Below are 118136 nucleotides of genomic sequence, written 5' to 3'. Positions count from 1 at the left end.
GAGCATGTCAAATCATAACTAACCATTAGTGGCTCATGCCATCGTCAAACCGGAGCACGCACTTTCAAATATGCATTATAATTGGCCTTGCCTATTGTGGATCAACCTGGTAATATACCGACGATATTTTGGGCCCACCCAAGAATGTCCTATCGAACCATAATGTCAGGGGAATATCCCAATTGAAAAGAGGCCCACGTTCGAATACAAGCCATACGAATATCTCAGATCGTGAACATCCCATGAATATCTTGACTGAGAACATCCTCGCACTCTAGTACACATCATGAGAATATATCCCCGCACTCTAATACACTTTTATAGGAACATTATCTATCGGAAACATCCCCACACTCTAGTATAAATAATGAGAGCATTATCGACCGAGAACATCATCACACTCCAATGCATATCATGGGAACATCCCCAATCCAAAACATCGCCATACTCTAGTACATATCATGGGAACATCACCGTACTCTATCCCTACATGACAGACGAACTCCAAAGGATAAATCTCCATCCTCCTACCATCTCGAGAAAGCGCGACCAATAGAGTGGTGACTACCAGTAACCACCATCAGATACTATCAGATAGCAACTGACAACGTTTGATGCAAGTGGGCTCACGAAGGCAAACATACAGAACTAATGTTGTTGCCTTAGCTAATTAATAAAGCCTCATTGGACAAGACAGCCGAAAGTTGAATTGGCAACTCAAATGGATGCCTGGAAGGCTTGGGTATAAAAGGTAGGTAGGCATAAGAAAAAACAAACGTTCTTTGCATGCACATACATGCATTTTCATTTACTTCCATTCCTCCCTTCGGCTTAGGGCTGACTTAGGCTCTGTTTATTTGGGAGAGTGGAAAACAAAATTAAGGAAAAGTTTTCACGGTGGAAAAGTTTCCGTCGTTTACTTCATTAAAATTTTCCGAAGGAAAAGTAACGTAATCCATCAGCGGATAATTTTGGAGTCAAAATCGATCACCTCAAAATCGGACGGAAAGCAGCGGATGGAAAAAAAAATGACGCATGTACCCCTTTTGTATTCACAAAATTACATCATATACCAAAAAAAAAATAACGCATGTAGCCTTTTTAACTCACAAAATTACATTATGTACCAAAAAAATGACGCATGCACCCTTTTTTATTTACAAAATTACATCACAAGTATTCACCTTCCTCTATCAAGGTAAACAAGTGTACAAAGGAAAAGATTTCTTCACCCTTTCTTTTCTCTTCCTCCAAAGATAACTTTCTATCGTTGATTCTTTTCTTTTCCTCATCCACACTCTAGAGTAAACATAGCCTTAGTATCAAAGGGGTCCCATAGCATTGATGCAATTTATACTAACGATTTAATTCAAATTTTGATAAATGATAAGTGAGTTAAATTAGATGTTATCGTGATCTAATGTATTTATTGAGTATGCAGGGTTGACTAACCCGACGGGTCAAGAGAACTTGACACTAGGTAGAAAGTCCAATCGGGATATGCGATTCTCGATTAGTGAAGTCCAAATGTGGAATTCTGACAGGAGGTCAGGATGTTCGATTCCCGACGGAAGGAAGTCCTGATGTGTAATTCTGGCAGGAAGACTTGGTGGTCAAATTGGACGTCAAGGAGATAACTCGATACTTGGTAATTGTGAAGATAAGTCACTGGAGGATAATGACTTAGTGAGGACGCATCCTGATTGAGGAGACAGTAGGCATCGGCCCAATTTAAGTTCATTTCGAAAACTTAAATTGAGATTCTAACTATATCCTAGTTTGGAGGACAGAAATTAAGTCAAAAATTAATCATATTATTATTGTACTAACTTTATCTTGCAGGTCATTATTTGTTGTATTGGACTAACACATTTTGCAGGATAAAAAGAAGTAAAAATTACCTCAAGTGAATAGTATCTAAGTCGCCTTCCATGCGACGGAAAACGTCTTTAGTACTATTCATAAAAGGCGCATTCGGTGCTATGAAAAGCACCTTCTATCGGATAAAATCTGACTTAGTCGGCGATAAGGATCAACACTTTTCAGGATAAACTTTTATCTATGGAAGGCGCCTTTAGCCCAATGGAAGACTCCTTCTACGCTCTATAAAATTGTTTCTCGACCATGGGCTTTAAAACATCAACTCTACAAGCTTCTACGCATCCGATTAGAGTTCTGATTGCTCCGGCTTCCTGCTGCTACTCTGCTACGATGCTGTTACGCTCAACCACTACTGAGGAGTTGTCTAACACCAAGCAATCAGATCATCGTCAAAAGTGTTGGGTAACGAGTTTCAATATTGTACTTAAATATTGCAAAAGGAAAAGTATAGCATGTTATACTTTGTCCTATTCTTTTTGTACTTAATCCCTTCTTCCGGCGGTTTCAAAAGAGGTTATTAGTAGATTACCCATAATAGGTCTGCGAGACCTGGATTTTGGAGTAGGAGCCGCCGAAGGCTCCGAACCAAGTAAAACCGCTTGTATTCTTGTCCTTTTCTATTCTTATTTCCACATCACTTACTTACTTTAATTTTAAAAGAAAAGAAAAGTTTTTGAAAATCATGTGATTCACCCCCTGTTAGAGTGTATACTAAAAGTCTAGCTTTTTGTATAAACATATAAGAATCACATTGGTCAAATGCCTACATTTATGCTAAGTGTAGTTGTCCATTTAATTTATATTGTAGATAACATGGTGTGAGGAGACACACAGAAGATCATGTTATCAGATCCTTATAAATTATAAATAGTTGCTCACAACCAAGATGGAATGGGACAAATCATTGGAGTGGTTGTAGTGTAATTAGATATTAATTTATCTTGACTAATAAATTACACTAGTACACTATGAGTATATTGAGCAGGACCAATTGAGATAGTATCTTTTTATACTAGCTATATAAAAAAATAATACCTCTGTTATTATGGAAGTGTGTACTCTTAATCATGATATAATAACAAGCATATATACTTAGTATTTATTTCTTTGATTTATCAAAGGGTGTGATTTAACTCGTTAAATCAATAGGCCCGATAAGTTGGGAAATGATATTATTTATATGGTGTGTTGTTGATTATAGAATGAAATTGTGTCCTAGTGATCTAGGTTGATGATATCCCCTTGAGGAGCTCATAAGGATTGTTATGTAAATCCTGCATGTGGACTTAGTCCGACATGACGATAAGGTTGAGTGGTACTACTCTTGGAGCTAGATATTAATTAAGTGAGTTGTCAGTAACTCATTTAATTAGTGGACATTTAATATCTTAAACACAGGGAGACTAACACACTCATGATAAGAAGGAGCTCAAATAGTAATATGGGATTGGTGCGGTAATGCAATAATAACTCTTTAGTGGAATGAGATATTATTGATAAACTTGAGTTGGGTGTTTAGGGCGAACACGGGAAGCACAAGCTCATTGGGAGACCAAAACAAATTCCTTCTTTCGGTCCCTATTGTAGCCTCTTATTTATAAAGTCTTATATTTATCCAAACTCAACTTCTTACCCACCTTAAGGTGGCCGGCCAAGACAAGCTTGGAGCCCAAGCTAGGGTCGGCCAAACCAAGGTTAGATGGATTTAAGTTATGATCAGCCCTAGCTTGGAGCCCAAGCAAGGGTGGCAGACCACATTGAATTCAAAAGGAAGTTTTATTTTGTAAAATCTTTTCTTTTATAGAGATTTATTAAAAGGATGATTTTAATATAAAACTTTCATTTTTTAGATCGGTCATAAAAGGAAATAAAAGGAAGTTATTATTTTGTTGAAAATTTCCTTTTATATTGGTTTTAAAAGAGAGTTTTAAATTTTAAAAATCTTTCCTTTTATAGCTTTCTACGAAGGAATAAAAGAGAGATTTGAAATCTTTCCTTATTTGTAGTTATCTATAATGTGAAAGAAAGATTTTAATTTTTTTATAAAACTTTCCTTTCTTGAAACCATGTTTTATTTTAAATTTTATCTTTTATAGATATCCATAAAAGGATTTAAAAGAGAGAGATTTTAATTTATAAAACATTCCTTTTAGAACTATCCACAAAAGGAATTTTTAAAAGAGAGATTTTAATTTTTGTTTAAAATCTTTCCTTGCTTGGAGAATAAGCATGTGACCGGTCATGACAAAAAGAAAAGGATGTTTTAATTTATTTTTTTTTTAAACTTTCCTTTTTAGTCATTAGCAAGAAATATAAGGAAGTTTTAATTATGTTTAAAACTTTCCTTATTTGCTAAGACCAAGGAATATAAAAGAGAGGGTAGAGGTGTCTCACCTCACAACAATACATCTTCTATTTCTCTCTTCTTTTCCTTGGTGGTGGTCGGCCCTTACTCTTTTTTTCTTCTCCTTTGTTTTCCCTCTTGGTGGTCGACAGCATATTGGTGTGGAGATCTATTGATGACCGGTTGCTTAAAGGAGAAGAAGAAGAGAAGGAGGTTCTCTTGTCTAGCATCCCTTGGAGGAAAGTTGGTGGTCGAGCTTCATCATCTCTTGGAGAAAGTTGATGGTCGAAACTTGAAAGGAAGAAGAAGGCTTGGGTAGATTCTCGTCTTGGTAGATCGTGGCCCACACGATGTCCGAGATAAGAAAAGGAATACAATAGAAGATCAAGAGGTCTATAAGTTACAAGAGGTATAATTAGTTATTAGTTTCCGCATCATAACTAGTTCATCTTTTGTATAGATCTTGAAAAACCAAACACAAGAGGTTATCGATTTTAATTATCGTTTTTGTTATCGATTTTTGTTTCGATTTCATGTTTCAATAATGTGTTTCTATTGAGGTCTCTATTGTTAAATCTTGTTTACTGTAAGAAGTTTAAATATCCGATTTCTTTGAAATACTTTGTCTAGGCAGTGGTGGATGATCTCATACCCAAGAAGGCCTAGTGTCTCGCCACTTTTGACCTGGAAGCCGATCCTTGAAATAGATATTTGATCAACTTCTGTAAGAACACATGGGTAGCTAAGATAGTTCTATGCTTGTACAAATTTTTATACAGGGGAACTAGGACGATATTCCGAGTAGCAACCAACACCCCCCTCCTCTCACGTGTATCTCAATTCAACAAGTGGTATTAGTGCAGGTTCTGCTCTGAATTGGTGCAATCACCAATCAAATCGGGAAAGCCATTTTTCTTTTCGGATTTTGATTTTTCATATCTTATTTGAATTGGTAAAATTTACCTCTTTAAATAATTCTTTCTCATTTGATTTTTACTCAAAATTAGTGGAACGCCACTTAAGTCGTCAACATTTTTCTCGAGCACTAATAATCCAAGACCAAGTCTTGATACCTCCTTCTAGTTTTCTATTTCAGTAATCAATGGCCCAACTTGAGGGATTTAACACCGCTCATCCTTCTATCTGCAACGGAAATGAAATTCCATATTGGAAGAAGAGAATAGAAGTTTACTTAAAGACGGACATTGAGCAATGGTTCACCATCTGACGAGGGTACTGGGCACCTATAGATGAAGCAACTAAAGTACAACTCAATCCAGAAATATGGAGTCCAGAAGATAAGAAGAAAGTTCAAATCGACTCAAAAGCCTTGAACATGATCCAGTGCAGACTCACGAAAGAAGAATTCAATCGAGTCAACCCATGCGAGAATATAAAGGAGCTATAGGATAAGCTCATCGAGTTACACAAAGGGACTAACAATGCCAAGGTAATTAAACGAGACATACTTCTAAATTCATTATTTAAGATTAAAATGTAGGACGGAGAAACTGTAAACCAACTACACACGAAGATCAAGGACATCCTCAACTGCCTGCACATGATCAGACATCAACTCAAGAACCGTGACGTTATCAAGTACGCTCTAAACTCGTTTCCTTGAACCTCACTATGGGCATCGATCGTAGATGCTTATAAGATTTCAAGGAACCTTTTAAAATTAAAATTAGATAAATTATTTTATGAAATAGAGATGCACAAACAAACTAACGCCGCAAAGGTCGAGGAAGGAATTGCATTTCTTACAGGTACTTCGAAAGAAGCTAAACCCGAGACAAAAACTAAGTCTGACATAGAATCTAGATGAAGAATAGCAGTAAGTGAACGTGATAAGAAAGATATTCACTAGACACAAGAAAAACTTCACTAAACACGACATGAAGAAGATGCCCAAGTCTATATCAAACAACTCAAAGGTGAACATCACATGCTACGACTACAACAAAAAGGGGCACTTCAAACATGAATACCCAAACGAAGACAAGTTCAAGAAGACAAAGCAAAAGAAATCACTCAAGGCAACTTGGGACGAGTCTTCCTCGGACGAATCTGGAACAGACGAACCAAAGCAAGCTAGGTAGCTACCTTATGCTGATGGCAACTGGAGGCGAATCGGATCAAGAAGAAGAATCTGAATATGAGTTGAGCGACGGATCCACATCTAGTTTAGATAAACCAACTGGGGTAACATTTAATTATACTACAAAATTTTTTAAAATTATTTCCTGCTTAAACAAGAGATTAACAAAAACCGAGGAACATGATAAACTCCTCCCTAAGGAAAATAACATTATTAAGGAATAACTAAATTTAATTTTCTTAACTGACCAAGTTCAAGACAGAAATTCAACTTAAGCTGCAAATCTTGAGAAAGAAAATTCTGTCTTGAAAAGTCAAGTTGAACAATTAGAAAAGTTGACCTCAGGACCTAAGTATCTAAACATGATGCTTGGATCCCAAAGAGTTGGATATAAGTCTAACTTTACCATTAAATCATTCCTAACTCTAACTAAAAATAAAAAAAAATTAACTAAAGCTTGGGTTCCAAAATCATGTCTAATCACGCAAGTAGGACTTAATAAATACTATGTACCACAAAACAAAATATACTACCTAAGTCAAAATAAAATAAATCAAATAACTGAGTCTTAATCTTTAAAATTAAACCTTCAAAATTAAATTCAAACTAAAGAATAAAATTAAATCAAATAAAACTAAACATGAATTAAATAAAAACAAAAATTAATCTAAACTCAACCTATAACCAAGTCTATTATAATTATAAAGTAAATCGACACAAACCTTAAACATAAAATCAAAGTTTAATAATTCAAAGGAGACTCCAAATTAGTTGGACACCTCCAAAATAATAATTTACCCGGCTAGGTAATTAGAATTGGGATAAATATGGATAAAAGTTTAACTTGATAAATTGTATTGGAGAAGTTTTGGACGATAGTAGGTTAGGGAAGCTCTGCTTATACATGTCTAGGAAAATGACTTCGACATGGTGCATTTGGCTTAGTAAAACTAACTAAAGTTACCCCTTACTAATCATACCTAGTTAGACTAAAATTTTGTACTAAGTTCGGTGGATAAGATTATTTAAAAATTTTTGAAGGCGTCGTTACTCTAATGATGTCTACGTGAATCATCACAGCTTAGATGCTTATTCAAAGAATGTCTGCTTATTCAACTTAAAGCTAAACTTGAATCTAACACAAGTTAAGTCAAACCAAGAAATTCAACTTAACTCATCTTACAAAATTATAAGATTCCTTAATTGACAATATAGACTGGTGAGATGAATAAGGATAAATCAAAATTTAAATTTAAATTCAATTAAATTCAAATTTAAATTTAAATTAATTAAATTTAAATTCAAATTAAATTCAAACTAAATTAAATTAAAATTAATTAAAATTATTTAGAAATTATTCTAAAAATTATTTTAAGAATTATATTTAAAATTGTTTTAAAAATATTTTAAATTTTTTTTTAAGAATTATTAAAAAAAATAAATTATTTTAAAAATTATTTTAAAAATTGTTTTAAAAATTTATTTAAAAAATTATTTTAAATTCTTTAAAAAATATTTTATTTTAAAAATTATGTTAAAACTACTTTAAATGTATTTTGAAAATTCTTTTAACAATTATTTTAAAAATTATTTTCCCTTTAAAACTATTTTCTAAAAATCTTTTAAATGTTTAAAAAACATAATTTAAAAAAATAGTTTAATAATCTTTTAAAATATTATTTAAAACATAGGCACTTAACTAAAATAAAAAATTAAAAACTTAACTTAAAATTAAAAACTTAACTTAAAATTAAAAATTAAAACTTAAATTAAAATGAAAACTAACATAAACTTAACTTTACTTAATAATCTAATCTTAATTGATCATTTAAAATAGTCTTAATTGAAAACTTAATTTAATTAATACTGTAAGTTAATTTAACCTAATTAAAACTTTAACTTTACTCTAACTCACTTTAAATTAAATTTACTATACTTAAAATTTAACTTAATCTTAATTTAATGAATTAAACATTTTATCTTAATTTAACCTATTGTTAAACCTTGATAAACCATCGTATCATCATCTTAACCTAAACAATGTTCTTTTGAGCCTCTAATAGGGATTTTAAATAGTATCTTTCGGGTTTGAAACTAGGTTGTTATAGGTTGAATCTGGTACACAATAGTAGATCTTTGAAAAAACTTTGAGTTGAGTGGTTGTGTACCCGTGGTTCATCCCAGATCACAAGTTATAACCGTTTAAAATTTAGTCCGCAGAGCAATAAGGTATGGCCATGTTTCATGTTGTTTGTCCTAGTATTGGGAGTACAACATTAAACCCAAAGTGACATGAAACCTGACTAATGTATTTGACTATATGCACCAAACTATAAACACAACTACTTGGATCCAAGACCTAATAGAATCAAAACCTCATAATTCAGAAACCATCACAAGAGTCAAGAGTTAACGTTGCTCTGATTTAAGCATAAAAAAAGCACAAGCAAATTTATGTCTCTTTTAGAATGTCAACTGTTAATTTATAAATTGCAGAATCAGAATCCAAATCTGGAATAGAATTAACTAATCTGAGAATATTAAAATTAGTTTTATGTAAACAATTGAAATCAAGATACAACGATATTGTGGGTTAGAAAATTTATAAATCAATATATTCTCAACTACTAAATAAATCAAATTTGTTCTACAACACAAAATAATTTCTTATAGTCATCAAATGATCAACAGAAGTTCATACATTGCAAATTTATTAAACTCTTAGTAGTTTCAAAATGCTTAAATTGTTGATAATTATTTGATAATTAATATGGAGGTAAGTATTTAAAAATTTATATTAAATATCTCACCTAAAATTAGTTGGTTACATGGATTGAAATAATTTGTTTACCTATTTAATATAAATATTTAAATAGTTCTTTAATCACAAATCATATCTAATTTTTAGTAGTACTTAACATAAATACATAAAATAGTCAAAAGTAAATCATATTATTACACTAGTGATGATACTAGCTCATATTTACCTTTGTAAACAGCTTTATTATCCATCTGTTATCCTTGACCTCACATTTATAAACAACTCTATTATCTATCTAATATCCTTGACCTCACATCAACCAGCCACCACAACTAGGTTTAAAATTTATTGTCAGCCCCAGGAGTAATGATGTAGTGACAAAGCGTATTCTTTTGTTCTGTTAATGATTAGTCTGCTGAATAACAATCTTGCTCTGATATCATTTATTAGAATCTGTGTAGACTAGGGGGGAGGGGTGAATAGCTCTTTTCACGTCGATCGATTTGCACAGTGAAAACTTCAATAACAATCTTTGCACTAATGCAAACATAAGAGACACGACCTTTTACTTAGTTTGGAACCCCGATTTTTCAAGTCCTACTCCTAGTGATGCTATTACCACTAAACCTTCTCCTTCAACCTATTTTTCACAATAAGAAATAAAGATGCAAATATAAATGAAAGTGAAATTAATTTTACAATGAAAACTTTGCTTTGTATGCTTTCTTGTTGCTTGAAATTGTCTCTTGATGGTAAGAAATGCAGCATTACTTAGGTAGCGTTTAGTACTGTTAGTTAGAGCCCTAGAGCCAATCATTTGATGATTGTTGTATGAACTCATTGGTGCCAATCGATTTGATGATTGTTGTATTAGGCACCAATACATTTGGCTTTTTTGGTTATTATGCTTACTTGTATTGGTGCCAAATAAACTAAGTATAATAGCGTCCTTGAGTAGAAGGTTCTTACCTATATCAATCGATTGGTTGAATCGATAGTGAAATGATATAGGGAACACTACTCTTAATCATTCCTAGTCGAATATTAACATTCAGGGACAATGTTAATACAATAAGACTAGCATGTAGGTCAACTCGATGACTTGATCTCACAAGTCATGGATATAGAGATATCAAGTTGACACATGGGTATGTATTGGAGAATGTATACTGAATGACCCACCGTGAGAAAGTATCATGGATCGTTATATAAGTGTCATATACTTTCTCATGTGGCTATTAGTATGACTATTAGTCCTTGGACCTGAAATCACCATGGATCCCTACATAAGGAGTTATGTACTTTGGCTTCGTCAAACGTCACCCGTAATTGGGTAGACTATAAAGGCGATTACTAGGTATGTAACAAATTATGCAGAGGGATGTGAGTGATGTAGATGAGATCTATCCCTCCTATATGACTGGAGTGACATTGATATTTTTGATAGAGTGAGACCACTAAGTGCATGACCATGCCCAAATGAGTCAATATGAGATATTTAACTCATTTGATCAAGTGAGTCTACTTGGGATTCAAGATTTAGATTGATTAGAGGATGACACGGTCTATGCCTCACATTGATCAATCTAGATGTCTAGGATAGAAGGACAATGTCATATATTGTGAAGAGTCACAAGGTGATGTTGGATCTCAACATTCTTGTAACTTGGGTAGTAATGATGTATTGCTAGATACCGCTCATTACTTATGTTTCTAAATGAGTTTAGGAGCATTGCCAACGTTACAATAACCTATAGGGTCACACACAAAGGACAATTAGATGGAGATTAGGTTCATATGATGAACCAAGAGGATTAAATTCATGTGATGAATCAAATTAGATTAAGAGTAATCCTAATTGAACTAATTGAGTTGGACTCAAGTTGATTCATGTGTTCAATGAGTCTAATTTAGATTATGACTCATTGAATCAATTTAATTAAATGAATTAGATTCATTATATTAAGTTGGTTTGAATCAAATGGTTAGATTAGATCTACCATGAGAGAGATTTGGTCAAGTTTGACTTGACTTGAGAAGGAAGATGAAAGGTCAAGTTTGACTTGACCATTTGTCACCTCATTTGTGAGTTGACATTAAGTGGCCAATAATGGTGTTACACATCATCATGTTTAGCACATGTGTGTGCCACCTCATGGAGGTTACAAATCTCCTCTTTAATGGCCACATTAAATGAGAATGGAGGTTACAACTCCAATAGTGGCCGACCACTTATGGTTGAATGGATGGATTAATTTTGATTTAAGCAAAGTAACTCTCATCTTCTTCCTTGCTCTCATTCTCCTCTCCCTCTCCTCCTCCTTGGCCGAACAACCTAAGGTGCTAGCACACCTTTGTTTGGTCTTCTCCACCTAGTTTGTTCATGTGGATACGCATAGAGGATCGTACACTTGACGATCTCGAGATCTGGCGAACCTTTGGACAAGTTTAATTTGTATTTTTATGAAAAATATCAGTTTTGTAATATTCTGTGAATTTCCTATTTTTATAGTTTTTATGGGTATTTTTCTCGTAGAAGTGAAGCACAAGTGTTTAGACACTTGTAGGCTTCGGCTACCGAGAAGATTTTTCCGAAACGGCAAGGTTTCGCCCCAAATCTTTTTGGGATAGCGGGCTAAGGCGCTGTAGGATCGCTAACGAACACTCGCGATGGTTATATCACAGGTAGGGGCGCTGTCCCTGACCCCACAAGGGGCTTCGTTCCGCGATTGCGCCCGAAAACCCGCTAAACGGAACCGCCGAGAATTTTACTCATAAAAATTGTAACAATTGTAGTAAAAATTACAGAAAATTATATAAAATACATAATTTAGAATTATGTATTATTTTGTGATAGTCATGGCCCAAAAGACCCAAATTAGATTTTAAAAAATTATGTTGTAATTCATATTACGGTCTGCGCGCCGTCATTTGTGTTGTGTGTGCTGTATACTTGATATACGACCTGTGCGTCGTGCCTCTCTTGTATTCTTATTGTAAATTAGTTTAGACTCGAATGTAACTCGAGTTTCAAAATTGTAATGTACAAAATTGGAGCAATGGAAAGTCCACTCGAGACGGAGTTACGAGGAGGGCGCGAGCAACACAAGGTGGTCAAAGGGAGGAGCTTGAGAAACTGTTGACCCTAGGTTGACCATCCGATCTTCTCATTGGCTTGAGAAGATCTTAGTAGGGCCATGACTAATCACAAATAATTTAATTAATTACTTGTGTGTGTATATGTGATGCATGCTAGTATAGTAATTAATGAGCGCCTTAACGATTAGATTAGATCTAAATCGTGTACAAGATGCACCCTATCGATTAGATTAGATCTCAATCGCGTCAACTCAAATGGCTACCATGCCGTGATACCTATCACTACCTCGATCACATGTATTGTTGAATCTGCCAAAGCAGAGCAACACATATTATCTTGGTAGGGTACGGAGGGACAATCTTGGTCCCGCCTATCAACGCATGGGTGAGTACAACTCAATTAGATTGAGTAACTAGTTAACTCAATTGAATCGAGTTTAACTATAGGCATTTTCCAATGGTTGGTAGATAGGTCAAAATCACATTTATATTAACTCTTGGGCGTATTAGTCAAAGCTACCTTTAGTTTTAATATAAATGCGGATCTTGATCCTATAAACAAGAGTTGCATAGAGATGTAATTGGTAAATTATTACCTACCGATCATACTAAGTCTTGGGCGATTTAGCCAAAGCTAACTCAAGGCGTAGTATGATGTGGATCTTGTCCCACTTGAATTATAGAATTTAATGGGAGCATCATTTAGTTAAAGACCTAATTAAATGATTAAAAGAATATGATATTTATTTTCTGTATTTTTCTGTTGTAGATTGCCATGTCGAACACAAACACCTTCTCTCTGCGTTCTATCCTTGATAAGGACAAGCTCAACGGAGCAAATTTCCTGGATTGGTACAGGAATCTGAGAATAGTTCTCACCCAAGAACGTAAACTGTACGTTCTGGAGCAGCCCATTCCGGAGGCTCCTCCTGCCATTGCCACGCGAGCTGACCGAGATGCTTACAAGAAGCATCAAGATGACGCATTAGATGTGTCCTGTCTAATGCTCGCGACCATGAACTCTGAGCTTCAGAAGCAACACGAGTTGATGGGCGCTTACGATATGGTTGAACATCTTTGTCAATTGTATCAAGGACAAGCGAGGCACGAGAGATTCAAGATCTCCAAGGCACTATTTTAATGCAAGATGTCAGACGGGGCTCCCGTAAGTCCATACGTGCTCAAGATGATTGGGTACATAGAGAACCTACAGAGGTTGGAGTTCCCACTTGGCCAAGAGCTGGCCACTGACCTGATCTTACAGTCCTTACCAGATAGCTATAGTCAATTCGTTCTAAATTATAACATAAACGAAAATGACAAGCCACTACCCGAGCTGCTTAGCATGTTGAGAACTGCTGAGCTCAACCTTAAGAAGGTTAAGCATAACTCTGTTCTGATGGTTCAGAAACATAAGGGCAAGGGCAAGCCCAAAGGCAAGGGAAAGTCCCAAGCCAAGGGCAAAGGCAAGACATTGAAATCTAAAGGAGGGGTCACCAAGGATACTACCTGCTTCCACTGCGGTCAGACCGGGCATTGGAAGAGGAACTGCAAGGTGTACCTGGAAGATCTTAAGAAGAAGCGATGTGAGGCTTTCACTTCAAGTATATATGTTATAGAAGTCAATCTATCTATTTCTTCATTATGGGTATTAGATACTGGATGTGCTTCTCACATTTGTACTAATGTGGAGGCGCTGAGAAATAGCAGGGCATTGACGAAGGGCGAGGTGGACCTACGAGTAGGCAATGGAGCACGGGTTGCTGCTGTTGCTGTAGGAACTTATCATCTATCTCTGCCCTCTGGGCTTGTATTAGAATTAGATGAATGTTGTTATGTGACTGCTTTAACTAAGAACATAATTTCAGTTTCTTGTTTGGACAAGAAAGGTTTCTCTTTTTATAATAAAGGACAAATGTTGTTCTGTTTATTTAAAAGATATGTTCTATTATAGTGCACCTCTGATGAACGGACTCTACATTCTAGACCTTGAAAGCTCTATCTATAACATAAAAACCAAGAGGTTCAAGTCAAATGACATGAACCAAACCTATCTCTAGCACTGTCGCTTAGGTCATATAAATGACAAGCGCTTATCCCAGCTCCATAAAGGTGGTTTTCAGGACTCATTTGATTTTGAATCATATGAGACATGCGAGTCATGCCTATTGGGCAAGATGACCAAGACTCCCTTTAGTGACGCTCACTTGGCTACCAGGATTCATAAACTCTAGTACTTAGCCTGGAGGTCTAGAGTTCGAATCCTGGGGAAAGTAAAAATCCACTGACCAGGGGGTGGGAAGTTCTTGTTAGTAACGACACGGCCGAAGGATTGTTGGTTGACGACATAAGGGGTCGCAGTTGGGCCGCCATTGTGGCCGCCCAAGGGACCAAGGTTGGGCCGCTAGTGTGGCCGCCCAAGGGGTCGAGGGGTCGGGTCGTTACACTTTCTTCTTGCCAACTTCATGTTAGATTTCTGACAGTCAAGTGCCTAGTTAATCGTGATTCACTTAGACTTTTCATTTTTTATAGAGTATTGGTCAACTTTGACCTATTTGACTCTTACTCAATAAACTAATACATTGATCAAACATTTAAACCCAACTTGAGTCAACTCGAGCTTGGTTAAACCAGCCAACCTTGATCAAAGGCCGATTATACCAACAACTTAAACCTAAGTAATCTACCTACATTGTCAAAATCATCTACAATATTTACAAGATTTACACAAACCATATATATATACTAGAATAAAATAACAAACAAGAAACTATATATAAAATATATAATTTATAATATACTAAAACATCATCCTTAATCGTTACAAAATTTTGATAAAAGTCATTGATGAATTCACGTACTTCGAATATAGAATAATAAGATAGTGTGGTTGTTAGGAACAATGTAAACCATTACCGAAATAAAGGAATCCAAAGTTAACCCGTGAAAAACAAACCCTAAACATATGAAAGATATGAGGACTTCATCCTTCACTAAAGTAGAAATCGAAAATATACCTTTGAAGGTGATCGAGAGATTTAACCACATTCTTGTGCTATTTTACAATAGCGATATCCAATTTACAAGACTTGATTAGTGATCTTTGAAATTGAGAGAGCTACTGAAGGAGAGGAGGGAGATGAGCTAGCATCAAGATAGGTATGATGCTGCGCAAAGAGGGGGCAACATCTCTTAACCTCTAAAGCGGAAGAAGATGAAGAAAGAAAGAGATTGCGTAGAGCAACAAGACAAAGATGCATAAAAAGGAGAGTGGACATGAGGAAAGAGAAGAGGAAGAGAAATAAGAAGAGTTACCGTGGTTCGGCGGCGTACCTACTCCACAAAAATAGTCGAAACTTTATTAGAATTTTTTCTACACAAGAGAATCATATTACATGATTCTTGTGATTGTTGTTGTACAATAAGTTTACAATGATTCCTATAAATAGTGCATGAACTCCAAACCCGGTAAAATCATAACATATTTCTATTATGGAAAATCGTAACAGAATTCTGTTATAAAAACTGTAACAGAATTCTATTATATAAAATCATAATAAAATTTTGTTATATATAAAATTGTAATATAATTTTATTACAAAAATCTTAATAGATTTTTCTTCCATAACATCCCTTGCATTTACCTTCATCCAAATATGAGCCACTTGTTAACAATCTTTACCTTGACAAATATTTACCCCTTCAAAGGACATGAGTATCCAAATAAAACTCCACTTGGATCTAGGTTTCCTTCCTCTAACATCTAAAGATGTGGATTAAGTTCAAACAATGCGTGAACTTCTCTATGGTCATTGACTTTGTCAGTATGTCTGTAGCATTGCAGTGTGAAGCTTCTTAAGTTGAATTTCTCTGGAAGCAATCAATTCTCTAATCTTGTGAAACTTCACATCAATATGCTTGGTTCTTGCATGATACACTTGATTCTTCACCAAATAGATAACACTCTAACTATCACATAACAACTTGACTCCGCCTTGCTAAACACCTAGTTCTCTGACCATGTTTTCTTTATCTTTAGACAATCTCTCTTGATCTGACTTTTGCCTCCACACTTGTAGTACGTGATCACTTTTTTCCTTCTCGACTTAGAACAAGACTTGTTGTTGTTACCCGATCTATGTCGAGATTTGCTTCTACCAAGCTCTTGGTTGCTACTTACCACAAGTTCTTCTCCCTGAGAAACTTCATTGCTTGTTTTCTTCCTCTGGTGGAAACCTAGTAATGCATCTGTGATCTCCTTCAATTTGAGAGTTTCCTTACTCCACATCAAAGTAGTAACCAAATTCTCATACGTAGGAGATGGAAGTAGAGAATTCAATAACATCAACTCATTGTCTTTATTTTTAATCTTCACATCAACTTGTTTCAGATCACTTACAATCTGGTTGAATATGTTGATGTGTTAGCTAAGATCGGTTCCTTCTGTCATCTTCAGCCCGAATAATTTATGCTTGAGATACAATTTGTTTGTCAATGACTTTGATATGTACTGACTTTCCAACTTTTGCCAAACTACCACCGGTGACTCCTTGTATGTGACATGGTATATCACATCATCCGTAAGATAAAGCCTGATTGTTGCCACTGCCTTCGCATGAAGTTCTTCTCAATCTAATCTCTCCATGTTTTTCGATTTCCTTTCTCTCAGTGCCTTCACCATGCTTTGTTGTACCAACAAGTCCTTGACTCTTCTCTGTCATAATTTGAAGTTTCCGGTTCCGTCAAACTTCACTATATCAACTTTGTAGAAGTCACCCCTGAGATGTTTAAGAAATCTATCAAAAAATGCAGCTCTGATACCAATTGTTGAGCAAAGAGGAGGCAACACCTCTCAACCTATAAAGCGAAAGAAGAGGAAGAGAGAAAGAGATTGCGTGGAGCAACAAGACAAAGATGCACAAAAAGGAGAGCAGACACAAGGAAAGAGAAGAGGAAGAGGAAGAAGAAGAGTTATTGTAATTTGACAGCGTGCTTACTCCACAAAAATGGCCAAAGCTTTATTAGAATTCTCTCTACACAAGAGAATCATATTACATAATTTTTGTGATTGTTGTTGTACAATAGTTTACAATGATCTCTATAAATAGTGCATGAACCCTAGACCCGGTAAAATTATAACAAATTTCTGTTATAGAAAATCGCAATAGAATTCTATTATAAAAATCGTAACAAAATTTTGTTATATAAAATCATAATAAAATTCTATTATATATAAAATCGTAATAGAATTTTATTATAAAAAATCTTAACAAATTTTCCTTCCATAACATCCCTCGTATTAACCTTCATCCAAATATGAGCCACCCGTTAACAGATGAGAACACCAAACTTGATGAGTGATTATTGGAGTTTCGATGTAAATTCTAAACTCGTATGAGAGAGGGAAAGATGATGAGCTTGGGGAGTTTCAAGTAGGGGTGCAAATGAGTCACACCGCTCGCGAGCTGCTCGGTCAAAGCTCGACTCGAGCTCGGAGTTGACCAAGCTCGAACCGAGCTCAGAGTTAATCGAGCTCGAACCGAGCTCAGAGTTAATCGAGCTCGAACCGAGCTCAGAGTTAATCGAGCTCGGAGTTGACTGAGCTCGAGCCAGCTCGTTTAATATTTGAGCCGAGCTTGAGCCTAATTAATACTGGTTCGATGGCTCGTTAAGCCAGACTATTTAATATTTTAATATTTAAAATATTTTTTACTTTATAATTAAATATTTTAATGTTTCATTAGGAAAAAAGATTTTGAAGGTTCGAATCTCAACCCCCGCATCTTATTTTTTGATTTAAATTCATTACTTCGAGCTCGAGCCAATGATTCAAAAATTAGCTCGAGCCTCTTTAGCTTTCTCAAGCTCGAGCCGACTGAAACTTCATTTACAGTTTCAAAAAGTCTAAAATCGAATCTATACGTAGGGCTTTGACTTTTTTTTTTTTTTTTTTTTTTTTGAAAATTTCACTTTTTACGAGTTCTGAGACGCACTAGGATATTTAGAAAAGTATAAAGCTATTGGCGGCGAGAGGGATATTATTAGAATTAAGTGCGCTTTTTTATAAAAAGTAAACTATGATACACCTTTTTGAAAGTTTGAAAATTTTGAATGCGCTTGTTTGTAAAACGCCAGTGAAGAAAAGTAGGGGGGCGTTTGGTTTAGGGGAATAGGAGTGGGGAATGAGAATGAGAATCAATGATTGTCATTGTTAATGTTTGGATTATAGGAATAGGAATACAAATAAGGGAATGAATCCTTGAAATTGGGTAAATAACTCATTCCCATGTACCTCTCCTTCAATGAGCCATTACCCTATTTTTATCAATCAAAATATTTCCTTATTCCAAAAATACCCTGGACCTAAAACTAAAAATTTCTCCCTTAATATAAAATATTAAAATATATTTATTTATTTTTTCTTTCATATCACTTCTCTCTCCTTGTTCTCTTTCATCATATTTTCTCTCTCATCATTTTATCACACACTTCCTCTCTCCTTAATCTCTCCCATCACACTCTATTTCCTCTTTTTCTCATTACACTCTCTCTCATAATATTTTCTCTCTTCTCAATCTCTTCCATTGCACTATCTTCCTTTTTTTTTCTCATCATACTTTCTCTCTCATCGTACTTTCTCTCTCCTCAATCTCTCCTATCACACTCTCTTTTCTCATCACACTTTTGCTCTAATCACACTTTCTCTCTCCTCAATCTCTCTTGTCACACTCCCTCCTTTCTTTCCTCAACCCACTTTATCTCTCATCATACTTTCTCTCTCCTCAATCTCTCCCATCACACTCACTGTTCTCTTTTTTTCTTATCACATTTTCTCTCTCATCATACTTTCTCTCATCATATTTTTTCTCTCATCATACTTTCTCTCTCCTCAATCTCTCTCATCACACTCTCTCTCCTCATTTTTTCTCATTACATTTTCTCTGTCTTCATTCTCTCCCATCATACTTTCTCTCACATCATATTTTCTCTCTTATCTTCTCGCATCATGATCTCTCCTATCACACACTCTCTCTTCATTCTCTCTCATCACACTTTCTCTCTCTTCATTCTCTCTCATCACACATTCTTTTTCATCATATTTTTCTTTCCCATCTAATTTGTTCTATTATTTTCCTTTAAGGGTAAAAAAGAAATTAAAATTTTAATTTATTTCGATAGAAAATATACAACTAACCAAATATTATTTTTAAGAGTGATATCCATGCTCATACCCATTCTCATTGCACAATACAATGATTTCCATTCCGATTTCTATTCCTAGGAAAGAACCAAAACACCCCCTAGATGTTAAATTATAAATATAATTTCACAAAAATAATGAAGTGCGCTTGGAAATTTGTCACGTGGGCCAAAAATAAGAGAGATTGGTCTTCGAGGTTAAACGGACGGGCCATCGTTTGCTCGGGTCGCGACGAACTCGACGAAAAACGACAATGGAGAGCGCCCTTGCCTCGGCCGCTTCCATCGCCGACCAAAGACACAAGATCGAGCAGTACAAGCTCATTCTCGCATCAGTTCTCTCCTCGTCCACCGGCGTCTCACAAGCAAAGCGTTTCATCGATCACAGTGATACTCCGTAGCTAAGTACTCCTTCCACTTTCCCTTACTCTGCAGTTTTTGATCTGTTTCGGGGGATTTTCCCTCCGTACGTTGCTCGGTTTTAGTGGTCTCGGACGAGGTTCCGCTGGTGGTCTCTAGGCAGTTGCTACAGACCTTCGCTCAGGAGTTGGGCAGGCTCGAGGTAGACATCCAGAAGGAGATCGCTCATTATGCTCTGGCTCAGATTCAACCGAGGGTCGTGTCATTCGAGGAACAGGTATGGTGTTAAGACTCCTCATCTTCAATTCTGTACATAGATTTTTTTTTTATTATAATACGTGGCTGGTAAATTTTCCATTTTTAATGGGCTTTCTTCCTTGTTAGCACATAATAAATTCAATTTAATTACATTGTCACTGTATCTACGAGAGAGCAATGAATTTAAGTGCTCTTTTGGCTATGCATCTAATTAGTTCAAAACATATTTTGTTAAGTGGATCTAGCTGTCTCCTCGGCTTTGGTTATTCATCATCATAATCTAGTAGTGCTAGTTCCAACTGTTCGGGTTGTCCAAACGAATCTTTTCTCTTCCTGTCTTTCTAGTAATATTCAAATTCAACTTTATAAGTTTAATTTTAATTTTACTAGACGAAAGGCAGGTCCATCCACTTCATTTGTTGAATATCAGACTGCATTTGATTGAGCCCGGATAAGAACCTTGGTTTAGAGCAAAACTCTCAAGTTATTTACTTTCTCTTTAAATGTATCTTTTACCCCACTGACCTAAGAACCCTGATGTAAATTTAGTTGAAGTCTGGTCAACCTCTTTGTAGCCTCAAAAATAAAGTTCTAAGACTAAGTAGTCTTCAGGAATAACTTCACAACATAATTTCACTAAAATGAAATATTTGCTGATAAATGTTCTTTAATGCTAGTGATGGGCAGGATTTTGGGAGTTAGAGGGGCAAACTGATATCATCTACTTCCACTATTAGATGGGTAAAATACTAAAGATGCAGTAATTTTCTTTTACCTGTAAAGAAGGGAAAAAAACTAAAGATACATAAGAAATTCTTATGCAATTTATGTACATTACCCAAAGATTGATCTTTAGGGGTAATTTCTGCACATATTTCTTCCTTATCAAGTCATTTAAAAGTCGATTGATAATATCTCTATCTTAGTTGCTCCTTTCTTTGTTTACTTGAATTTGAATACAGCTCAAATTATTTTGTTTGAAAACATGTGTTACATTTTAATGATATTAATGTCGGTTATCGTTGAATCATAAACATTTAGTTAATTTGTTTGACGCCTCAGTATAAATTAACAATAAGAATTGTACCATGCATAATTTTTTTTACAAATTCCATCATAAGGGCATTATATTTCTTTCTACATCAAATTGAGTGCTAGTTACAATCACAAGTCGTAGAAGTCTCATTCAATATATAAACTCATGCCAACCCCGCTTGAGTATAAGTCTTCTCCTAATAATCCATACCAATAGCAACATATTAAGTAGGCCTTCCCCATAATAAGATCAAACATAAGATGCAAAATTTAGAAATTTGGATAATAAAGTACATAAAGCAACGGGAGGAGGGGGGCAAATAAGATAGTATTACTTCATAAAAAAAAAAAGAAAAAGATAGTAAGTCTTAATAACATAGCATATGATATTATGTTAATAATATAGCGGTGTACATTTAGATACAATTTAATATAGAGGTCATTAAACAAGAGAAGTGCAATAATGAATTAATATGTTAAGTGAAATAATATCATAAATAATTATATAGTATCAACAAAAGCACAAGGTAGCACATTGATGCAAAACATAAGAAATGAACGCTCAAAATAGCAAAGAGCCTATGTCAATATCCATGAAAGGCGTATCCAAGATGCGAGTGGCTCGTTGAGAAATTGGACCGGCACATACTTGCTACATTGTGTCATATGAGTTTATATAGTTAAGGTTGTCATTGCACGACTTACAATTCAAATATTGAAAAGGTATCACCACATATCATAGTCTACCAACACTTCAAGTTATGGGGCAAAACAAGTGTCCAATGTCTACATATCATAATCTACTAGCACTTCAAGTTGTGGGGCAAAACAAGTGTCCGATGTTCGAGCATGTTAAGAACCTAAGACTTTTATATAAAGAATATTGATTGATAATGCTGAGTGTGTATATATATATATGAATTTGATACCTTGCACACCCTTACTCTGGACACTCATGGGCGACTGAGTGTAAATCTAGGCGCCTCGATCCTCAGAAGTTAATCGGGGCGCTCGAACGGGCTTCCGAGCGTCTGGATTTGCATTCAGTCGTCTATGAGTGCGCTGGGTAAAATTCTCCCCCCTCCTCTCTCTCTCTCTCTCTCTCTCTCTCTATATATATATATATATATATATAGTTATGAAATTAGTCAAATACAAGTGACATATAAGGAATATTAAATGTTAAGGTTGTAACAATTATTGAGGAGTTGCGTGATGAACTTGTGATCAACTTGTTCACAATAAGGATTTTCATAATTCAAGAATGCTATCAATGACATTGGACATATTGGTAAGGATCATTAACATGACATTAAACTTGCTACAAGGTTTGAGATTGAATTGATCAATTAGATTAATCTATTAATTCAAATCAAATTACTATAATGATCATATTTATGATAGACTAGATCAAATACTATAGAGATATAGGTTAAGTACAAGTTGTAATACAACAACAACCAAGCTTTTTCCCACTAGGTGGGATCGGCAAGTACAAGGTGTAATCTTAAATAAAAATGAACTGTGAAATGTGATTATTATGACCCAAAATCTTTGATTGATATGGTGTTCGTTCAACTAGCTAAATAGTATAAACGCCAATATTGACTTGATCAAGACTACAATAACTAGACTTTGTTTCAGTTACGGTATCCATCGAGTATCTATGTACCTTAATCTAGGAATTAAGAAGCCAAGCTTAGAATAAGTCTTAGGTGGACATGATCCGATTTTGGACAAGGTTTATATAATTATTTATGTTAAGTTAAATGATTATGATCTAATTGATAGTTAATCATCATCAAGAATCACATTAGTATCTATTGAATGCTTCATTAGTCACCATTAAATACATATGCAACATAAACTAGGTCACAACAACTTGAACCTATCTCCATTCAGTCATAAAGCAACAATAACAACAACAACCGAGCCTTATCCCACTAGGTGGGATTTGTAAGTATCTTGTGGTAGTTTTGATATGGTCAATCGAGTTAAGTTAGGTCCTGTTTGTGTTTGATTCTTGCGTCTAAGTGTGCAAGAGCTTAGGAACACAAGAAGTCGAGCGGAAGACGCAACTAGTGAGAAGAATGACACGGGAATCGAGTTGATGGGCTTGGTGCATTCGAGGGATGAGAAGTTGCGGAAGAGTACACTGGCGGACGAGGACACGAGCGATGTATCTGAGGGACGAGAAGCCGGGGAGGAAACTTATTCGAGGAGAAAGTCGGAGTTGGGTTCAGGTGAGCTCAACTTTGAATAACTGGAGCATCACCCACGCGAGGCTGATCTGCCTTGTGGAAGGCGCCTCCAACGAGCTTGGAGTTGCTCTCAAAGCCTCATGGAAGGCGCCTTCAAGCCTGTTGAAGGCGCTTTTAATACCTGTTAGTCGAAGATAAAGTTTTATCTTTGGTGGATAAAACTTAATCTATTGAAGGGTCTTGGACCTACTTGAAGGCGCTTCCGAGCCACAAATTGGTTTTTTCAGGGGTTATAAAAAGATTCTTGGAGCTAGGAAATTAACAACTCAACTACAACTTTTGTAATCACTTTCGAATCTTTTTTCTAATTTGTCAACACGATAAGAGACTACTCCGCTTTCAACAAAGGAGATTTCTAGTGGAACTTCTTCAACACCTTGGATTAACAACCACCTAGGTTGTAACGAAGTAAATCTAGCGTTCTTACTATTCTCTTAGAAGTTGTTAATTTTATGCATTCTTTTTTTGTTCAATTAATTGTGCATATAACTAATCAAATCCAAAGATCGTGAAAGAACTTGTTTAATTTTTGACGGCAATTTACCCCTCTCTTGCTGGCCACACCAGGTCCAACAATTGTTATCAGAGCCTAGCCGCTTAAGAAGGATTAACCGCTGGTCAAAGCAAACAAGACGATGGCCAGACTGAGTATTTACTCGCTGAATTCGAGGGGGAGTTTGCCCTATAGAAAAAGCAAATGTAGGTATTTTTTAAAACCAACTTTGAAATTTTATTAATAATCAAATATTGTTTTGTAGCTCCAAAAGATCAAAAATATGAAGAAAAAGAAGAGTACCTTTGGAAAAAAAAAGAGCAAGCGGATTTTGTGGCTAATGGACGAGTTGAATTCTACCTGCTAAGCGTGCTGCGACCTCAAGAAATCAAACGGATCAGCGCCTACGAATCAGCAAAGGAACTTTAGAAAAAGTTCCTGCGGCTACACAAAGGAATGTTAGAAGCAAAGCTCGCGAGACGGGACCTTCTCCGGAACCAATTGACGAACCTCCGGCTGAAAGGAGAGTCAGTAGCGCAACTGCACGCTAAACTGAAGGAGCTGATCATCAGACTCATGAATCACGGAGAAAAGGTAACAAATCGAGATGCTCTAAGGTATGCATTGAATGCTTTTCGGAGGACACCTGAATGGTCCTCAATAATCGATTCCTACTATATTTCTAAAGATATAGAGGTAAGCACATTAGAAAGTTTATTTTCCACTTTAGAACTTCACGAATCTAAATATGCAGAATTAAAGAAGGAGCCAAGTCAGACAATTGCCCTGAAGGCAAGAACAGACAATCCAAACTCCGAAGCATCTATCGACGAAGACGATGCAACCTTAGTGGTAAGAAATTTTAGTAAATTTCTTAAAGCTAATAAATTTAATAAGTCACGCGAAGTAGAACCTTCGAAGCAAGAGGAAAATTTGATGTTACAACTACCAAGAAGAAGGGCACATCAAGAACGACTGTCCAAAATTTAAAAGAAAGGAGAAAGACAAGGGCAAAAAACTAACAAGATCGAAGCATAAAACCCTGAAGGTGACATGGGACGAATCGTCGTCATCAGAATCGGAGTTAGAAGAATACGCCAGATTAACCCTGATGGCAGACCACCATAGGAACGACAAAAGTTCCTTAGAAATGTGCATTGACGAAGTGGAGGAATTTTGGAAGAAAGCAGCGACGAAGGCGGAGCGTCAGATCACAAGGTAAGTGAGGTACGTTCCTTACCTCCCGAACAATCCTTTAAATTTATTAAAATGCTTTATAAAAATATGCTAAAATTAGAAAATGGAAATGCTAAGCTTAAATTAAACTTAACAAATTCATGCCCTTTAGTAATGTATGATAATTTAAAAATGGAAAATGAAAAACTAAAAGCATAAATAGAGAAACTGGAAAATGACAATACACGTTCAAATGTTTTTAAATCAAGGTTTAGAAATTATGATAGAATAAACTGATACGTTAGAAATCTAAGTGACAAATAAGGAAAATCCCTAGAAATTGTGTACCACTAAAATTTCTAGTGAATCCAGTAAGTAGGAACCTGTATTGGGTTCCGAAATTCTTTTTAGATTAAATTACCAATTTTTATTGTTAGGGTAGAAATTGTTTTGACTTAGAAAAATATTTGTTTTATCTTCTATTTGAATTTTTTTGTTCAAAATTTCTAGACTAATAGCACAGTCGTGTTTCTGCCGAGGGAAATTTTTTCCGAATTTTCTAATAAATAATAAAATTTCTATGAATTATTTTTCGAAAAGTTAATTTTAATATTAAAAATTCATGAAAATAGAAATTTAGAAATTTTAATTTTTCTGCCGTTAAACAATGTGTTTTAGTTTTATATATCCAAGAAAATTAGCAGAATTTTTAGAGTTTAAAGATTTATTTTTAAAAATTAGGTTTATTTCTGTTAGATTAAATAATACCTTTATGTGGAAATTTTTCTCCTGGTCTAGCTTATTCTGTTTAAGTTTGATAAAAATTTTCAGAAATTTTTGAAACCGAAAAGTAATTTTTAAATTATTGTTGTCAAAACATAAGATTAATTAGTAAAAAAATGGAATATTTTTAAAAATTATTTCAAAAAATATTAGTCTACTGGTAATTCTTGTTTTGTACCTTAAAAAAAAACCTTTGAAAATTTTCTAACTGCTTATTGTATTTTTCCCTATTTTTGATGTGATCAAAGGGGGAGAAATATGTATAAGTTAAGGGGGAGGTGGGATAATTGAAAATTTTATTCCTATATTTATTTGCAAATAATTAGTGTCATTGCAATTTTCATTCACTTACTTATTATATTGCATTTTGTTTTGACCTTAACTTCGATTCGGGTTGATGCACATCAAAAACGGGGTGATTGTAATTATCCTGTGGTAGTTTTGATGTGGTTAATCGAGTTAAGGATTGTAAGTACCCCGTGGTAGTGTTGATGTGGTCAACCGAGTTAAGTTAGATCCTGTTTGTGCTTGATCCTTGTGTCTAAGTGTGCAAGAGCTTAGGAACACGAGAAGTCAAAAGAAGACGCAGCTAGCGAGATGGATGACACGGGAATCGAGTCGACGGGCTCGATGCATCCAAAGATGAGAAGCCGCGGAAGAGTACAACGGTGGATAAGAAGGACACGCGCGGTGTATTCGAGGGACAAGAAGCCGGGGAAGAAGCCTGCTCGAGGAGAAGGTCGGAGTTGGGTTTGGATGAGCTCAACTCCGGATAGCCGGAACATCACCCACGTGAAGAAGACTAGCTGGAAGCTGATCTGCCTTGTGGAAGGTGCCTCCAACAAGCTTGGAGGCACCCTTAAAGCCTGCTGTTGAAGGCACCTTCAATATCCGTTAGCTGAAGATAAAGTTTTATCTTCGGCGGATAAAACTTAATCTATTGAAGGCGCCTTGGATCTATTGAAGGCGCCTCCGAGCCACAGATAGGTTTTTCCATGGGCTATAAAATGACTCATGGAGCTAGGAAATTAATAACAATTCAACTACAACTTTTGTAATCACTTTCTAGTTTTTTTTCTAAGCTGTCAACGTCTGTAAGATGCTACTCCGCCTTCAACAAAGAGATTTGGAAGTTCTTCAATGCCTTGGATTAACAACCATAGGTCGTAATAAAATAAATCTAACCTTCTTACTATTCTCTTAGAGGTTGTTAATTTTATGCATTCTTATTTTGTTCAATTAATTGTGTATAACTAATTAAATCCAAAGATCACGAAAGGATTTGTTTAATTTTTGTAGGCAATTCACTCCCTCTTGCTGGCTGCACCGGGACGCCGGCCGCACCGGGACAACAGGGTTGACAATCATAAAGCAACAATCAAAGTAATATATTAACTCACGGGTTCTGAGATTAAATCATGATGGATCCGAAATAAGGATTAAACACAATCTGACTTCAGGTAATATCAGACTGCTGGTTAAGTCAATCACACATACAGGAGCTAATCAAGACTGCAATTAATATAACCAATTAGGTTAAAATTGATTCACTTAAATCAAAGGATCAACACTAGGCCATGGTTAAATCAAGAAAACATAGCTAGTGTTGAAGATAGTCTTTGTTAAAAATAAGGTATGTTCCATAAATGATCAGATCATGTTATAATCAAAATTCAATTAATCACATCAATAAATCTAGCATGTGATGAGGTGTCATTGACAAACACATGAGTTAATTCCAAGTTTGGATAATAGTTGAATTAAGACACCAAGATTACAGTCATGGTTAGGTTCTAGTGAGCGTAATCTGATTAAATCATGATATCATTACATTACACTAATTGATTGATGTCTTAAATAAGCAATAATTAATTAAGCTCTATGAGTAGAATGAAATTTGATTCCAAAGTATTGGCACAATATAGAAAATTACATTCAAATCAAGATCAATACATGAGGTTCACTCAATACATCAATCAACTTGCCTTGTGCAAAAAAAGTCAATACATCAATCAAGTTCTACCTTTGCACAAAAAGATAATGACCATAACCAAAGTCATATCATTAATCAAGTGCACTAAAGCAATCATTTCTTAGTTAAATTACCCTCTAATTTTACCTTAATGAAACATTATTTGCTATACTCTATGTCAACTATTTAATCAAGGTCCAATGGAATCATACGAGATCAGGACTTGAAATTAAAGCTTGGAAAATTAATACATAAGTTCAAAATTTGGTCTATCATGAACAGAACATTATCAAAACATTTAAATATTATTCTCAGAATTATCATAGATTTCATGCTCAAATCAATAAGAAACATCAAACGCAAGAAATCATGAAGACTATGACAAACAAAGAAAATAGGTGCACCGAAAGGGGAGAATAGATAAGCTATAAGAGATTAGCCAAAGTCTCTTCTCTCCAACATTGCTTCACTTTATTTTTTCCAGGTTTATGGGAGAGAAGCTAGGGGTTCAATAGAGAGTTTCAAGAAACTAAATAGGAATGGGGAAACTAATTAATCATTTCCCCAATACTCATGCACTAACATAATTGAAAATTTTTAAATGTATACTTATTTAAATTTAGAGAGAAAGTCGGAGTTACATCTATTGAAGAAAAACTTCGAGAGACATGTTTAAGATGGTACGAACATGTCAGACGACCAATAAATACTTCAGTTAGACGATGTGAAACTATGACAAACATGCATATTAAATGAGGAAGAGGAAGACCAAAAAAGACTTGGTTAACAATAATAAAATAAGATAAAATTTATTTAAGTATAGATGATAATATAGTAGGAGATAGAGCTCAATAGAGTAAAATGATCCATCCGATCCCACTTAGTGGATAAGGCTTGGTTGTTGTTGTACACTTATTCAAATTTAGCCGATCTCACTTAGTGCGATAAGGCTTGGTTGTTGGTATACTTATTCAGATTTCAAATTCCCACTTGTTTCTATATTAGGTTATACATGTTCTACATGTACATTGTTCATAACTTCATGTCTGTTCTTCATTAAATCCTAATTTCTGCAGTATCATTTGTATGAAATTCTCTTTATACTGTGGATAATTAACTGAAGGATTTGCACTTCCCAAAATTTAGAGCTTTTGTCTACTTTTGATTCACATCTAGGTGCTGATCATCAGAGAGAAACTGGCTGAACTCTATGAGTCTGAACAACAGTGGTCAAAAGCAGCACAGATGTTGAGTGGGATTGATTTGGATTCTGGAATTAGGTAAATCTATTTGTTAGTCAAAATAACTATTTGTCCTGTAGGCTAACTTAAAGAGCAAATCTTTATAATTAAAACTTTCAGGATGCTTGACGATATCTATAAGCTCTCAAAATGTGTCCAAATTGCTCGCCTTTATCTTGAGGTTTGCTGGTGTCACTATATTTAATGTTTTTAATGGAATCACATGGGTGTATATATCTTTTAACTTAGTTTTGATGAAATGTTTTAGGATGATGATGCTGTTAATGCAGAGGCTTTTATTAACAAAGCTTCTTTCTTAGTCAGCAATAGTCAGCATGAAGTGTTAAACTTACAATATAAGGTAAACCAATGGCAGTTTTTTATTTTTGGGTTATCCATGAGTCATATTACTGATGCTTATTTGTAACAGTTTTATCAATTTTTTACGTGAAAGGTTTGTTATGCTAGGATACTGGATTTGAAGAGGAAGTTTTTGGAAGCTGCACTTCGTTATTATGATATTTCCCAGATTGAGAAACGTCAAATTGGTGATGAGTAAGTTTAATTGTAATACTGTAGATTGAAATTTGGCATTAGAAAACCTCATCATCTTTTTGTCAAATTGAGATCATTTTTGTCTCTTTCTTTTTAGTGGATTTATTTCTATCAATTACTTTGAAGCTATGATACACGGGCTTCTTGTTCTTACCCTATTGTTATGGTTTTCTTTTCATGTTAATTAGTACCTCGTAATTCTCAGAGATTTTCTACCTGTTAACTTGTCTTAGTTTTTAGCATATTTAAATGTTATGACCTTAATTCAATTATAAGAGAAAGCTTTAATGGAGTAATGAAGTTCAGTATTTGGTTTCAGTGCTGTAAGCCTGTACCTATTATTTCTGCTGTATGATGAAATTCTATGCCTGAGACCTGGAAATATAGTGGCACTAAATAAACATGGATGGTTGGACATGTTCTGATTAAACATGACATACAATCATGTACAAAGCCTACTTTATCCAAGGTTATAAAGCGATAAAGTTATTTAGTTTCAAAGGTGCAAGATATTAAGTCTCATCATGCTTGTTTTTCATCCTTGTTTTATGCACTGCACATATTACATACTTAGTCTTGCTGTGGATACGTGACTTTTGGAGCACAGGGAGATTGATGAGGATGCACTGGAACAATCTCTCAGTGCTGCTGTGACATGTACAATATTGGCTGCTGCTGGACCTCAGCGATCCCGCGTTCTTGCTAACTTGTATAAGGTATATAAGCACCTAATATGAATTTACTTCGCCATGTAATTCCCTTGCCTCAGTGAATTGGTTGACTAATTTGTTTTTGATGGATTTTTTGTATTCAATATCATTTTTTCCTCAATAGTTCATTAATGATATTTATAATCATTTTCATGTTTAGTGTTTTCCACTGGTTCAAACTTTGTTCTTTTCTTTGATTCACAATTAACATGTGGCACGTGAGCCTAAATGGCATACATTGTGTAGTTCAAGTTTTAACTAGATTGTTTTTGGTATGATGGTAGAAATCATTTCATACCATGGTTGCCAGTCTCGGTATTGGTGTCAGGATTAGCCATTCTAAAAAAATTTAGATATCTGCCATATCAGATTAATAACATTGGTCTGATTGGAATCAAGGAGAAATATGGAAATTTGGAAGATTTTTTATATATTTAAAAATGTATGAGATAAAATATGATTCATAATCTTGGTTCAACAACAACCAACGTCACTAACCTAATTTGAACTTGTATAAAAAATGCTCTTCATTCCTTTATCTTATTTCCATTCATATATATAAATATATTTATGGGGTTGGCTAAACTTTCATGTTATTTAGTAGACAAAATATGCATTCCATCATTGCAAAAAATTAATATAATCATAAACAAACATCAAATTAATAAAATTAACTTAAATTCTACTTAATCAATAATAATCTAATTAGTTAGGTTTTTATAAGAAGAGTAGTTGAATTTTTTTCTATTATTTTAATGAAGTAAAAACTGCTAATTACGTTCTCAAGCCTAGATAAAAAAGATTGAAGTTATATTAGGTTGCTTGGCAACGTTAAATACAAACAAATGTTTAATGAATGAATCCTTCAAACTATTGTGCTAGGTCCATCCTTGGAAGGAATGCATTGTAGGATTCGACTGCAACGTCTTGACAAGAACTGAACTTGGGTGTAGTGTTTAATATGCAAGAGTACTCACACTATAGGTTGGATAAGAACAAACATTATAGGAATATTGATTGTCTTAGTTTTGGAATATAAAATATAGGAATCTCGTTGGTAAAGTAATGGAGGTAGTGGATACGATAATTAGGAGAAAAATTATTATTTTGTATTTAGAAGAGATAGAATGGGTAGGAGAGAGGATAAAGATAGAGAACTCAGATTTTAAGTTATGGTCATGTTTTAAAATCTCGAGCTGTATCGGAGTTTCGGTTTATGACCGGAACGATATAGTTTTAGTATCATCTCATGCTGTGTAGTGCCGATATGGTTTTGGTATTTTTTAAATATAAATATATTAAATAAAATATAAAAAATAAATAAATAAAATTTTATTATATATTTTTGAAGTTAAAATAAATAATAATATATTAAATTAATAAGATAATTTTATTAGGCTTTGATTAAGTCTGTCTAGATTATCCTATTATAACTGAGAGTTGATTGAAATTATTAATCTAAGTTAAATGTAAACGGAGGTCGCTCCTCGTCGCGATTCGCGGAGGTCGTCGCAGGTTGGCAGCTAACTTCGCAACCCCACAGAAGCCGCCGTAGGATTATGATGGCCTCTGTAACCTCGCAGAGGGGGATAAGATTATAACTCTTAAGATAGTGGTTGCAAAAGAAACTATTAATATAATTAATGTATATACATCTCAAATATAGATGAAGATATAAATATAAGTTTTAGGAATACCTAAATGAGGTAATTTAAAAAAATTTACTAAACAAAATGATTATGATAAGAGGAGGTCTAAATGAGCATATAAGAGTAAAAATGAGAAATATGATAGGGTGCATGAGAGTTATGATTTTAGAACAAGAAATGAAGAAGCAAAATTATATTAAATTTTACGATAGCATATGAACTTATAATAGCCAATACACTTTTCAAGATAAAAGAAGAACATTTGGTCACGTTTAAAAGTGGAAACAGTAAGTTGGAATTGACTTTCTTATAGTTTAGAAAAAGGATAGAAAAATTTATAAAAATTACAAGGTTATTCTTAGAGAAAACTTAATTATCTAACATAGGTTTAGAGTGTTAGATATCTGCCTTAAGCAGTATCAATAGAAGGAAAATATGCAAGACTTTTAAAATCAATCAATGAAAGTTAAAAGATCGGATGCAAAGTATCTTTAAAGAGAGAGTTGGAGTATAAATATTAAAAGAAATACATGGTGACTTGAATACGACATCAGATTAGATGACAATAAATTTAAAAATAGTGGTTAAGAGCATACTCGATGAGTCAAAAGGATGGTAACCACCAAGTAAAGAATCTTGGTAGTGGAACAAGAAACTATAGGAGAAAGTAATGTAAAAACTAACAACCTATAAGTTATTGTAAGGATGAAGAGAGTTAAAAAAATTATGATTTTTTTTCTTGGGCAAAAATCAAAAGGGCATCCCAGCTTTTACAAATCATCAAAAGTACACCCTTTTTTTTTTTTAAAAAAAAAAATCAAATGGGCGATTTTATCCCCAAAATTACCCCGTGATCCAATGCTGTTGTAGCACTGGGTAGCTTCTACAAAAGTAGCTGCTACCTTGTAGCTATTGTAGAAGCTACCTTGTAGCTGATGCAAGTTGTAAAAATTATCCGGTAGCTGCTATAACATATTTGGGTGAATTTAAGATTTATGATTTATACCATATAGAAGCTACTCAGTAGCTGTACAACATGTTGACCCAACGTGTAGCAGCTACTGGGTAGCTTCTACAACGTGTAGAAGCTACTCGGTAGGTGCTACAACGTATAAAAGCTATCCGGTAGCTGCTACAACATATTTAAGGTGAGTTTAAGATTTATAATTTATACCGTGTAGAAGTTTTAGTAGTTGCTACAAGATATTTAGTGTCAGTTTAGGATTTAGAGTTTATGATATCTGGATACTATTATATCAAAATAGCTTCTATAATTGTTTTAAAGTTATTTTGATGAAGTTTAAATAATTTTGATATAAACCCTAATTCCTAAATCCTAAACTCATAACAAAAAAATCAAAAAACTATTTATCAATTTGGTCAATTACCTATCAAAAAACTGTTTCAACAATGTCTATTCTAAACCCTAAATGCATACTAAACACGTAGCAACTACTGGGTAGCTTCTATATGTTGTAGTAGCTATCGGGTAACTTCTACACGTTGTAGCAACTATCGGGTAACTTCTACATGTTGTAGCAGCTGTCGAGTAGTTTCTACATGTTGCAGCTGCCGAGTAGCTTCTACACATTGTAGCAGCTACCATATAGCTTCTTAGCTTCTACACGTTACAAAGAGCTGGGTTAAAGGGTAATTTCGGGTAAAATCATGAGAGGGGCGCTCATTTGACTTTTTTTTGACAAAGAAGTGATCATCTGATGGTTCTCTTAATTTGGGACGCCCTTTTGATTTTTTGTCTTTTTTTAAATATTTTATTTGTAATATTTAAATTATTTATTTTTATTTAATATATTATATATTTTAAAAATACTGAAATCATATCGGCACGACATGATATCTAAATTGTATTGTTTCGATCATAAACAAAAATTTTGATACGGGTCGAGATTTTAAACCATGGGTGCTACTAATATGTGATATGTGTGCTATGAAATATTAGTATTGAATGATTAAAATTTCGTTCACAACTAATTGATGTTAGATGTTTTCAATCTGTGATACATTTTATCAATTTGGATTATAGGTGCTATTAGATAATATTGTGGGAAATCTATAACAATCTAGTATAGCTAATTGGACCGCTGAAAATTTTTTCACAACCATCAGTGCTACCAATCAATTGTGTAGGTGCTACCGGAGCAATGGTGCAATGGTTAGACCCATCAAGTGGTTAACTAGGCATCTAAGGGTCGAATCCCAGCTCCGGCGCACTGGAATTTTCCTCCAATGGGATGACAACTCTAAGACAACTGGCCACTTGGATGGGCCTATGCGAGCGCTTCTTGATTTATTCTGGTGATCGATGGGAAATTTCCGTGGGACTGGACTGGTCATCTCTGGGATTTGTCGGTTCGAAGAACTGGATACTTGGATTATCAAAAAAAAAAGCAAAAAAAATAATAATTGTGTAGGTATATCGAACCATAAAGTGCTCAAGTAAATACAATGTTGACAAAGTATGTATTGCCAGACCAACAAAGCAATTATTTCTACATATTGCCAATCTCTGCCTTAAAAAACAATAAGTTCAATGTTCCATCTCAATATCAACTTCACTTGATAGCAAATACAAAGATTCGTAATTGAAGACATTTTAAAGACTCTCATCAATATTGAAAGCACAAAATTCCGAAACCAAAATATTTTATTTAGAGTAACTACACATACAATTTAAAAGCTTTGTGCCAAGCTTTGTGCCAAGTCTAGTAACCTCAACAAAATTCAATCATCTTAAAGCTCTATGCTAAGTCTAAGAGCATAAATAAGCTTCAATTGTCTTATAGCATTGCATAAATAGATTCATATATCACCACATATTAATAATAGATTATAGTTCTTGAGACATAAATTTGTTATCAATGAAAGTGGAGCATAGGAAAACTAACTTCAAGGGGCAGACTGTGTCCAAAAGTTGTCCTTCTAGGAGGTCAAAAGTAATCAATTCTCAATTTGTTCATTTCAGCTTATGTGAATTGCATATTAGAATTTTATAATATCGTATCTATATATTTCATAACAAATATTCCAGTCAACACTATATCAATTTGTATTTCATACTATTTATTATAGTCAACAATTATATAATTACAACCAAGAGCCCTACATGACATCTTATTTAAGACAATCACTAACATTCTGAAAGTTCCGTCCATTGATGTCAATGACAAGTGCTAACGCTAAATGACTCCTCAACAAGATAAGCTAAAACACCAACTTTCCATTTTGAAGCTACAGAATTAAATTTTAGGAATGTTATGATAGGCATTGTTGATGTCAATGTCAATTACCAACTCCAAATGACGCCTCAACAATTGAAGCTGCATAATAAACTTGCCATTTTGTTGCTACAAAATGACTAACACTCAATATTTATTTTTCTAGCATCAAAATGGCAAGTTTATTTTACAGCTTATATTGTTGACGGAGCTATTTGGGATTGACAGTTGGCATGACATCAATGAATGAAACTTTGAAACAAGATGCTAGGTAAGATCTTGCTCTTATTATATGCTAGTTGTGTATATGCTCTTTAATGTATTGTAGGACATGAAAATTGATATAGTTAACACTGACATTTTGTTATGAAGAATATAAATGCAATATTGTGAAATTTTAATATGCATTGACATGAATAAATTGAGAGGATTGTTTGCTTTTTGAGCTCCTAGAACGATGACTTTGGGACACATGGTCTACCCTTGAGGTTAATTTTTGTTTGCTCCTCTTTCATTGATAATGAATTTTTGACTGAAGAACTAGAATCTGTATTTACTTATCTGTGATGATATATGAAATTTGTTTCTGCTCTTAGACTTGGCACAGAGCTGTAAGATGATTGAACTTTTGTTTTGCTCTTAGACTTAGTAGGCAGCTTGGTACAAGGCTTTATGATTTGATTTTGTTGATGATTCTAGACTAGGCACGGAGCTTGGTACAAAACCTTTGTTTATTTTCTGATAATATTCATACACTGAAAAAGATTTTTGTTTCTTAATTTTGTGTTTTCGGCATTGATGAGAACTTTTGAGATGTTGTCTTCAATTATGGATCATTGTATCTGGTATCTACTATGGATGCGGATGGTGTTGAGATGGATCATTTTACTTTGTTGATTTGTCAATATGTATTTTGTTGATTCCCTACTTGTTTGCGTACTTTGGATGTTTTGCTATATCTACACTATTGTTTGGTACCACTTTGGCTGTGAATGAATTTCCTTATTTCCTACTATTATTTTGTAGCATCTATAATATAGATTCGTAGAACTTGTTTCATAGATTGGTAGCATCTATAATCAAGGATTTGGGTGTCGACTTGTGTCACCTTAAATGAGCGGTTTTTACTTGAGTTGTCAGATTGGTTGGCCCTCCAAAACCTCATTGTCTAGTGGGCCGACCCATTGGTTGGCTAGGAAATTCCTAATCCAACCCAAGGTGAGTTGCGAGTTAGGCAGGTCAGCCCACGAGCACACCAGAAAAAAATATAGAGAATGTTGGAATTTTTAAGTTTGGATCGTAGATTAGGCGAGCAAGCTCACAAGTCCATTGAATTTTCCACTTTAGTTTTAAACTTTAGATTTTATTCCCTCCTAAACATGCAGGCCAACCCAAGCTTGCTTGGACCTGCAACCCGTGCGGGCTGGCTTGTTTAGGCCCGCCAGATGATGGGTTGATAAAATTTCAACCCAACATATTTAAATTGTTTGGCGAGGCAGGACAACTAGACGATTTTAACCCAAATTGACAGCTCTATTTATACCGTGTTCTGGCACAGGACCGATACTATATCCTTTTAGCACCGGCAAAGTCGTGAGGTGGCAGCGACCTCGCGGAGGCCTTCGTGAGGTCATCACAAGTTGAATTTTTTTTCTTTTTTAATTTTCTTTCTAAGTTTAGGTTCTTTTCTTTTCTTTTATCATTTTAGGATTTAAGATTTAAGACAATTATTTCTTTTTCTTTTTCTTATATTTTTTGATAATTGATTTCTTTTTCTTTGGTAATTTCTCTCTCTTTTGTTTGTGTCTTTTTCTCCTTCATCCATTTATAAAATAAACTACAAAGACAAAGAATTGTTACATAGATTCAACAACAACAACAACCAAGTCTTTTCTCACTAGGTGGGGTCGGCTGTATGAATCCTTTTACGCCATTGAGCTCTATCTCCTATTATATCATCATATATATTTAAATAAATTTTATCTTGTTTTATTGTTGCTAACCAAGTCTTTTTTGGTCTTCCTCTTCCTCGTTTGATGTGCATGTTTATCATAGTTTCACATCGCCTAACTGGAGCATTTATTGGTCGTCTAAGTACATGTTCGTACCATCTTAAACGTATCTCTCGGAGTTTTTCCTCAATCGATGCAATTTCGACTTTCTCTCTAATGCTCTCATTTCTTATTTGTCCATCCTCGTATGTCCACACATCCACCTTAACATCCTCATCTCTGCAACTCTCATCTTCTGCTCATGTACTTGAGTCATAACCCAACATTCAGCTCCATATAACATAGCAGGTCTAACTGCGGTTTTATAAAATTTATCTTTAAGTTTAAGAGGTACTTTACGGTCACATAAAACACTCGACGCTCCCCTCCATTTCACTCATCTTGCTTGTATTCTATGTAAGACATATCTCTCAATCCCTCTATCGTTTTGCAAAAATGATCCTAAATATTTAAATCTCTCGGTTCTGGGCAACTCGTCCTATCCTATCTTAACAATAGTTTCATTACTTCTAATATTGCTAAATTTAAATTCCATATATTCTGTCTTTAATCTGCTAAGCTTAAAACTTTTCCCTTCTAATGTTTCCCTCCAAGATTCTAATTTAGCATTTACTCCTTCACGTGTTTCATCTACCAAAATAATATCATCTGCAAACAACATGCACCACGGTACTGTGTCTTGAATGTGCGCAGTTAGTTCGTCCATAATTAGTGTAAAAAGATAGAGACTTAGAGCTGATCCTTGATGTAACCCTATCTTTATTGGAAATGCTTCAGTTACTCCGCCTGAAGTCTTTACTCTGGTCGTTACATCATCACATATCTTTAATTAGTTCAATATATGTTACGCTAACACCTCTCTTTTCTAAAATTCTCCATATAATTTCTCCTTGAATTCTATCATAAGCTTTTTCTAAGTCAATGAATACCATGTGTAAATCTTGTTTTTGCTCTTGATATTTTTCAATTAATTGTCTAAGAAGATGCATAGCTTCTATTGTCGACTTTCCTGGCATAAACTCAAATTGATTTTCTGTCATTATGATCTCCTTCTTTAATTTTTTTTCTATCACTTTTTCTCAAAGTTTCATAGTATGACTCATTAGTTTAATACACCTATAGTTTGCACAATTTTGTACGTCTTCCTTGTTCTTATATAAGGGAACTAGAGTACTTATCCTCCATTGATCAAACATTTTTTTCGTTTTCAATATCATGTTAAATAATTTTGTAAGTCATTCAATACCTTGTTTTCCTAAGTACTTCCATACCTCTATCGGAATATCGTCTGGTCCAACGACTTTTCCATTGTGCATCTCATTCAAAGTTTGTTTTACTTCTGAAGTTTGAATTCTACGATAAAATTTAAAATTTATATGCTCATTTGACTTACTTAAATTACCTAAGTTAAGTTGGTCATCTAAACCTTCATTAAAAAGTTGATGAAAACACCTCTTCTACCGCTCTTTTATTTCTCCATGGTTTGCTAATACCCTATTACATTCATCTTTAATACATTTTATTTGGCTAAGATCTCTTGTTTTTCTTTCTCTCACTTTAGTTATTCTATAAATGTTTCTTTCCCCTTCTTTTGTATCCAATTTTTGATATAATCGTTCAAAAGTTTCATTTTTTGCTTCACTTACTATTTTCTTAGTTTCTGTCTTGGCTATTGTATATTTTTTTAAGTTTTCCTCGTTCTTACAAATATATAATTCCTTATAAGCTATTCGTTTTTCTTTCACTTTCTCTTGTATTTTCTCATTTCACCACCAAGATTCTTTACTTAGTGGTGCATGTCCCTTTGACTCACCGAGTACACTCTTGGCTACTATTTTCAACTTTGATACCATCTTATCCCATGTTGTATTAGAGTCATCATATATTTCACCTAATGCTTGTACTTCCACCTTCTCCTTAAATATATGTTGCTTCCCATCTTTTAACTTCCACCACTTAATTTTAGGAATCTTATATATTTTCTTTCTATTGATATTATGTTTGAGGCGTATATCCAACACTATTACCCTATGTTGGGTAGTTAAGCTTTGGATGACTTTGCAATCTTTAGAAATCTTTCTATCCTTCTTCCTAACCATAAGAAAGTCAATTTGCGATTTATTATTCTCACTTTTGAATGTGACTAAGTGTTCTTCTCTTTTCTTAAAAAACGTATTAGCTAATATAAGGTCATATGCTATCGTAAAATCTAATATAGTTTTCCCTTCCTCATTTCTCGGTCCAAACCCATAACTCCCATGTACTCTCTTTTCAAGATCTTGTTCCAAACCCTAATTGTTACATAGATTAAGGATAAAATTCTTTTCAAGATGAAAGTGGAGACTAATTATTAGAAAAACATTTAAAAAGGGCAGTCCAGTGCAGAAGCTCCACTATGCAGGGTTCCAAGGAAAGATCCATTATACGCAGCCTTATCTTTTTTTTTGCAAGAGGCTGTTTCCATGAACCCGTGACTTTTTTGTCACAAAGCAACAATTTTACTGTTGCGCGAAGGCTCCCCTTCATTAGAAAAACATCTATAACAATTCAATAATAAGAAAAATATTTTTTAATTAATATATTTTATATTTAAAAAAAGCACGAAATCGTATTGGCACGACACAATACAATATCAAAACCGTATCTTTCCGGCTATAAATCGAAACACCGATACAACTCGAAATTTTAAACGTTACCTAAAATATAGATTGCTATTTGCTAGAATCAATATATATATATATATATATATATATATATATATATATATATATATATTCCTATTAATAATATTTTGTAGCACTTGTATTCCAGTTTAATAGCTTCTATCAAGATTTAAAATTTCGACCCGTGCCAAGGTTTTGGTCTCATATCGGAATGATACGATTCCGGTATCGTATCGTGCCGTGCCGATACAATTTCGATATTTTTTTATTTATATATAGTAATTATAAGATAAATATATTTATGGTGTATATAAAAATAATTTGTATATTGATTTATTATAAGTTCTCAATTATTGACTAATTTAATATTGTTAGAAAAATAATTAAAATTTTTTTTATTTAAATAGAATTGATATATCAATAATTCAAATTAAAATGGATCTATCTATAATAATAAATATATAAATTAAGATAAGATATTACTTTATATATAATAATAATTATATAACTTAATTATTTATTCATTTAATTAATTATTAATTAAATAATATATATTTTAAGTAGTAAAAAAATATCAAGTAAAAAATTTAAAATAATAAAAAATATTAGAATATAACTATAATTTATTAGAAATTTTTAAATTTTTTTAGAATTTTTATAGAATTTTAAAAAATTTTTTAAAAATTTAAATGAAATTTAAAATAATAAAAAATATATTAGAATATAAATAAGAATTATTATATATGATCCGGCGGTTAGAACAGGGGACCCCCATTTTGAGGGGTCAACGCCACGTGGCCGACCGGAAAAGGAGGGGCCGACCTCCCGGTCGGCCGACCGGTAAATAACCAATGGGAAAAGGCGCCCCGATCGGCGTCGGGGTTCCGGCGCTCGATTGAATAGTAACGAAGGGCCGAGCGGAAGTCATGCTCGACCGTAGACATAAAAGTAACATACTGCTAGCAGTCCCCACATAGCACCTTACCGAGGATCTCCCCAGCATACCGATGGAGAGAGAAGGACAGAACATCTAAGTCTGACAACGAGGTGTTCTGCTGTCCCATCGAAGACGTGCTTGGACTGTAGCAGTATGGCATCAGGTAAGCTTTCTGACAGACACATACCGAGGTATGGGCTACGGACACGTATGCGCCTCGGTGGGCGTGCAGGAGCTCTTTCACCGCTCTATATAAAGGGTCCTCACCCTTCGCCGGAGGTACGCATTCTACGAGTTTTGGAGCCATTATTTCTTTCTTGAGCTTCGCCTGACTTGAGCGTCGGAGGGTCGCCGCCGGGAACCCCTTCTCGGCCCGACTTCTGTGCAGGTTCGCCGGAGCTTCGTGCCACCAGTCGAAGATCCACGACAGCAGTCGAAGAGCGCCCCGTGCCCAGCGTCCGTTGATTCAGCATTCGGACAGGATCAATTTGGCGCCGTCTGTGGGAACGCTCCTGCATCCGAACGGAAACAATGGACGAGGCTGGACGACAACACACGGTGACACTTTCGACGGAGGAACTCGACGCTCTGATCGAGATAAGGGCCGCCAAGCTTGTGAAGCAAAAACAGAAAGTAACAGCCGAGCGGCCGGAGAAGCAAGCAACGTCAGCGTCTGGTGGTCGAGCGGAAACACCACCGGCTACCGTTCTATTCCGTCGGGCCCTATTCCGGACGCCTCCTGATGCTGTAGCAGTGAATCGCAATCGGGGATCTTCTTTAGATGAAATATTAATACGAGACAACAGAAAAGGCAAGGCCCTCCGAGCGGACGCTTCTCCCGAGCGGAAGCACCGACTGCCACAGTCCCATTTCCCTCAAAAGCAGATACTTCATCTCCCGAATTCAACTTATAGCAAGCCCCTCCTGGAACCCCAAGAGCGGGAGTTGGGTGGTCGAGCCGCCGAGCGGATGAAGATGGATTGGCACTTGGATCCACCATGAAGCGCAAATTATCTCCAGCCTGTCCGGGGCAGGGTGAAAGGTGCACCAATAGAATATGTGCTGTATATTTTCCGTTTGGTTGTATATTTGAAATGCAGAAGGCAAAATGTTATAATGTGCGCAATTGGCATTATCGGCCGAGCGGCCTATCTTCATGGTGTATAAGATCCGAGCCAACGAAGGCCCCGAGCCGTTCGGCCGGAGGTATAGTATCCGAGCCAAAGGATCGTCGACGAAGGCCCCGAGCCGTTCGGCCAGCGGTATGTTATCCGAGCCAAGCGCTCGACGATGAAGGCCCCGAGCCATTCGGCCGGAGGTATAATATCCGAGCCAAGCGCTCGATGCCGAAGGCCCCGAGCCATTCGGTCGGAGGTATAATATTCGAGCCAAGCGCTCGACAAGGAAGACCCCGCGCCGTTCGGCCAGGAGTATGTTATCCGAGCCAAGCGCTCGACGAAGAAGACCCCGAGCCGTTCGGCCGGGAGTACGATATCCGAGCTGGGGGAAAGGTGCGCTAAATGTAAATTTATACACATTTCGGTCGCCTATGTCCTTGTAATGCAGGAAGCAAAATTATAAAGATGGCAAATATCTTCGCCGACCGGCTGTGTTAAAAGTAGCCTTAAAGGCCGTCGAGCTCCGACGTTAAATATCGAGAGACGAGCCGGCGTCTATAAACGTCCGAGCGGAAGACCGTCGAGCTCCGACGTTAAATATCGAGAGACGAGCCGGCGTCTATAAACGCCCGAGCGGACGACCGTCGAGCTTCGACGTTAAATATCGAGAGACGAGCCGGCGTCTATAAACGTCCAAGCGGAAGACCGTCGAGCTCCGACGTTAAATATCGAGAGACGAGCCGGCGTCTATAAACGTCCGAGCGGACCAGTGTAGCGGCCGTTACTCAGTCAGATCGGCAGTCCAGTCAGTCGGACTTCGCCTCCTTCGACTAGACTTGAGGGGGAGGCAAGTGATCCGGCGGTTAGAACAGGGGACCCCCATTTTGAGGGGTCAACGCCACGTGGCCGACCGGAAAAGGAGGGGCCGACCTCCCGGTCGGCCGACCGGTAAATAACCAATGGGAAAAGGCGCCCCGACTGGCGTCGGGGTTCCGGCGCTCGATTGAATAGTAACGAAGGGCCGAGCGGAAGTCATGCTCGACCGTAGACATAAAAGTAACATACTGCTAGCAGTCCCCACATAGCACCTTACCGAGGATCTCCCCAGCATACCGATGGATATGGAGGGCCGGCCGGAAGCCCTGGCATGTAGTAGAGAGAGAAGGACAATGAACATCTTATGACAGCTGTCAAGTCCTATGACTAGGCCATACTCCAAATCTGGCGGTAAGGTGTTCTGCTGTCCCATCGAAGACGTGCTTGGACTGTAGCAGTATGGCGTCAGGTAAGCTTTCTGACAGACACATACCGAGGTATGAGCTACGGACACGTATGTGCCTCGGTGGACGTGCAGGAGCTCTTTCACCGCTTTATATAAAGGGTCCTCACCCTTCGCCGGAGGTACGCATTCTACGAGTTTTGGAGCCACTATTTCTTTCTTGAGCTTCGCCTGACTTGAGCGTCGGAGGGTCGTCGCCGGGAACCCCTTCCCGGCCCGACTTCTGTGCAGGTTCGCCGGAGCTTCGTGCCACCAGTCGAAGATCCACGACAGCAGTCGAAGAGCGCTCCGTGCCCAACGTCCGTTGATTCAGCATTCGGACAGGATCAATATATTTTTAAATTTTTAAATAAAATTTAAAATATTATTTTTTTCAGTAAATTAATTAATAAAATTTATTAAATTTATTTTAATTTTAAATATATTTTTTATATATTTTATTAGGATAATTTAATTAGAGTTTATAAAATCCTTTTCGAAATATCACACATCCTTAGGAATTGTTTAAATTAATTAAATAAAATAATTAATTATTGAAAAAGAAAAAACCGCGGACGTGAGATTGTCCGCGATCATCGTCTGCGGGGGGGCGTCCGGTGGGGCCGGCAAGGTCGCTGGACGCTTTCGGCGACGCAGAAGGTGTCATGCGACACCTTCGGTGCCAAAGGCGTCGCAGGACGCTTCCGGCGCCACCGGAGGTGTCCCGCGTCTCCTCCAGTGCCGCCGAGACGGGGACGCCTCCTATGCCGGTTTCGGCCGCCGGCGGAATGGTAAAAACCGTTCGTGCCAGGCGGCACGGAACGACATTTCATTCCTTGGCTTCTATTATTAATATTTTAAGGAAAATATTTCATAGCACCTATCACAGCTTGGTGGCAAGAATAAATATGTAAAACTATAAATATGCATCTATTGATTGCGCCAGTTGATTCAATTAATGAGCTCAACCAGGTCAATTCTGGGATTAATGTGTGGTCAGAACAATTGACCCACTGCTTTGACCGGTGAACTAGGTACTTGACCAAGTCGATCTCTGATCTGATTATTTTTAACAATACACTCCATCAAGATATAGCAGAATTCTAGAAAAAAGAAAGTTTTGCAATGAAAAGATCCTCATCTTTCACATTAACAACATAATCTACAAGTTGAGTAGAAACCTTAAAGCAAACGTGCCCTCCTGCAGATCAAAGTATTGGTATTGTCGAAAACTAATTTCTCTATTTCTTTATTAGGATGAGAGGTGCTCAAAACTGAAAGTTTATCCTATTCTGCAGAAGGTAGCTTGTCTATTTTTTTCCCCCTGAATTTCACTATGTTTTCTAGGCCTTTTCCAGCATTTGGATTATTTAATCATTATAATAACATTTAGGTGAATCTTGAGAGAATTTTGAGGAAACCAGAAATTGATGCATTTGCAAAGGAGCTGAAAGCACATCAGGTAATCATATTTTGCTCAATTGATTCTTTCATATTTCTCATCTATTTTCTTAATATGATGATGTTATCCTTTTTGTAAACCAGAAAGCTCTTTTACCAGATAACTTTACAGTGTTGGATCGTGCAATGATTGAGCACAATCTCCTGAGTGCCAGCAAATTATACACAAATATAAGGTTTGAGTAGGAGATGTAGTTCCTTAATTACATTGTTTATTTTTCAATCTTTTTTTCTTCCATGAACAGCTTTGAGGAATTAGGAGCTTTATTAGGAATTCCCCCACAAAAGGTGTGCTCTCCATAGATTCAATAATTTCAGTTCTCATGATGTTTGATTTTTTTGGCTGTTATAACTCGTTCCATTTTATAAAAATCTTTTCTTTGTTTATGCTTTATATGAATGTTTTCCCCATATTGATATTTGATGATTTATGAACTTATCTTGTTAGTGCTTGCAATCTATCAAGGCTAATTTTTCCAAGGCTTGTTTTCTTGAATATTTTATTTCTTATCTTCCTCACTTTTTATATCATATTCTCTTGTTTTTTTCCCTTTTGTGTTATGATGTGGTCTTAAGCCCGGATAAAAAAGAGTTGTGTTAAGTTGTCAATTAACGTAAAATATAGACAAATGCTATATATAGATCCATAAAATTATTGCGCTAATGCTAGGTCCTTTTCCAGAATGAATGTGTTGTAGGATTTGATTGTAATGTCTCAGCAAGGACCGCTACACCTTCAGGAAAACTTGGGTGTTGTGTTAAATATGTAAAAATTTTCACATCCTAGATTGGATAAGAACGGAAATTATAAGAATACTGATTGGATAAAAAATGTCTTGAAACCATGGTGATTAGTGAAAGATTGGATCTGTACAAGGAGGATGATGTGGTGAAGGTTAGAGCAGTTAAGTACAAAATATTGGATGACCAATTCTGGAAAAAAAAATTGATTATATACTTTTTTTCACGAGTTCGATTTATGAGATACTAAGGAAAGCAGACACTGATCAACCTTATCTTAATTTAGTCTATGAGTACGAGTGGTGGGATGAAATGATAGAGAAGATGAGGGTTGCTATCTCGAAGGTGCCTCACATTGGAGATTCAAAGTTTTATGAGGTTGTTCATGATGTTTTGGTAGAGTGTTCGAATAAAAGCAACATGCCTCCATTGTTTGGTGCATTCTTTGAATCTGAGGTAAAACTCAAAAATTTTAACTTTCTATGTTTTAGAAAATTAAAAATATTAGTTCATGTTTAACTAGCAATTTTTTTATATAGGTATTATAGGAATGAGTGGCTCCCTGAATCTCCCAATTGTCTTCTTCCTCATAGGGACATCGAAGTATCAAGGGAAAGGAAAAAATGTTGAAAGATATTACTCCAATTCATCAGAATGAAGAAGGGTCAATGAATTTGCCTCTTTTTCAGTCGCCGTTGATGATTTTTCCGATAATGATGCAATGCGCGACCGTGGTTTGATGTCTCCAACTAAGAATATTCAAGATTGACACATCCATAATAAATGAAAATAAATTAGAAATATTTAAGATCACGCATCTGCAAATTTAATTTTTATCGCAATTAACATTTTCTATTTTGGTATTAAATAGGAATAATTATAATCCCTATTAAGATTAATATATATTTTTATTTAGAATATTTATTTTGATATTTGTTGTCGATTAATCTAAAAAAGAAGTCTAGAGTCTTTATTTAAATGAATAATAACATTTTCAATTTAATTTCTGTGGGAGACATGGAGAGTTTTTTCTCTGGGTGAGGATATTTTCTTCTTTGCTTCATCAACTTCATCCAAGTTCTTGAATTGTTTGATGGTTCAACTTTTGGTATTGGGTCAAAAACTTCTGTATCTATTGAGTTGATCTTGCTAGAACTATGAGATGATACTAAAATTTTGGAAAGAATTGTCTAATAGTCAAATTCTGACTATTTAATAGTCGGATGATGAATAAATGTAAGTGGAAATTGAATTCCAACATCAAGGACCATTTGGAAAATGATTTTGCAACTTGGTAGAGGAATGTAGGTTCCTTTTTGTTGGAGAAGTTGTGTGCAAAAGGTAGGAATTTGCTATGTGACACATGATCTTAATTCTCCCAAGTTTTGCCTGACTTCGAATCAACCTTTTCCCGATCGTCCTTATTTTATCTTGGGTCAGGTGCAGGCATACAGTCTCGAAAGGTTCTAGTTGTTTCATCTGAACAATAGATGCAAATCAGATGAATTTGGGATTCAGTTGGCTTGTGAAGGTAGGTCCATTTAGTTAATGTAGTTCATAAGAAAATTGAGACATGTACACTGTTGCTCAGTGCATGCAAAATTTGTGCAGGATCATGTCAAAAAATTGAACTGATTTGTGGAAAATAGTGAGAAAGGATTATTGAAGTAGCAAACATGTGGGAGGTGAGAGTTCAATTAAAGAGTCAGGTGATAGTTGAATATTAGAAAGTCTGGGAGAAAGCTTTTGTAGTATAAAAGAGTAACAATTTCTTTTGAACGTGATTCAATCTGCGCAAATTTAACCTAGTCAATAAGAAGCTGACATGTGTCTAGGCAGTTCTCAATTAACAGCTGAAATTCGTTACAAGTACAAGATGGAGCTACTTGGACAATTTGGCCATGCATTGAATCTTTAATATTCACTTTGAAACCTATAAAAAGGGGGTCATAACTTCATGAGAAGGAGACTATAGGGAATGTATCGAAATACCTGCTACAATTTTTCAGAAAGCTCTTGGCGACAAACTTCTCATCACCTTGGACATGCTACTCCACTTTGATCTAGCTCACCCTCCACTTCAATCCACTTAGTGCTAAAGATTGCTTGGCCAAACCTAACCTGACTCCACCCCCATTTTAAGTAGTTTGATCAAATTGAACCTATCACTCCACTCAACCCGCCCTATTTGTCCCGAGTTGATCCCATCTAGCTAACTTTCCTCGACTGGGGGTTGAGTTTGTCGAAGCAGCTATCATACATCTAGATTGCAATAATTTTCATCCTAACACTGCCTAAAAGAGTGTTTAATGGGTTTCATGAAGTATGTTTTATTTGCTTTCTAATGAAAGTTTCATTTTGCTCTTCCACCCAAGCAAAAAAATCAGAGATTTTTTTTCTTTTTCATTATCTTTCTTTATTTCTTTCACTACTTCATTCCCTTAGACAGTCTTAGAAAAAATATTGGCATTATATTCTCCATGCTCAGATTATTTCTTGGCTCTTCTGTTAATATGAAACAATCTGTTGAATATGTGCTGCTACTGAGAACTCTATAGTTACTTGTGTTTCTATTATATTGCAGAGCACTCACTACCTTGATCCTAATGCTAAATTGCAGTGCAATGTGGTTCCATTCTTAGTAATGTTGTCAGAAATTGTTGATGTTGATCCAAGCTCTGGTCCAAGGCCAGCTCAAGGCATAGGCCATAGTGGCCTATGCCTAGGGCCCCTTTTATATTGGGCCATCAAAATTTATATATATATATATATATATATATATATAATAAAATATAATTGTTATTTGAGAAATATATGAGTTTGGATGATTAACATTTAAAATTATAAGCTAAAATAAATTTTAGTTGAGATTTATTTAAATCAGTAATTTTAATTTTTTATTAGTCAAATTAAATTTGGTAATCGTTTTTTAATTTTTTACATTTGAACAATAATTTTTAATTTTTTATATATTAAAGTTAAATTTGATGTTTTTAATTTTTTTACTTGTCAAAGATAGATTTGGTTTATAATTTTAATTTTTTACTATTAAAGTTAGATTTGATTTGTAATTTTTTATTAAAATTTGATCATAATTTTTAATTTTTTATTGATAAATATTTAATTTATGGACCAAAATTAATTTTGATTAATAAATTAAAAATATTTATTGATTATACTTATTAGGAATTGCTATTTTTTTTATAAAACTATTTTTTAAAATAAAAATATATTTAATATTACATTATTATTTCTCTCTAAATTTTATTTTTTTCTCTTTCTTTGTTTTATTTCATTATCATTTTGATATTATTATTATTATGCCCTTGCTCATCCACAAGTTAATATACTCACTTTTTTTTATGTGTCGATGTTTACTAGCTAAATTTTTTTGGCTAATAAATTTAATTGATAATTTATCGAATTTAAAATTGATAAAAAGGTAGCTCGGTATAGTACAAGAAGCTTTTGCCAATGCAGGATCTCGAGAAAGAATCTATTGTACACAATTTTTCCTTCTTTACAAAAGACTATATATGTTACTCAAACGTATTATCTCTAGGTCACACAATAATAATTTTATCGTTGTGTCAATACTTCCCTTTATCAAAGTTAAAATTGACCAATAAAAAAATAAAATAGCAATTAAAATATATACTAATAGTATTACAATAATTTATTACTTGCTGCCAAATTAGTTAATATTTTAAATATTTTATTAGCGAAATTTAACTTTATTTATTTAATAAAAAATATTCATTAAATAAATATTATTTTTTAACAAATTATGTTTGAAAATAAGTTTTACTAATAAATGAGTTTTGACATAAGATAAAATTGTTGCTGTGTGACCTAATTGATCACGACTTTCAATTGCGAAAACAATCTTTTGCAACGTACAAAATCGTCCTTTTAAATTTTATTAATAATATATATATATATATATATATATATATATATATATATATATATATATATATATCTATTTTTTTTTACGCCTAGGGTCTCAAAAATAGTTGAGATAGCTCTGGTTTGGTCAGTCAGCTTGTCGATAAGTCGAAGACTCAAATCAGCGGAACTCGATACGACAATGCGGATCTAGTCCCCTTATATTCTCGACATACTCTTCTTTGTATCGTCGTCACCGACTTGGTCTTGTTGGTCATCGACTTAATATCGTCGATCGTCAAATACCTTCTTGGATGTAGACACGCCCTTTTGGGTGAGCTTATCCCTTCGGAAAAGAGATTTAAGGTCAAGGCGAAGGCAAGACTTCTTAAGATGATATTGTCCAATCCAAGTACTTACGATAGCAATCGCCTTTCAAGTTACAACGACTTACGATTCGAAATAGGAAGATCAAATTTTGAATCCTAGTGAACCTCTGAAACCTTGAAACTCTTTTAGAGAGGAGAGGGAGAGAAGAAAATTCAACTTGTGCTGCTTATTGTGAAAAGGAGAAAGAACTATTTAAAGGGTTGAAGGATATATTAAGGGGAGAGCCATTAATTGAATTAATTAAATCAATTAATCCTTTAAATTTCTGTAGCCTCCATCATATGCAACAATAATAGTCCTCACGGGGTGCCTAGTTGGCTAGAGAGTAACAGATTTGTTTCAATGTGACAGAGATTAATTCCCGATGGACGCATGCCCTCGAGAAAAAAACTCCTCCCACTTCCTAGCCACTTGGCGGTTGGTTATAATCTGACCACGTGATTTATCTCCCTTCACATAACCTGGGGAAGGACTATGAGGGGCGCCTGAGGTGAGCGTAATCATTTTTATTTTTTTTGCTACAATAATTAATTGATTAAGGGCCGTTGTGCTAGGGCAAAATGCCCCTCTCTGATTTACCTGCATGTATCTTGCCGTGAGATTGACGATACTGGCCTCTTGGGATGAGCAATGTCACCTTTGGATCCCATAATTAATTGATTACTTAATTTATTAAATAATTAACTGATAATTAATTTTTGCCACACCTTAATTGATTAATTTTTTAATTAACAAGCTAATTTATCTCATTTAATTAATTAATTCTCAATGATTAATTGATTTATTAATTTATTTTGCAGCAAAATTAATTTTGATAATTTCTCATCACCCCTTAAATGATTCCACGCAAATTGATATTCACACATTCTCGAGTTAGTGGTTGTGTATTCATGTCCACGAACCTAGATCATATGCGAGCCAATACTTTCGTTCGATCATAATGGATCAACCTTTCATTATTCGAATAATTGATGACATTAATTTCTCATTCACTCGAGAAATTGATTTACGACGATCTACTTGTGTATAGCTATCGATGTCCATATTCTTAATGCTTTTCCATTTTTATTTTCTTGAAGTTTGTAGCTATCTAAGAACTATTCTATTTTTATTCTTACATAGAAGAGGGATGAATTTGTTTCTAGAGTCCATTGCCATGAAAGCTGTTTGCTTAATAAATGAAGCTAACACCAGTGCTAGGATCTGATGGGATTTAGGGGGATTAATATATATTTTTTGGCAAAGGCTTATGTTTGAACTAAGCGGAGGTTGGAATTCTTTATAACTTTCATGCACAACCCCACACCATTCCTTATTTGTCAGGTAAAGTTATATCTTTATATGATGTTTGATTTTCATTTTATTGTTCTGTTCTTTGATTTGTATGGATTTCCTTTGCAATCCACTTGAGGTTCTAGTTTGGAATAATCTTTTGTTTGCCTTCTCAGATTCTATATTTGGAATAATCTTGTCTTGCCTTCTATTCTGCTGGCCTCTTCATTCTTGCATATTTGGAAATGCCTGTTTGCAACACTATATGAATAGTTTTGGCTATTCATTATCATATTTTGCTATTTTTGATAGGCTGAAAAGATTGCAGCAAGGATGATCTATGAGGATAGAATGAAGGGATCAATTGACCAAGTAAGTGACTCTTTTATCGTTTAATCTGAGGATAAGATAAAAATCCTTCTCCATGACCTTGCCCTGAATTAAACGCAAATAGGAGTAGCAAAGAGGTTTGTTAGCTTGACATGATGCAGAGAGCAGAATAAAAGATATGCTGGAAACCATTGTATGTTGGAAAATTTTCCTTTGAAAAGATATGTAATTTTGACTTTGGCACACTGATTTAGCCAGACTAAAAGTACCTTTGTTTTGCATAAAATATTGTCTGCATACAATATTTCTCAAAGATTTTTTTTATAATTATTATTTTTCTATATTTGGCATGATACAAAGAAAATATTTTCCATTCCCCATCCTTCCTGCCTCAACTTGATTTCGGCATGACCAACAACTTCTATCAGGAGATGGTGAGTGATGGGTGATGGTCTCAATGGGCAATAGCAGGTGATGGGTTTGATGATAGCAGGTGATGGGTTTGGTGGGCAACAAGAGTTTGTTCTTGGCTCATCATGACAGGTGAGATCATGATGGAAGGTGACACAAACGATCAGTGCAACCATAGATCACATGTAGCCAACAACTATTGAGCGGCAGTGAACGGTAGACAATAGTCTCATTGGGCAATGACTGGCATCCATCTTAGCAGGTGATGGGGACAATGAATCCATCTGTCCTGTCTTGGTGGGTTACCAGGAGTTGATAGAGGAGCCAACAAGTGGGGAGAGTTGTTCTTGTGGGAGAGTTGTGGAGGATAGGGCAAAATATTTCAAGTTGATGTCATTTTCCTCTGATCTGAAAATATTTTTCAGTCTTTTTTGTCAAATACATAAACCATAAATAGCAAGCCAATTAAGAATTAGCTACCAACTTGTAGCATAATGCAAATTAGAATGGAGGTAGTCTTGTTTCCATGCTTTTTTGTTGCGGTTTTTTACTATCATCTATTTTTTCTTTCCAAATTTTCTAATGTTGCTATAAAATAGTGTTATTCCATGCTCTTGCAGGTTGAAGCTGTCATACATTTCGAGGATGATACCGAGGAGTTGCAACAATGGGATCAACAGGTGAGTCTTTGCTGCAAATTACTAATTCAATTGCAGAACCTTCATATTTTAGGCACACTAACATCATTAGTATAGTTGGTTGCTAGATCGATCTTCAAACTTTATGTATGGTGTCATCAAAAACTTTAAACGCACACTCACTTGGCATCTGTGAATTCACTGATCTGTGGATTGCAGTAATCTTTAGATAGTTTGATTGTTAATGTTATGCTATGATTGCAACAGAAATTGAGTCCTACTGACCGGCCAGTAGCTTAGAGGAAATAGAGTTTGATTCCTCTGATATAGTTTGTCTAGACTGTTATCTAGATTAGTTGAGTTTCTGGAAGAATACGTTGTTGCATCATGCTATGGCATGTGCAATGAAAAAAATACATAAACTGTTTGTTACTTCATTTATATCTTTTTTTCCTCCAAATTCTAATTCAACTATCTAATTCTTGTAGTTTTATTTGTACAAGCAAGTTATAAATTCATCTTGACACTCATTATTAGTAAAACTGAATAAAATAATTTTTACTAGTTTATATAAGTAAAAAATCTAAGTGAAATTCAATGAGTAAAATTCATATAAATTCATTGTGGTATGCTTTTACATATGTTGAAATGTAACGAATATTGGTATAATATAGTATGACAAATTTAATTCAATTAACTCTATAATTATTGTACTGGCTTGCTAAGGCATATATACAATGTCAACACAACATGGGTCCTAGATGGTATCACTCCAGCCAGGATCGAAACTTCTACATCGAAAGATACTTTAAGCTTTAGAGGGAATGGATAGATGCTTTAAACTTTGGAGGTTATGGAATACTACTTAAACCTTGCCTCAGTCTATATATGTGCTTAGGGTTTTAAATATTGTTTTGTGCTAATCAACACAGGCGAAACATCTGGTTTTGTTAGCTGATTGACACACGAGAAGCCTTGAAACTTTGATACACAAGTTGGCTTCATCTCAAGAAGCTCCAATCACATTGTGAGCTTCTTATAGAAGGAGCTTCAAACCTTTCCTTGTGAGAGACTCCAAATTACTCACCTTTCATCACAAGAAGCTCAAATCATTCCTTTGTCACAAGAAGCTTTGTGTCAGCTTCCTCAACGGGCTTCTCTGAATAGCAACCATGAGAGCCCTTACGCGAGTCTTATTCAAGGCTTTCATAGGGCATACAGTGACAACCAGCCTCCTCCTCCACCTAGTTCTTGCAAGGCAAAAGCTCCATGATGCCACGATGAGATTTTTGATCGTTTTGTGACACTTCCAAGAGGTAGCGTAGTTCTTCCACATAGTTCTCTACATCGACTTTTCTTTACATTTTGTGATCCCTCTAGATAGTTCTATGTCGATTTTTCTCTCCCACACATGATCCCTTTGCTTAGTTTTCCCTTGCATTTGTTTTCTCCTTTACCTAGGGTGCTCGACGCAACCACTATCATAGACATGTCTCTCTCATTCTAGTGAGGACCAAAACGTCACCTTGAAATGAAGTTTCAAAGATATATACTCAATTTACTTGGGAGGATGAATTCAAAACACTGAGGAAAGTTTTCCGTGCTGAAAACTTTCTGCTGTTTATTTCGTAAGGATGGATTATTTATCCTTTCCACTGTTTACTTGTGAAATAATAGACAGATGAATTTACGAATCCGTCCGCGGATCGATTTTTAAACATTTTTTTTATCCGCCCAAATCGGGTAGAAGCGAAGTCCTTTCACTTTCGTCCTCAATCACGCGAGCCACTGGCTTCATGTCCACCTCGTCACCGCTGGCACTATGCGGCTGCCTCGCATAGGCGCACTATGTGGCCTCCTCATGTAGGTGGCCGTGCTCGCGTAGTGGCACTGTGCGGCCGTACTCGTGCAGTGGCAACGCACTGCCGCGCTTATGCAGCGGCATGTGCGGCTGCGCTCGCACAGGGCACTGCCTCTCGCGCAAGGAGGCCCTGCGCGACTGCTCGCGCAAGGAGGCCCTGCACGGCTGCTCGCGCAAGGAGGCCCTGCGCGGCTGCTTGCGCAAGGAGGCCCTGCGCAGCTGCTCGCGAAGGAGGCCCTGGCGGCTGCTCGCGAAGGAGGCCCTGCATGGCTGCTCGCGAAGGAGGCCCTGTGCGGCTGCTCGCGAAGGAGACCCTGCGCGGCTGCTCGCGCAATGACATTGTGCGGCCACCTTGCCCAGGGTGGCTTTGTGTTGCTGCTGTTTTCTTTTTTGTTTTTTTTTTCTTTCGTTAGTTTTTTTTCTCTCTCTCTTTTCCCTCGTCCTTTTCTATCAGGATTCTCTTCTCTTCCTTCTTCCTTCGCGTGAAAGGATTTTTTTTTGCAAATAATCCTTTCCTTTCTTAATTCCCACCTCAGAGTAAACAGAGCATTAACTGTCTTCTTATTTTTCATTTTCTTTATTTCTTTCTTCTATTTCAATTTGCTATCGACACCATGCATTGACATTTCAACATGATATCAAAACTAGATTGTTTCAATTAAATACATGATTCAAGATTTGAAATTTCAATTTTTATGCCTCAGGATGCATGATAAGCCATGGCCATGCCGAGTACGGTCCACCTAAAATGTAAAATCTAAACTACATCTTGGCTCCTATTAGACTAGACTTTGGGGCCTTCCATGTTGGCACGAGCAAAACCCATAACTGGTCGGCCTCAGGCTATGCCTAAGTAGTGACATCTCTAATAAGATGTTGACATTGGTGCTACAGACACTTAGCATATGACTTCTTTGTGGGTGTTGCTTTTCCCCTAGTTGGTGGCAGTGGTGCTCCTATTCGAAGTGCAATCCTCTCTAGTGGTTCTATGTGTCCTTTTATTCCGAATTTTACACATTTGATACTCATCGCATCATATCTGTGAAAATAATGTAAAATCTATTTGAATTCTTGATATATGTCATTACTGGTGAATTGATCCCTTGATTCCACTTTTTGAGGCTACGGTTGGGCTCATGATCTTTGTTCTTTTGCAAGTTTTCAAAGGCTATAAAAGAGTGGCGGTTGTAAAAATAATTTACATTTACCTTCTTGTGCCTTTTTAGTTTATTTTCTTGTTTCAGCTTCTATTTCTTTGGTTTAGACTTTCTCTTCCTAGTCCTTGTGTGACTTTCCTCAATCTGGTAATTCCTCATCTATCTTTATTTCACTTCTTCCGAAATGTCTTCTTCAAGGATCACAACTCGGCTGAAGTATCTTTTAGTTCATTGTATCTTAGCTTGCTCGAACTGTTTCTAATGATTCGTTGCCCAAGGAAAGCTTAACCTACACCTCTCTCTCGTCCTCCATATGAACAATAAGTTTGTACTTAATCTCTGGAAATGAGTGGCAACTCACTCAAAATCTTCTACTATTACTTCAGCTTCAAGTTGGAGCGCCAATTTGGTGCGCCAAACTTTTCCTATTCCATTTGCCTTTGAAAATTAATTGAGCCTTCAAACCACCTACCAGTTGCTCCATCTTTATCTTGGTTTATTTTGATCTCGGGCCCTAGTTTTCCTTTCCTTCTATGATTATCCAACTTTTATATATATGGAGGATAACTGTTGGCTGGTTTGCCATTAATGCCCGGAGGCAAACTTGATCTTCTTGATGAAGGTTGAGAATTGCATCTTGCCTACCAAAGGTTTATTTCGTGACGCACACCTGGTTTGTTTTTCTAGGGTGCTACAACTTCTTCCCTTGTCATGAAGTCTGTCATGAACTCACTAAAGAGACGTAAAAAGTTCTCTTTTGTCACTTATCCAAAGTGCACTATGCCAAACTTGTTGGGGCTATTCTGCGCCCATCCTCAATATTTTTCTGAGTTGGACATGTAGAAAATAGTGGATGATGACCCTCAGAGCAAGGGTGAGAGAATTTGAGCTTTTACAAAACATGACTAAGAAAACTCTAGATGCAGCGGAGCATCGAGGGCCCATTGATTAATTCTTTGCTGAACTTTCCCATATCTTGTTATCTAGCTTCTCTTCTCGACTTGGTCGTCTGGTTCCATTCAAATTGTATGGTTATTAGAGCTTTGAGGAAAGGTGGTCCTTCATTGTGCTGTGTTATACTTGGGAAGTCAAGTTCCAGAATAGAATTCACACTTGGTATACTTCACACCTCCTCCTGAATGGCAGCCTTCCTCTTCAAAGCATACTGCTCGGCTTTTTTCTCGACTGGTGATCTTTTGTCCTACAAATGTACCTTGTTCTGTGTTATCTCCTTTGAGATGCTTTCTTGTTCTTCACTGTCCAAGCAAAGACATTTTTCAATTCATTACATAATTTCAAACTTTCCTGCACCTTCTTCCCTTTCAAATTTGTTTTTAACTTCAATTTCTTTTCTTGTCCTCTGTGGAACTCATGTTCCTTAGCCGATTCTACTGGCCTTACACTGAGGGTGAAGTTGGATTGGTGAACTTCAATCGGTAGTCTTTATAGGTTTCTTCATCCCTGTGTCCTCAAACCCTTTCTTCGCTTTGATTTGGTACATCGACTCCTTGCTTAAATCCTAGGCATTCTTGTAAACGGTCTTAGACTCCATTGGGCCAACCCTCGCCGCTCCTACCCGCTTTGGGGGCTGGGAACTTCAAAATATCAAATGGTAGATGGTTACCATGACCTTTAACTTGTTGACAGGCAGCCTCTTTAGAATCACTGAGGTAATTTTTTTTTCCCTTTACTATCATGAAAATCTCCATGCGGTTGGCCTTCTTCCTAATCTCTGGCATGTTGCCCTTTCTTTGTTTTCCCATTTTCCTCAGCCTTATTTGGAAACCTTGGCCTGTATTAAGTCGTTCACCATTACATATCAGCCTGCCCTTTCCAGCATCTAAACTTAGTCCTTTGATGGATATTTGTATAATGAATGAAGGAAAATTCGAAGGCTGCCATTAATATCACATGGTTAAAATCATCCACTTGTTTGTTTATTTCCATGAACCTTTTCATGAATTTTTACATAGCTCATTGGTCCATTGTTGCATGGTCATTATGCTATCGGTGCTTCGTGCTATCAGCTGCTAACAACGTTATAAGCTTCAAACTTCCTAGTCAATATTCCGAGATTCTCAATCTAACCTAAATCAGATGTACATTCCGTTTGTGAACGACTCCTCAAGATTGTATGGAACACCCGAAAGATTATAGCTCATGTTTGTCAACTCTTTTCCATCACTCATACCGTGAATTTTAACTACAAATTCATTTCCACTGTTTTTTGCTGTCCAACAATTTCTTCTTTAGCATAGGAGATGTAGAGTTGGATACCCTTGTTAAGACAGAAAATTACAGGTAGAATATGCTTCACTCAAGAGATTCAGAATTCCATCTTCTCTAGGACTTTCCATGCCTAATTGCTCCATACCTGGCACACCTATCTGTTATATGATTTACAGATATAGAGAGACCTGCTGACACGCTAGCTCTGGCCTTACGCAAGGTTTAGTTAGTGAAGACAATAGTGTTTGACTGATCTGTAGTCTTAGTTGAATTGTTAGAAGTGTATGCAATTCCCCTAAACTAAATGGAGTTTGCAACAGATGTGGGGTCCCCGAAAAACTTAGGACGTCTTGTATTTGAGTCCAGTAATCTGAAATGGAGACGAGTTTGGCAGAAAGTGGAGTTGGAGTTGGGTCTATGGTTGAGTCAGAGAATGGGGCAGATTAGCCTCCTTTCAGAATTAGGACCAGTAGTCCTTATTATAGGTCTGGGGGTTGCCTACCCCTTCACCGCATGTCGACATGCGGCAGGGACAGTTGGCACATGACTGTTAAGCTGGTGTCTTGTATTACTATCTGTTAACAATTTCATTTTCAATTATTGTCGAATGAGATTAGCATGTGACTTTTGCTTTGCACTCTTGTTATTCGTGGGCAGATTGCTGGTTTATGTCAAGCATTTAATGACATTCTTGATGATATGACAAACAAGGGCATAGCTGTTCCAATTTGAAGTAAATGTGTGCGTGGGGAATACACCAGTACATATGATCGAGCCATTTTCCTGTGTTTGAATGGCTTAGTTTTCGGAACATCTATTACCCCTATCAACGTGTATGACAACAAAACTTTGTGAGGATTTCTTTATATAAGTTAGAGAAATGTTAATTTGGTTTTATGATATTTCATGCCTTTTTTTCTGAAAAACTGATCCATTTTTTTTATTGTTGATTTTGATGAAGGTTAGTAGAAAAAAAACATTTATATGTTTTCTAGTGGGTAATAAAATTTCCATGGTTCTGTTGTGCCTGGCGTCTTCTCCAAAGGGAATCGTCATCTCTAAATCATTTTTTTGGTATGAAAATTGACATCTTAGTTTGAAATTTTGTAAACATGTGCCTTTAGCTCTCAGGGCATAACACAGATGGTGGATACATGACATCTCTAGCGTAATGATCAGAGGTCGATTTTCAGGAACTAACGACTTGAAGTTTATCCCACCATGCGTCTGGTGCTTGTGTACCTACATGTACCTCTCTTCATATCCATGAGGTCGATATTAGGGGATCGTTAATGTAACGGATCTACATTTGTAAGCATGTGCCTTTTTTCCATGCTAGAAATTCTCCTTTAAAATTGTTTTGAATTAAAATTGTTTGGCTAACCAAATTTATTCAAATAACAAATCAAGACCTTGCCGCTCTTGGCAATATGCCTTGGGGATGAGTTCATTTGAGTGTGATGAGTTTAAATATTATATTAGGGTGTGATTTAGAGTTATTTAGGTCGTGAAAGTTATGCTTTTCAAATGGAAATAATTTTTAAGTGTTCTATTAGAAAATCTACTTATTTTTTTAAGTTAAAATTTGTCAATTGGAATATTCACCTGAGCCACCTCTAAAGCTGAGTTTACATCTAATTTAAGTCTCTTTTGTTGCCAAAGGCACATGGTCACACAAATATGTCTTTATGTAGTTTTACCTAGGCCCTCGAGTTTTCTTTGAGCCAAGAAGCTCCTTGCATATGAGTTTTCATTATCTAGCATTCAGTTGTTTCGATCTATTAAGACTTTGTTTTGTCTAGCATATAGTTGATCTTAATTTATTTGGACTTCTTGTCTTATCTAGCATCTTATTGATCTCAATCTATTGAGATTTTGTTTTACCATGTCTTTGGTGTTTAATTTTTTCAGACTTTCTTTGTCGAGTTTTTATTGGGCTTTTACATGCTAAGTACCTATTTGAGGTTTTCCATGCCAAGCCACTTGGGTTTTCATTGTTGCACTTGTAAACTATGTTAAGCTTTACCTACACCCTTGACATAATTATGAGATCAACACTATTTTCTAATCTAACAAATGTTCAAACATGCAACCACATGCAAGCAGATGCGGATACTGAGGATGAGGATGTGGATGTGGAAGCCACAGGTGGTGGAGAGATGGAAGAGGCTTGCGTTCGGTGGAGGAGGAAGGTTGATGGCTTGCGTGAGATTAGGAAGAGATGCATGAGGTTTGGGGATCACCGGTGAGAAAGATGAAGTTGTGGGCGTGAAAAGGATGTGGGATCACGATCCCTTTCTCCCAAATCTAGGGTTGTGTGAGTTCCTTTGTGGACGACTCAGATCACTCGAGATCTAAATGGATGAACACGATGACTCCAGATCTGAATGGATGAACATGATGAATCCTGAACCAACTTCCTTTCAAATTGGACTTCCCCTTTAACCCTAGCTTCAAGCTAAAGTTGGTTTGGTTCGACTGGAGTCCATAGCCCATCTTGATTCCCTATAAAACCAAGTTAACATTTTTAAAAATAATGCCGTAAGTATAGAGAATTTGAAACAAAGCTCCAAAGTAACTCTTGCACATAAAATATGATATGAATGTGATCTTAAACACACGAGAAGAATAAAGTGTCAAGTATGAGCGAAAACTAGTCCATCAAAATGTTGGTTATCAAATTTTTTCTATACTTCAAGTAAATAAAAATAGAAAGCAACTAAAAACTCATCTCCTAGTTAGTCTCCTATCAATACTTCAAAAATAGTTAAAGCTAATTATTTAGGACCATCAAAATTTCAAGGATCAAAATATTCATGAGTCCAATTCTCATACAAGTTAATAAGCATGTTGATTTCAATCAACTTGAATAAACAAAGAATGAGTGAGCCTCATCAGGTAAGTAGTTATGCTCTTGCTCTCGCTCTTGCTCAAATAAACATTCATGAAGGTGGAGCTTACACTCAATGCTACTTATGACATTGCACTACCATATACTTATTTATTTTCTATTTCTCTACTATTGTAAACATATGCATGAACAAATCTGAAGGACTTAAAACTTGATTGTCTTGGACAATGTAATTCATCATGAAATCAACCAAACTCCCAGTATAGGGAGGGCAAAGAGTAAAACAATGAAGATGTGACAAAGAAGATATAATGAACAATGAAGGTGTTAAGGAGATTATTTAGCTAACAACTAAGCAAGAGGGAGAAATCTAAATAGTGAACAAGATGACCTTCACATTCATACAAGCATATAATAATGCATTTAAAAAAGAAGCAAAATAAGTTCTAGAGTAATAATTGTTATGAGTGAAATACACAAAAAAAGATGATAAATGATAAGCATGATAATAATCCTCAATAGGTAAATATAACTAACAAAGTTAATCTATCAAGATAGAGTTCATCGCTACACTGACTGACAACATACAAGTAAAGTATTTAATTATGTCTTGGAATCTCAAAACTCAGAAAAGTGTGTATGATCCATTTGTCATTATCTATGTCCCAAATTTGAGAGATTATTCAAATTTTAGTTATGGGGAAACACAATAATAGATTGCTTAATCTTATCCAACATTTAGAGTCAATTTGAATTTCATGATGACTCGATGCCCACCTAGCCACAATCATTCCAACATATCAAGCCAACTCCCTAGGGAATATTCCAAGACTCCAACAAGCAAACTCTTGTTCCTAGTCAAGTAGATATGTCAATACAGGAACTAAAAGAGCTTGTGCAGAGAATGACATTGCGAGCACAACAAATAACATTGCAAACACAGCAACATGGGACATATATTCTCTAGTCCCAACAGCGAGCCTCAGGTATTAAGTCAGAATTTACATATACATTTAGATTAACTTACATCACCCATCAGTCAGTGACAAACACAAGAGTATAGTAATTTCCCTCAAAGAATATTGCTATTAATATTGATGTGCTTTAGGAGATGGATTGCAAAGCTGATGATTGTATTTTTCATGATTTTGCGGGACTACAAAACTCCTTTATTCTTTAGTATTGTGATGGTGGAGTTGTTGATGTTGCAGACTTTGATGATATTATTGTTGCATACAAAACTCTTATGAAAAAATTGTGTGCATATGTTGTTGATGTTATTAATGTGATGCTGCATGCATACCTCTTGATGAAGCTATTGATGCTCCAAATATTGAGTGTGATGATATTGAGGAAGATGAGCAGTCACCTGATATCAGTGCCCAGAATTGTCAGCCTGACTAGAAGACATGTGGGATAGTGATAGAAAGCAGATGTGATGAGCTGATCCCTATAAGAGTGATGGATAGCTGGAGGCCCCAAGATTGGAAACTTCCATTTATTCTGATACTTCTAAAATTTATGTTGAAGAAGACCCTAACTTCCCCTATAATAATCCAACCCCCAGATTAGATATTACAAATAAATCGTCTCCAAATGCCAGAGAGGACCTTCGAGGAGACGAAGATGGAGTGAGCGATGCATACCTCTATTTTTATCATTCCACCCTCAGAGTGGATGTTGAAGTTGAACTGTCTCCAACCACCTGGAGGAACATTTGAGGATATGATGATGGATGGATCTAAACTTGAGGACATCGATCACGTGAAGAAGTTACACACACCCACTTGGGTCATTCTATCCTAGGTTTGGATGTCAAACCTAAACCGACTTCAACCACAGGGAGGATTGTCTCTCAAATCGTCCTGCTCCTGTCCTGGCTACTTCACTGAATTGCCTTTAACCGCTAGGAATTCAAGGGAGTCCATTTTTTTCCTTTCTTTTTCATTTCATACTTTTCTTTATCTTTATACTTGAATTTGTTTGCTTTCATATTTTACTTTCTTATTTTACACTTTGTTTGATCTTGTATATACTTTACTTAGTTTTGAGTTATATCCCTATGTGCTCCCTCGTAATACTTTGAGAATCATAAAAGCCTTTTAAGTTTGATAGTTAAGTTTTGAGATCGGATGACATGATTGAATACTATGTTTACATGTTGTCATTAGTGTGATGATGGACTCTACCTTGGTAGATTAAATTTGATAATTGATATTTACCTAGTGAGGATCATTGTCAATGCTTATTCTTTATCCCCTTTGTATGTGAGTTGCACTCATGGTTATTGACACTCTAGGATTTGGTTTGCTTCTTTTTGAGATTATATTATCTTATGCATGTATAAATGTGATGAAAACCCTCTCATTTATTCACTTTGTGATTTCCCTTCTTGTTTAGTACTACTTGAATACTTCCCTTAGCACCTTAATTACCCATTATATTTTCCTTATCATACCTTTATTTCTTATCATTTTATTATATAATTAATCTAATATAATTTGTTTTATTGCAATCATATTCTTATATAGGAAAAAAAATAAAAAATAAGGCACATGTTGAAGCATCTATTGTTAATGCATATATTATGGAGGAGGTAACAACTTTTTCATCATATTATTTTGAGCCTCATGTTCAAAGCAAATGACAGAGACCAGAAAGAAATGATGAAGGTCTAATTGATCCCAATATAAACTCATTCTCAAATTTTAACTACCTTGATCGACCAAGTGGACCATGTAAGGAGAGATACTTAACTGGTCAAGAATGACGGGTAACTCATACATATATTTTACTGAATTGTCCAGAAGTATCGTCATATTATGAGTTAGTATATATTTTTAATCTTTTATATTTCTTATGTCGTAACTTTTAGTGTTATAATTTAAATTTTTTTATCATAGGATTTTTGAAAACTTATATTCTGGCTCATCACTACAAGAGTTTGATCGCTTATGTGAAGAAGAATTTGCACCATAGTTCAAATCATTTGTAAGTAGTCAATTTAAATTTGAATTTCAAATATGAATGTTTGTAATAATTGTAAAATTTGAATTTAGATTCATGATAATCACACTCAGATTGAGAAAGAATTGCTCATCCATCTAGCATGGGGTCCGAAAGCATTGACACGCACATGCCCAGCATATTTCATAAATGGATATAATTTTCATATTCAAGAATATGGAATGAGAAAGACTACGATGAATAGTGAAGTTTGTGTTAAGTCATCCAATGATGGAGATACAAGAAATGATTTTTATGGCTTACTCGATGAAATTATAGAGGTAGCATACGTTTGATGTATCTGCCTTTACTGTGCTGACTTCCTTTTACCATCATGCTTTGTTCAACTACTTTACTTTATCAAGATCGATTAGAAAAAGGATTAAATTTTGTTTTCCCTTTCCATTCGATAACTTTTGAATTGGTCATGACTTTTGCAACTGCTTCTAAGATTCTGTTCAATTGCCTTCTTCTTAAAGAATTGGACCCTCTGTAGTTGTGGGCGAAGTAATACTGATGACCTACTTGCACAAGAAGCACAATGAAAAGGGAAATACATAATTAATATAAGACAGTTCTATAGTGTTGTAGTGCAAATGTACTATTATTAAAGGTTAAAATAAAATGATAATCTTAAAATTACCAACTTGTGTTGGAAAGCTTGCAATGCTCCCCTTTGATGGATCAAATCAAGCTAGATTATTATAAGTTAAAGGTAATAATCTGCAGCCAAATGTGATGGATATAGTTTCCCATTAGATGTGTAATGGACATTTTTCTTGCAGGGGAATGGTTGGCTGATCAAGAACTGGACAAGTAATATATATTATGTGACTTCCTTTTCTCCATAACATAAATAAATAAAGGAAATAATGCCTTCTAGTTTTAAGTCTGAAATTTATTTCTTGTTTTTATTTTTGATTTCTCTTGCATGACATAATGTTTTCTGCTTGATTTTTTCTATTGGAGTAGCTCATGCTATCCGATGGTTTTGGAAGAAGAGAAACAAAATACCAAAATGAAATCTTTCATTTTAAAACTTCATTTTTCTTGCATTTATAGTCTCCAGCTTTTCTTGGTGTTTAGAACAAAAGTGAAAAACTAGTTCAACAAGCCTATCATTGGATTAAGATATTATTAATTTTCCCACTATTAAAAATTATTAAAAGACAACGGATTTTATCCTTCCACAATCAGGATTCGTTCTCTAGTTGATAATCAGAAACTGAGATTGAAGTGGCAGATATTGAATACTATTTTAGGTACCTTAATATCTGTAAGGTATTTTTTCAGGCAGTTAATAATTTAAATTGTTTTTGCTGCAGCGTGGACAATCTCTGTAAGGACATTTTTCTTCGTGGCAAGATGGATGATCAAGGTTGGGTTCCCGTCTCATTGATTGCTACCTTTAACATGGTGAGTAATCCATGTGATTATGGATATGAGGAGTAATTCCATGTTCAAAAAATTTAATTGCCTCTACTTCCTAACACATCACAATATATGCAGGTCAAAAGGGTGACCACGAGCACAACGGTGATATTGAATGCTTTAAGAGATTCGACAGAACTTGAAATACAAGTACTTCACCCCTATCTTTTCCCCTCTTGATTCTACTCTTATCAGCTATGTTTCTTAAATAATTCATCTTGGTATTTTCCTTCAAAACATGTTCCTGCAATCATCTACCAGCAGAGAAAATTAGAAGACGAGAGGATTGGATGAGATGGTTACTGCCCTCGATGGAAAATCCAAATGGTCATGGTTCCACGCCTCACTTGACATTGAACCATGATGATTCAGTCATCCACCCCATGCAGACTCTCGGATTAGAGGAATCTTCCAGCCAGACCACCATGAGTCGTACTCAAACTGAGGTAGCACTTGATAGGGGATCAACATCCTGTAGCTGCAATATTAGCCAGCAGGGTAGAGATCCAGCTCAACTAGAAGAACTTTGCCGCAGCAGTTCAGATCATGAAATAGGCAGTGACTGAATCATCATGAAATAGTCTTTTGGCTATTGTTCATTAGTTATAAATAGAGTTTATTTGTTTATTTGTATTGGGATAAATTTGATTTGAACATGAGATATGTTTCTTCTTTTGTGATTGTAATTCTTGTATAACTAACATTTTGAATGATATTGATGTAGGGAATATTTTTTCTTGATTATGATTCTTTATTATATTTTAAATTGAAATATGATATATTGGTATTAAAAGATAATAATTTAAAAGACAACGGTTTAAAATCGTTATTGTTGTCTATCACCCTAAAAGACAACGGTTAAAAACCGTTGTCGTAGTCCCAAAAACGGTTGTATGGCAGAAAAATGCTCTAAATAACAACGGTTTTAAACTGTTGTCTTTTCATTAAAAGACAACGGTTTAAAACCATTGCAAAACTATTGTCTTTTCATTCAAAAACAACGGTTTAAAACCGTTGTCGTAGCCCTCCACTTTTAACAACACTGCCAATTACAACAGTTTTAAAGGGCCTACGACAACGGTTTTTAACTGTTGTCTTTTAATATTTTTGTTACAATGTACCCTGGCCAGAAATGTGAGTTATTCTATTCATGTGTCACTGGTTTGACCCTATCAGAGGGATGAAGGTACATCTACGATATAATTTGGTTGAAATAAATCATAAGAGATTGTATAAAAAATATGAACCATTTGTGTTGGCACAACAAACGGTTCAAGTATTCTATGCTTCATATCCTAGTTTGAAACGTGACAAAATTGATTGGTGGTTTGTTTTTAAAATGAAGGCATAGAAAAAAATTGAGGAACATTGGGAGAGCATTGCTTATCAACAAGAGAAAGTTACTAATACATTTCATATAGAAGAATATATTATTCCAACGTTACAAGATCCCACCGGAATAGTGATAAACGTGGATGCAACTGAAATTGATGATGACGATGAGGAGGAGGAGGAGGAGGCGGAGGAGGACAATGAAGACTTTGAGTTTTTATAATGAGTAAGTTTTGTTATCTTAATATAATAAATTTATGATATTTTCAATTTGCAATTCCCAAAACTCATAACTCAATTAGTTTATTTGTCTCAATTATCTACAAAACTGTTTCATTTTTAAAGTTATATATCTTATCTGTTAATACTCTGTGTTTTTTTTATAGATAATTAGAAGTTATATCTTATCGTCTTCTCGAGGGTTCGTGGATTCACTTTTTTCTTAGGAAATATGGTAAGTTTTTTTGTTTCATATTATTTATTATGAAACAAATTTGTATTAAAATTTTCCTATGTTTGAATTTTTAGAATCTCTTTCGACGAGGTGGTCGCAGACGGAGAGCTCAACATACAACACCTACAGACACTATATCTATGCCCCCACATAATCAGGCAAACACTACAGGACCATCGCATATACCTTCAACAATACCTTCCTGTGCACCATCGCCTTCCCCTTCCCCTTCGGCTGTACCTTCACCGATCGAGTGCCTAGTAGCCTCTTCCATTCCCTCCCGACATTCAATTGCTGAGAGGCCAGACACTCGAGAATTTTAGCCCCTTGTGGAGATTAGTAAGTAAAATTAAAATATTTTATTTTTTCAACTTCCATAATTATTTAACATGTTTTTTTGTAAATTATAATAGGTTCAATAATTCTGTCCATGCTATTCACGAGATTAATAGAACCATTGGAGAGGGGACTCGATGAGTTATACTAGCACTCTAGCACTGACTAGAGAGTCATGGTGGAGTGAATTTAGGGTATATCTCATTTGTTTTATATCTTAAATGAAAGTAAATATATAAATAATTATTATTTTTCTATTACAACGATCATTCACTTGGGACATGAGTGATGAGATGGAAATAAGAAGGATTTTCATGAAAAAGATATGGCGATCACATTCACCATGTACTCAATCATGCGAAGTTAAAGGGGAAAAACAATCGTTCATCACTGAGGAAAACTGGATAAGGATTACCAATTATTGGGAAACTGAGGATTTTAAAATAAGAAGTCACTAGAATAAAACAAATCAATCTTTTAATTCTGGAGACATGTCTGCTACATATGCGGAAGGATCTATCAATATTGATGAGCATAGACATAGATTGATAATTTTTTAACACTCCCATTATTTTGTTAATCTATTTGACACTATTTAATTATCTTTAATTATCTTTTTTTAGTCCAAAGAACTAGGAAAGGAGCCTACATTTATAGCAAATTTTACCCGCACCTTTCAGAAAAAAGATAAGACTTGGAGCGGGGACAGAGCTAGAGCAATCAAGGTTTGAATAAATTTTGGATCTAAATTTATAACTTAGATTCTATTATTAATGTACCCACTATAACTTTATAGTCTTGCGTTCCTAAATTAATGTTATTATAATTATAATTTATTTTTTATTACAATATAGGAGAAATATGATGAACTAGAGGCAGCATAGAGATGTTCTGGTTCTGCTAATGTAGATATGCAGGGGTCTGAGCCATTTATTGGTACTGATTTAAATTTATGGCTACAGGCGAGTGGAGGGTCAAAAAAGGAGGAAAGATATTTGGAATGAGTTCTTTGAGCAGAACCCATAGAGTTGGCCGTATATCTTCTTTCTCCTCACAGACCCAACAGATGAATCACTTGACTGAAGAGGTTTCACAGTTGAAGGAGATTTTAAATGAAAGGGATGAAGAAATGAGACAAATGTGCCTAAATCAGGAATTGATTTTGCGACATTTTCAGTTAATTTCTGCTCCAAGTCAGAATCCTCTCGGTGACGGTGATGATGGTGATCATGATGATGGCGATAGTGGTGAATCTTAGTTAGTTTATGGTAAGTTTTATATTAGAATTTTTTTAGCATGTATTGTTATAGTTCCTTTTATATTTGTATTTTACCTTGATATTTTGCATGTTATGCCATGTTTTATATTTTTGATTTGTCTACTACTAATCTATGCAAATTTAGTTATATATGTTTCAATACTTTTATTTTGTCATAAACATTTGATACATGTATTTTGGATTACATGATCTATACATTTTTATTACACTTAATTAAAAGTTTTATTTCATGTATGTTTTATGCAAATAAGGATAAATGATATTTTTTTGCTATCTAATTCTTTGATATATTACGATAACCATGTATTAGGACACATCATATCCAGATATTGATAATTCATATAGTGTGCCACAAAAACTAGATAGTAGAATCATATGCATTCATTATTGAAATAATTTTAAAAGCATAACATAGCATGCTGACAGGACGAGGACACAGTTGATTTGGACAAGATGTTTAACAAAAGAATATATAGGTGTATAAGAAAAAAAATCTTCGAATTATAATAATGGATTTTCTTATTCTTGCTGGTATGATATGATGATATTGCTGTATTGATGGTGTAAAAATTATTTTATGTTAAAATTCTACAGTCCAACTATTTTACTTCCTCTAGATTTATTTGGTTAATCTTTCCTGGATATCTTGGTTCTTCTAGCTATGAAACTCCACTGTTTATGTTGAAGTTCACTTTGATCTTCTAATGGTTAGTGTGTTTTATGTAAAGTTGAAGTTCACCTCGAAGAGATGAAAGAAAAGGAATTGGGATAATTGAAGCAAACTTATTTCTCACTTTGGTTGATTTTTTTTACCCCTCTCTGATCTTTAAGAGAATGACCAAGATTTACTTATAGCCTTTAGGAACCACAAGGAAATTTAAAAAATGAGAAAGCAAAGCTAAGGCAAGGGGACATGACATTGAAAAGTTAGTTGCATAAGTTTTAGATGTCTTATTTCAATATGATATCATTGATATGTTTTAGATATTTTTTTTTATTATAAATGTTAGTTATTATTCATTTGTAATTTGACGTAGGAAAAGAAGAACGAAGAACGGAAGAAGGCACACGAAGCTAGCGAAACATGACGATTAGTATTTTATTTTATGCTTTAGATGCTTTGAGGTATTTGTTATTTGGGTTATGAGTTGTTGAACCAAACTAGTTCTTGTTTTGATGTGTAAATATGATGTGTGTTGAGTTGACATATTTGAATGTTAGATATGGGATGTGTAGTTTTGTTTGTTTAGATGTGTATAAATATGATGTGTGTTGAAATTTGGCTAATATATTTTAAATTTGGATATGAGAATGATAAGAGATTTATAAATTAGATTATGTAATGATGTATTTGATATGTGAATAGGATAAAGAAAATAAAAATGTAGAGGATTTTTTATTTTATTTTGGGACAAAATTTGAGAAGAACCTTGGGACAAATTTGAGTTCGTCCCAAAATCTCACACCGAATTACCCATGTTCATCTCAAATTAGGGATGAATTGATTTGTCTCAAATTTGGGACAAACCAAAATTTGTCTCCAATTTGGGACGAATTTGGGTTCGTCCCAAAATTCGAGTTTACCTTCAATTCCCAAAGTTAGTCCCAAATTAGGGACGAATTTTGATTCGTCTCGAATTTGGGACGAATCTTATTCGTCTCTAATTTGGGGAGAACCTTGGGAATTCGGGTAAACCCGGATTTTGGGACGAACTAAAATTCGTCCCAAATTTGGGATGAACTAGAATTTGTCCCTAATTTGGGACGAAAATATATTTTCGTCCCAAATTTAAAGACACTATACTATAAGTGTATATTTGTAACAAAATTTGTGACGAAAATTATAGTTCGCCGTAAAATTTGGGATGAATTATTTTTTTCTTTGTAAAATTTAAAACGCCGATTTGTAATGAATATATTTTTATCGTAAAAAATTTTATGATAAAATTTTTTAGAAAATTAATTCTTAAAATTTTGTTTTTACCGTGACCGCCGGCACAGCCAAGCCGTGCCGAGCAACACGGTCAAGTCGTGCCGAGCAACAAGGCCGTATGATGATGTCTTTTGGCATGACGTTCCGATTCTCAGAAATTGACATGCCCTAGCTGTGCCGTCAATGTCAGATTTTGGGAATTCGAGCCACCTCTTCGACACAGGTCATTAGTAACAACTACCCACCACTAAACCCAATTTGTGGCCACAACTGGTCATCAAACTGTACCACTAACCGTTATTAGTGGATTAATAACTCATAATGACCATTATTACATATTTTTCATTGTCTATCATGATTAACTGCAATTAATCGGTGGCCAAAAGATTTTAATAGTTATTATTACGGTAAAGTGGAGAAAAATTTCCAATTCCATTTTTAATTTTGTATGCAGTCTCCCTATCTAAAAAAGTTTGTTTCCACTCCCTACATGCAAAGTTTCCTTTGTTTCAACTCCCCGCATGTAAATATCATGACCAAATTGCCCTCAGATGTTTTAGGTATAAAAAGTTTAAAAACGAGTATCATTCTGATTAAATTCAGTACTTTATAACTAGAATTCAGTACTTTATACTAGAATTGAGTATATTTTCTATCAAGATTAACCCTCATATTTTTCGGTACAAATACTTTAAAAATGAGTATAATTTCTATTAAATTCAGCACATTAAATTAGAATTGAGTATATTTTCTATTAAATTGAGTACGATATTTTTCATGCTTAATATAATTACTCAAAAATTCAACATCATTTACCATTTAAAGAAAATCAAGTAAATTTTTCATCCAATTGAGTCATTTAAAGAAAATCTAGTATAATTTCCATTTAATTGAAGTGAAAAAAAAATCGTACTCAATTTGATAGAAAATATACTGGATTCTAAATTTAATATACTGAATTTAAGAGAAATGATACTGATTTTTGGATTTTTTATACCCAAAAATATCATGGGCAATTAGGTAAACATATTTGACTAGGGAGTGGAAACAAAGTTTTTCATCACTAGGGAGTGCATGCAAAATTTTGTTTATCAATAGGGAGTGCATGCAAAATTACTCTTATTATTACATGAGTTGATTTGACATTTGATGCATGTAGGTCGTATAGAACTCTATACTAGTCAATTGAATTTAATATAAACCAGATCTTAAATTTGCACATTCCTTACATGCACAATTATATTCATATCATTTTAATGATGTAATTTAATATAAATTAATCTAGTTGTGTGAATGTTTTAATGCGAAATGATTCACCATCTTATTCTATCTTTCCAATCTACTGTATCGTTTTTCAAATATGTTATCAATTGACTGTGAGAGGAGAGGAAGGAATGAATATTTTTAGTTTTAACAAAAAGACCTGAAAAAAGGTAAAAAAAAGTTGATTAACTAAGTCATGTCTAGTGTTCGAATCTAGACAATTGATCTGATTTCATAAAATTATTTTATCTATTATTAGAATAAATTAAAAAATATTTATAACGGATAATTAGAAATCCAATTAAATTTCTTTTATAAATACACTATAATTAAAAATCAAACTATAAATATAATAATAATAAAACATCCTCATACTGTGTCATGGCCATATGAAACATTAATGACCTCAAGAGAATAAGGACCCTACAACTATAAAACCAGAGAGTATTAACAATGCCATTTTATATAAAGAAGCACTTGTAACGCTCGAACCTGTGGCTGCTGCTTGTTCTTCCATGTCTCTCCCCTCGCTTCGCCCCCTGCTTTTCCACCATGAATCATCTCCCAAATTGCTTCCTCTCCCAATTCCAAGATCGAATTTTCACCGGAAACGTGATCCGGGAGCACTCAATATCAGAGCTCACTCTGGCAACCCCAAGAGGGCCGTCCCCCGATGGCAAAATGCGCTCGCCACCGCTGCAAGCCTCTACCCTCTGTACGTCACCATCGGTGGCTCCGTCGCAGTCGTGAATCCGTCGGCTTTCTCCTGGTTCGTGGCCCGAGGCCCGGCTTCTTATACCTGTGCTCTGGCTTTCATAATGCTGGCCATGGGTCTCACTCTGGAACTCAGGGACCTATTTGCTCTTTTCCGGAAGCAGCCTTTCTCTGTAAGCCCGGGGATATCTGCTGATTTTCTTTAGACTTATCTAACGTGAATGTACAATTTCCTAGTTGACTATTAGGATCCGCACCGATATACATCCTCCAAGGCGTTAATTGATTATTATTTCAAGACTTATCTGACAGAATGTGCAATATCTTCGTTGTTCTTCACCTGATTTCTACTACAGATTGTTTTATAGCGCATTTTCTATCTTTCTCTTTTATCTTCCTTTTGTTTTTTGTTTTATTTTTGGGTAGATTCTTTGTGGTTGTGTTGCTCAGTACACAATAATGCCATCTCTTGGAGCAACTGTTAGTATAGCACTTGGCCTTAAACCATCTCTTGCTGTGGGGCTAATTCTGCTGGCTTGTTGCCCTGGAGGAACTGCTTCGAATGTGGTACGCCATTTCCCTCTTGTAAAGTGCAAATGTTATTTTGCATATATATATTTGATATCTAAACACTTATTATTCTTTTGAATCGATACCTAAAAACTTTTTAAACCTAAGATTCTTAAATAAATGCCTAGTTGACTTGAGACCGTGTAGGTTTGTACTTAAGTTGGATCTTTGTGTTTTTAGATGAGTGGGTAACCCATGGAGGAAAACACTAAGTTGATGGAGGAAGAACCCTATTTGAAATTCTTATACACTTATTTCTTGTCTTGTCCTCTGTCATTTTCTCTATTCGTATGCATTACAACATGTGCATTTATCTTTTCTTATTACTCGCTTAAATTACTTGTTATATACATAATGTTGTCTCTTTTATTGTTATCCTTTTTCCTACTAATGCATCCTATGACAAATGCATTGATTAACATGCTAAATGAAATAAATATGATAAATGCTGGCTTAATTATTATGAACATCTCATTGCTCCGTTGATTATGTCAATGCATTGTAGGTATTATGCATTGGTAGTCACACTATAATGAGTGTATAGAGTATCTCTTCTTCGAAGAGCAAGGGAGAAATGCAAACATCCCTATTCCTATAAAACATAAGCTAACCAAAATAATAAGACATGATGCCTGCACTAAAACATTATGAGAAGTTCCTTAATTTGTCATTGATTATTATCTAATTTCTTGCTATTGCATAATTCATATTGTACTCCTTTTGACTATTTCCCTACTCTACGCCCCTTTTATTCTATCCAGATTTATCGATGATGAGTAATAGGGGTGTATAACTAGGACATTAGGTGTTGCTCTAAGACTTGCACTAGTGTTGGATTCCTCTTGTGAGTTAGTCACTATGTCTTATTATTTATTGTTTGCTTCATTTCTATTTTTGGGTAATTATGTTTTTCCTTTTAGTGCTTAACTAGATTGTTTTATTTTATCCCTTTCAATTTTTCATCGAGCATTTTTAAAGTTCAAATATGAATTCTCCATGATCTAGCTATCTATTAATACTGATTAATCTTGCTATCATGTGCTTTATCTAGTACTTAGTTTTAGGCTGAGTCACGTGCACTCATTTTGTAATTCCTTTTTACATTAACTAATATTTGTCGGTGCAATGATATAAACAAATGGTTGAATTCAATTAGGATATTTCGTTCTATTTGACAAAAGATTTAAATTAGGTTTATTTTGTGTTTCTAATGTGTTTAAAAAGTAAGCAAGGACTTAACAAAGTGCACATAGAGCTTGTGATTCAATGTGGTTTGATTTGTTATTGATGACTTAATATGATCAAATTGGATGGTTATCACAGGGTGTTCTTTTATGGCTTTAATTGCTCGTGTCAAAATCATACATGCAGCAAAAATAAATTAAAAAATATATAGAATAAAAAATCACTAACACAATCAACATGGTTTGAAGCACGGCACAAAGCTTCACTCTTACTCCACGGCCTACTAGTTAGTAATTGAATCACTCTCATAGATCCACTAAGAAAGAAAGTTGCTTACAAGTAGTTCTTCTCTTACAAAGAAATACAAACAAGAAACGTAAATAAGAGTTATCAAGAACTTGTAGCGAGAGTTTTTGCTTTGATTTGAATGCCTTTGGACATTCTTTAGTTTGAGCACTTGATCACAGAGATTTCACAAACAATTTCATGCACACTTACAAGGCAAACAACCTTCATGACTGATATAGAAAAAGACATAAACTATTGTATTTTGTCTACCTCCAATTGACTAAATTGGCCTCCAATCAGGGCACCGACCTCCAATCGGGGCACAAGTAGTCAATATGCAGCAAAGGACTAGTTGAACCAATTAACTGAAATTCTTGTTTAGTCAATTACTCAAACATATAGCAGACTCGATTTGGATCCATTTGATTGGAGTCTGAGCAAAAACATAATCTTTTTTGAACCCTTATGTTAAATCAACTACCAAATAAACTCAATACTCTAGTCGACTAAGAATCCTCACCAATTAATTGAATCTACTCTAAAATTATGACTCCACTTAGCTTACATCCTCGTAAGCATACACAAAGCTCAAGGTTGAGTTAATGACCAACCATAAGTAGGAATGTATTGCCCATTAGTCGAAGGTTTCCTATAAAATACTAGGTAATCTAGTCTCCTATTTAGTTATACACTTCATCCTTGAGAATGCTCTTCAAAAGTATGTACCCCAAGATAACAATTAGCTTGTGACAACTCACATAGCTTCTAGGTCTTCAACCTTATCATCCTTCAATCAAGATCACATTTCACTTGTAATATTTTGTCTCTCTTTCCTCAAGGTCTAAAACCTTGTCAGCAGCATGGTTTAAAGTGCCGTGCTGAGACGGACGAAACGGGCGAAACATCTCGTTCCGCTCAGCTATCGGCACCTGCATGACATCGGCACCAGACCTGCAACAACTATGACATGTTGCGCGATCCCGTGGTCGCAGTGGAGGGGTTGCTCGACCCCACAACAGTAGTAACCCTTCCGCTGCCTCCGCGGAGGCATCGTGCGACCTTGTGGCCGCTGCAAAGGTACCATCGCAGTTGTGCCAGAGGAGTCATGCGATCCTCGCGGCCATGGTTGAGAGGTTGTGCAACCCTGCGGCAACGCCGAAGTTGCGTGAACTCGCGAGTGGTGTTGGATTTCAATTTTTTTAATTAAATTTAGGTTAACTATTTTAATCAACTCCTAGCTATGATGGAGATAATCAAAAAGCTTTATTAAACCCTAATAAAATTATCTAATTAATTTTATATTTCATTTATTTTAATTTAAAAATTATAATAAAATTTTTATTTATTTATCTATTTTCATATCTTTTCTTTTTTTAAAGATTATTTTTTATATTGTTTATTTTTTAAATATTTATGTTAAATATTTTATTTTTTAACTAATATATTTTATATTTAGAAAATACCGAAACTATATCGGCACGACACGATACGATACGGAAACTGTATCGTTCCGGTCCATAACTGAAACCTCGACACGGGTCGAAATTTTAAACCTTGGTCAGTAGTTTATATTATCCTTAAGTTCATGTCATGTCGATCCCTCAATCCCTTGGATACACCAAACCATTTAGGCTTGCTTATTAGACATCATTCGTTATTCACATATGGAGTCCACCTCTTATCAAGTTGTCCTAGAGTATGCCTTAATAGAGATTTCTGGTCCTTTAGATGTTCTATGTCTAGTCACATATAAGCTCACCTTGTTATTGGCCGTCAAATATACTCCTTATTCTAGAGTTCACCTTGTTAGAAATTTTTGATGTTTCAAATGTCTCGTACCATCACCTCCAAGTCAACTTCATTGTAGACCTATGAGCCATTAGGCATAACTAGGGGCGGATCTACCCCGTGGGGGGGGGCCGGTGGAACTAAAAACAAGGAATATGGGGCCTCTTTACAGCCATCGGAGGAAAAAAATGAGTAAGAACGAAGAAACGCGCGTTTTTTAAATTCTGAACAAAGTTTACATAAATAAATTAGGCTTATTTTTTATTTTCCTTTTTTCTCTCTCCTCTTATTTCTTTTTGCCACTCACAAAGAAAACATCGACTTTTTCCTTTTTTTTTTTATTTCTGTCGTTGTGCTGCTGACTGCTATTGCGCCGCCGCGTTTCTGCCGCTGTGCCGCCGTGGTGTCGCCCACCTCCAGCTGACCAGCGGCTCTTGTCGGCCAGCAGGATCTCCGGCTAAAACTTGCCGTGGCACCGCCCAACAAAACTCGCAAGGGAGCCGGCGGTCACGAATAGAGTCACAGAAATTGTTTGCCGCCGCCACCTCCTAGGCTCTTAGCTGCTACTGGTCCCGGAGCAGCGGAGCTCCCCTGCCGCCCTGCCGGTCACACACGTGACGCGCCGTCGCAGGCTCGCAGCTTCAGCCTTCAGCCTTCAGGTAAGTGGCAAGTGAGTTTTATTTTATTTTATCGTTTATATATTTTTTTGATTGTTTCTTGATTACAATGATACAATTAACGATTAAAAATTTTGATTGTTTAAATATTTAGTTGCTTTTGTATATTCGATTGTTGGATAATTGAAAATTTAGATTTTGTATATTTGATTGTTGAATAATTTATAATTTAGTTTTTGTATAAACTCCAAATATGTAATAAGATTAGTTTTTTATTAGTTGTTAGTTAATTGTCATTTGTGAATATTGATAATTTATCCTAGATTAATTTTGTTTTTTTAAAAGAATTGTGTCGATGAATGATGAATGATGCTAAATAATTTAATTGTGTTATTGTTAAATTGTTCACATTAAGTTTAGTAAAATAATACTTTATGTTGATAATTTTTTCCCATATATTTTAATTTGTAGAAAATGTTGAAATATTTTGCAAAGAGGCCTAGGAGTTCAATTGAATCATCTAGTGTTCCCGATGAAGAGTCTACTCTTGCACCACAACCACCACCACCTCCTCCTCCGCAAATTTTATTTGAAAATATTGGAAATTTGAGTAGTAAAGTAGAGATTGTTGCTGATCCTGGTTTACGAAAATTGATTGAAGAGTATGATGTTGGTGTTAGAGATCGTATTCGAAAAGAATATGTTTCTATGGGCCCTTGTCAACCTCGAGGCCATAATTTTCCAAGAAAAAAATGGGTAAAGACAATAGATGTTTCAGAGAGGTCTAGTTTAAAGACCGTGATTGGTTGGAGTATAGTGTTTCAAAGGAGGCAGCCTTTTGTTTCTGGTGTTATCTTTTTAGAACTAGTAATATAGGGTTTGGAGGAGATGATGTGTTTACGAGATCTGGTTTCATAAATTGGAAAAAAGCAATTGAAAAATTCAATGAGCATGTAGGTGGAGTTGGTAGTGCGCACAATGAGGCAAGAATATAGTTTGAGGGTTTCAAGAATCAAAGACAAAGTGTGGAGTATTCATTTTCATCGAGGAAACATGAGATTGAAGTTGCTTATTGCAAACGCTTGACTGCCATTTTAAAAGTAATTCGATTTTTGTTGTTACAAGGATTGCCTTTTCGGGGACATGATGAGTCTTCGACATCATCCAATAGAGGCAATTTTTTAGAATTGCTCAAATGGTATAGCTCAGAGTGTCCAAAAGTTGCGGCAGTTGTTGAAATGAATGCACCTGGAAATAATCAAATGATTACTCCAAAAATTCAAAAGCAATTGGTGAATGCTTGTGCAGTTGAGACCACAAATGCTATTCTAGCTGATCTTGGAGATAGGTGGTTCACTTTACTTCCTGATGAGGCTCGTGATTGTTCAGTGAAAGAACAAATGACAGTTGTTATTAGATATGTGAACAAACATGGAGAGGTGATTGAACGATTTATGGCTGTAGTTCATGTTGCAATAACTACAGCTGCTTGTTTGAAGGAGGCAATCGACTCTTTATTTGCTAAGTATGGTTTGTCAGTGGCAAGATTGAGGGGCCAAGGATATGATGGTGCTTCAAATATGTTTGGAGAATTTAATGGCTTAAAGTCACTGATAATGAAAGAAAATCTGTATGCATTGTATGTTCATTGTTTTGCTCATCAACTCCAGCTAGTGGTTGTAGCTGTTGCTTAAGCAAATCAATATGTTTGTGATTTCATGTGGATTGTTGGTTCGGTTGTGAACACATTTGCATCATCTTGTAAAAGGGCCGACAAACTTTGACAACTTGAACATGACAGAAAAGTTAAACTTCTTAAAAGAGGAGAGATTAGTTCTGGTAGAGGACTAAACCAAGAAACTAGTCTAGCTAGACCTGGAGATACATGATGGGGGTCTCATCATTCAACTTTATGTCGTATTGAACAAATGTGGCTATCTGTTATAGAGGTTCTTCAAAATTTGATTGATGATGGTGATCGTTCTTCTAAGGGTTTAAGTAGAACTTTGGTTGAAAGAATGGAGAGGTATGAATTTGTGTTTATTCTACTATTAATGAAACGTATATTGACAATCACAAATCATTTGTCAACCGTTCTACAAGAGAAAGATCAAAATATTGTGAATGTGATGCGTTCGATCAATAATGTGAAAGACAAATTGCAAAAGTTGAGAGATTCTGGATGGGATGTTTTACTTGAGGATGTGAAGAAGTTTTGTAACACTCATTCCATTAAAATAATTACTATGACAGATAACATCAACAGCCGTAGTCGTTTGAAGAGAGATGGAAAAAATATTAATTTTTATCACTACTACCACGTTGAAATCTTTTGTGAGGTAACTTCATAATTCTTTTTTATTTAATTACTATCAATTAAATTCTTTTAAACAGTAACATCTTTATTAATTTTTACTTTTGTTGTTTGGTTTTTAAATTGCATGTTATCGATATTTTCTACATGAGATGGATAGTCGTTTTTTTGAAACAACTACAGATTTGCTGATTTATATGTCATGTCTTGATCCAAGGAACTCATTCTCTAGATTTGATGTATAGAAGTTAGTGTGTCTGACTCATTTTTATAAGGATGATTTTTCTTGGAATGAGCGTATGTTAGTTGAACAAGAGCTTGAAACATATATTGATGATGTCAGATCAGATGAACGGTTTGAAGGCATTTCAGATTTGGGAGCTCTTGCAAAGAAAATGATTGAAACAATGAAGAACCATGTGTTTCCTTTGGTTTATCGGATGATTGAGCTAGCCTTACTTCTTCCAATTGCTACTGCAACTGTTGAAAGGGTGTTTTCGGCAATGAATATTGTCAAAACAGATTTGCAAAACAGGATTGAAGATGAATGGATGAATGACAGTTTGGTAGTCTATATCGAAAAAGATATTTTTAATACTGTCGACAATGAGTCAATTTTACAGCGTTTTCAGAACATGGAGTCTCGAAGAATGCAATTGTCACGTATTTGTTAGTAGACTACTTTAATATTATTATACGAGTTTTTTCATAATATTGTACTTTTTTTCCTATATGTCAAGTTATTTAAAAAATATTTTTTTAATTACATAGAATTTATTAACTATTTAAAAAAAAATTCGCCGCGCTCGGATTACGATCGCCCCTCCATGCTAGAATTTCTGGATCCGCCACTGTGATCACTAGCAAGCTTGAGTGTTTATGTTCGCAAGATAAATTTTAAGCCTCTAGTCATAGCAATTACCAAAGTGATCGTATGACATCCAATATAAACAATGGTGATGGAGTTGTCTTGGTGACAAGTAGATCCCATTCCATCTATGGGAAATGAACTAATCATGTCTTGTCAATTTAACTGGTATTGCAGTCAGGTTCATGTTTTAACAACAAATTATTCTAATTTTTTTGCTTCCTTCTGATTTAATGGTTCTAGTCATATGACAATAAGTCTTCGAACATAAGAGTGATATATTGTAGAGTATTATGATTTTTTTTACTTTCTTCTTTTTCTTATTATATGAAGGGGAGACTTGGCGCAACAATAAAGTTATTGCTTTGTGACCTAAAAGTCACGAGTTTGAATCGTGGAAATAGCCTCTTGCAAAAAGCAGAGTATGGCCGCGTACAATGGATCCTTCCCCGGGACCCCACATAGTGAGAGCTTCGTGCACCAGACTACTTTTTCTTTTTCTTATTATATCATACCAAATGGTATTTAGTATGAGAGTCAGTCTTAGTGGTTGAGTCCATGGTAGAGGTTGCAAAATCATGCAATGAGATGCTGTCCCTCGTGGTTGAAGGATGTCTCTTATAGGGATGTTCACCGCAGCACAAAGCACGATAGGTTGATATTATGCCAGTCCGGTTTATTCAACTGAACACTCGAAGTGAGCACACATTATTCAGGGCTTGAACTTTGCTATTCAGTATCTTTTATCATCTATGTAACCATTTTCCATTACTTATCAACAAATGATATCCTTGGCCATAGAGACTGAGCCTATCAAGACATAGATTTTTAAGGAGAAACATTGGTAGAATCATTTTGGCTAGTTCAGTGAACTAGTGGTAAGTACCAAGTAGGTGGACAAGGAACTTAGATCTAGACTCAATTAGTTAGACATTCTAGCTGTCCTAAAAAGAAAGCTAACATAGACGAGACTTGACGTCGTCTTAGTTCCAATTGCAGGCCTAAAGTACTATTGTAACATTAGCCGAGAGGAAAGGAGAATGGTATTGCACATTTGTAGCATATGCACCCATGTCTCATGAGTGTACCATAACCATAAATCAGGACATTTTTTGTTATTGTAAGAAACTGAGACACAATGCGGGATTTTCATTGGAGGGTGCAACGTAGCTTACGATCTCCAGTCCCACAACTGCTGTAATAACAATAGACTCAATTGTATTAGAGCCAACAGTAGTTGCAATAAGAACAAATTCTGAGATATCAATTAGCCATGGTGTTTGCCCTAACTCAGCAAGAAGCCCAGTAGGAAGATGACTCAATACTTCGAGGTATGATTTGCATTTGTGGCATTCCTATAATACCAGTAGCAGCAATTCAGTTAACGCATATGCATTTGTTGACAAAATAGGGGGGAGGGGGGAATCTACCACTAGAGTTAATCATAGCTGTGATTAGCCATCATGGGAGTTTTATATTTTGTGATGGAGCTAAAAAGCTGTAGGTTGGAAATTGTAGAGTGCTATTCACAGACCTTTGATCACTGAGTTTCACTGCGTGTAACGTGATTTTGGGTGTGGATTGGTTATCTTCAAACCATGCCAATATAACCATCAAAAGAAGGTAGTCACTTTTTTCCTCATGATTCACCTTATTGAAATTTTGTTGGAATCTGCAAATGATCAATATCTTTGATTTCTTCTTTCCATGTTGTACAATTATGATGAAGGAATATGAGAGCCTTTTTGCTTTCTCATATAATAGCACAAGGAGTAGATGTGTGATATCCAATTGTCTTTACAGATGAGTTGTTTGAAATTCCACCCGAACGACAAATTGATTTTGCTTTTGAGTTACAAACTAGCGCACTGATTTCTATTGGCAACATATCATATAATACTGAGGAGCTTAAATTGCAATTATAGGAAATCCTGAATAAGTGATTTATCTGCTGTTTTGTATTTCTGTGGAGAGCTATCCTCTTCATCAAAAAGAAGGATGAATCCATTAGACTGTGACAAGTGCAAGCCATGACTATAAAAAAGTACTCTATTCCTAGAATTAATAACTTATTTTACCAACTTAAGGCACCAATTCTATTTCAAGATTTATCTAAGACTTGGCTTTCATCTGCTCCTAAAAAATGAGGAAACTCGGAAGATTGCTTTTCTATTTTTGGAGTGGACTTTATGAATTCCTTTTGAGAAGTTAGGTCTCCCTAATGCCCTAGGTACGTTCATGGACAAATTATACAATTCTAGAACACACAAATTAACTTTGATTGCTTTTTATCGATGAAATATTAATTTAATCTAAGTTAAAAGCATGAGGTTCATCTTTGGAATGTGATAAAACTGAGTAAAAGTAGTTGTTTACCACATTCAATAAGTGTTTTCTGGTTATCAGGTATTGGCTTTCTAGGATGTGGTATCCAAGGATGACATGTGTAGGTTTATAGCAACCTTAATTCGATAAGGTTAACTTTAGGTGACAGAGGAGGTCTATAGTTTTCTATAGCTTTTATGCTATTACTGCAACTCGTTGAAGAATTTTCAATGTAGCGATAAGCCTAACATAGTTGACGAATAGGGGTGAAGTTCATTTAGGACGACCCTTGTGAGATGAATTTTTAGGAGTTAAAGCAGAGACCAATTCCACTTCAGTGTTAGATCTTCCTTCAATGAAGAGTTTCATTATGTACATTGATGCTTCAATTCAAGGACATTTTTTTTTTAAAAAAATTAATATGGTTGACATAAGTCAATCAGATCTTAGCATTGAGATGTGGAACAAGGCCACCAGCATTCCCACCTTATCAATGACCGCTCTCCAGTTAGATGAATTGAGAAAGCAATTAAGGTGCTGTTGGATGCAAGGATTCAACTTTCCAAAGCACCATATGGAGCATCAGTTCTTTTTTAAAAATAATTATTATGGATCTTCATGATTGTTCATAAACTATCGAGCCTTGAACAATATCACAATTAGAGATATGTACCTGATTCCTCTCAATGCTGATTTATTTGATCAACTTGGGGATGCCAAATAGTTAACAAAATTAGACTTAAAGATCTGGATAGTATCTTGTCAGGATAATTGGGATGAACTAAAAACTCTGGCATCTGTATATATGACTCATAGAGTTCCTAGACCCTAGTGATTCCCTTTGGCCTCATGAATTCTCTTACAACCTTGTGCACCTTCATGAATAAGATACTCCAACCCTTTTTCGATCACTTTGTTGTTGTTTATCTGGATGATGTCGTGACCTAGACTCCAAGAATAGAGAAGCATATAATGTTTGCAACAAGTTTTTTTTATGTTCTATGAGAGATCTAACTTTTTTTAAGAAGGAAAAATGCTTATTTGCTTATTAGACACTTATTTTCCTTGGCCTTATTGTGGATGGATGCACTATCAAGATAAAATTTTTGAAAATTCCAGCGATTATGACGTGGCCACAACCAAATGAAGTACCTAATTACGTTCCTTCCTGTCCCCGGGGTCATGGTGCCGCGGTAGGACATCCAGGTTGACTCCCAGGCACCCGCGGTTCGAACCCCAGCTACGGCGTATTTGCAGGAATTTTTTCCCCAAATGGGAAGTGTAATCAAAGGATGTTGGGCTTCTGGGCTGGCCGCCGCGTGCGCTTCCCGATTTATCCTGGTGGTTGGTGGGAAACTTCCGTGGGACCGGGCCGGTCAACCCCAGAGATAGTCAATGAGGCTAACTGGGATTATCATTTTTTTAATTACGTTCCTTCCTGAGCTGCAACTAACCAATTATTATGGAACATTTTCAAATGAGTTAGGATGTTGCGGGTGTCATATTTTGCTAAGTGAAGAGGTTTGCAAATCTGTCAGTTGTGAAAAAAAGACAATGAGTTGCTCATGCTATTCATGTTTCTCATTTAATAAGGACTAAATAGCAAGATTATGTCAACTTACACAAATTTTTTATTAAATTTATTAATAAGACAAAATATAATGAATTAATTTATGTTCTGTTTTGTATACACATGCGATCTTCATGTTTGATTTTGACGTTTTAATTGGCTGTCACTTATTCATGTATAGTGTGGTGGGTCAGGTGTATGTGGTGGATGACAATAGATGCATATGCCCCTTGGGCTTAAATTTCTAGCTATAATTGGAGCAGCTAGATTTACACTGTTGTTTAATGTTAGATTGCCAACTCATCTATGATAATTTTGATAGGAATTTTTTCTGGTGGAACAACTCCTGTTTTCAATCACAATAACTAGCAATTGGACAAACATCATTGATTGTTTTTTTAAATTTTATATCATATTTTTTTATAGAAATTTCTATGCTTCAGGAAAACTGGAGATGGCTCCCATGTATTGACCGTATAAGAAATTTGTATGAAGATTGTTTACCTATTTACTGAAAGAATATTAAACATGTTTTCAACAGTTATCTCTTGAGAGTCATTGTTGTAGGCCAAATCATTAGTCCAGGAATTGAAAAAAGATAGAATTGTTTGTTTACTGTATGAGATTTTTAAACTTAAGTCTATTAAATTTATCATGTTTTCTTCTTAAAGTGGGCAATTTTTGAAAATGACGCAAATGGAATTGGGGGAAATATTTCTTCTCCCATATAACTTTAATTACTTGTGATGGCTATATCTTCCATATTGTATTTCAGGTTACCTTAATTGCTCAAGGGGATGTGCCATTATCGATTGTGATGACTGTATGCAGCACTTTGGCTGCCGTGTTTCTTACTCCTCTGTTAACTAAACTCCTTGCTGGAACTTATGTTCCTGTGGATGCCATCAAACTTTCTTTAAGTACCCTACAGGTAAGGATTAGGGTTCAAAGGAGAGTTTAAATCACTATTGTTTTCTGTTATCATCTTTGGTAGTAATGTATTTTTCATCCTAGGTAGTTGTTGCTCCAATTTTGTTGGGGTCTTATTTGCAAAGTGCATTTCCAGCTGCAGTGAAAGCCATTATCCCATATTCTCCCCTTGCTGCGGTGCTAACATCATCACTTCTTGCAAGCAGGTCTGTTCTCGACCTCTGTTCAATATCTTATTTTGAGGTCTTGTTCTGTTTGTATTATTCAGTATTTATGTTTCCTCTTGGTTATTTTGCAGTGTATTCTCAGAAAATATTGTTGGAATTAAATCATCAGCTGTTGTTGCTTCCAATGGAGCTGTTGGCATTCTTTTTGGTGAATTGGGTGTTGTTGTGGTCTCAGTGATTTTGCTACATCTTGCAGGCTTTTTCCTAGGGTGCGGATTCTCATTCTTCATCTAAATTCTGATGGATTGCAATTTGGTCACTATTATTTTCACTTGAAATTTGTTGTGACAATTGTTGTCCTCTTTTTTCATTGAACTGATTGATGAGGTGATGTTCTCAGGAGTCAGATATTGGATTGTTTAATTTTTATGGTTCTAATGCCTACACACTGGCAGGTATCTTGCAGCCCTAATATCTGGCTTAGGAGAGAGACAACGCAGAGCAATCGCAATTCAGGTACTCTGTATTCAAGAATGAATTTTCATCGATTTTGGAATCTTCAATGTTTAAAAGTTTTGTTAATCATGGTACCACATGGTGCCAAGTGCCAATTGGTAAAGGTTGAAAAACATATCATTTTGGCCTTATACCAATACTACGTGAGCATGGATAAATGTCATTGTCCCTCATGCCGAGATAGGTTCTTTGTTGCCAATTGGTGTAGCCTTATCCTAACGTATCTTGGTCAATTTTGAATGATTCTTGTTCAATAAATCATCCTTCTATTATGTCTGCCGATCATGAGGAGAAGGTGAGACAATATAAAAAAAAAAGAAAAAGGAAAAAAGAGAGGGGAGTTAAGAAAGGAAAGCAGTAGCAAAGAGGATGGATGATATGAAAGTCAAAGAAACCAGTATGTATTCCTTTCCCGTACCAATGTCCCATCTGTTATAGTTACAAATTAGTGTTGGTTCATGTCCAACTCCCACACTGTACTGATATGTATTTATTTTCAATACTTGTATAAGTGTGATTCCCTCAACACGCTTTAAAGCAATATTGAAACATCCTAACTATTAGATCGATGCAACATGATATACAAACCATGTCATTCGGTCAGAGACCAAAACTTTTTTTTTTAATACGGAGTTGTACTTTAAATATCTCTGGTACACAATATAATTCAAAATTAACTTCTTAAAGCAATCTAAATATGACTTTGGTAATGTATTTGCTAAATTGTTCATTGGAATCCTTGCCTCCTGTTTTCTTTTTAATTGAATTTGGAATTACATCACTGGATGGCGCGAGAGGGGTCAATAATTCGGGCAAACTTGTCACCACTTCATATGCTTGGTTGAAGACCTACTGCTTTTCTCTTTCTAAGTCATAATTGTAGGATTAAGTCCACATGGGTGGACTAGATCCAATTGAATCCACATGAGTGGACTTAATCTCCATAAGGTTGAGCTCACACTTGATTAACATACACACACACAACTAATTACCATTAAAGTGACTAAACCTGATTAAGTGATCTAATGCTTCATTGCATATAAGGAGGGTTTAGATTAAATGGATGTGGATTCAATGTGTAGATCCAAAACCCGGTTCATTAACATTGATGGGCTATTAATGATGGATGGACTTTAAGGAGGTTAGTCCCTATAGGATGGGCTTGGTATAAAAAGAATGAGACTCATGAATTAGGGCATATTCTAGAGTCTCTTCAACCTCTTCTCTTCCTCATCAAGAGAAAGCTAAGGATTGACGCCACCCACTCTTGTAGAAGACTTTTCCGCAATAGCAGGAACTCCGGTGACGAGTAAGAAGCATTAGCCTTTGCGATAGATTCAGGTTAGCCAGTCATGTGCTATTGTTTCGATTTGTATTGTGCCTTAGAGATTGATATAAGCAAGATCTTATTATATATACACCCTTTAGTTCATATATGATGTATTGCAAATCTAACAATTAATATCAGATCCAGGTTTGGCTTATTATCAGTTTTTAAGGCGTAAGGATAATTTTTCAACGTTTTGACACAAATACATCGATTTTTGCATTCGATTCCATATGGATGAGCGAAATTGATGTATATTCGTTGAATGTAGTATGGATAGCTTAGGATTTAACCTTTGAATCAAGTTTTTCGCATTATCTGTGAAGAACGAGATTGGCAACACGAATTTAGGCCAGAAAATCGCATTTCAGAAATAGTCGTTTTCTGATATCAATCGATTGGGAAGGTTCCCAATCGATTAAGAGTCGTAGATTCACGAACAGAATCATTTTGAATTGATCCGTTGATCGATTGGTGCTTATCAATCGATTGGCATAAGGTTTGATCGATTGGGATGCTCAAGTTTGCGAACAGAAGAGGCTAGAGCTGATCGATTTGTGTTTACTAATTGATCGGCTTGAGGAATCAATTGATTCAGATTGCTGATCATGACAAAACTTTAAAGGAAAGCTTTCTGGATCGATCGGTTGATCGATTGGGGTCACCAATTGATCAGTCAATCGATTGAAGGTTGCAAGAATCAAACAGAAAACTCTTGAATCGATCAACTGATCGATTGGGGTTACCAGTCGATTGGTCAATCGATTGAAGTTCGTAAGAATCCAATAGAAAGCTGCTGGATCGATCGGCTGATCGATTGGGATTCACCATTTGATCAACCAATCAATCAGAGTTCACTGGGTTGTCTACAGAAGGATTCCGGATCGATCAACTGATCGATTGGCATTAGTCAATCGATCAGACGATCGATTGAGTTGGGTGAACCAGCGAACAGAAGCTTTCTGGATCGATCAGTGGATTGATTCACGCGTGTTCAATCGATCAATCAATTGATTGACACGCGTGTGAATCGATTCACATTCTTTTTGATCGATTAAAAGGGTGTCAATTGATTGATATCCGATACCAATCGATTGATAACTGAATTTAGCTCAGTTTTCAACAATTTCTTCTTGGATTCTTCTTTGCTCTTGCTACCTAATCGAACCTATACTATCGCCAAAGTGAGAACTATTGGGGAGGCTAGGAGTACTAGTGTAGAGGGATGTATATCCATGCTAAGGATGATTAACCTAAAGGAAAAACATTTTTTATGTCGGATATATGTTGAAGGAAGCTCACAAATTAAGCTAAACTTCTTGATCATGCATAGTGTGTCGGCAAACAAAGGAAGGGGCACTATGTGGCCGGTTAGAGGCATTGTGAGTGATGCTAGAAAACATAAGCTAATTAAAGAAGCTCATGAATAAGATATCATGCGCATAATGCGTCGGCCCAAAGGAAGGCGAGTTATGTGGCCGATGAAGGTGATCATGAGTTACTTGGAGAGTACCAATAATAAGTTACAATTTAGTCCAAAAACTTAATGTAATATTGCACTAGATATCTCTGTGTATGCCTATAAAGTTGCATGTTTTATTTGTTGTATTTTGTTATTGCACAAGATACATGTCTTATTTGTTAAATTGAGTTATGTTCTTTGCTTTTGTTTATATAGTCCTCTCAATGTCTTCTAATTTGAACAACATCCCCGTGCTTACTGGCACAAATTTTGGACAATGGAAAGAACATATTACGATTTTATTGGGTTGCATGGATCTGGACTATGCCTTTAGGCATGATCGCCCCACACCTTTAACTGATGATTCGACTATGGATCAAAAGGTGAACTTTGACAAGTGAGAGCGATCTAATCGCATGAGTCTGATGATCATGAGAATGTCAATATTAGAATCACTAAGGGGTTCGATAACCGAGAAGGAGGATGCTAAAATCTTCCTTAAGGAATTAGCGGATCGATTCACCTCAAACGAAAAGGTTGAGACTACTATATTTCTCACGAAGTTAGTGTCCATGTGGTACACAGGGAAGGGTAACATTAGGGAGTACATCATGGAGATGTCTAATCTGATTACAAGGCTTAAGGTACTAAAGTTAGATACGTCTGAAAGTGTCCTTAGGAACCTGATCTTGATCTCTCTGCCTACACAGTTCACTCCTTTTAAGTTTAGTTATAATACTCAAAAGGAGAAATGAATACTAAATGAACTCATATGTCAGTGTGTACAGGAAGAGGAGAGATTAAGAGGTGACACATCTCAAAGTGCTCACTATGCATCCTCATCTCAATATTCGAACAAGAAAAAGAAGGGTAATGGTAAAAGTAAGGATAAACAACTTGTAGTGATTGGGGCTTTAGAGCATAAAGTGCAAAAGCAACAAAATTCAGACCCATCTTGTTTCTTTTGTAAAACGAAAGGTCATCTGAAGAAGGATTGCCCTAGATACGCCAACTGACGTACTAAGAAAGGTATACTTCTCAACTTTGTTAGTTCAGAAGTCAATTTAACTACTGTACCTAATAACACTTGGTGAATAGATACTGGTGCAACTACTCACATAAGTGTAACTATACAGGGTTGCCTCACGAGCCGAATGCCAATTGATGCCGAAAGATTCATCTATACTGGAACGGGCAAGAAGGCAAAAGTAGAGGCAATAGGTGTCTTTAGAGTTTGTTTAGAGAATAATGCACTTTTGAATTTGGAAAATACTTTTGTAGTGTCGTCTTTTAAATGGAACTTAATTTTTGTTTCATGTTTGGACAAATCTGGATACACTTATTCATTTGGAAATGAAAAATTTAGTATTTTTCGAAATTCTATCTTGTGCGGTACTAGTTCCTTGATTGACAAACTATATAGATTGAACACTGAAACTCATACGAATAATTTTGTGATGCATAGTATAGGTATGAAGCGTGGTATGACAAATGAGAATTCATCCATGTTGTGGCATAGGCGTTTAGGACATATCTCTAAACAATGCCTAGAAAGGTTAATGTCACTAGGAATTCTCAATTCCCTTGATATGTCAGATTTTGGAATCTGCATTGAGTGTATCAAGGGGAAAACAACTAACAAAAGTAATAAGGGTTCAAGGCGGAGTAATAGAGTCTTAGAGCTTATACATACGGATATATGTGGACCATTCCCTAAGGCTTCTTGGAATGGGCAATCATATTTCATAAGCTTTATAGATGATTATTCCCGATATGGATACTTGTACCTTATTCATGAGAAGTCCCAATTCCTAGACATGTTCAAAACCTTCAAAGCCGAAGTTAAAATTTAACTTGGTAAGAAGATTAAGGCAGTAAGATCAGACCGTGGTGGTGAATACTATGGTAGGTCTGATGGATCAGGTGAACAATGTCCTGGGCCATTTGCAGATTACCTTTCTGAGTGCGGTATCGTGGTGCAATACATCATGCCTGGGACACCTCAGCAAAATGGTGTAGCAGAGCGACGAGACCGAACTCTTAAGGACATGGTGAGAAGTATGATTACATTTTCTTCTCGACCAAAGTCTTTGTGGGGTGAAGCACTCAAGACTGCAGTTTACCTACTCAACAGAGTTCCTAGTAAGGCAGTAACAAAAACTCCATATGTGTTGTGGACAGGTAGAGTATCTAGTCTTAGGCATCTACATGTCTAGGGTTGTCCAGCTGAAGCTAAGCCCTATAGGCTTAACGAAAGGAAATTGGACTCAAGAACTGTTAGTTGTCATTTTATAGGATACTCTGAAAACTCAAGAGGTTTCAAGTTCTATAACCCCTTGAGTAGATCCTTTTCCGAGACAGGTAATGCCAAATTTATTAAGGACGGTGGGAGTGATAAAGCTAGGGAAATATCATTTGAGGAGAATATTAATGATCCTAATATGGTAACTACTGATACAACTAATAGTGAAATGGTTACCGCCCCACATATAGTTGAAGCTGTATAGCCAGAAGGGGTAGTTGACCATGATATTCCCATGTCACCTCCAATTCATTTGGAAGGTACATCTCAAATAGAAGTATTCACTCCTATGATTGATAATGACTCCCAACCACCTCAAGATAGTGCCACTAAGAAGATCCATTAGAGAGAGGAGACCCATGATGTCTCGTGATTATGTTTATCTCCAAGAGTATGAGTTTGACATTGTGTTGGAAGATGATCCCACATCATTCCAAGAAGTCAAACAATGCATTCATCCGGAAAAATAGATCAATGCCATGAAGGAAGAGATGAAATCTATGGCGGACAACGACGTTTGAGAACTTATAGACTTGCCTGACGGTGTGAAACTTGTTGATTGTAAATGGATATTTAAAACCAAACAGGATTCGCATGGCAATGTCGAAAAGTATAAGGCACGCCTAGTCTCCAAGGGATTCACTCAAAAGGAGGACATTGATTACAAGGAGATTTTTTCGCCAGTTTCGATGAAGGACTCCTTTAGGGTAATCATGACACTTGTAGCTCATTATGACCTAGAGCTACACCAAATGGATATTAAAACTGCGTTTCTCAATAGAAACATTGAAGAAACTATATATATGGTGCAACTGGAGAACTTTGAGTCAGATGACTCAAAACACCTAGTATGTTAACTAAGAAAGTCCATTTATAGTTTAAAGTAGGCATCTCGTCAATGGTATCAGAAGTTTGATCAAGTGGTTTCTTCATATGGTTTGAAGAAGAATCCAGTTGATCAATGTTTGTACATTAAGTTCAGTGAGAGTAAGTTTATTATACTTGTTCTTTACGTGGATGATATATTGCTTGCAAACAATGATATGAGTCTGCTGCTAGAAACTAAGTCTTTTTTATCCGATGCATTTGAAATGAAGGATCTTGGTGAAGCATCTTTTGTCTTAGACATACAGATTGTCTGTGATTGTTCGAGGTACATACTTGGACTATCACAAAAGGCCTATATAGAAAAGATACTCATTTGGTATAACATGCAAAATTATGCTCCCGACGACACTCTGGTGGCAAAGGGTGATAAAATTAGCTTGCAATAATATCCACATCATGAACTTGAGATCAAGGAAATGTAGCAATTTCCCTATGCATCAACAGTAGGGGGTTTGATGTATGCTCAGGTATGCACGCGTCCGGATCTTGCGTACATTGTGGGGATGTTGGGCAGATATTTGAGTAACCTTGGACTAACGCATTAGAAAGTCGTAAAGAGGGTTATGTGATATCTGCAAAGAACGAAGGATTACATGTTCACTTATCGGAGATCGAGTATCTAGAGATCATTGGATATTCAGACTCCGATTTTGCTGGATGCTTGGATAGCAGAAGGTCCACCTCATGTTATATCTTCATGTTGGCGGAAGGGGCTATATCATGGAAAAGCGTCAAACAGACGCTAATAGCGACTTCCACTATGGAGGCAGAGTTCATAACCTGCTATGAAGCTTCCAACCACGGGATATGGATGTAGAATCTTATTACAGGGTTACAGATCATTGGGGGCATTGACAGGCCATTGAAGATCAATTGTGATAACAAAGCTGTAAAATTATATTCCAAGAACAACTGCAGTTCGTTGAAATCTAAACACATCGACATAAGGTTTTTGGCGGTTAAAGAAAGAGTTCAAAGTGGTCAAATAATGATAGAGCATATAAGGATAGATTTTATGTTAGCGGATCCACTCACCAAGGGTTTCACCTAAGGTGTTTCATCAACATGTACTGAATATGGGGGCTCTTCATTTTGATGAAGTACCCATTGTGTAGGAATTTGTATTTTATGTGATGCTCAATGTTCATGAACACATAATTTTTGCTCATTTTATATACTGCAATTTTTCTTATATGTGTGCATGATTTTGACTTGCTTTGATATATGGATATCATATTTACTATTGCGATTTTGCATTTGATTGTTGTAAATATGATATGGACTCTATTTGGAGTCATAAAGTTGAATCGTGATTTACTACTGCAGTTTAACATAAAGTTTGATAAATATGATTCAAATCCGATTTGGGTCATAAAGAGGACTTACTGAGAATGGACACTTGTAGATCACATTTTGTTCCATTCTTGTACTATATATCCACATTTGATCTTTGTCGTTAATGATATTAGTATTGTGATTATTGTTGAGTCTTGTTACAGTTATAGTAGCTATGACTTCTTTAATCCTATACTAATTGATTTAATAGATGAGATTGTTTAAAGGAGTATTTAACCCATAAAGTTTGGCATGTTGAGCTCAACTTAGGGGTTGTGTGGTGTATTAGGAATCAAGTATAGCCCAAGTGGGAGATTGTAGCATTAAGCCCACATGGGTAGACTAGATCCAATTGAATCCACATAGATGGACTTAATCTCCATAAGGTTGGACTCACACTTGATTAACACACACAACTAATTGTTTCATGTTCATTAATATTGATGGACTGTTAATGATGGATGGACTTTAAGGAGGTTAGTCTCTATAGGATGAGCTTGGTATAAAAAGAATGAGACTCATGAATTAGGGCATATTCTAGAGTCTCTTCAACCTCTTCTCTTCCTGATCAAGAGAAAGCTAAGGATTGCTGCCGCCCACTCTTGTAAAAAACTTTTCTGTAATAGCAGGAACTCCAGCGATGAGTAAGAAGCATTAGTCTTTACGATGTATTCAGGTCAGCTATTCATCTGCTATAGTTTCGATTTGTATTGTGCCTTAGAGATTGATAGAAGCAAGATCTTGTTATATATATATCCTTTAGTTTATATATATATATATATATTTTGTATTGCAAATCTAACAATAATTCATCATGATGCTTGCTGAAGTTACAACTAGACAAATATGACAAGATCATCAGAATAACTCTGAGTCAACTTGTTGGATGATGCTCAACACATCAAACGATGCTGAAATTTGCTCATTTGTTATGCACAGGTCGGCATGCAAAACTCATCCTTGGGCGTCATACTGGCAACTTCACATTTTGCATCCCCTCTGGTCGCTTTGCCTGCTGCACTATCAGCCATTATTATGAACATCATTGGTAGCTCTTTAGGGTTAGTGTGGCGATATCTGGACCCAACTGATTACTGATGCTGCCACGGGTGTGAGCCAGAAACAGTGACGTTGCTGCATGGCTTTGTAATCTCTTGTTGTACGCAGTTAGCTAATAAAGATATTGGCTTTATACATTCACTATTCTGTATAACTACAAGTACATTGAGAAATTGAAGCTGACGTAGATTAAAGTTCTTAGATAATTCTTCTGATATGTTATTTCGTTCTTAATTGTTTTAGTATCCTACCAGTTTTCCTTTGTCGTTGAGCAATGGTCGAATTCATGGTTTGTTCTGACATACATGTGCAATATAATGTTTGGATAATTGATGTTAGCGTGCAAATTTATGCCATAAGTGAGAGCATATATGCCTTTCACAATGTCCCCTCGGATGAGTCTAGTGATTAGCGCATGAGGTGTTATTATAATAAAGTCTGGGGTTCGAATATCGATATAGTTGAGATAAACATTTTCCTTATATAATCTCAATATTTGAATAATTGATTTTAGATTAAAGATAAAGTTTTATCATCTTCCTGATTGGAAAGGACCAAGTGATAATTCTTTCAGTGTTAATGACAAAAAGAGGTAGAGCCAGAGGTGTAATCTTTTATTATTATTTAAAATGAATGGACAAGAAATAGGAGATTTACAAAGAGAAAGAGTCTAAATTTAAATGTTTATACTTTGATTTTTAAATTTTTGTTTAATTTTAAATGGCTTGTCAAATATAAAAAAAGGGTGAGATGATGTAGTCATGCGCCTAGTGGTTGAAGGAAGCAATATTGTTTTGATGTACTTGGTAAAGTTTTAAAATTAGATCTATATGATTAAGGTTATGTGCAAAGTATACGGATGTAAGTTTTCTTGACATTAATATTACAGATGCAATGGGAAAGTTTAATAGGTGTTGGTAAAAGTCCAAGAAGATTGAGGTAGATCGAATATCTCCATGTGCTGGTGGTGGATTTGGAAGCTCATCAATTGTTCGCAGATGAAATCTCAGTAGGTTAAAATGAAAAGGATATGAAGGAAGGCTTAGAGTGAAGCCTCTTGGCAAATGAGTACGCAATGGTAGTTTTCTTATTTAAGAACTTCGCTCATGGAGAATAATTTCGTCATGATCAATTCTAAGCTCGGATAAAGAAAGAAAGTTGTATTAGATCGCAAGCCAATATAAGACAGGCAAATATTATGTATAGATTCATCAACTATCACGCTAATGCTTGGTTGTTCTTCGAAAGAAACTTATTACAAAATCTAATTACAACGTCTCAATAAGAATTTCACATTCTAGATTGGATAAGAATATACATTCTAGGAATACTAATTGTCTTATATTTGAAATATGCAACTTAGAAACACTCACTACAAAAATAATAGAAAATATATAATGATTAGAAGAATAACTATTATTTTATATTTATAAGAGATATAATTGGTAGAAAAGACAAAGATAGTGAATTTAAATTTTAAGCTATGATATATAAGGAAGAGTAAAATAAAAAATAGAGTAGATATTGTTGTGGATAATTTATTAAGGAATGAAGTGTTGGTGCATGCAACACTAATAATCGAACTTGTATTTTGATGTCTGGCAAAGAGTTTAAAGTTATACATTATGTATTTGATATGAGTGATAAGTGTGTAGAATAGTTGCCATATAAAGTCTTAGTGAGTCAGGAGGACTAGACACTAAGTAACAAAGTCTTAGTAGATCAGGAGAATCAGATACCAGGTAGACAGAGACTAGATGGGTCTAACAAAACACACTTGATGGGTTAAATGGATTGAATATCAAGTAAGGAAAGTCCTAGTGTGTCGATCGGACACTAAGTAAAAGAAGTCCAAACAAGTCAACTAAACTGGATGTTTGACGAATAAGTAAGGTAAGTCCTAGAAAGACCTTGCATATTGGAAGGCAGTGAGAATATGCCCCATTTGGGACAAACCACTCAGGTGATGGTCTGACTCAAAAACCAACTCGAATTTTTAAGTCGAGATCATATAGTCTTATTGTCCATATACAATATGCATTAATAACTATTTCTAACTCTATTTACAAGCTATCATTATTGTTATATCATTAACTTTATTTTGTAGAAAAACAGAATCTTTAGTTGACTAAAGGGTTTGATTAATCAATCATAAGAAGATAAGCATGACTGGATACAATCCAAATCCAAAAGAAAATAAAGAATCAGTTGACCAATAATGAGGATGAGTCGATTGAACCTATATGGAAACAGAGGATTAGATAAGAGGGGATCAATTTGCGAAGGAAACTCTGAGGATCAGTCAACCAATTAGGAGGATTGATCGACTGATCAAGCGGATTACGCTATGATTTGACATGATTAGATTTGACAAGCAAAGAAAGTTTGAGTTCAGTCAATCGATCTTTAGGTTCAATCGACCAAAACATCCAGAAATCAAGTGCTGACTTATCGGGATTGGATCTAGATTAGTCGATCGAATGAGGTGTTCGATCAATCGAAGAAAGGCTATAAAATATGCTTGAGAATAGAGGCTCAACATCAATTCCAACAATCCAATCAAGTTATAAGAAAGCCTTTCAATCTTCTACTTTACGAAGCAATCCTTGTTCGTCTATGCTTCATTAACATCCGACAACCTACATTGAAATTCCAATATAAAAGTTGTCAGTTTTCTTTATTGCATTCATTTTATTAAGAGCAATAGAAGCTTGTTACTCTATCCTCTATCTATACGAGGTTTCTCTGCCTCTGAAATATTATTTGAAAGAAGAACATTAGTTGATTGTCTATCTGAAAACGATTCAAGAGATCGTAAGCCTTGGAGTAGCAGTCGCTGAACTGTGAACCAAGTAAATCATTGTGTCTGAATCTCTATTTACTTTTCGGTTGCACTCTAATTTGTTAATATGGTTTTTAAAAGTGCAATATTTACCTCTCATCGCCTTTCCAATCCTACACAAAGTAGTAAGAGTAGTTAAGAAGAGTTCGGATCGTATTCACGTGTGCAACTTACAAATAAGCCCACCTAATAGGGATAATTATATCCAACAATCTGCCACTTGGGCTATATGTGAGTTGTACGTGAAATACAAGTAAAACTTTAGTTGATATCAAACTTTATTGGTATATAATACTCCTGTAAACAATATGGTCTATTAATTTTATTGGTATAGGACTAAAGAGGTCATAGATACTATATATGACTGTAACAAGCCCCAACAGTAATCACAATACCAATATCATTAATGACATAGATCAAGATGTGGATGTGCAGAGTGGAAATTACATGAAATGTGATCAATACATGTCAATTTCCAACTGGTCCTAAGATGACCTCAAAAGAGGTCAGATCATATTTGCAAAATACTTTATGCTAAACTGCAATAGCAAATCATGATCCAAACTGTATGATTCCAAAAGGAATCTATATCATATTTACAAACACCAAATGCTAAACAGCAGTAGTAAATATGATATCATAGTTAGAGTGTCAAACAAACATATAAATTCCCATTAATGTTTTGAACTTTAAGTACGTACAATAATTAAAACAAAATATTTGTCTTTATTATTAAATGTAGAGCAATAAAAATAATTACAGACTCCCACTAGTTGAGTTCTTCTTCCATAAGAAGGACTCCTATATCTGCAATATGCGCATGAAACATCTTAGGCACCAAGCCTTTGGTGAGTGGATCGACCAACATGGAATCTGTTCTGATGTGCTCTACCATAATCTGACAACTCTAAACTCTTTCTTTAACTGCTAGAAACTTGATGTCGATATGTTTAGACTTCGACGAACTGCGGTTGTTCTTGGCATAAAGTTCTGCGGTTTTATTATCACAGTAGATCCTCAGTGGTCTGTTAATGCCATCAACGATCTGTAATGCTGTGATGAAGTTCCGCAGCCAAATCCCATGATTAGATGCTTCATAGCATGTTATCAACTCTGCCTCCATAGTAGAAGTGGCTATTAGCGTCTGCTTGACGCTCTTTCAAGATATAGCCCTTCTAGCAAGTATAAAAATATAGCTTGAAGTAGATCTTCTGCTCTCCAAGCATCCAGCAAAATCGGAGTCTAAATATCCAATCACCTCCAGATGATCTGATCTCCGATACGTGAGCATATGTCCTTTAGTTCTTTGCAAATACCGCATCACTCTCTTTATCGCTTTCTAGTGTGATGGTCCTGGGTTACTAACATATCTGCCTAACATCCCAATATAAATGCTATATCTGGTCGAGTACAAACTTGTGCATACATGAGACTTCCTACTACTGACGCATATGGGAATTGCTCCATCTCCTTTATTTCAAGTTCAAGCTGGACACTACTGCAAGCTGAACTTGTCACCTCTTGACACAGGTGTATTACCAGGTGTACAGTTCTGCATACCATACCTTATAAGCACCTTTTCAATATGACCTATTGTGAAAGTCCAAGAATGCCTCTTGAACGATCACGATAGATCTGTATGCTTAAAACAAAGGATGCTTCACCAAGATCTTTCATTTCAAAATTACTAGATAGAAATAATTTGGTTTGTTGTAGCATACCCTTATTATTGCTCGCAAGCAATATATCGTCCATATACAAAACAAGTATAACAAACTTGCTCCCACTGAACTTGACATATATGCACTGATCAACGGGGTTCTCTTTAAATCCAAATAAAGTAATCACTTGATCAAATTTCTGGTACCACTGACGGGATGCCTGTTTTAAACTATAAATGGACTTCTTTAATCTACATACTAGGTGCTTTGAGTTCTTAGACTCAAAAGTTCTCTGGTTGCACCATATATATCGACTCCTCTATGTCTCCATTGAGGAATGCAGTCTTTACGTCCATTTGATGCAGCTCCAAATCATAATGAGCTACAAGTGCCATGATTACCCTAAGGGAGTCTTTCGTCGACACAGGCGAGAAAGTCTCTTTGTAATCAATGTTTTCTTTCTAAGTGAATCCCTTAGCAACAAAACGAGCCTTATACTTTTCGACATTTCCCCTTGAATCCCGCTTGGCTTTATATATCCATTTACAACCAACGAGCTTCTTTCCTTCAGGCAATTCGACAAGTTCCTAAACGTCATTGTCCGCCATAGACTTTAACTCTTCTTGCATGGCGTTAATCCACCTTTCAGGGTTAGAGCATTGTTTGACTTCTTGGAAAGATGTAGGATCACTCTCCAACCCTATGTCAAAATCATGCTCTTGGATATAAACATAATTACGAGAATTCGTGGTTCTCCGTTCCCTTGTGGATCACCTTAAAGACACTTATATTTGAGGTGGTTGATGTACTTGCTCATCAATATGAGTCAATACTTCAATTTGAGTGGCAGGTTCCTCCAATTGCATTGGAGATGTCATGGAAATATCTTGGTTCACTACGCTCATTGGATGTGTGATATCCATAATGTGTGGTATGGTAACCATACTGCTACTGATCGCACTAGTAGTAACCATAGAAGGATCACCAATGCTTTCCTCAAAAGATACTTCCCTGATTTTATTACTCCCACTGTCCTTAATAAACTTGGCATTTCTCGTTTCGAAGAAGGACTTCTCAGAGTATTCTCAGAGTATTATTAGAGGGATTAGAGGGATCATAAAATTTATATCCTCTTGACTTCTCAGAGTATTCTATAAAATTACAGCTAACCGTTCTTGAGTCCAGTTTCCTTTCATTAGGCTTGTAAGGCCTAGCTTCAGTTGGACAACCCCAGACGTGTAAGTGCCTAATGCTAGACTTCTTACACATCCACATCTCGAATGGGGTTTTAGTTACTACCTTACTAGGTACTCTATTAAGTAGGTAAGTCTTTAGTGCTTCACCCCACAAGGACTCTGGTAGAGAAGTGAAAGCCATCATACTTCTTACCATGTCTTTTAGGGTTCGATTGTGATGCTCAGCTACACCATTCTGACTAGGTGTACCAGGCATGGTATACTGAGGTACAATTCCACATTCAGTAAGGTAGTTCGCAAAAGGTCCTGGACGTTATTCACCTGATCCATCATATCGACCGTAATACTCACCTCCACGGTCGGATCGGACAACTTTAATTTTCTTACCTAGTTGAAGTTCAACTTCGGCTTTGAAAATTTTGAACATGTCCAAAGATTATGATTTCTCATGAATAAGGTATAGATAGCTAAATTTGGAATAGTCATCTATGAAGCTAATAAAATATGTCTCTCTATTCCAAGATGCCTTAGGGAATGACCCACAAATATTCGTATGTATTAGCTCCAAAACATTACTACAACGGCTAGCCCCCCTACTCCTTTTGTTAGTGGTCTTCCCCTTGATACACTCTATGCAGACATCAAAGTCTGATATATCAAGAGAATCGAGAATTCCATGTGATATTAACCTTTCTAGGCGTTGTTTGGATATATATCCTAAACGCCTATGCCACAACATGGAAGAATTCTCGTTAGTCAATTTACGTTTTGTACCTATACTATGCATTATCACGTTGTCAATTGTAGGAGTAAAGGTGTTCAATTTATAAAGCTTATCAACCAAGGAACCATTGCCAACCAACACTGAATTAAAGAAAATATTGAAAATTCCATTTCTAAATGAACAAGAATAACCTGATTTGTCCAAACAAGAAATTGAAATTAAATTCCGTCGAAAAGACGATACAATAAATGTATTTTCTAAATCTAGAAAGACATTGGTTCCTAAACAAAGCCTAAAAACATCAATCGACTCGACTTTAGCCTTCTTTCCATTTCCTGTATAGATGTATCTTTCACCATCAAGCGGAAGTCGGCTCCTGAGATAACCCTGCATAGTGACACTTATGTGAGTAGTAGCATCGGTATCTATCCACCAAGTGTCAGTGGGTACTATAGCTAGATTAACTTCCGAACTAACAAAGTTGAGAAGTTTACCTTTCTTTACACGCCAGTTAGTGTACTTGAGGCAGTCTTTCTTCATATGACCTTTCTTCTTGCAAAAGAAACATGTGGATTCCTTATCCTGCTTCTTGTGCTCCTTATGGCCATTGCCTCCAGAATCTGCAGTTTATTTTCCCTTTCCTTTCTTATTGATCCTCTTTCATTTCTTGCTCGTACTTTGAGAACCAGATGCTAAGTGAGCACTCTCAGATGTCTCAATCTTTAGTCTCTCATCCTCTTGCACGCATTGGGCAATAAACTCATTCAATGTCCACTTTTCTTTTTGAGTATTATATGATATCTTAAAAGGAGTGAACCGTGCAGGCAGAGACATCAAGACGAAATGCACTAACATACCCTCAGACATCTCGAGTTTTAGTTCTTTTAGACTTGTTGCTATATTGGACATCTCCATAATGTACTCCCTTATGTTTCCTTTACCATTATATCGCATGGTTACCAACTTCGTAAGAAGTGTGGTAGTCTCAACCTTTTCATTTGAGGTGAATCGGTCTGCTAATTGGTCCAGGAAACTCTTAGCATCTTCTCCCTCTGTTATTGAGCCTTTTATTGCTGTCGGTATAGAAAGCTTCATGATACTTAGACATATACGATTTGATTTCTCCCACAGCTGAAATTCAGCCCTCTGCTCTATAGTGCTAGCACTGGTCAAAGGTGTGGGGCAATCATTCCTTAATGCATAGTCTAAGTTCATGCAGCCTAAGACTACTGTCATATATTCTTTCCATTCAACAAAATTCGAATCAGTTAGTATTGGGATGTTATTAATGCTGGCAGTTACAGATTGCACTGAAATTAAAAAGAGAAATTTATTTAAGCTTATGATTTAACTAAAGCCAAGAACATATAAGTAATATAAAATTATGCAAATAAAATAGAATTTTAAATGCATATAAATGGGCTCTTTATGAGATACCAAGTACAATATAATGTGACTTCCTTTGGCTCGACACATTATTTTTTAGCGATACTCTCTAGTATAACTCAAACTTTAATTGGCCACACAATGTGCCTTCCTTTGGGCCGACCCATTGTGCGCATAATATGATACTTTATATGAGTTATATTTTGGTTCATAACTTACAACAACCTTAATCGGTCACAAAATATGTCTTTCTTTGGGCCGATATATTTTGTGTATGATCTGAACAAAATAAAATTTTGTTCTATAGTTGTAAGCTACCTTATGTATATATCTGACATAAAAGTAACCTTCCTTTGGGCCGATTATTTTTAGCATAGATATACGTCTACCAACACAAAATGCACTAAACCTACTTAAGGTGCCTTCCTTTGGGCCGACACATTAGTTCAACTTAGTAGCACGTTGTGTAGATAGACCCAAGAAAATACTAGGAACTTAATTCGAATAGAAATTACTTAATCAGCCTTAACAATAAAATTAGACTTATTTATCGATTGATACCTTATAGTAATCGATTGGCATGATCCAATCGATTATCCCAATCGATTCGAAAGCCTACTATATGCGACTACGTGATTATACATAGAACCCTTCCTTAAGAAACTAAAAGCTTCGAGTTCTATAATTAAATAGTATTATTTAATACTATTTAATCCCTTAATTATTTCTTAAAAAAATATTAATTTTCTTTCTTTTACTGTTTCACCGAAACCGTAGCAATTTTTTTCTTCTCGAATTCTGTTTCAACGAAACAGATTTTTTTCCGAAGAAACATTAAAAAAAACTTAATTAATAAAAAAAACAATATTAATCGATTAAAATCAAACTTAATCGATTAAAATTGACGTAGTCGCAAGCTTAAGGCTATTAACTATTTAAATTTCAAATATTTCTGTTCAAAATTTTAGACTCGGTAATCAATTGCTCGACCAAAGCAATCGATTAAATCATCACAATTTTACCTAAAATTAGGTTAAATGGTGACGATTTTCGTCGTTCTTCGTATTCTTCATAGAAATACGAAAAACTTGAAAAACAAGTCTATCCCAATTTTCTCTTATATAATCTTCGACGATTAAAAATTTGTATTAACTAGGAAAGACTTAATCTAGCATACAAATCACAAATCAACGAAAAACCTAAACTTTATTGCCAAGGAAAAACGACAAAACATAGCCTTGGCTCTGATACCAATTGAAAGTTCTTGTAAAACCTAAGCCGTATGAATTCTAAACAACCGAAATAAGAATTCAAATAGGAAAAACAAGAATATATAAGCATGGATCTTGGTTTCGTCGAGAATATGACATAAGAAACTAATAATACATAAACATAATGACAAAGAACCTGATTGAAGAGCCATATCTTTGTCTTTTAGCGTCATCCAGAAGATCCTGTGGAAGAAGAAGTAGCGGAAAGAAAAAGGTAGGTTTTCCGAGGGACTTAGGGGATGACGGCGCCGAAAAGCTTTAGGTCAATGAGAAACCAAAAGCTATATCAAGATCATCCTAAGCCCTTGGGGACCAACCCTATATATAGTGGACATCTATTATCAGCCCATCGATGATAATAGATGTGGGACTATAAGTCCATATATACTGAACATCTATTATCAGCATATAGATAATAATAGATGCGGGACTAAAGGTTCTACATATATGAAATCTACATCCAATTATCTAAAATCCACTGGATATAAGTTAGATCACTTTAAAGAGTTCGTATCGTATTCACGTGTGCAACTTACAAATAAGCCCACCTAATAGGGATAATTATATCCAACATATACCTCTCAAGATAGTGGTAGCAAAAGAAACTATTATATACTTAGTATATATTCACGCTAAGTAGGATTAGATGAAAATATCAAATATAGATTTTGAAAAACCTTGATGAGGTAATATTTTTTTTTTATCAAATGAAATGATTTTAATAGGAGAATGTCTAAATGAGGGATATGATTTTGGAACAAGAAATGATGAAAGAAAAGTTATTATATTGGATTTTATAATATCATATGAACTTATAGAACCTAATATGTTTTTCAAGAAAAGAGAAAAAAAAACCCTTGTTGCATTCAAAAGTGGGAACAAAAGATGCAATTGATTGTCTTATGATCAGGAAGAACGATAGAAAAATTGTAAAGTTTATAAGTTCATCGTTGAAAAAAACCTAACCACCTAACAAAGGTTAGTGGTACAAATATATACCTCAAGCTTAGAATCAATAGATGGAAAATATACATGACTCCTAGGATCAACGGTGGAAGTTAAAGGATGAGAAGTAAAATATCTTTAAGAAGAGAACAAAAGTACAAGCATTAGGAAAAATATAAGATAACTTAAATATGACATGACATAAGATGTCACCAAATTTGAAAATGGTGGCCAAGAGCATATTTGGTGAGTCAAGAAGGCAGATATCATTAAATAAAGAATATTGATGGTGGAATGAGGAAGTATAAGAGAAAGTAATTGAAAACTAAATAAACTATAAGTTAATTTATATTTGTAAGAAAAAAGAAAACTTTTAAGGATAAAGTAGTCAAGAAAGATGTCAACAAAGTAATAAGTGAAGCTAAGAATGAAGTTTTTGAATGCTTATATCGATAGCTTGATACAAAGAAGGAAAAAGAGACATATATAGAATACCTAAAGTGAGAGACAGGAAAATAAAAGATCTTAAATAAAATACATTAAAAATGAATCCAATAGGGTAGTAGTAAAGGATGAGGAAATAAATAAGTATTGAAGAGATATTTTCATCAATTTTTAATAAAGATTTTGGTGACCAACTTAGATTTAAGTAGGTTAGAGTAGCATAGAAATCTAAATTTTTATTAAAGAATTCATATTTAAAAAGTTATTCAAGCATTAAATGGATATAAAATGGAAAAGTGGTCAAATCAAATAATATTCCAATAGATATATGGAAATATTTACAAAAATAGGATATTAAATGACTTATAAAGTTATTTAAATTGATATTTAAAATAAAGAAAGTCTAATCAATTAAGGAGATCAAAAAGATGAAAAATTAATTTGGATTTATAGCTGAAAGATCAATGATAGAAGTTATATATCTTATTAGGCGACTGATTGAAAAATATATCAAAAAAAAACTTACATATTCATTATCATAGAAAAAACTTATAATAGCGTTTCAAGGAAAATTATGTAGAGAATTTTAGAAAATAAAAATGTTTGCATAGCATATATTAAAATAATTAATAAAAAAAATGTGGAACCGTCACATCAGCGGCCCCCCTAGAGCAAATTAATATATGCATTGAAGTAGGCTGACTTGACACTTGGGAAAGGAATGAAAATTCATCCTCTTGCAGCCTTGTGGCTTGTTGGATCAGTTGTTTGTATGCTCCATCCATGATGCCATGCATTTGAGCTGCCTCAAGCTCCTCCTTGGCACGCTAAGCACGTTCTAATATATGATAGAAATGTTGCCTATTGAGGGAGACCTGTTGAGCTTTGAAACCTTTGAGTTTCTGCTTGAGCTGAAACTGTGATGTGCCAAAATTGATTGTTGCTCCATGCCTCCTCCACTAGTTGTAGAAACCTATCATGAGATGCTCGTGTACTGTAAAATTTGAATGCCTTATTGGCGACGAGACTTGGTGTGTGGTCAGAGGGTGCCATGAACTCTGCAAAACAACCAGCTTTTGTTGACAATGACTCTGTCAAGTTTGGAACAGATGTGCCCATTAGTCCATGTGAACTTACAACCCACTGATGTAAGGTCCTCCAATGCATTTTCAGTGATGAACCTGTGAAAGTCTTCAGTTTCATAATTTGTTACTAGTAAGCCACCTTGTTTCTCCTCAGCAGACAGTGTGTTGAAGTCTCCCAACATCACCCAGGGCTCTTGCACCATGTTGCTAATGTTGTGTAAGCTTTCCCAAAGGGACCTTCCACTAACGATGGAAATTAAGCTTGCCATAGATGAATGTGACCATGATGCTGAGTTGAGTCACCTTACAGCAGACTCTGCAGTGGACCATTTAGTCTTGCCGACCGCATGATTGTAATATCATTGACAAAGGTATAAAGTTAAATCTATGTTGGACTAACATTATGTGACAAGCTAAGTATCAAGCGTAGATTTATCTTGACACTGGCAATGTAGATGCAATGGAAAAGATCAACAAGAGTTGTCAAAAGTCTAAGTTGGTAATGGATAACTATACATTTGAAACAAGTATTGGAAATGCTGGCAGAATTTGAAAGTCCAATAGGCGTTAGCACGGTAAGTTAAGGTGGACCAAATACTAGACAAAACGAAGGAACACCCAAAGGTGAGACCTCTTAGCAGATAAGAAGTCCTAGTAGATTGAGGATGACTGAATATTAGAGAGGGAAAAAGTCTAAGAGGTGAACCCTTAGCAAGTAAGATATGAGAGGGCAGACCTATAACTTGGGTGAGGATAGTTTTCTCATTTAGGCAAATGACTTAACCAAAGAAATAGGTGTTTCAAAGCTGAAATCAATAGCCCAATCAACTCATCTGCATATTTAACAAAGACTTGTGACAAGCTACCCTCTATTCTAAGTCTAGTTTATTGGTGTTTAAATTCAAATATTATAAATGTTAAATATGATAAACCTTGTTGTCATATTGTTTCTATCCCATAGTTTTCGTTATTATTATTATCGTTGCTCTATTTGTTTTTGATTTTAATACTATTATTCTCACCCTATGTTGCTCTAAATCATTTTTTATATAAGTTTCTATACCTTTAAAATATTTCAAAAGAAGAAAGTATTATAATTTTTTTTAAAAAAATTCCTCACCTTATGAGTTCATAAACAATGGAGCATAAATTGAAAGTTCGTAAAATGCTTTATATCATTTTTATTTCATTTATTCCTCTTAAATTGCTTCATTACCTGCACAAGTAATTTTCTATTATGCTATTCACCTCAGTCGTAATCCAACGTACGTGACAAGAAAAACAAAAGAAGAATTTTTTTTTCCCCCCAAAACTGAGAGATTTCTTTTTCTCGAAACATACCTTCTTAAACATTTTTTTAAACCAAAATTCACCATAGATATGTTTTCCCAATAATATCCTGATTTCCCCCCTCCAATTTAATGGAAAAGGTGGCCCTTATGGTATACAAATTAGCTGACTAAATTCACAGCTAAAAGATATATATTTTTAAAGATCTAAATGTTTAACATAAATATATTAATTAAGAATGAGATAAATTATAATTTTCATGATTTACAATTAACTTGCACCCTAAAAAGTTTGACAAAATGATATAGGTGTAACAAGATGATTATAAACTAGGGATGCAAATGAGCTAAAGCCCCTCATGAGCGATTCGATCAAAACTTAACTCGAATTTGATGTTGACTGAGCTCAAGCCGACTTGATTAGAAATCGAGTTGAGCTCGAACCTAATTATTATTAGCTATTTGGCTCATCGATCAAAATGAGCCAATAACAATATATATTTTTATAATATACAATTTATTAATTTATTTAATAAAAAAATAATAAAAAATCGATCTCAAGTTCGAGCCCATAATTAAATATTGAGCTCGAACTCAAGCTCAATTTTATAGACTCGAGCAAATTCGAGTTGAGTCAGTGTTCAGTGTAAATCGAATCGAGTTCAAGCCAAGGAAAAATAGAACTAGCAACAATAAATAAATAAATATATGCCTGTCTTGATAGATGAATGGCTCGTATTGGAAAAATGCCCAGGAAAAAATATCACAATTCAAGCTATTATATGATTTATATCTAAGAGCTGCAAAATTGACGGCCAAAACATTGATGGAGAAAAGGGAGGATAAAAGTTTGTCTTAAGATTTTTAAACAAATCTACAGAACAAACCCAATAAATATCAACTACTTTAAGGGTGCGTTTGGTTCAAGTCATCATGTATAACCTTGGTTATGTGATTACCAGGTAATCACATAACCAAGGTTATAGGGAATAAAACATAACCAAATGTTGTTTGGTTCAACTTAAGTAATGCAACAAAAACTTGTTTGTTTGAAGGTTTTAATGAATACCCTAGTTTAATATTTTACCGTATTACCCTCAGTTATAAAACCAACTATACATATTATTATTATTATTATTTATTTATTTATTTATTATTATTATTATTATTATTCATTTTTTAATATTTTTTTACTTTCTTTTTCTTGTATATTTTTTTACTTTTTTATGTATTTTTTATTTTTTAATGTTTTTATATTTTTATATTATTTATATTTATATTTTTTTTATTTTTTTACATTTTTTAAATTTAATTTTTTTTTAATTTTATTTTTATTTTTAAAATTTTTTAAAATTTTTTTAATTTTTTACAATTTTTAAATTTTTAAAATTTTTTTAAAATTTTTTAATTTTTATATATTTTTTTAATTTTTTTAAAATTTTAAATTTTTTAAAATTTTTATTTTTTATTTTTAAAATTTTTATTTTTTTAAATTTTTATTTTTTTAAAATCTTATCGGAGGGTATTTTTGGTAAAAAAAATTCGTTAACCCCGGAATTAACAAAAACCTTAGTTTTCTGAGGTTTTCCGATTCCGGGCTGCATGACCCTTTTGCTGACGTGTCGGGCATGAAACATTACTTGGGAATCATCGAATACCTAAACCAAACAAGGTTTTTGTTGATAACCTTGGATGGATAACCAAGATTATCAAGAATAACCCCGAACCAAACGCGCCCTAAGAAGGATTAAGGCCATACCTACTGAGGCATCAGGCTATTAACATAGACCTAAACTGACTCTTTATCTTAAAAGTGGTCTGAACAAATTAGAAACTTAACATCCTGCCAACCTAGTCAGATAAAGATGAGCTCCACAAATTTGCAATTACATGAAGAAAAAGACAGAAAGAAGCATTATCTTAGGAAGGTTGGTTTGTGATCAGACCAACAAGCCACATGACTATTGAGCCAACAAGCCAACAGATGAGCAGGAAGATCAAGAGACCAGCCAAGATCGTGAGAAATGGTGGGCCATTAGTATTAGTTTTGGTAGTAGCTTCTCCGTTTGAATTGTCCAAAGAGAAAATTAGTGGTATCCTGTGCTTTGCATGGAAGTTTGCCACATTCCCTAACCTGCAAAGAAAAACAAAATTCTATGGTGATGAACTCTCAAGTGCATGTTCAAAGACAAATCACATCACTGACTTCCAAAAAATGGTGATGCTAGAGGTGCTTTGACAATAATGAGATATAAAGTATATTGTGCATAAAGGTCAAACTCTTAGATATAAAATATTTACCAACACTATAAGACATAATTCTTTTTCAATTTTTAATGCATGCTGGTCCATCCATATTAATTATTTTGTTAATTCTTCTTATTAGTAAAACTACATTCTGTCATACTCTTAACATTTCTAACATTGTCAGAACATTAAAATTAGATATATTTTATCACATCAATATAATTACTAATTTCATTTATTTTCCAAAATCCACCACAATAATTGTCTAGAAGATCAGGACTCTTTCATATGCATTTTTTCCTCAGAAACATATGTTTTTTAAACAGAATAAAACTCATATGCATATCTTTCTTTCTTTTTTTTATACTTAAATTGCAATTTTACATAAATATCATCTTGATCTTTCAGATATGAAACCAAATTGATTGTAAGAATTGGGCATCTCTTATTCTCCTCTCAATATCTCTTTCTCAAAATTGATTGTAAGAATTGGGCATCTTTATGGTATAACTCACCATCTTGAGAACTCTACAAACAAAAGAAATATTGTATGTCACCTTTATTTCTATCAAATAAGTAGAACAGCTTTTTCCTCCATTCTTCTAAAACCTTCTTTAAGTCTCAAAATGTTAGCGAATAACACAACTAACCAAGTTATATCTTAATCTCATAAACTCCTTCAAACCACAATAGGAATACAATCCAAACTTACACTTATCTACATTCATTTTTAGTAAAGCTTCCTTAGCACAGTTGATCTAACAATGTGATCAAATTTTTTATTCCTAAATTTTCCATCTCTAAAACCAAATTATGCAAAGCTCATTACATAATACCTTGTAAGAATAATGTTTCCATCCATGTATAATTGTATTGTCAGAAACAAGAACCATTTGATTTTTTCATCTTTTATGCACTAGTATTACCAAAGCCTTTACATTTCTTTTTTTTTCCCTATAGGTTTCACAATCTGATAAATAGCTTACTCTCCAGTCTTAATTTCTAGATTATCGTGATTATCGTTGAACTTAGCATATGCTTTAAACTTCGCTATGCTTATACCTTTTATGCCTTTAGTTACATTGTACCTATTCAGATTTTCTCCCTTTCTACAAATTTGTAAGACTTTTCTTACTAGATTTTTTTTTTCCTTTCTACACATTTATAACTGTAAGGATTTTCTTACTAGATTTGTCTCTTGAGAAAAATACATGTAAATGAAGCCAGAGAGAGAGAGAGAGAGACGTTGAGATGAATGGGGTTCCACATAACTGAACAAGCACTAAAAATTTTGCAGCTTAGAAGAACTAAAAAATATGTTGGACGTTAGAGAGCCAAAATGAGGATTCCTACTTAAAATTTCACCTTTTTCTATTGTGCATAAGGATAATCCTCCGTGACAATTAGTATCAGGTGAGGCAAGCAGCCAAATCCATCTCAAAACACACACACACACACAATGATCCAATGAAGAAGATGAAAGAATCTGGCAGGATCCGATCATTGCCCACACCCTTAGCCGTAAGATCAAGTATGAGGAAGAGTAACTGGTACCTGAAAGCGAGACGAGGGGTTAAAGGAATGGGACGGGGAGTAGCTCTTTTGCCCCGAGGAAGGCCATAGTAGCATCGAGGTCGGCTGGGAGAAACTGCAACGACAGCTCTGGCGAAAGCCAAGGCACCACCGGAGGGAATGGTCGTCATCAAGGCAGTGCGGTCGTGGTACTGGATAAGCCAAGGGATGCAGATCAAGATCATCACGCATAATCCTGATAAAAGGGCACGCACAAACTTGGAATTAAATTATATATAAATAAATAGGTTGTTAGCTGTAATTTTTTTCTGCATATTTTATTAATAAAATATTCAAGGCATAATCTCTATTTTTTTATTAAAATAATTAAGATGTCCAACTCTTCAATCGATGAATCCCGAAGATGATGAATCTCGTTTTATCGGGACGATCTAATGGCTAGCAGATGAGATATAATTATTATAAAATTTGAGGTTCAAATTTCGATAAAGTCGAGGTAAATGTCTTTCTTATGTGCTAATCATTATTCCAAAGACTAGTAGTCGTTCATGATTTATCTTCTTCGTGTTGGTCCTGAGACGGATTGGCGAGGGTACTGGAAATGAATGTATTCATCTTTTATCACCGAAGATATGAATCCAAGGCCATATAGATAAATTTTGATGGACAATCCAATATCACTAATAGTTGAAGTATAAGAGCATTCACATCAACTACCCTATCCAAAGATTTTATCCTAAATTTTGAATAGGGTAACTAAAAATCCTCTTCATCAGTTATCCTATCTATTCTCTAAATTTAAATTTGATGAATAATGATTTTTTAAATTTAGAGAATGAAATCTCTACCCTAAAAATAAAATAATATTTCTTTTTAATCTCTCTTCTTCACTCAATCACTCTCATTCCATTCATTTCATAAATATAATAATAAAAAATAGAAGAAAGAAAAGAAAATAATAAAAAAATTAAAGATGATAGAAATTTTAGGGTATTTGATGTAGTGTACAGTAAAAAATAATTATCTAAATTTAATAAAGTGAGTTATTTATTTTAAATTTTAGATATAATAATAGAGAAATTGACGTGGGTGCCTGCATAACTGTGAGCATCCAATTCTCGTTATTTGATGGTCCTACCTATCGCTTATTATAGTGGGCGACGAGATTTTGTACTATTACATGTTTTATTAATAGAAGCAGATTCATGCCAAAATTTGAAAATAATTATACTCTTTAAATAGAGTGATTACTAGGTATTTATGAATTATAGATTCATTGTATAATGTTCAAATCTATTATACTGTTTGAAAAAACTAAAATCTTTCAAAAAAAAAAATTATGGTAAAGTTGCCACTAGTAGGGCAATAAACGAGTCAAGTCGAGCCAAATTTTAGGATATTAAGCTTATTTGATAAGGCAATTGAGCCGAGCTTAAAATAAACTTAGCTTTTGAAATGATTGTACGTTCAAGCTTGGTTTGTGGTTTATTTTTTACGAGCTTTAGCTTGTTTGAATCTTGACTTGAGCTTGGTTTGTTTAAATGTTATCAAGCTTTTAATTTATGTTTAGCTCGAGCTTAGTGTTGGTGCGGTTAGCACTAACGGTCTAACCCAGGTTTTGAGGAATGACAAAATAGATTAAGTTAATTTTGTTGTTGATCTAACACTCTGACCGAGTGTGCAGGAGAAGCCCAGACAGGTCGACGGGCTGACCGGATGTCTGGCACGAAGCCCAGCTAGGTCGACGGGTCGACCGGATAGCTGACATAAAGTCCAAACGGGTTGACGAGCTGACCGGACGTTTGACACGAAGTCTAGCTAGGTCGAAGGGCTGACCGGATAGCTGGTGCGAAGTCCAGACGGGTCGAAGGGCTGACCGGACGTCTGGCAGGTAAGTGAAGATAAGTCACTTGAAGGAAGTGACTGTGAGGACGCATTCCCGGGAAGGGAACTTAGGTGCCGATCCGACTTAGAACCATTTCAGAACTCCAAGTCGAGATCTTGACTAGATTCCAGTCTCGGAGAGACGGAATCTAATTAACACTCTTTTTGTTTATTATAACTATGCTAATACTTTGTTTTGAAGGGTAATATAAATTGCATTTTGTCTCGGACTAATCATTTCTTGCAGGAGAGGACTTCCTGGAGAAAAAGTGGTCCGAGCGCCCGGAGGTCCGGGCGCCCGGGAGGTCCGAGGTTCGGGCGCCCGGGAGGTCCCCGGCCGCCCGGAGACAAATATTATCCCTAACGTCGCTGTGTCACGTGGAGTTCACTGGTTGACTCGGCTACGTCACTTCAGGGTGCCCCGAAGGGCTGCGGGCGCCCCGAACCTCCTATACAAGGAGGGTCAACGCTGGAGCTAGAAAATTAACTCACAATTTGCATTCTTGCGCTCCTGTGACATTACGACGCTACTCCGACAAAGTGCCTTTCCATTTTCTTCTTTTCTTTATTATTATTGTCAGAGTTTATTTTAGCATTTCCTGTACTTAGATTTGTAATAAGTTTCGAATTGCTAGTGAATTGCCCATCGAAAGCACCCTTGTGTGCGGGCCTTGGAGTAGGAGTCGACAAAGGTTCCGAACCAAGTAAAATTGGTCTGTGTTAGCATTGCTTTCTATTTCCGCTGTGTACTCGCTACGATTTATTTTTAATCGCTATTCACCCCCTCTAGCGAACGCTACGATCCAACACTTAGTTCATTTAGATGTTATTGAGCTCTCAATTCAAAGTTGTTTGATTGTTTAAAACTTTTAATTGTTTGATTGATTATTGAGTTGATAATTCAAACTTATTTGTTTCTATTATTTTATTATATTATTTATTTAGAAATTGATAAGAGTTTTATTAATGAATATGCTTCATAAATATTATTTATGAACATTGTTCACAAATGTTGTTTATGAATATTAACGAGCTGAACATATATATGTTCAACCTTGTTTATTTAGTTTAACGAATTGTTCAAGCTTGTTTGTTTAATTGATCTTGTGCATATTAAACGAACATAAATAATCTCTTACCAAGCCGAACACCAAATTTATTTATGAACGCTTGGTTGAATTATAACCCTAGCCATCTGTTAGCTCGAATAGGTCAATACTCTTATGATTATATGACTTAAAATAATGATTTCTTTACTTCAATGTTTCCTACTTATGCTTGCCCAACTCTCCTAAATTATGTCTTCTTCCTCCCCTTAGTCAAGCATTGCATTATCTTCTTCGGCAATTTTGTAAAGAGCGTACATACTTCTTTTCTCTTTCCTATCTTGTCTTGCATGTAAATATATTTTCTCTTGGATGTTGATTTTTAAAAACCAACACTACATTCTAACACACCAATACCACTATATTATTATTTTTTAAATCAACACTACAACTTAAACACCAACACCATTAGTACTGTTATTATGTTGATTTTTTAAAATAGTAAAAAAGCGTATATTTGGACTCCTTAGTATGGCAGAAACCCACGAGAGTTAGAATATGTCAAATCAAAATTCTCTAGGTCCATTAATGAGTTTTGATCGAAATCCATTGATAGACCTAGAGATTTATATTTCTCAAAAGTTGACATATAATAGAATAAGGTAGTATAGTGAAAGTATTTATGATATCTATGACTTGTTTTGATATCTCTACGAGATATATATATATATATATATATATATATATATATATATATATATATATATATATATATATATATATCCATTGCCTTAAAGTCATAAACTTTAAAAACCTTTTTCTCATTATTGTTAATGACTTCAAACTGATATATATCTCTAGGCACATATATACTCTGGAGCATTTTAGAAACTTGTAATACTTGGAATGAGTCTAATAAGATCTCTCTAGATCTATCAATAGGCTGATGGACTTAGGATATTTGAATTTATGGAAATTTGCCTTGAAATGAAATATCTGAGTGTAGGAAAGGTAGATATGGTTGTAGGACTAGTGCTATCAATCCGTCTTTTTCTCATGTTTCATCATTTGTTCTATCAAAGTTAGTCATTGTATCTTAAATATAATAAACAAACAATAAAGAGCAACATCGACACTTTACTTAGCCCCAGGGTCAGAATGTCCAAGGCCTAAGTACCTACTAGATCTTCTCCTTTTCGAAGGCAAAGAAACCGCTTATAGATTTATACAAGCGCAGGATATAAAAGAAAGTACAGGCTTGTAAAAGAAATACAATCAAACACTGTGATCTGATCCAGAAATCCTGAGCGCAACACACCCCTCTTGGAGCTTTCTCGGTCGAAGAGTTTTGCCTTGCTATCTTTTCTTTTGAGCATAGAGAGAGAGAGAGAGAGAGAGAGAGAGAGTAGTAGAAGAATAGTTGTCTGGAACGTCATGCTTGAGATTCTTTTTATAAGCCTCATTCGGTCTACCGATAAACCTTATTGGTATACTAATCGTGGATAAACCTGATCCTTACGACTGAGTTTATCATGCTCTATGATCTCTTCATTATCAAGTTTATCGGTCTACCCATCCTTGGGATTGGTCTACCGAACTAGGTGCCACATCATCAATTTGGGTCTAGACCCAAACTCGGTCACCTGAACCCTATTGGTCAACTGGTCTTTGGGATCAGTTTACTAATCCTTGGGATATGCTGACTAAACCAATCAGTCTATCGATCCTTAGGATCGGTTGACCAAACCAGCTTGGGTCCAGTTCGACCCGAGTCAAGTCTGGTTCACTCCGGACTTGGTTTGGCTGCATCTGGTTTGCGTCTGTATACTTCTTTAGTCTTGTTTTTAGCTCCAGGTTCCTATAAGATACACATACAAATACAAACAAGATATAGGACTAAAAAGCACAATAGAAGGGGGGGGGGGGTTAAATATCGCTCGGCAAAAAAACTTTCTTTATACGAAAATAAAGTTAGATAGCGGAAAATAAAACAAGACAAGAAAGACTCGGACGGTTTACTCAGTTCGTAGCCTAGCTGACTACTAGTCTAAGGCTCACAATCCTTTGGACCATTTTTGAAGAGGCAATCGGCCAATCACTAAAATCTCCTTTCCGAAAACTTTTGGAGAAGGATGAGAGCATACAGGGATGAAGGTGATAGTAACAGATAGTTATCCCTTTAATAGTAAATGCATATTATTAAAATACTAACAACTGAAGAATGAAGTTTGGGCATAGGTTGTTGGAGAGCTTGTAGGTGTAGTAGCAACAAGACTTGTACAGACGAAGTAGTAGAACAGAGTATGAGACTTGGAGAGAATTGATTGTCCAGTGTTTGACTTTGAGGCTCCTTTTATTTTTTTTTATTCCGTCGACTAATCCTTTTTCGGTCGACTGACCTCTAGAATTTGGCTAACTTCACGTCTAGCTTTTGATATGCCCAAATCATATCTTCCATGAAATCTACCTTTATCGGTCGACTAAATGCCAATTCGGTCTACTGAACAGCTAGAACTTCCTTTGTTGCTCGATCTGATCTAATCCACTCTTCACTTACAAAATGTGTTTGGTCAATCGATCACTTGTTTAGTTGACTGAACTCTGTCATTTCCTTCCAAGCATGATTCAATCTTATGTGATATCTAGTTACCAAAATAAATTTGGTAGATTGATCATTCTTTCGGTCTGTTGAACCATTATTTTGTTCTTCAACTCACTTTGAATCTGATATGTTCTCATCATTGGGGATTGGTAGACTGAACTACTTGGTTCGGTTGACCAAATCTTTGAATCATGTCAAACTTCATTTTTCTACAAAATAAAGTTAACATAGTATAATAATAATGATGATCCTGTAAAATAGAGTTAGATATAACATGCATATATAAGAAAGAGACAGATGAGATTGTTTGATCTCGACTTAGAAACCTCTATTGGTTTCTTTAGTCGGATTAATGCCTAAGGTTTGTCCAACCGGGACATGACTTCATTGCACTCTTCTCTAGGAGTTTACCTTAACTTATCCTCTAAATATATGGTCCTCCAGACTTATTTGAACTTTCTCTAGTCCTGCTTATTATTTGATCAACCTGATTGATTAAGAATTTCCTACAACACTGAGTTAGCACAATAGATATAAAATAGTAAAGTAAAGCAGTGTTAACAATATTTAAGATTCGTTGGTCCAGTCGACTATGGTCACACTTGTTTGGAGTTTACTCTTCCAAAACTTCTCATATGTCTAACTCCTATTAGGACTAATAACTCGGTAGACTTCTCACCACTGCCAAGCCTTCAGTCACCTTGACCACTTGGACTTGCTAGTCACTCGGTAGACTGCTCACGACCACCAAACCTTCTGTCACCTTGATTACTTGGACTTGATATTTACTTGGTAGACTACTCACCACTATCAAGTCTCCAGTCACTTTGACCACTTATAATTATTAGTCACTCAGTAGACTACTCACTACTACCAAGCCTTCAGTTACCTTGACCACTTAGACCTGACTAGACTCCATTAAATATATTATCAAATAAATATCAAAATTATAGAGGTTGATTGTATCAACACAAGAAACCTAGCCTAATCCTGCAAGTCTATCTGACCTACTAGGTTTACCTTTTGCTTGAAGTTCACTCTTCCAAGATTTTACCACCTAAGGATCACCTCCTAAGAATCAAATCACACTTTTATAAGTCTACCTGACCTATTAGGCTTCTTTCTTGGACTTCCTCTAAGACTTCATCACCTAAGGCCCACTCCCTTAGGATTTCCCTTTGCCAAACATTTGGTCACCTTGGCTTGCTTGGACTTGCTAGTCACTTGGTAGATTACTCACCATTGCTAGTCATCCGGTCAACCTTGATCTGATTAGACTTTCCCTTGCGTAACATATGGTTCTCTCTTAACCTGCTAAGGCTTTCCCTTTTCTATTATCTAGTTAGAACATTCTTTACTAGTCATCTCGTCAACCTTTGACTTGACTACACTTCTCACTTTCAAACATCAAGTCTTGTTTGAATCAACCCTGAGTCAAACTTGACCAAACCTTGGTATATTATCAAACATTGAAACGATGGAGCCTGATTGCACCAATAATGGTGTGCAAGCCTTGTCCTAAGCCTCGTAAATGATGTTATGGTTTAGTGTTAATTGTCACAGACTCTGGTATTAGTTTTTGAAGATCAACACCACATTGGTGCTATTATTCGAAGAATAGGACCACAATGTTATGATGATATCATAAAGTATGGTGTTGGTGTTGGAAGATCAACATCACTTTATTTGAAGAACAAGACCATAGTGTTTTGAAAGTTTAACCTTTTGCTGTGAATGCTTCAAGATGATAACTAAGGGCACATTTGTACTGAAAATAAATTAAGAAACCTGTAGCACTTAGAATGGATCTGATTGCAACTTGTTAAGTTCATCAATGGATTTTGACTAAAATCCATTGATGAACCTAGGGAATTTGAATTTTTAAAAAGTTGACATGCAATAAAAGAGGGTAGTGCAATGAAAGTATTTATGGTGTCCATGTTTGGTACTAACATCCCTGCGATAAATTATGTGTATGTATCAATTGCCTTAAAGTTTGAATCTTTTGATCACCACTGTTAATGACTTCAAGTTGATATCTTTGAGCATATATTGACTTTAGGACACTTTAAAAACTTGTAACACTTGGAATGAGTCCAATTAGAACTCTCTAGGTCCATAAGTGATATCTTTGGGCATCTAGAATTTATCACGATTGTGATATAAATTTTCAAAAGTAGATTCAGAATCAAGATAAATGCTTCCTAATCGTGCCATGAGGGCATAAGTTTTCTTATAATCTAGTCCCTCTATTTGATTAAATCTCCTAGCTACTAGCTGTTGGGTTTTTCGGGCCACGAAAACCACTTTTTCGCGTCGCGGAAACCCCGAAAGCCCAGCCACCGGATCCGTGCGAAGAATAAAACTTTCAAAAACTTACGAGTACGATT

The 118136-nt window shown here is 35.3% G+C and overlaps 3 protein-coding genes across 9 annotated transcripts; 2 read left to right on the top strand and 1 right to left on the bottom strand.

Annotated features, from left to right (window-relative positions):
- The first annotated feature begins 19564 nt into the window (after positions 1-19564).
- On the top strand, positions 19565-69273 carry LOC122042380 (COP9 signalosome complex subunit 4-like). Of its 7 annotated transcripts, XM_042602476.1 has the most exons (16): positions 19890-20023; positions 23868-23999; positions 24059-24387; positions 24548-25020; positions 28901-29004; positions 29086-29146; positions 29234-29326; positions 29420-29520; positions 30128-30236; positions 44360-44404; positions 44497-44565; positions 44649-44740; positions 44810-44852; positions 51168-51227; positions 52217-52276; positions 58139-58378. In XM_042602476.1, the coding sequence occupies exons 5-16, from the start codon at positions 28970-28972 to the stop codon at positions 58211-58213; spliced, it is 843 nt and encodes a 280-aa protein (XP_042458410.1). In that variant the 5' UTR covers positions 19890-20023; positions 23868-23999; positions 24059-24387; positions 24548-25020; positions 28901-28969; the 3' UTR covers positions 58214-58378. The 7 variants fall into 7 exon arrangements, 6 of the variants coding, with proteins under 6 accessions (XP_042458408.1, XP_042458407.1, XP_042458409.1 ...); XR_006129211.1 differs by lacking the exons at positions 23868-23999; positions 24059-24387; positions 24548-25020; positions 58139-58378 and adding exons at positions 19565-19773; positions 64664-64754; positions 64848-64920 and having other exon boundaries at positions 19872-20023; XM_042602477.1 differs by having other exon boundaries at positions 24059-25020.
- Positions 69274-71835: 2562 nt separating this feature from the next.
- LOC122042379 (probable sodium/metabolite cotransporter BASS1, chloroplastic) lies at positions 71836-93813 on the top strand. Its single transcript, XM_042602472.1, has 7 exons — positions 71836-72253; positions 72507-72647; positions 84381-84536; positions 84620-84741; positions 84834-84971; positions 85158-85218; positions 93472-93813. Exons 1-7 carry the CDS (start codon positions 71882-71884, stop codon positions 93628-93630), a joined length of 1149 nt encoding a protein of 382 aa, XP_042458406.1. The 5' UTR covers positions 71836-71881; the 3' UTR covers positions 93631-93813.
- A 14399-nt stretch (positions 93814-108212) lies between these two features.
- Positions 108213-110453, bottom strand: LOC122040055. Its single transcript, XM_042599427.1, has 2 exons — positions 110236-110453; positions 108213-108568 (listed from the first exon to the last, which is right to left on the bottom strand). Exons 1-2 carry the CDS (start codon positions 110436-110438, stop codon positions 108355-108357), a joined length of 417 nt encoding a protein of 138 aa, XP_042455361.1. The 5' UTR covers positions 110439-110453; the 3' UTR covers positions 108213-108354.
- Positions 110454-118136: the final 7683 nt, after the last annotated feature.

The sequence above is a fragment of the Zingiber officinale genome, chromosome 2A, assembly GCF_018446385.1.
Source record: "Zingiber officinale cultivar Zhangliang chromosome 2A, Zo_v1.1, whole genome shotgun sequence".
NCBI lineage: Eukaryota > Viridiplantae > Streptophyta > Magnoliopsida > Zingiberales > Zingiberaceae > Zingiber > Zingiber officinale.
The sequence above is the reverse complement of the archived record's forward strand: the minus strand, read 5'-3'. Positions and strand labels throughout refer to the sequence as shown.

Excerpts from the sequence above, each read along its gene's own strand:
- LOC122042380 (XM_042602473.1), top strand. The coding sequence starts at position 19,641 with ATGGAGAGCGCCCTTGCCTCGGCCGCTTCCATCGCCGACCAAAGACAC. Across the intron at positions 29,005-29,085 it reads GATTTGGATTCTGGAATTAG|GATGCTTGACGATATCTATA; the intron begins GTAAATCTATTT and ends TAAAACTTTCAG. Across the intron at positions 29,327-29,419 it reads TGTTAAACTTACAATATAAG|GTTTGTTATGCTAGGATACT; the intron begins GTAAACCAATGG and ends TTTACGTGAAAG.
- LOC122040055 (XM_042599427.1), bottom strand. The coding sequence starts at position 110,438 with ATGATCTTGATCTGCATCCCTTGGCTTATCCAGTACCACGACCGCACT. Across the intron at positions 108,569-110,235 it reads ACCCCTCGTCTCGCTTTCAG|GTTAGGGAATGTGGCAAACT; the intron begins GTACCAGTTACT and ends TTTTCTTTGCAG.
- LOC122042379 (XM_042602472.1), top strand. The coding sequence starts at position 71,882 with ATGTCTCTCCCCTCGCTTCGCCCCCTGCTTTTCCACCATGAATCATCT. Across the intron at positions 72,254-72,506 it reads TCCGGAAGCAGCCTTTCTCT|ATTCTTTGTGGTTGTGTTGC; the intron begins GTAAGCCCGGGG and ends ATTTTTGGGTAG. Across the intron at positions 84,742-84,833 it reads TCATCACTTCTTGCAAGCAG|TGTATTCTCAGAAAATATTG; the intron begins GTCTGTTCTCGA and ends GTTATTTTGCAG.